At 40.5% G+C, this 142260-nt stretch overlaps 7 protein-coding genes across 15 annotated transcripts in view; 4 read left to right on the forward strand and 3 right to left on the reverse strand.

Moving 5' to 3' along the window:
* Positions 1-3030: 3030 nt before the first annotated feature.
* On the forward strand, positions 3031-21458 carry LOC146653158 (GRAM domain-containing protein 2B). Of its 3 annotated transcripts, none has more exons than XM_085382352.1 (13): positions 3031-3205; positions 14670-14843; positions 16076-16139; positions 16226-16298; positions 16414-16517; positions 16623-16721; positions 16917-16988; positions 17216-17284; positions 17394-17493; positions 17755-17844; positions 18018-18117; positions 18506-18613; positions 19284-21458. In XM_085382352.1, exons 1-13 carry the CDS (start codon positions 3114-3116, stop codon positions 19300-19302), a joined length of 1164 nt encoding a protein of 387 aa, XP_085238478.1. In that variant the 5' UTR covers positions 3031-3113; the 3' UTR covers positions 19303-21458. The 3 variants fall into 3 exon arrangements, with proteins under 3 accessions (XP_085238478.1, XP_085238479.1, XP_085238480.1); XM_085382353.1 differs by lacking the exon at positions 3031-3205 and adding an exon at positions 11067-11347; XM_085382354.1 differs by lacking the exon at positions 3031-3205 and adding an exon at positions 13354-13727.
* A 733-nt stretch (positions 21459-22191) lies between these two features.
* Positions 22192-25141, reverse strand: lim2.2 (lens intrinsic membrane protein 2.2). Its single transcript, XM_085382281.1, has 5 exons — positions 25050-25141; positions 23867-24089; positions 23222-23362; positions 22762-22896; positions 22192-22418 (listed from the first exon to the last, which is right to left on the reverse strand). Exons 2-5 carry the CDS (start codon positions 24042-24044, stop codon positions 22348-22350), a joined length of 525 nt encoding a protein of 174 aa, XP_085238407.1. The 5' UTR covers positions 24045-24089; positions 25050-25141; the 3' UTR covers positions 22192-22347.
* A 569-nt stretch (positions 25142-25710) lies between these two features.
* Positions 25711-38654, reverse strand: LOC146653160 (WD repeat-containing protein 47-like). 2 transcript variants are annotated; one of them, XM_085382940.1, is made up of 16 exons: positions 38491-38654; positions 36439-36629; positions 36271-36354; positions 36085-36169; positions 35222-35530; positions 34564-35003; positions 33629-33725; positions 32561-32733; positions 32218-32475; positions 31835-31901; positions 30379-30536; positions 29820-29989; positions 29541-29711; positions 29177-29308; positions 27511-27729; positions 25711-27402 (listed from the first exon to the last, which is right to left on the reverse strand). In XM_085382940.1, exons 2-16 carry the CDS (start codon positions 36594-36596, stop codon positions 27260-27262), a joined length of 2664 nt encoding a protein of 887 aa, XP_085239066.1. In that variant the 5' UTR covers positions 36597-36629; positions 38491-38654; the 3' UTR covers positions 25711-27259. The 2 variants fall into 2 exon arrangements, with proteins under 2 accessions (XP_085239066.1, XP_085239067.1); XM_085382941.1 differs by lacking the exons at positions 36085-36169; positions 38491-38654 and having other exon boundaries at positions 36439-36472.
* Positions 38655-39994: 1340 nt separating this feature from the next.
* camsap2a (calmodulin regulated spectrin-associated protein family, member 2a) lies at positions 39995-84956 on the reverse strand. Of its 4 annotated transcripts, none has more exons than XM_085381668.1 (18): positions 84339-84956; positions 81265-81524; positions 67669-67830; positions 63717-63800; positions 57653-57685; positions 56651-56792; positions 55714-55853; positions 50180-50276; positions 49666-49762; positions 49545-49576; positions 49389-49458; positions 47138-49277; positions 46075-46211; positions 45461-45684; positions 44819-44891; positions 43320-43435; positions 42807-42925; positions 39995-42313 (listed from the first exon to the last, which is right to left on the reverse strand). In XM_085381668.1, the coding sequence occupies exons 1-18, from the start codon at positions 84475-84477 to the stop codon at positions 42008-42010; spliced, it is 4371 nt and encodes a 1456-aa protein (XP_085237794.1). In that variant the 5' UTR covers positions 84478-84956; the 3' UTR covers positions 39995-42007. The 4 variants fall into 4 exon arrangements, with proteins under 4 accessions (XP_085237794.1, XP_085237793.1, XP_085237797.1 ...); XM_085381667.1 differs by having other exon boundaries at positions 44819-44915; XM_085381671.1 differs by lacking the exon at positions 57653-57685.
* Positions 84957-85379: 423 nt separating this feature from the next.
* On the forward strand, positions 85380-90065 carry ddx59 (DEAD (Asp-Glu-Ala-Asp) box polypeptide 59). Of its 3 annotated transcripts, none has more exons than XM_085381787.1 (8): positions 85380-85437; positions 85688-86531; positions 86886-87068; positions 87188-87277; positions 87491-87742; positions 88747-88899; positions 89479-89607; positions 89706-90065. In XM_085381787.1, exons 2-8 carry the CDS (start codon positions 85701-85703, stop codon positions 89964-89966), a joined length of 1899 nt encoding a protein of 632 aa, XP_085237913.1. In that variant the 5' UTR covers positions 85380-85437; positions 85688-85700; the 3' UTR covers positions 89967-90065. The 3 variants fall into 3 exon arrangements, with proteins under 3 accessions (XP_085237913.1, XP_085237915.1, XP_085237916.1); XM_085381789.1 differs by having other exon boundaries at positions 85399-85451; XM_085381790.1 differs by lacking the exon at positions 85380-85437 and adding an exon at positions 85443-85576.
* A 323-nt stretch (positions 90066-90388) lies between these two features.
* On the forward strand, positions 90389-108487 carry kif14 (kinesin family member 14). Its single transcript, XM_085381786.1, has 29 exons — positions 90389-91890; positions 92046-92300; positions 92424-92511; positions 92609-92707; positions 92833-92885; positions 92984-93014; positions 93200-93307; positions 93444-93560; positions 93783-93901; positions 93998-94170; positions 95101-95248; positions 96034-96097; positions 96261-96445; positions 96622-96724; positions 96877-97034; positions 97128-97275; positions 97561-97707; positions 98436-98568; positions 100720-100813; positions 101047-101182; positions 101493-101599; positions 102456-102556; positions 102797-103027; positions 103241-103428; positions 104112-104264; positions 104724-104846; positions 104980-105054; positions 106360-106510; positions 106676-108487. The coding sequence occupies exons 1-29, from the start codon at positions 90890-90892 to the stop codon at positions 107035-107037; spliced, it is 4851 nt and encodes a 1616-aa protein (XP_085237912.1). The 5' UTR covers positions 90389-90889; the 3' UTR covers positions 107038-108487.
* Positions 108488-114976: 6489 nt separating this feature from the next.
* Positions 114977-142260, forward strand: part of LOC146653164 (adhesion G protein-coupled receptor D2) — a 93967-nt gene continuing 66683 nt past the window's right edge. Inside the window, exons 1-20 of the mRNA XM_085383234.1 lie at positions 114977-115095; positions 115190-115226; positions 116031-116055; positions 116882-117106; positions 117365-118006; positions 121873-121980; positions 122246-122319; positions 123023-123313; positions 123845-123956; positions 124063-124209; positions 124369-124471; positions 124642-124750; positions 124990-125045; positions 125238-125364; positions 127153-127256; positions 128971-129073; positions 129605-129758; positions 129961-130094; positions 130287-130402; positions 131594-131714. Of these exons, the coding sequence (XP_085239360.1) occupies positions 115191-115226; positions 116031-116055; positions 116882-117106; positions 117365-118006; positions 121873-121980; positions 122246-122319; positions 123023-123313; positions 123845-123956; positions 124063-124209; positions 124369-124471; positions 124642-124750; positions 124990-125045; positions 125238-125364; positions 127153-127256; positions 128971-129073; positions 129605-129758; positions 129961-130094; positions 130287-130402; positions 131594-131714 (2787 nt within the window). The 5' untranslated portion in view covers positions 114977-115095; position 115190. The remainder of the gene's footprint in view (positions 115096-115189; positions 115227-116030; positions 116056-116881; positions 117107-117364; positions 118007-121872; positions 121981-122245; positions 122320-123022; positions 123314-123844; positions 123957-124062; positions 124210-124368; positions 124472-124641; positions 124751-124989; positions 125046-125237; positions 125365-127152; positions 127257-128970; positions 129074-129604; positions 129759-129960; positions 130095-130286; positions 130403-131593; positions 131715-142260) is intronic.

The raw sequence follows: 142260 nt of genomic DNA on the forward strand, positions 1-142260 counted from the left end.
CAAATCAGGGATTTTTTTAAAAAAAAATTTGCCTTCTCTGGACACAATAAAATATCTGTCTTTCAGATATGGAAATTCCAAATGGGCAACTCAGTATGTCCCTGCCAATGTGACTTCCTCCAAACAGTGGTTCTTTCCAATGTTCTTTCTTCTGTCTGCATAAATGTTTGCATACTAAAATAATGTTTGAGATGTTTATACTACTTAGCAAGTTTATTATAGCTAAATTCAAACTAAAAATTAAAACTGGATGTGGAAAAAAACATTTTACTTAAATACATTTAAAAATAGACTTATGAATAAAATTTCAACAGAAACTATTTTGTGAACTTGGAAAACTAACTAAAAAATGTAAAGGAAACATCCGTAGTTTCAGTGTTTGTTAGAAGATTTTACAAGAACTTTATTGAGACTCTGGATGTGAGTCATTTCTAAATACAGATATATTTATCCATCTGTTACTATTACAACATTTACAGCTATTACTGTTCCTGCATTACTGCTAGTAATATTCATAATTAAAATTATAGTCATAGTAATTTATCTACGTTTATAAAGGTCATACTAAGGATGAATAATGCTATATAAATGAGGAAGCACTTGCTGATACTTTGCTATCAATGCTTAAAAGTGACAAAACTCTTTTCATATAGCTCATTCCTTTTCTTCCTTCCAAGATGTTGCGAACCTTTCCGGTGTTCTCGAGTATTTAGTCCAGAATTTGGTAATAGAAATCTTTCTAGCAACACATTAATTTAGCAACAGATAGTAGATAGTCCTCTAAGCAAAGGACAGCTCACTTTCTTCTCTTGCTCAGACTTGCATGATAATCTGGATCTTTATCTTTAACACCCAGCCTAACGTATACACATTGTTACATGTAAAACTGAGACTTCAGTAACTTCATGCAGTCAAAAATCGTGCAAATAAGATTCTATAATGCAGAAGTAAAAATGAAACTAAAGGACAGCCGGTAAATGAATGCTAACGGAAGTATTTTTTTAAATGTTTGCAGTGGTGCACATTAAATGTTCCCATTCAGCCCGTCAGCTTTTAAGAGATGACGTTTCTTTTTATTATTCAGTCATGTTAAAATCCTTTACAAATATTGAAAGGATAAAGGGCAAGTATGTGACTCAAACATTTAGTAATAGCAAAAGGTGTGGTTTTACAAGACTAAAATCCTTTACTGTGGTGAAAAAAACCCATTGCTTTTATTCTGTTTTTCTCTTTTTTCAGTATGTGAATTTTTTTTATTTTTTGTTATGCAGTTTTCATTTTTCAGGAAATTCCCCTGCTATGTCAAAGGTTACATTTCCCAATCCTTGCTACTTACTTTTAAATTTATATTCTCTCTAATAATGATACCTGATGTTTTGCTTGTGGTTATTCCAAAGACCTGCTGTAAACACTGCGTTTCAGTAAGAATTTAAGGTCAGGAAGGAAGATATTGTGCATATTTCCAGGCTAACAAATACCCTGGGACCCTGGGATTTTATTATTTTTTTAATCTTTGGGTGGTTTCCTATTTGGTCAATTGTAATCCATCTTATTTTACTCAGTAGCCAGCAGAGAAACGCCAGTTACTGCCTACACTGCACGTACACCCCCCAAAACATGATTTCCTCCCCTCTATCTGTGTTGTTTCCTGGGAGAGGGGATGGAAGGGGAGACCGGGGGTTGACTGGTGTAGGCCAGATTTTGTGAGGGTGGTGTGTTTGCTGTGTCATGCGGCAGTACACTGCGTCTTCTGTTCACAGTAGCGTGGCAGCGCCTGAGCTGCCAAGTGAGGCCAAAAAAGGCTTCTGGCATTTGCGTCCACATTTCTCAAAAATGCTATAAGATAATGGTTCTGTTTTGTGTGTGTAAGATCTCTATGAATAGAGTTTAACTCTTGGGAACGCAGTGACAAGTAATTAAGAAAATATTATTCTAACTTTTTCATATTTTTAGACAGAATGGACCCTTGCGGCCTCAACAACGAGGCTGAAAGTCAAACCCTAAAACAACTTTTTTGAGGTTGCTCATGTCTTATCACACAAACAGAGTCACTTCGATACGCGACATCTCTGTAACATATTCTGTTTTTTTCCTACACATACATAGTCACATGTAGCACACGTAGACATCCACTGTGATTGCAATGTGACTTAGCTGACAGTCTAAACTGTGGCCTTATGACCTTGGTCTGCTGAGTAGGTGTATAAAAAGCCATTTGTTGCTGCAGTTGGTGCCATTTTCCAGTGAGGTGGGGGAGGTGAAACTGCATGCTGGCAGTGCTGGGCTAAAATGAAGTGGTATGGACCACAAGAAAAGACACCAAGCGAGGAATTATAACCTTCTGAGTTGTTGGATTTCCCCTAATAAAATGGCACAAATTTTCGTTTGTCTTCTAGCTCATCATAAGCAGTGATATTTAAGTAAATTTGCTTTGCTGTGCCCTGCATGCCAGCACCAGTGGAATTAGTTGACTTGCAGTGACACAACTGCTCTGTCTGAAAGTGCTATTGTTTATTTAAAACGCAGATGATCCTGGTAGCTTATGTTTGTTTGTTTTAATATGAGCTGATGTGGCCGGTTTCATTATCACACAACAAAACTTGAGCTTTCAGTTCTTAAATGAAAAAAGTAAGTAGGCAACTGTCTGCAGCTTTTTCAAATTAACTTCAGTATATTTTGACACAAGAAACACTGTTGTTAAACCACAGGGCATACACCCCTCTGTTGATCGCACGTGAGATGTTAAAACCGTGTAAATTATTGACTGAAAAGGCCATGCCAGCACAACAACGTTACAGGGCCCCGTTTTTATACCGCTCTTCAGAAAGGGACGACCCCATTTCCATAAAAGGTAATGGGCGGTCAACGCAAGACAAACCACCGTATTCTGATTGGACAACCGGGCTGACATGACCGTTTTTTCAACCTTGTTTGCCAAATGTGATTGGTCCTCCGACTTGGTCCGATTTAAGCTCATTATCATAATCAGCCGTGGCTGAAGTGGGGAAGAAGAGGGGGGTCAGGGGAAAAAAAGCAGAAGCCAAACAAGAACGCTGGAGTTTGGCGTGGAGAGTCGTTTCTATACGAATCGACTACCACTGGCTGAGGGAAGAATGCTTGAAAACAAAAGAGAGAGGTTGAAAACTTTCCTCAGGAAGATCGACGAGAAGGCCATTGTCAGAATAAAACACTTCATGAAAGAGAGGTAAGCGGTATTAATGCGGTGCGGCTAGCTGAACCGTTATTTGCCGGGTGTGCATCAGTACTGGGCGGATGCACACTATCCCTTTGACAGCAGCTTGTTCGATAAGATTTTATATTTTGAGTTCATGCTGACGTGCTGTTTAACCGAACAGTGTTAAATAAGTTTAAGGGAGCAATTTTGGTTAAGATGGACGTGATGCCAGTTACTGGGGATTTACTGCTAACATGGTAGCACTCGCTAGGCCGAAGATCTGCTGATATTTAAATGAACTAATGCTAACGATACATTCATATATATATATATATTATTATTATTTATTTATTTATTTTTACGAAATTAAAGCTGTTAAAGGGTAAGAGCTAAAGCTCACTAGGCACCAGTAAATAATTGCAGCCGCTGGCACCTTTTATAGTATTGGTTTGTGTGCATTAGCACAGCATATACTGAAGCATAAGAGCCTAAAGGATGTTGTTAGCTTAGCCACTGACTTGGCTGGTAGTCTGAGCATCTGACCCCATTCATGTTTCCTGGCTAGTCTTGGTAAAAGTGTTTTCCAGTGTTAAAATGTAATTACTTGGCCACTGATGTATGAAATGTTGTCCTCTGAAGTAAACATATGTGCTTTAAAACTTAACACCAATGTGTGAAGTGTGGGTTTACGCTGGGTGGGAGGGTGGGTGGTGTAATTTTAAACTGTTGTCTTTCATCGTTTATTTCAAATTTTCTAGAACAGTGTAGTCGACCCATTTTAGCCTTGTGATGTTTGTGTGAGCAGTATTAGCTCGTTAATCTTTTCCAGTAAGCGTAAATAAACAGTATTACCAGATGGAGAGTGGTGTAAACTAAGCTAGTCCAGAACTTGTAGGCTCTTAATCTCGCCTTTGCCCATTTCTGAGAAATCATGACTTCATCTGCTGACCAATGTGGGTCAGATTGGCGTCATATTGATTCTGTAGTCATCCTCACTGATAATCCAGTCTTTTCAGTGGGCAGAGGCACGTTTACCACCATCACAGTCACCCACACGAGCCTACAGTATGGTGTGTTTCCCTCTAACCTCTCAGGGAAACGCACAAACACACTTGTCACATGTAGTATGTCCAAGTCTGTCTTCTCAGAAAAAACTATTTATAGCTCCTGTGAGTTGACCACGGGTGGTACATGGTGTATTATATAAATGCTTTCAGCATTTCATTGTGAGTACTCACGTCCTCTGAGCTCTGCCTTTAAGTTCTTCCCCTTACATGGCCATTTGCTCGAGTGCCAACCGAGCTGAAGTGTCCTGCCGGTTATCAGGATAGCTACTGTGTGTGTCCAGTATGGCATGTACCATGATTATGTTTCCAAAACTCGCACTTTTTTTTATGATGGGTTAAGGCTTCAAGAAAAACCAAAACTTTTGCCTTGCGATTGCAACATTAAGCCAGAGTAATTCAATTCCCTGCATTGATTAATTTCCAGAATGAAGTTGAAAGTATCAGATAGATTTAATAAATGTGCTGCTTATTTTTGTCAAAAAAAGTGACTGAAGCCAGGAATTAAGTGAAATCTCTGCCTTTACACAGATTACATGCTTCAGAGCTCATTGCAAGTTGTAGTTGTTTTGCATACTGTCAGATGTCTTTGCTTCCAATGTAAAATAACCTGGTGCAGATTAGCTGCAATGTCTGGGCGTAGGAGCCTAGTATAGTCTGGGTGGGGCAGCTATGACTCCAGAAGGATGCTCCCAGTGCAGACCTTCCTTGCCACTGTAGGCAGAGAAGACTGGTTTAAATAATGCTGCAGGCATTGGGAAATCTGAAGTTAGAAGATGAAAACCACATTTGCACCACTGTTTGTCAGTAAATGAAAGGTTGAAGGCCAACTAGGTGGTCACATTTGAAGTTGCGTGTTGCTTCTATCAGTCTAGTGCCACCTTGTTACAGAGTCAAGAAAGAGGCTATATTTTTCTTAGCTTTTTTTTTTTTACCTTTTTGGAGCTCGCAGTGGCTTGGAGAATTTCACCTAATGTTTTTGCATTGGTTAGTCTCATTTTAGAGAGATGACTTTATGCAGGCTTATCTGAATGCACGAGTTAAAGCCTGTTTACGTTCGGCTCAACTTTGAACAGCAGAATAACATCTGATTTAGCTCTTCAATGACAGAATGTCTTGTCTCTAGTCAATAAAGAACTTAAACCTTGATTTTTATGACTACCTTATCTTTTCGACAAGGTGAAAACTGCTCATTGGAAGCTGTAGGAGGAACTATTTTTCCAGAGTATTAGACTGCATTTGTGGGGCCTAACGAGCCAGTTAATGTGTTTTGTGTTCAGTTTTTCACTACAAAAATGCTATAATTACTAGGGCTGGGCCATATTATACCATTCACGGTAATAGGGCTTTGGAGCGTGATGTCACGGGGGTGGGCGTGGAAAGGATTTTGGCCCAATCCGCCATTTTGGGGGTCTAAGTAAGGAGCGAAAGCATAGCCATGGTTCGTACTTGCTGTGTGGTCGGCTGCAATGTTCGATCTTACGACCGGCACGGGAATAAGTTTCGATTGTCTTTTTATGCTTTCCCAACCTGGAAGTAACATGAAGGAGCTCATGTATCGGATATTACCAAACGAAGGCGTCTAGCCTGGATAGCAGCCGTGAGACGAGCTGATATCCAGTTCTGTTACGTCTCCAGATATCAGTTGATGTGCTCAAGACATTTTCATTCCGGTAAGTTCTAAATATGTTCACATCACACTTTATAGCTGAATAATATCATCGTTGGTGGTCTCGGAAGTTATAGAAATTGCGATCAAACATAGAATGAAGTGACTTGATTGGTTGATGTAAAGGCAATAAATGAAATGAGACAGGAAGGACACAAATTGGCGTTAATAATTTACCCGATTATCAATGTGTTAATTTACATGTACTTTACAATTATGGGCATATAATATGATAACGATATTTTAGCAGTTCAATGATAAATGTATAACATTAATTATGGTGGGGGGTGGAAAATGGCTATTTCACTCGATGCACTCCAGCTGACTTACTTTGGTATGAATGACGACGTACTAGGAGTTTGGCGGCTTGAAAATAGCCAAATCTTGCACCCAGCCATTTGTAAATTGGATGTGCGCCTCCAGTGACTTGTAATTACGAAACTGGTTCGCTGTGTAAGCGCTTACTCCACAAACAAGATACGTGAAGATATCGGGGTAGGACAGTGGCGGTAAGTTTTCTGGGTCTTTACTCCACTGCCGTATTTCATATGGGTCCAGATTTGCGATGCACTCTATTTTTTTTCCAAGTACCGCTGCTTCGCCTCTGGACGCAATCGGTCTCTATACCGTCTGTTTTCTTTTGAGCTGCTTTTAAGCGTGTTTCTTGTCGTCGTCGTCGTTCCAACACAGTGTGTTTGTTTTGATTCGTAGACCCCGAAAATGGAGCTGCGCTCCCACAATGCATTGCGGCGTGACGTCAACTCCAAAGCCCTATACCGGTACAAAGCTAGGCAACGATAAGAAAATGACATATCGCGATAGAATATGGGTAAAACGCGCATGCGCAGTGCCGAAAAGGCACGGAGAATGCACGGTAATGGAAAATGTGAATGGGGAAAGTAGATTGAGTGAAACGGATGAGCCAGAATTGTTTTGTAAAAATGGTGCAGCTTAACTGGTTTGGTGTTTGTCCGTCAGATACACAACAAAGCACTTTTTAAATTTTTTTTATTTATTTATTTTTTTGTAGAACATGCAAGCGGGCTGTCGTTATTGCCGTATTTGTCGGACTAAGGTGCTTGTAAATCTGGGAATAATCTGGGTCCTAAACTCTGTCCTTTAAAGTCCCGAAGTCAAACGAACATCGCTGAGAGTGTAAAACGGTCTAAATTCTTTCATCTCTAATGAAATGATCAGCATTGCTGCTTTACCAGGTGTAACTATGAAGTTCAACATCCAGGCATCCATGAAAACAGAATTCATTACATTTAACGGAGTTAGAAGTTAGCTCGCTAGTTTCGCTTACCTAAACATGATATAGCATGTTCTGACTGAGAGATTTCTGAAAAAATCACTTCCAACATAAATGAAGACAGGAAGCGACACAGCAGTGACGTTTGTAGGGTTACTGAAGTTGGGCTAGCTGGTATATAATGAGGCTATCAACACAGCTGTGTTAGCATAACATAAACAGTGAAGCTCAAGGATGAATGCTAACACTTTTCCACTCGATAAAAGTTAATGTGACGGTTCCTGATGGTTAGAGACAAATGCAATCGCATGGCAGGATGCTGTAAACGGACCAAACTTCAGTCAGTAGAACAACTGAGATAATCCATCCACAATAGAAGGTTAGTCATTAATATACTGCAACAACATGGGAATAGATCAGTTGTGATAGAATACAGCATTAATGAATCAATGGTACAGAAGTGGAGGAATCAAGAAGAATGAGTTGAATAAAGTTTGATTTATCTCACTGCTTTGTTTCGCTTAACGTGCCTTATAATCTCGTGCACCTTATGGTCCGAGAAATACCTATTTGACTTTTTTTATTTGGCACACTGCAGTTTAATGTTGCAAAGCACCTCTTTTTAACTTCAGTGGATATTATACATGGTTATGCTCAGGATATGTCAGCCCATTTCTACTGGAAATGCCTTTTGGTTAAACTTTCAGCAAGGAATTTGCATTTGCACTGTTAAATGTTTATATGGCTTTAATGCATATAAAAACAGCTACTTGTTTAAGTAAAATGAATGGATGGGGTTTTTTTTGCGCTAGTAAAGTTGTGGAGTAGGGTGTGAAACTCGAGACAGGTGAATTACATCAAAGACTGCCACAAAAGCAACCTGCCTTTTAGACAAACATTAGATCCGGCTAGGTGGTTTAAAGAATTTTTAAAACGGAACATGTCCTTGTGCAACCATCAGCATAAATTAACATCCCACACAAGTGAAGTGGATGTGTGGGGAAGGTTTTCACTCAACTACACTTCCTGCTCTGCAGTGAAATGGATTATATCCTTCACGCAAAAACATGTTTTACATGAATGTTTCCTATGGCTTTATTCACACACACCGTGATAGTCACACAGAAAGCTAGCTTAGGAAAGTTTGAGAGAAGATTTGTAAAACTTCCAGATGCTGTCAGATAATGAGATGTGTGTCTGAAACGAAATGTAGAAAAGGGACGGGTTTATGCATTGTGACATCTAAATTAATTTATTGCAATCCTTCATATGTTTGCACTTATTGTAATCGTAATGTTGAGTGGGACTTTAAAAAAAACAAACAAACAAAAAACCAGCACATTACTAGGGCTCACCTGCCGGGACACTGTGAGCACTCTGTTTGTTGCCTTGAAGAAAGAACCTCTCTGTCTTTGCCTGGTTTGCACAGGAGGAAGTGGGGAGAGATGCTGTGTGCACAGGGCCACGTGATTTCCCACAGAGAAACACACATTTATCCTGTAATGCTCTCTGTTCTAGTTTGTGCATACACACACACAAACACACTTTTTCAACAGACTGGGTACTGGCAGGGTGCCACAGAGTCTGAAATTTTGCCATGTCCATTGGCTTCCTTCCCTGCCCTTCCTGGGTACTCTACTGACGCTCACAGACATGCACGTATGCAAGCAGACGCATTATGCTTTTCAGTCCAGCCGACAATATTATTAAGGTCATCTTTGACATTATGTCTGAAAGTTGTTGTTTTTTTGTTTTTGTTTTGTTTTTTTCATTTTTTGTTCCCTTTTTGGTTAAAAATTTAACTATGTTGTCATAAAGTAGTTGAGATGAATTTGTTTGTTGCATACTAGCTTTGGTGGATTATAAAAGATTATGGCTGTCAAATGACATGGTTCACCGAACACAGTTGCAATAATCTCTTGTGCTTTTATTGAACTTGTTCTGTTGGTTGCTGGAGAAAGAGTGGGTCACATTTATATTTAAAAAAACAAACAAAAACAGATCCATGGGTCTCCAGAAGATGGTGCTCTTACACTTTGTGTTTCTAATTGTTCTCAATATTCTCAATTATTCTGATCTTTGAGAGATTCACACATGTAATGCTTCCCCAAGCCTCACTTGTAAACTTTGGGCTGCGTGTTGGTTATGGAAATGCATTCTGTACTAAAGCAATTTTGTCTTAAGGCAACTGTCACTGCAGACCAGCTGACGCTGGCTTGACGTCTGAAGCTAAACTCTCGGGATCATCTCAGGGTAGTGAATGAAAGCAGTGTATACCCCAAGGAGTACTTTTAATGACTGGAATGTCCTGTACTGGAGAAATTGGTCTTCACCACACTAGAATTCACTGGTAATCACATTTGTATGACTATTATACTGAAAAGCATTTCTTTCACAGGCGAGAGAATAAATGGCAGTTCACCACCTTACAAACAGTGTGAAAGGTGATCTTTTGCTGAAACCTAGGCTGAACAATGCAGTAAAGTGGCACAACTCTTGATTTTTGGTTCTCTTAATATTCTTATGATGCAAACATGCATTCTATTGTCATCATGTTCAGTGAAATTCTAACAGGCCAGGTAATAAAAGTGTCTTTTCCTTTTTTGTCACTGGGACAAATTGACACATCAGGGGATTAACAGCCAGATCTGCTGTGGGGGTGTAGGTGTTGGCTTTGTGTAGCTTTTAAATAACTTGATTAAGGTTGTTGTGTAAGGGGTTTGTTGTGTGATGTTGTACAGTGTATCAGGAGTTTTAAAAAGCAGGGATAAGGGGGAAAACGGTGGCCCACTGACCAGCTGAATGTCAGTGGAACGCCTTTGTACTATTTATATCCAAGGCATGTTTAGTCAACCCTCTGTCATTTTGATATAAAAGGGACAGTTGATAAAGTAATAAGGACATTAACTCTAAGAATATTACTAAGGAACTGAAATTTATTGAGATATGCATTTGCCTAATAAGCAGAAAATGCCCATCTTGATCTTGGGATGAGACACAAAACACTTTGGGGTGGCATCAAGAAGGTCATCCAGCATAAAAATCTGCCAGATCAGACATGATCCACCTGCTGTGGTGAATGATGGAGCAGCTAAAAGTAGTCATTTTCCCAGGTGACAATGAAGAGAAGTCATTACGAAATGGGAATTACTGGTACTGTAAAGTAGGAGCGTAATTGCCTCCATTAGGTAAATGCATGCTGTTCTACAATGTGTCATCCTATAGCTCTGCTCTGAGAAGCTCCTATTGAAAATGTTGCAACCAAGGAGTGGTTTCCTTTTTTCCTTTTTTTTTTTTTTGTATTGTGACTAAATTAGGCCTGAAGTCACATGCCCAGCTGGACGTTATCTTTCTCAGTGATGTTGATGTCATGGGTATAGAAATAGTCTATAGATGAAAAAACACCCTAGGCTCCACTACATTTACAGCACTCCACCTACGGGGTGATTTTTTTAAAAAAAATTTTTAAATTTTTTTTTAATTTGTGTGTTAGTCAACAGCTTTTGAGGGACCCCCCCCCCCCCCCCCCCCCCTTCAACACAAATGTCCTTACATTGATGGCCCTGTTCACATCGTCTACAAAGGCTGGGTTGGCTATTGTCATGCGTGCATGTCATATTGTCGGCTGCTTCTGAAGTCACGGCCCCATTGTTATTGAGAACAGGCTATTGAATTTTGTTGTTTGCCTATGCAAACTAAGAATAACCCGGCACTGTTTCCCTCGGCCTCCACATTTTTATCAACTACCTCCCACTGTTACTTGTTTCCCTGACAACGCATACTAAAGCTGCATTAGAAAGGAGAGAGCTTGGGAGGAGATTTGGGGGTTTGAAATCAAATGACCTTTTTTTTTTTTTTTTTTTAAGTTTACTGTGTTCATTCTGCTGTTTCCCATCTCCTGTCCTGCTGCGTGTTTCTGGATCTGGTGTTTTTGTCTTCATGCTGAACTAGCACACGTGCTTTAAGCCATTAAAAAGACCTTTAGTCCCTGGCTTCTGATTTGGCTCCTAACTCACCTAGGTCCAAGTTCAAAAGGTATTACCATTGTTATAGTCGCCTGTCTTGGCCAAAGGTTTCAGGGACTGTTGAAGACTAGTACGGAGAATTTCGTTGGTCATGGAAAGACCAAAAGTCTTGTTGAACCAGCCGGGTCCTGTGGATTCTCATTGCTCGGAAGATGTGAAAAGGTAAGACGAACAATCGAGTCTGCTTACTGATCTCAGCCAGTCATCTTCAGACTGTCAGGTAAAGCAGAACTTGCTCTAGCCATACGCAACTTTCTTTTAGTGTCAAATTGCAGAGATCTTTGTCATACTCTATATTATTTTTTTGATGAACCACTTTCCCGAAGCAGTTTTTAACTTTGTTTTGTCAGTGGATTCAGATTTGTTAGCTAGTAACCACTGAGACCTCTAATGTTGGCTCTTTGTCTGGTTAAAGATGGTAGAAGAGGAAAAAATGCAGATAAAGAAAGATATCTGTTGGCAATCTTTGTTCTATGCTGAGGTATATCACATTTCTCTTTGTACAGAATCTTTTCTTTCAGATATTGTACTCTACAGTGAGTTCTAATGAATAACATACCTCCATAACTTTATCTAAAAAAAAAAGCAGATTTAAGAAAATCTTTGGCAGTGATATATTACGAGTGATACTTAAACTAGACTAAAAAGTTGTAATTTGTTACTTGAACAAGAAAGTAGGTCAGATGTCAGCGCCTTAGTCTAATTAATTCAACACATACGCATAACTCAACACCACCGCCTTTGAAATTTAGAAATGCCTCTGTTGCAACCTGTGCAGGACATGGGTGTTTCATCATTTCTTCCCCACATTGCTCATTTCATTACTTTTTTTTTTTTTTTTTTTTTTTTAAACACTGGGTACTCACTCACTAGCCTTGATTGCTTTGGCCTTGCCGTTTTTATACACCATTGAGCAAGTTTCTTCTACTGAGGCCTCATTGATAATCTTGAGATAACACTTCTGGCATGCAAACATGAATTATTTTTATTTTTAGATGATTATTTTTTTAATTGCTCTCTTAATTTGCCAGCACATTGACGTTATCAGTGTTTTTGGAAGATATGTTAACAAACTAATGCAAAGGCTTGACAATGAAAATATCACAGAGGAGTTTAATTTTCAGATAGGCTGCACTGTTGAAATGTACGGGTGTTTGTGGCTTCCTGACTTAGAGGAAACGGCTTTAACCTGAATGGTTTTGCTTAGCTCTAAATAGAGGAAGTAGGTAAGAATGTCAAACAAGCTAGTAGTATTTCAATCATGCCTATATTGCTTTGCTGCTTTAATGTCTGCCAAGTAGGAAAGGGTCAGGTGAGCATATTTGAATACCCGACCAGCAGTTCAGGCCCGATTCTGAAATTGTTGTGACAGCACGCACCCTTCTTCAAGTGTAACAGCCACATTAACTTACTTGCCCACAGTTTCCAAATCTTTGGTAAATGTTTTAAAGAGGTTTTTTATATAGTTTTAAATATGCAATAAAAATAAGTTTCTAGAATAAAGTTTGTGCAACTACAATTGACTGAAAATGGGTTTTACACCAATGATTAAAAACTGGACATTCACATAGATGCTGAAATGTTATCCACTCTTGCTTGATTGTATTGCATTGCATAACAGAGCGGAATACTTTCCAAATAACAGGGCAGGTAACTGCAGTTGCATTCATGTTCTTTGTTTCTTCACGTTTGCCCTACTAAAAGGTCATGCTGAAAAGAAATCATTACAGCACAGAAATGGCTGACGCTGTTAGAGAAGCCAGCATATTATACTGTCGGTACAGTTGGGTGATTTCCTTACTTTTAACAGAAAATGTAAACTTTTGTTATTTGGTTTGTTATTTCCTCTGTGGTTAGATTCACTGACTGAAGGGGGAGATGGATAATGCACCACTTTCTAGAAGGGCTAGTGTTTTCACTTCACAAGAATTTCACCTTCACTGTCATACACATGGCTGTTAATTATTGGCTGATCTTTTTCCTTGTCGGATTTAGAGTTTGATGCTTTTGATCTGTGGATTTGTTTTGTTTCACATCGTGTGTGTGTGTGTGTGTGTGTGTGTGTGTGTGTGTGTACACGAGAAAGAGGAGGGACTGTGTGTGCTCTTGCCTGTATTTGTTTTGTTCTGGGGGTGTGGTTGAGTTTGACGTCACACGCTACGGAGTGTCACACCATTCTCATATAGAAACAGCTTCCTCTTTGCTAGCACATTCATACAGCAAGTGAGCAACAGGGTGGTTTTTTTGTTTTCTTTTTTCCCCTGTAGAAGGATGTGGTAAAGAGGCCTTATGTACAACAACTTAACTGGAACTACATGCATAATGTCAAGAGGATTTTAAAGATTTTTCTGGGAGGAGGGAGTCTTAATATTTGTTTAGTTCTTGGTTACCTTTTCTGCCTTGAGGCCTGTACGCAGGCTTTTTAGAAAAAAGAAACTTTTTTTTTTAAAATTATTCATTGTGTTCATTTATTAGGATAGGAAATGCCTACTGTCAGTAGGTATATGACTTTTCGTTCATCAAAGCGATTTAAATTTACCAGGTGAGTGGAAGTTCAAAGTTAATTTGTGTGGTGTTGTTGTCTTTGAACAAGAAATGCAGGCTTTACACTGTCTTATATAATGTGGGCTATGTGTTTTAGGGATTTCAGGATGTTGTAATCATTCCACTGTCTTATCCTGTGAATCTGTTTTGTTAGTTCCTTGTCAAGGACAGGCCATTGTTTCTTACAGAGCATATGGACTATAGAGACACTTGTAATCTTCTTTTTTACAAGACTCTTTATTGAAATGGTATATTTGCAGAGGCTTGTCAGGTTGAGAGCATGAACCTACGTCGATCAGATTGTAAAGCAGTCAGGTGCTTCTGGTCAACTGAGCTCTCAACCTGTTATCAATGTTATCAATAAAACCTTTTCTTTGGATTGGGTAGCGGATGCCAGCACATAAAAGATGGGCATCGTTTGACATAGATGTCAGATACATCTATGCATTACAGATGACTTCAGCGGAAAGGAATAAGTGATTTGGAGTTTTGTTTTTTTTTTTTTAAAAGAGAGGCTTAAAACACTCAAAGTTGATGTAGAGCAAAAATATGTCATGTTAACATATTGGCAGTGTTTAACTGACCTGTGTTTTGATGGTAGATGTTTGAGTTTTGTTGTTTCCCTGTGCTGGTTTTTTTTAGTGGTTTTCTCATTTGCCATCCTGTGGTAAGATGTTCTGTTTTTTAAATGGCTGCGGTAGACTGGTGCAACTATTTTTAAATGCATGTTTAGGTGCTATCAGTGGATGCTCGGACTTACTTTTTGTGTCCAACAAAGCAGAATCACTCGTATTTGCACTGTGAAAAGTCATCGTCTACTTGGAGACTTTCTAAATTGTTTGCGTACATGTGAATGTCTTTCTAAAACCTAAAGTGGCTCATTTTGTAATTTTTTTTGTTTTTTCTTTCTCCCCCTTTCCCCCCCCTTAATTTGTTGCAGCTACCCAGTAGAGAGCAGCAGTGGTGGGCTGCCAGCCAAAGTAAGGAAAAGCAGGAGCACCTTAAGCAATGGCAGCATCAAGAAGGTGGACGCGAGGAAAGCTTTGAGTTTAGAGGCGGCCCAGCTCGAGATCCAGCAACAGCACAAAACCCTGACCAGACAAGCACCTGTCAGGTGGGCTTCATGGGGACACAGTTCTAATTACACAAAAGCCAAAAACGTGGATTCTGTGACGGTTAATAACAGCCTCATACAAATTTTGGAAAGTGACACTCGTTTTGTTATTTTGTCTCTATACACCGCCACGGAGGAGTAGAAGATTGAACTTGAACCTTTAAATTTACTTTACTATTTAAAAATAAATAAATAAATGTCTAATTCTTCTTAATACGGTGGCTTAATGTGTTAAATTAAAACTTTCCCAAAGAGCCACGTTTGTGTGTACTCTGTTATTCAGATCAGTTAAATTTGGTAGAGCAAGAAATTGTTTTAATCTCACATTTGTTTTAATAAAGAGATGAACATTTTAAATGGGTGAAAAAATAAAACTCCATAATAAATTAACAGTATTTCACTGCCTGGAGGTGCTTACGGTTACACAGCTGATGTTATGTGGACTCTCTCATTGAGAACACATATCACAAGACCTGACCCCCTCAGGCATCATGCACACATGACCACACACCCCATGTAGGCTGGTTTCTCACATGATTCAAATGCATGAGCGTGGGGATGAGTTTGATTCCTGATGATTCAGTCTTGATTATTTCTTTTGTCTAGTTGTGTGGGCATAGTGAATACTCTGAAGAGATTCAAAGATATTCAAATGCTGATTTGTTTTTTTATAACCGTATTGGCAGCTTTACTCATTTATAGATAATGCTATAAATAAGCGTTTTAGTAGTTCAGATGGAGTGCTAAATCTCAGTCATTGCCTTACCTCGTAGCTAAAGATTAAAAGCATGTGACAAATTTAAATATGAGTGCTGTGCTTGTGGAAAACATACCATGGGTGCGTGGGAGCAGGTGAAAATATCACTTGTCAACATTTTTAAGGTTGTTGAACAGGTTTCCTAACAAAGTAATTGTTAACGTTTTACATTTAAATAAAGTAATTGTCGTCATTTTTACTTTCTTTCTAACTCCATCACTGCTTCGCTGCTATGTAGTGCTGTGTGTGTTTGTGTGTCGCAGTCAAAGACAGGCTGCAATTCAAGAAATATAAACATGGCAGAGAGAGTTTTGCATATTTTTCCTGCTCATTTGACACAGGACCTATCAGGGCAGCTTCACATGAGCCTTGTAATCCAGGAAAAAGTCAGATGATATGGTTCATGCGGGTAAAATGTTGTGTTCATTTCCTTTTTAGTCATGCCTTAATCACTCTTATTTCATGTTCTCCTCAGGGCGCAAACTTTTGACGTCGACAGCAAAGACTTTAAGAAGACCGAGGGCACCGGCTCACAAAGTGTAAGTCCACCTCAACTTTAAAAGCAAACTGATGAAGAAAGTATTTCACTTTAATTAAATAACAATCCAATTTTTTTTTATTTCAGAGTTTTAAAAAGCACAACAAAACATTTCACAAGTTGTTTCCAGACATTCCTGAGAGTGAAGACTTGATTCATGGTAAGTTTTTAAAAAAAAAATTATTAAATGAAGAATCAAAGTGTTTTTTTTTTTTTTTTTTTTTTTTAAAAGAACAAGCTGCATAAAACTGAACGGTTCTGCTCTCCTCTCCCAGCATACATCTGCGCCCTGCAGAAGGAGGTGCCCTACCATGGTCGGCTATACATCACTGACACGCATGCTTGTTTCTTTTCCTCTGTTTTGCTTAAGGATACTAAGGTATTTATCAGCTCAGACCTCGCCCATCATTCTTTTTAGCTCGTTGTGGGATTTGTCTGACGCAAGTCTGACCTTTTCTTTGTGTGTGTTCGTGTGCCTTTGCAGGTAGTGGTTCCAGTTTCCTGCATTAAAAGAGTGAAAAAGCAGAATACAGCTTTGCTGGTACCCAACGCCTTGTCAATTCGCACCACAGAGGGAGATAAGGTCAGTTTCTCACCTTTATCCTCACACAATCTTTAGTTAACACTTATTGAGCCTACACAGCGTGTGCAGTCAAAGTCAAACGTAAGCTTTGAACTCTGATTTATATGTAATGTAGTCAGTGGCTGGGTGACCTTTTATGTTGGGCAGATGGCTAATGTTCGTTTTGTTTTCTTTATATTCCCTCCCATTGTGCAGTACCTCTTTGTGGCTCTGAGGAATAGAGAGTCGTGTTTTCAGCTGCTGCGTTCAGTCTGTCCTCAGCTAGAGGTGAGTGGCTGAGGTCACAAAAGAAATCTAAATTTCTGCAATGGATCACAATATTGTAAAACTATACCATGTCACTGTTGGCTTATTGGAAGTCTTGCAACGAATGTGCTTTTCCAGCCATGCTGTTGCATCTACAAGTTTAAATAAACCTTTTCAGAGCGTGCAGAATATAAACTCCATGAATGACAACTTAATACTTTTTTTGTTTTTTAATGCCTCTGTTTCAGGATGTCAGTGCAAACAGTAGCCCTCTCTTCTCCTCAGCTGAAAACAGCTTTGATAAGAACAAACTTGTGGTGAGTAACTCTTTTCTGCATTTTAAAACCATGATTGTTTCTTTTTGTTTTTTCTCCCGCTCTTTTTTTTGTACTGATGGTTTTTGTTCTGTGTTCATCTTACTGACAGAACTCCAGCCAGTCCAGTCTGGACGATAGCTTCGACCAATTCAATGGCTCCAAGTCTCAGACTTTACAAGAGGACCACCCTCTGCATAGACTGCATACAGGTGAAAATTCAGCACCACCTCTAAGCGTTGAGCTGTCTTTTGTTTTTGTTTGTTTTTTTAATGCATTATTGTTGTTACTTGTTAGTAACTTGTAGCGTTTCTTAAAAGATAACTTGAAAATGCTGCAAGACCTCAGCTGACAGTGCTACGTGTTGATAGCGTTATCTACTCTTCTCCTATCAGACCTTGAACTTTGCACGTTTACCATCTCGATCAGAAACAAGTCTAACTTCCCCCCTCTCTTGCTTCTCCTGCTTACAGAGGCAGTGCCTAATGTAAATGGTTCCTCTCTGAAGAGCCTACATATGCAGCAGAGTGAAAGTTCATCTACAGAAGAGCTGTCTGTGTCAGGTAAGCAACACATGGCCAGTTAACACTAGTTACTGGCATTAGTTTTGCCTATGCTGGTAGGATATGGAAAACTGCATAAATATCGAAGGCCTGAAATTATAATATCACAACTGCTTGCAACGGACCTTAAAACCTTGGTGTTGTTATTGGTGTTAAATTATTATATGTTTTAGGTGGATCATGGGTGTGGAATGTGACTGAAAAAGCCAAGTCCTTGGTGGTTCAGAGAGAGGCCAGCAACCTCAACACTCTGCTCTTCATTTACTTGATTTTGTGAGTAGATCCTTCTCTCCCAGCTGTCTTTATCCTCATGACTTTATCTGAACTTGCATTTCACTCCCAAATTCTCAATTTGAGGGGCGAAAAAGTAAAAAGTGGTTCTAAAGCAGATAATCTTGTAGAATATACCAACAAAAGTAACTTGTCAACTATTTATGTGATTTATTAGTTTGTTAAATGGGACAATTGTTAAGAAACAAAATTTTCAGTCTGTTTTTAATAATATTACATATTTTATAAAAATGCATTAGCTCTAGCATCACTTTGGAATTGGCTATTTAGTCTGTTTTGTTTGAGCAGCTGTTGGTTGAATCTATGGAAAGGTCTGCATTTGATTCTTTGACACCCAGGCAGTGAATCTGACTTATATTATATGTTGTAGGGTGGTGCTGCTGCTGCTGTCTTCGGGCTACATCGGTTTACGTATCGTGGCCCTGGAGGAACAGCTGACGTCCCTGGGCGCTCTGCCTGAATTCAACTTGCAGAGCAGGTAAAATGTCCTTGATTTTTTTATTTATTTATTTATTTTTTTAAATCTTGTGTGTTGGCATGTTTGCAGAGAGAAGAGGGCTGCAGCTTGACACAGGAGATGAGAGAGAGAAAAATTTGCATAGTTTTTTCCTGCTCATTTGGCTCCGATCCTGTAGACGAGAGGAAGAAAGGGTGGAAACATGTATTATAATCTAGGAAAATCTGACTTATCCTGGGCCACTGCCTGTTTAGTCAGATGTTGTAAGTGTCTTTATGTATAGAAATTTATGTGTGATCTTCAGCCAAGCGTTTGCAAAAGTACAGATCATGACTGAAAACCTTAGTACATCAGCTCAGAATAGGTGTTTTATCAGAGGTGATCACTCAGAAGCGCGGTTTCCACTGACTGTTTCTTTTGAGGGGACCAGTGGACCCGAACCCGTATAAAGTAGTTGCATTCAATTACCCTGAAACATGCTGCTGATCTGCTTGAAGGACAATAATGCTCCCATCTTTACATTTATTAATAATTCCAAACTGTTTGCAGAGGGAGTGTTGGGAATTCAGTCATCTACATTTTGATCACGAGTTTGCTCGAAGGAAGACTAAGTTAATATTGCAGCCGAGCAAACAAATGTAATTCCAGGAGTAGGTGTAGCTTAACGCACTGTTTCTCTTTCTTTTCACAGGTACCAACAAGACACATAACAATCAGCAACTTAAGGAGAGATTGGTTGACTCATGATCGGAAGATAATTTCTGCCTCTTCCCAGCAGAACCAGCCAGGGAACTTTAACGTACTCAGACTTTGGTCTCGATGTGGCCTGCACAAAAGAAGAGTGGCCAACATGTGCAATTTCAGACACAACTTGTTGACTTGAAGGGCTATATTTCCTCCAAGTGCAGTAAACAACACAGCAAAACAAAAGGACATGCTGCGACCCAGTCACATAGAGCCGAGCCAAAAACATGTACACGCACTGCCTGGTTGCAGTGTCTGTTTGAACCAAAGCCAAATGACTCTTAGTGAGGTGCCACATTAGTCAAGTCGATAGGCACGCTTCTGGCAGCAACTGTTCCACATCTGTGAATTTACGTTGTCCTCTTCTTTCTGAGCATGCATTCTTGAACAGGGCTTAAAGCATTAGCCTGCTGTAGTGCCGATGATTGCACCTCACCTCTCTCGACGTAGTGCTATGCATAGCCAAAGATGCACACGTCTTTTGCATGAGTGATGATGGAATGATGTTTTTGTCTGTTATTTAGCCCTCAATCAGCAGTGGTGTCTAAACGCCTTTTAAATCCAGTCACTTTCGGGTACTTCTCTTCAAATGGTTCTTATATTCTGAATCGGCGGTGGGTTGAAATGATGATGGCTAAGATCCAAACTTCAGATCAGCCCGCAGAGGCTCGATACTTTCCTGATCTTGTCCTTTCTCTCTCTCTCTCTGTCCAAGCAGAAATGATTGCAGTATTACTTCTTGAGTTTGGCAGGATTTAAACCTGTTTAATGATCATTGCTCAGAAGTGATTTTTTTTTTTTTTTCCCTCCCAGTCTCTACTGGATGAATGCATCAACAATGCACAAAATACACAAGAATATTAGGAAGCTGTATTAGGTAAAGAAATGTTTTTGAGTACAGCTTTTTGCTGACTTTGGTCTTCAAGAGTAGCAATCAAACCTGTCTTTTTGATGTTAACTGCAAACCTCTCTCTATGACAGGCCTGTTGGGGACCAAGGTGGCATTTCTTCAGGTTATTTAAAGTAGCACCAATAACATATTTCTAATGTAAGTGTCTGGGGAAAAACGGGCACTTGACTGATTCTGTGTACTCTTTGTCACCTGAAGAGGATTTTTTTTTTTTTTTCTTCTTCTTAAATAACCACACTTGCTGCAAGGTCCGAGATTATCATAAGTAAAACAAGTGGTCCCAAAAAGAAATTTCAATATGCAACGAATTGTTTTGCATGACAAAATGTAATTTCTGTGAGCAGTTTGTTTGTTTTGTCTTTTAAATGGAACTTGATGTTCGTGGGTTCGTGGAAATTGAGTGAAAGAATCGTCTCGAGGGAGCAAGCGCACTTTAAAAACTTGTGGTGTACCTGTCACAATCCAAGACGCTGTTTGGATTGAGAAGAAATGGCAAAAGTGGTGTTCTGTGGTAACTAAAGGTGCTTAGACCTTATTTTAAACAACAAAAAAGATTTCACTCAGGGGTGGTGGGGCACTACCCACCATGTGGTTTTAGGTTGTCAACTTTTCCGCTCATTTCAAAGTCTTGTTCTCATGGTGGGGTTCACATTCTATCCTCTGTGGTTCCTCCAGTGTTCCTTAAAGAAAGAACACTGTTTCATTGAGTTTGCTCAACTTTACCAATTGATAAAACTGTTTGCTTTCTGGCTGTTGGTTTTTTGTTAGTTTGTTTTTGTTTGTTTTTTTGTTTTTTTTCCCCCCCTTTTGTACGACCTGTTTAAACTAACAATGCATATCCATCTCAGTGATTTAGCATCACCTTTATGGAAGCTCTCAGGAGAGTCCTTTTGTGATGTTCAGTTAAGGTTACTCTCATAATGCCACATACAGTACTGTCAGTTCTTACACCCCCCCCCCCCCCCCCCCCCCACCTGGGGGCAGCACACACACGCAAGTACCGTCCTCAAAAAGACTCCTTTAATTCAGTGAGGAAGGTAGTAGTTGTGAGGTTTTGCACTATTACAAGTGTTGTAAATAATTTTGTATCATTTGTTAACGCCCTTAATTCTATTATTGTCCCATATTTATTTGCATTCTGTGTAATTCAAAGTAGTCTCTGTGAGATGACTTTGCTATTGTTCAAAATAAATCAAATGTTTCAGTAAATAATATCTTGTGCTCTGTTATATTTTTCCTTTTTTTATTTTGATAAATTGGACGTGGTAAACGGATGGAAAACATGAAGTCTGGGAGTGGCAGGTAACTTGGATACTATCCAATCTAAATAACTACACGCCTTTTAAACCCATTTCCAATTCATGCCAGTGTTTGCTGAGAAATTTCTAAACCCACGGCCGCCTCCTTGGGATTTACTAGCACGCACACAGGCATTGAAAATCAGGTATGAGTTGTAACTGGAAGTCATGGGAAAAACACATTCTTCAGTGTTGTATGCAGGAACTTCATGGTTGAGTCTTTAGCGTTTAATGTGCACTAAGACTTACAATAATTATTGTCTCTTGGTATTATCTGATACTGATATAAAGGTATTCCCAGCAGTATCAACAATTAACGCTTACTTTATATGTTGATGACTTGTATCTATATAGTTGGTAAATATTAATAGTCAGATGAACAGGCAGAATCAAGACTTAATGAAACCTCATAGATGATTTAAAGCCCGAGTTGCATAACTTAAGGAAAAGACTCCTCTTGAGCAGAGCGCTTACATACCTCCTGTTTGTGGCATTAGAGCGCCATCTAGTGGACAATCCGTCACATAACCTTTAAACGACATTCATTTTAAGAGTTTGACTTTCTGGTTAAATAAAGTGTTAAAAACCAACTGGAATATTATTTTTCAATTGGTTTTAAATCAATAATTCACACAGTTACAGTTTATGTATCTACATTAAAGTAAAAGCAGTGGTGTACTAGCACGTGGTGTCAAATATGTATTACAGGGAAACCAGAAAGAAAGGAATCTATATTCATTTATTCCATCCTAGGTACTCAAAAGCAGCAACAGTCTGCAAGCGGAGCAGTGCGTTAGTGCTGTTCAGCTCTCCGGGTTATTGGGGGGAGCAGGTTCTGCAGTGGTCCGCTGGTAGGCACAGAGTTGGAACACGCCTAAAAGGAAATGATATGTAGATAAGTATTAAAATACCTTCTTAAAAACGATGGCTCTCAAACAATGAAAGCTCATTAGAAGGACAGAGTAGCCATGAGTAATTGTTACTAAGGTAGGAAATGCCAAGAAGCTGCTTAGTCCCTAAATGTGTCCAGAAAATGCCCTTTTGTCATTTTATCATCAAGTTTGATATTTGACAAAAGCCTCACACTGAGGCTCTGGTTTTTTTTTTACTTATTAGAAAAATAATAAAATATTTAAAAAATAATAATAAAGCATGTTGCTTGTGATTCACTCACATTAAACATGACTCCTACAATAAGAAATAAATACAATTCAAACCTGCTGCAAAGGCCAAAATAATGGCAACCCAGCCTATGATGTAGGACCAGGAAAAGCGCCAGTCCAAGAAGCGTTTGCCAAAGAAGGTAACAGTCACACCAGTGTAAATTGCCAAAGCCAGCAGAGCGAGAAAACCTGAGAACAGAGGAGACAGAAAAAATCCACTGGGTAAAACATGAAGACATATTTCTTTGAGACCTGTATGTTGCCCCCAAAATATGAAAAAAATCAACACAAGACATTTAGTTAATTAGTTTGCATTCAGGACTTGAATGTATAATTGCTTCTGGAATCTTTTACATGATGGGAAGAGTTCCAAAAATAAAACCCAAGACAGAGGGCTGGCATCAGGCTGCCCCCTATCACCCCCAACTGGTCGTGTGACTGTTGGTGTGATTATTGAGTGTAAATAAAACTGTATTGAAATTTGTATTTTCTGATCTGCTCACTCTTGGTTTACCTGACAGGACCAGGGCAATGCCACCTGTGCGCACTCTCCTGTTCTTGGTGCCGTTAGTGAAAGCGCTCAGTCCAAGCACCACGCCAGCAAAACAGCTCAGCACTGCCAGCAGCATGAAGGCCCGTGTGGCATCCCAGAAGGCTGGAAACAAAAAGGTCAGAACCATGTCCACATGCTGAATATACACTTACATTTGCACTGATTGTGCAGCTCGTGTTGCCTCACCAAGAAGTCACAAAACCTGCCATGAATTTGATTATTTGTGTAAAACACTTAAGAATCATCTGCTTAAAATATTTAACTGTAAATAAGAATTGTAGCCAGTTAACTTTTAGAAAAAGCACACAGTTGCAGTGTAGAGGTAGGTGGACAGTATCGCTAGCAACACTGATATTGATATTAGGTCGATACTAGCATAATATCCTCTAAGTTCAGTATGTAGCCCTTTAAACGTGCTAAACATTATTTTTTGAATAACTGAGGTACTGCAGTCTTTAAGCCTACATATAAACCATGTGCACTTGCTTTAGCTTTCTATGCTGTACAAATTTTTCTACTCACAACATAGTCTGCATGAATTCAGATACTTTTGTTACAGTTAAATTTATGAGTTTGTTACAAAAAATCTTGAGGTGGACCACTCACCTACAGTGATGGTGTGGGCGTGGCATTTGTGGTTGATGCAGAATCTCCAAAGCCCCTGATTGGCCGAGCTGCCAGAGTATCGATACTGCATCCAGAAGTCCGTCGCTGTAGAAACTATGAGAAGCACGAGGGCGGCCACGCCGCAGAGGGTGCCTCCTCCTGCTAAAGTATACAGCATTGTGGAGACGCCTGGCAAGAGACTGTCCTCCTAAACATTCAAAAGCTGCTCGGGGAAGAGAGGACAGAGTTGGGGAAAATACAGAATTAAGAGTTTGTGCACAACACTTACATATTAATTTCCTGAAAGATCAGCTGCACACAGTCTTTGGATTTGTTTTTTTCTCCTGTCGACCCTCGAGTCTTTTAGATGATCACATAAAAATGCACAAAGCTAAGTTCCTCATTAATTACAGAAATCCATTACCAAATCTACATCTAGTAAGACAGCAAAGAGCAAGTCCCTGCCACACATGCACGTGGCTTAGTTCTTATAACTACAATAAAGGCAATCCAAAACTTGTTGCGAGTCTGAGGAGCTACCTCTTTCTGTTTAAAGCACGTTTTCCTTTTTAAATCTCGAGACATTATCTTGATGCATTTTGATGGAAAAGTTACATTTCGTATCACCACATCAGATAAATGTGCTTTTAATTTAATTCTAGAATTGGATATAGTCAGAAAAACACTTGACTCAAACTGCTGTATGACAAAAAGCTTGCCTAACAGGCAGTTCAGAGCCATTGTTCATCACTAATTCCCCTCCGTGCTCCACAAACTAATCTTCCACCACTGAGTAACTGAACCGTCAGCACTGCTGCTCTGTCAGCCAGCCAGTAAACCAGCAACTTCATGCACTGACTTTTCCCGTACTTCTCGCCAAAAAATTTCCAAACATCCAAAGAAATTTTATACCTGAGTCCCATATATTTCTATTAAGTAACATGAACCAACACTGGGGTCACAGGTCCAGTTTGTAAGCTGTACAGATCCTTTCTCAGTTAAAATAAATAAATATATAAATAAAAATCACCAATCTTGACACCTCATGTCTTCTATATCTTTGTAGGTTTTCCTCTTCAAAAGCAATTTTGTCCTTTTCCCTTTAAGGCCTCAAAGACTAATATTTTCCTGGCAAATACACTCAGTTACGTTCTTTTACACTTGTACATTTTTAAACTGATACCTCTGGTTTTGGCTGGTCGCTCTCCAGGTTTGTTGGCTGTGACAGTGCGCGTATCCTTTTTAAGCCCCCGTACCTCTGGCCCTCATTGTCCACTGCACAAAAGAGGGAATGATCGAGCGCAGCATGTGAGTGATGCTAAATCCCCCTCTTGCTCTCTTCTCTGCAGTTACCTCCATCCTTTTATCACCCCAGTGCATCTCTGAACTCTTGCTCTTGATTTTTCTCTATGTGCTGTATGACTTCCTATCATTTTTTTTTTTCAAACTTTTTCCTAGAAAATACTGGCTCAGACTTGGCAAGCTGTGAAAATGTATAAATTGCTTTTCTATCAAAGGCCAAAAACTGTATTACTGCCATGTAGCAATGGGAGTATGCTGGGATAGGCAGTAGCAGACTTATGTTGGCAATTGCACAGAGGAAAAGGTGAACCCATGTGCGCCCTGCACTTGCACATAACTATGTTTGCACCTACCTGTGTGCACAGGCTCTAAGATCATTTAAATCAGTGATGTACACTCACCAGTCAGTTTATTAGGTATAAGCTGACATGTCTGGACCCAACCCAGTATTAACAAGCTGTGCTAAACGAGCAGCCAGTGGGTGTGTGTGATTGATACAAAAAAAAAAAAAAAGATGAAACACATCAATTACTTCACTCGATATCTTTATTTTGTCAGTTTGTTTCAAAGTATTCCTTAAAAGAAGGTGTGTTAGACAGCCACTACTTTATTTTTTTAACAGTTTGAACCCTAATGACCCCTTGGCACTTGTCTTACTTGTGACACATTTGTGCATGTAACTATTACAGGTGGACAGTGACACGGAATATGCCATCAAGAGTCACAGATAAGGTAAAATGTAAAGCACAATACGATAATCCCACAAAGGTCAGTCGTTTTCTCAGCCTGTACCCTCGTCTCTGTCTCACACTTGCACCAGGCTGCTCAAAAAAGTGAAGCTAAAAGTTAAACAAGCCAATGACACTGGTGTTTCACACTGTGCAGTCCTGAAGCATCTCTTTAAAGTGCATCATTACCACTGTTTTGACATTAGCCTGCTGATCCAAAATACAGAGACTCTCATGGTTGTCTGCATTTAGTGGACTCTATTGTAAAGTTCACTATAAATCCCTAAACCTTCTCTGGGACACGGGTTCTCGTGAATCCACATCTCTGATTTAAGACTTTTTTTTCTTGTCAAATTTATCGACCGACTGCAGGTAAACACTTCCATGCGCTCGAACCAGAGTTCCCAAGAAGAGGTTCCTAAAGCTTAACTCGACTTGTTCGGGTGCTGCCTGTAACTCACACCCAGTGGTACTCTTTTTTTGGAGCTTTCATGTAAGTGAATAAACTGTTGTATGCATATAAGTGATGCTGATGGGTGCAGTAACCTTGTTTGAACTTGCAGCTGACAAAAGGCATGTGATAAAATACCAAAATAAAGCTGCAAATTAAAAAAACAAATCTATCAATCCAGACATCCAAAAAACTACACAACAGTTACAAAAAAGGCACGTTATGATATGCATAACCAAATGTGGCTTCTCTCCAGAACATTAAATTCTGTCGCTCCTTCCTGCAGAAATTATCAAAAGAGTTGCTGTGTTAAGATGCTAAATGTCACATTACACCAACCCTACTTCTTTGTTTACCTCCATGTTTTGAGTGTACTTGCTTGGGCAGTGTGACAGATGAGCTACAATATAAGATAAGTATGCTCGCAGTCAAAGTAAAGTAAAGTGCTTTTTAAGATGGGCATTAGCGACCATCTTTATACTCTGTATCACATTTGCCATTTAATCTTTGCTGAAATTATAAAAGTCACAAGCTGAAAGGTATCAAGCGAACACAGACATGTTCTATGTATATTTAGAAATTCAACCTCACATTTTTCCTTAAATTTGACTCAAACTGCAAAGCCATATACACTCAGATTTCCAGAAATTCATGGTTGCTTGAGCACACATTGGCACATACCCAAAGACATATATGGACATTCATATACACACATACGTAGAAAGTGTCCTCCTTAAAGTGACTGGCTTTTCTGGCTCAAAAGTGCACCTGTCACCCTACTGTACGCACATGTGCACTTATCTTTAAACATATAAACAACTTGACGTTTACGATATGCATGTTTTGCACACCAATACACCTCGGAGCTGGGGTGTATGTGGAAACTGTGCTCTTGTGCTCTTTCTCTAAATCTCACGGGCCTGGAGCCCAGAGGATGACGGTTCGATCCGCAGACGAGGAGACAAAGGTCCGATCGTGTGGGTGCCACCTACACTGGATCACCTTGTCCCAGTGCTCCCCTGCCACCGTCTGAGGGAGGGGCTTGGTTAGGTCACCTGGGGTCAGAGAAGGGGGAAATATCACACAGGAGGAGCTTACAAACACAATTTTAAGTGCTTCAAAATTTGATTTTTCACTTCAAACAATGACTTATTTCAAGCTACCTTGAAGGTCGCTGATTATGATCCTGTTGTCATAGGAACCAGTGAGGAGATGATGGGCTCCCGGTGAGAAGCGCACAGAGCGTATGTCAGTGCTGTGGGGGCGGTACGTCTGCACTATGCGGCCTCCTCTAATGTCGTACAGCATGCAGGTGCTGTCCTCCTGACCGGTGGCGAGCAGGCGGCCGCTGGGATCCACTGCCACTGAAGCAACTGCACTTCCTGAGTAACGTACAGTGTGAAGAACGTCATGTTGTTGGATACAGCTTAAAAAGTATTTTGCTGACAGGAGCAGTTTCTGACACTCAAAGCCTTAAACGTTATCCAGGCATTTTGCATTTGCAAAGGGAAACTGTGACAAAATGTTTTACAGTTGTCATCAGCGAATACTACACCACAGTGATAAACACTTGTTTTATTATTTCAATTTACTGGAGTGCAGCGCTTGATTATGGTTTCATCAGCTGTTCATATTAAGAGTTTCATAAGAGACAGGCTGCTGACAAACTACAAACATGCAAGCAGCAGATATGCTCCTACTTTAGGTGTCCTTCATGTCGCTATCAGACAGGTAGGTGTTTGATAATGCGATATCAGTGGATTAATGTTATCACAAATAACCCAGACAGCAAACAAGATTTTATTGAACTGTTAATCATCATCTAAATGATTTTTTGCTGTAACTGGGTAGAACAGATAGCTGAGGTAATGCTAATGCTAGGAGAGCAATCAGGACAAAGAGAGGGCCGCAGCCTGGAAATAACAGCAATAACTGGATTTGCCACATTTAAGAGTAAAGGGCCATCGATAATGCATCTTTGCGGCTAACTTTGTCATCTTTTTGCTTAGATTTAAACAACAAAATATTACAAAACGAATGCAGACTCAGCTGAAAATACTACAAATAAGGTAAAACTTTAACACTACCTGCAGCTAACATTTTTAAACATTTATTTTTAAATATAAACTGTATAAATATATAACTGTACTGGATGCATATTTCAATATATTTTTAAAAGTTACAGCGTTTAAAATATCATCCTAGCTACAGTGGCTGCTGTAGGGGAATGCACATTTATGCATGTTTCCGTGTGTTAGAGCTCTCACTTCAGTTCATGACGAGGCCATAGATGAGGAGGAAGAGGATAAAGTGGAAATAGCAAATATATAGTGTGAAAGAGCTATTTGCGATTAACAACATATATAGTTGGTCTCTAGCCACATACATAAAAAACCAAGACCAGGCAGAGCAACAATGTCCATCTCATCCACTGTGTTCAAGATAGCTGGGCAACATGGCCAACATTTCAAAAAAACTGGTGCCTCCTCCCCATATTTCTATTTTTACTGGATTAGTTCTAAATTTCTGAGAATGTAATAAATGTATACTGATGTAATTACATACAAAATCATGTATATCTTAGTATATTATTTTTTTTATATTAAATAACCTCAGAAAATAACTAACTGTAGCTTTCAAATATTTTTTGACTTGCCCTGAAGCGTCAGTTGATTTCTGTCTTTAATTTCTCTTTTTTCCTTTCTAATTTATGGAAGTCGTGCTCTTCATAAAAGTGTAAGTGTCTTCCTGTAAAACCACTCTAACCTGTAGCAGTGTGGTAAAAACCATTTCCAATCAAACAAAGTAGCAAGTTTCAGTATGACTCACCTGTGCCATGCAAAGTTGTGCCCACCACCCGAACACAGCTGGGCACCCGCAGGTCCCAGAAGCGGACAGTTTTGTCCTGTGAGCCTGAAGCAATCATCCACCCTCCCCATGTGTACAGAGTCAGAATGTGACCTGTTCAAAACAGCACATAATATCTGAGCTCTGTTCACAACAACTCTTTTCAACAACTTTGCAATAAATGCGATAAATGTTGGTACTCGTGCTAAATTTGTGTTTCAAAGAACCTACAGTGGATGAATGAAGCAGACAATACCATAAAACACTACTGGGGACCACACTTTGAAAACCCCTATCCAGAGTTTGCTTAGACCAATCTCTCAGCTGCAGGTAAACGGGGACATACCAGTGTGTCCGCTCAGGGCATGAAGGCCCTGTCCTCTCTGACAGTCAGTAGTGTAGATGTTGCAGTCCCCGGCTCCAGCACTGATCAAAATAGATCCTCCACTTTCAGGACCTTCCATAAAAGCCAAATCTCTAATAGTGCCGTCATGCATGCTAAACTCCAGGTCTGGGCCTGAATCACAAGAGTACAGATGTTTCCAAGCAGTTTAGCAACAGAAGAAACATGAGTTTCTGCATCAGCTTAAACTTATTTTTCTAATATTTTCCTTATTGTGTGTACCTGTGGCATTGCAGGTGTCTGCATTGAAAGGCAAGACTTTGACATATTTATCATTGGAGCCAGTGGCCAAAAGCTGTCCACAGTGGCTCCAGGCGACGCAGTAGATTGAGCCCTTGTGATGTTTGTTCCGCCTGAAGCGCACAGCCGGCTGCTTCACTCCACCAGAACCACTAAAGAAGCAAACAAACATGGACACAGACAGATAAAAAAAATGATGAAGGCATGAAGAAAAAAAATTAAAAAGGTTCCTTGAATCCACCTATTTTGGATTTTTTCCATGAGTGAATTTTATTTTTCATTTTGATGAAACCGGTTGCAGCAGATGGCTGCTCTTCCCTGAGGTTTCTTCCTCTTAAAAGGGAGTTTTTCCTTCCCACTGTCGCCAAATGCTTGCTCATATTGGGTCGTTGTCTTTTTTCAAAGTAAGAAAAGGAAGTAAGCTGTTCAAGTCATCAAAATTGCTCTAGAGATACAAAAATTACATGTATCTCTGTGGCTTTCAATTACAAATTAAATATCTCACAGTGTGGATTTGTAGGTCCCTGTAAGCCGCTCTCACCTGGCAGTTAGTGTTTCCGGGTAGGCACACACTCTCAGGGTTTTTGAGTTGGAGCCGACGGCATAAAGCGCACCGGCGGGATGGAAGGCCACTGCGCGCACTGCCTGTGTGTCCTCGAGCTGGCTCACCTTAACAAACTGTGTTTTGCACTTTGCGGGCTTCACAGGAAGATAAAAAAAATAAACCAAACATTGTCATGAAGTTTGCAGCTGCGTTTAAGCATTCACAGTGGTATGCAAACGTTTGGGCACCCCTGATAATTTTCATGATTTTCCTTCATAAATTCATTGGTTGTTCGGATCAGCAATTTCATTTAAATATATCATATAGCAGACGAACACAATGATATTTGAGAAGTGAAATGAAGTTTTTAGGATTTACAGAAAGTGTGCAATAGTAACTTAAACTAAATTAGGCAGCTGCATAAATTTGGGAACCCTTGTCATTTTATTGATTTGAATACCTTTAGCACTAATTATTGGAACATAAAATTTGTTTGGTAAGCTCATTGACCCTTGACCTACATACGCAGGTGAATCCAGTCATGAGAAAGGGCATTTAAGGTGGCCAATTGCATGTTTTTCTCCTCTTTGCATCTTCTTTCAAGAGTGGCTACATGGGAGCCTCAAAACAACTCTCAAATGACCTGAAAACAAAGATTGTTCAACATCATGGTTTAGGGAAGTATACAAAAAGCTATCTCAGATATTTCAGCTGTCAGTTTCCGCTTTGAGCAACATAGTGAGGAAATGGAAGACCACAGGCACAGTTCAAGTTAAGGCTGGAAGTGACAGGTCAAGAAAAATCTTAGATAAGCCGAGGCGAAGGATGCCACAAACAGTGTCTCTTGAGGTTGAAGTTGCGCTGGGGCTGGATACTTCAACAAGACAACGACCGTAAACACTGCTCAAAATCCACTAAGGCATTCATGCAGAGGAACAAGTACAAGGTACTGGATTGGCCATCTCAGTCCCCAGACCTGAATATTATTAAAAATCTATGGTGTGACTTAAAGTGGGCTGTCCATGCTCGGAAACCATCATACCTGACTGAACTGGAGATGTTTTGTAAAGACGAAAGGTCCAAAATACCTTTAACCAGAATCCAGACTCTCATTGGAAGCTATAGGAAGTGTTCAGGTTTGGAGGCTGTTATTTCTGCAAAAGGAGGATCTTCTAAATATTGATGGAAGATTTCTGTTGGGGTGGCCAAATTTATGCACCTGCCCAATTTAGTTTAAGTAACTATTGCACACTTTCTGTAAATCCTATAAACTTCATTTCAAATATCATTGTGTTCATCTTCTATATGATATATTTACATAAAATTGCTGATCCAAACAACCAATGAATTTATGAAGGGAAATCATGAAAATTATCAGCGGTGTCCAAACTTTTGCATACCACTGTATGTGGAATGTATGGAAGTTAAATATCAACAGAGCGTGCTTACATACCTCGTGTGTGCTACGTGTTGCAGAGCTTGTGGAGTCATCCTGGACTGTAGGACCAGAGCCAGTGATTCTTTGAGCACAAAAAAGAACAATGCATAAACAAGTCATAAACATTGGGTTTTTTTGGTTCCCATCAATAAGAGCTCGGAGTGACATGTTTCAAATATTTGATAATAATTAGCAAATGCTGGCTATGAGGAAAGCTGCATTACACATAGCAAACATAGCCTTTTGAAATCTGATTCTTCTTTTTGATACATGTTCTATTTCAATTAATTAGCAGCTGAACAGTCACTAGAAGCATTCCCTACACACCAGCAAAATGTGAGCCTAACTTCTAACAAGTTAAGATGTTTCGGTGGAGACCAATAGCAGGAGGCTCTTACCTTTTATTGGGAGGAACTGGGGACTCACTGAGCAACGGCAAGCTGTGGCTCCCGGTGCTTACTGGCGTGCTGCTGCTCACCCCACCTGGCTTGTCCCTCGGCGGTCCTTTATCTGGGGTGTGACGGGTGTCAGGCACCCTGGGGCTAGATGTGCTGTTGTTCCCCGTCAGCCCGTTCCACTGCTGGCCCAGCTGCGCCATCATGTCCTCTCCACGGTGGTCGATGCCCACATTCATCTCTTCCAACTTCTGGATGGATCTAGACAAAGACAAGCTCTGTCGTAGCACCCGGCTTGCGTTTCATTCCTCGCTGACATCAAATCCTGTAGGAATGACATCCTCACCTGCTGAGGAAGGTTTCTGTGAGGTTGTGCTGGGCTCCATCCTGGGGCTTCACTCCCCCCTCCAGCAGCATCTGCTGGTAAAGCTGCTTCTGCTGCTGCTTCTGTTCCAGATGTTGCTGCACGCGGAGCCGCTGTCTGTAATACTCCTGGATGTGCTCAGTGGAGTCATGACGCTGGACACAGACAAGGACACAAGCCACCAAAATGAGTCCCCCCCCCCCAAAAAAAAACCCAAACAGTTGAATTGTTTCTGCAGAAAATGTAGAAATCCCTGAAACTGTATTTTCTATTTTACCAAAGCAGGCCCTGTAGGCTGAATAATTCATAGTGCCTTTCACTGTTCTGTGCTTCAAAGCTTGGAAGTGTCCAGACACACACAAAACACACACACACACACCAGATTATAAAAGGCAAACTCGTTCCCAGAGCCACTGCTGACAACTCTTCAACTCCCAAGGCCTTGTCCTCCATCATCCACCCCATAAAAAAGTTTTCAAGGAACTCATTGCATTGAGTCAACAGTATATTATCCTTCAGGCCTCTCACCACTTTTCATGCACACACACACACGTGGTGATATAATCTTAAAGTACTATGCTCTTCTAGATGGGACCTGAAATGTATAAAGATGAGTGATGATGAAAGCAGGAGGCCATCTTTGGATGTGGCTGCATATCAAAGCAGATTATGTGTTTCCAGTGTCCATGAGCTCCACCTCGCTACACTGGGACAGGGGGCAGCAAGGTGCAAGTGCCCTATGTGGACGTGTAGTATAGAATTCAGGCAGGATTTATAATGCAATAAAGGCGTTAAGACCACACAGTTCAGGGGGGATTCATTCTGTGTCTTTAACTCCAGACTGAAAATCTTTCACTGACTTTGACTCAAGTGACCAGACAGCTAACTGTTGCTTTTTCTTCGTAACAGTCGAGAAACAACTTTGTTCTGAGAACCCGGAGGTGAAGCCTGGCATTCATTCACTTTCACCTTTAAACAACAGATGACACTGGCTGATTTCAGGCTTAAACCATGCACATAAGTCTGCTGCTTACGGCCTGCAGTTCATACCTCATGTGTTTCTGTGCTGCACGGTGGCCCACCATCTTTTCCAGGAGTCAGAGGTGTGCGTGTGCTGTTTGGTCCATCCAGCCCTTGTGGGTGCTTCCTATAGTTAGGAAGACGTATCAATCAGTTTATCTGATTTTATATCTCAAGTCAAAAACATTTTATCTATAAGGGTTATGCAAACAATAATAGCAAAGTCAAATTAAAAAGCTCTTAATTAACCTATGATTGAAGATTAGTCTAGATTTGTGTCAGCTACAATAATATTTCTGCTGTTTTGCATAAAATTCATTTCATTTCATTTCATTTCATTTTTATTTATTTCACACTTGGTACTACAATCAAACAAAACAACCACATCTTCTGTCAACAAAACACAACAACCATGTGTGAAAAGGAGCAGGAAGAAGAAAATATTCTTATTAAAATCCATTAACTATGATCTCATATATGTGCATATCACATCAACACTGATGCATTTTTGCGCCTAGTTGTACAGCTTGACTACATCCAACAGGTGGGGCCAACATCCTGTCTCAACCTTAGAATTGTGACATTTTATTTGCAGTCACCTTGTAAAACAAACTAGCAACAGTCTGGCAGACATCTATCCTAAATATATATATATTTTTAAAAAGTATAATAACATACATTAGAGGAATTTTAAATAAAGAAAAGGTTTTACATCATAGCCTGCGTGGTTAGTTGTTTGTAGGCAGGATTTAAATAATGAATCTTTGCATGGACCGGTCAAGCAGCATTTTTATTCTGGGGTTTATAAGTTTGATTCGACTGCATAGTTCTAATTAGAATGCTGAATGAGTGCAATTAGTTTTCCTGACACCAGGGAAAGTTCAGTGTTTATTTTGCAAAATAACATTTATATTTACTCCCAACAAGATGTACGAAATATCCCTTTCCAGTTTCTTTGACTTTACCTCTCAGGTGAATCGTCCTGCTGATGCACGTTATTCTCCACGAGGCTCCGGCTAAGAGCGAACTTCATGTTTGTCTCCAGGCCTCTCTTGTCCTGGGCCGCCAAACCGTGAGACAGGCCGTCCAGAGCTGGGTTGAGGGATCTCGACATGTAGGTGTCGGCCGAATGAGGTCTTTGATGAAAGGGTGAGGTAGGGCACGGGGACAGACGGTTGATTAATGGAGTAAGGAGGTCGGCGTGGCCAGCTTTGCTGGGCTTCACCAGCCGGTCCACGTGGATGTTGAGGGTCTTCTGCTGGAAGGCGCAGGTGAAGGCACCCGGGGAAAGATTCTGCAGCCAGGAGAGCAGCGACAAATCTAACTCATCACAGCCGTTCCCACACAGCAAATCCACGCCAAGCAGCACCTCGCCCTCTGTGATCTCCTCTCCTGTTGCTTTACTCTACAAAACAGAAAAGCTTCTTAAAACCTATTCTATTTTTTCGGAGACACAAATGTGCAAAAACCAGACAGTTTGTTTTTTTAAACAAAAAAAAAGTAATAGGTTACTTTGCAATAAAACCCTTTTTTAGTAGTTTTGAACACCTCTGCAGGTTTGAGCCTTTTATCAGCCACTTAAGCCTAACTGTAACCCTTTTCACTAATAGCGCATCAGATTACCTGACAGAACTCGACACAGCACTCATAAAGGATCCCTTTGATTAGCAGCTGGAAGAGGCGGTTCCCGCTAGCCCTGAAGCCCGCCTCACTCAGCTTTCTGTCTGCAGGGATGAACTCAGCTACCATCGCGCAGGCCTCTTCGAAGCAATGCACTCGTGCCGTGCTCGGATTCCAGTCTTTGAACTCTGCGTGATGGGTGAGGCGTGGCAGTGTGAGGAGGAGACACAGCTTGCTGTAGTCCTCCTTGGTCGGGCAGAACTCCTCCAGACTGTGCAGGCACTTTACTGCCTCTTGCATGGTGATCTCTAGCTGTAAAAGCAGAAAAATTCAGGCGGGCAAGACAGTGATTATATTTTGGGGTGCTCAATACAGAAGCCCACTGGTGTTTTGACAGATAAAGGATGACATTAGCTGTTCCTTACAAGCACAGATTATCACACAATAGGATGGGAGTGAGTAAAGCCTGCTGTGAAACTGGCTTTTTACCAGCTTAAGGAGATACCAACCCACCTGTCAATTTTACTTCCCTGTGCTCAAGAGAGAGCTTATGTGGCCCGTAACAGACTGTTTTTTTAACACTGGTTCGCTCTAAAAAAGTAGGCATCATCCAAAAAAATAATGCGAATCATAGAAAGAAACTGTTGCTAAACTAGTATCTCAGAGATTATACTTGCTATACTTTAACAAGTACTATAATGTGTAATTTCTTTTTAGTCAAGATTAAAATTCTCTTTACTGCAGAGAATTTACATTAACGTAGCTTTATAACCACAGGCTGCTATACTGAGCAACGAGCAGCTGCTAGGAAACATGCATCTAGTTCATAATACATTTCAAAGACATAAATATAAAAGTACACATACATTTAGAGGGTCTTCAGCAGCCGACATGGCATTATTAACACACAAAGCTTCCAGAAACTTCTGCTTAAATATGATGTAGCGAAACCTGGAAACACAAGTGCAAACGTGCTAACAAACAAGTACGCTTAAAAATGTTCTTTGTTGTGTGAAGACCGGTACGAAACAGCCACATATAGCTTCTCTCACCTTTTCTTGTCAAACTTGTCCATTCCTTCTAACGGTTGAATGAACTGCATCACCTCCTCCCACTGGCCATCCAGAATGAGTTGCCTGATTAAAAACAACAAATGAACAATTTAAGAATCCTGTGAAAAACTTCTCTCTATCCCGCTTGTGCCATATGAGTGTGTGTACCTGAGGAAAAGCATATCATCAGAGTATAGTCCATTGATAACACCGCTTTCCTTCTCCAGAGCCAGCATGCTAATGTGCAGCTTCCTGGAGCTGAGAAAGTCCAGGATCAGCTTGATCACCTCAGCCTCCTTTATGTTGATCGTCTCCTCTGCTGTCATGTTGCAGATCTTTTGGGGGCAGCTTATAGCTGGCTGTACAAAAAAAACAAAAAACAAAAAAACAAAAAAGAAAACAGAGAGACAAGGCAGAAGCCTGTTAATGGAAAGGTCACAGCAAAAGAAGAAAGACTTATGCTGATGTTCCCAATGTTAAGGAAATTATTCTAATTGTAATATTAATACTGTAGTAAGTGAAAAGAAATGGAAAAATAATCTGTCAGCATGACTCTTTGGCCTTAAATTGTAAGAAATAAATGTGTAAAATTACAGAAATTCTGGTGGCTCATAACCCAAACTGTCCTCTAATTATAAAACAAAGTTTTTGTTTGTTTGTTTTGTTTGAAAATGTCTGTTTTTCCTGTAGATCCATTTAAAAAAAGACATTTCTTTATTCAAGTGTTAACTTATTACTTTATTTGCTTTGCTGTAGTGTAATTGGCTAAGGAGGAGTTCTTTTTCTGTGAGAAAAGCTGTAAAACATATATAAATACAGTTAAAAGTCCAAAATGTATTTCATCTTTCACATTTTCCAAAACCAATCTAACCTTTGACCCTTATATTTGACATTTTGGTTTATGCATTCCCAAATTTTTCACACCTGTTTGCAAAAAATACATGACAAACAAAAACGGAGGTGAATTCCAGTTTTTATAATTTTTTATAATTCTCGATCTGTACACCAACACAACACATTGTTTTCATATCCAATTGAAAATGTAACTGGAAAACAATCACTTAATCATAAACCATGTTTTAAATTATTTCTATTTTCACAAGCTTTACTGCAGCCGTTGTTTGTTCATGTGTCTTTCTCCCTTTGGGTTTGCTTACACCAAGTGAAATTCATACTTGACAGAATACAGACCAGCTGGTTAAACTGGCCACTGTAGAATATTCTACTTCTCTACCTTCAAAAACTTGTTGGGAGCTTTTCCAGCATAATTTAGGCCACTGTCCGTCAGCACAATGAAACTGTCCCTACATTGCAACTTATCTACACTTCAAAATTCATCTCTCTGCTTACGTCCTCTCTCACATCACTGGACTCTGTGAGACTCATCACACTGTCTGTACTATGGTTAACAGATAATGCTACATGCTTTTCCCTTGTGTCACTCCAATTTCCAGATCAGTATACTGTTCGAGGTTATTAGGTGTTTTCTTTCTTAACGCCTAGAGAACGTTAACCTTCCCATTGATGATCCTGGTGTCTAATTTTGCAAAATGCTAATTTTTGCACTTTAATTAAATTCTTACTCTAGTCTATTATGATGGTTCAAGTAAGTTCGTAGTACTCCTTTGCACTTTTAAACTCGGTCACTAAACTGTATTTTTCTGTGATGTCCCTTTTGCTGGAGGCTTGCTTTATGCTTCAAAGGGCATCTGTGGTGTTTCTGCACATATGCATAATGTCCCTAAATGGCTCATAGTTTAAATACTGGAACATATCAAAGATGCAGTTCCAAGGTTGGGTCTTTAAATGGTTAGTCACTGCAACATCACCCAGGCAGCTACAGCAAAGACATGGAGGGGTCTTCATTATGTATGGTGCACTTGCCCTGTATGTTTAAGGAAGCGCATAGAGAGGCTGGGAGAGCAGCTTATGACGCCGCCCTGTTCCCTCCATACACAGACAGAACATCCACCCAGCTCCGGGCCGGGATGTGAGAGCAGGTCTGCGGCCCAAACCTGACAGCCTCAGCACTTTATCTGTCCTCGGACACACCTTGTTTATTCGAGCACGGCAGCCAGTGACGACTATTAACACCACTGGACACAAATGCAGGGCAAAAAATGATAAGCATGCCAATCATTGTCTCCCTTACTGGGGACACACCGTGCTAGACTACAGCGCAGTGCTAAACACCGCCTTGAAACAGTGCCAGCATCTCACCTGTCAGTCAGTCTGCGCCTACAGCCCGCCGCATTAAAGCCCGCGGTCTCCAGATGTAGCGACGTCCACGAAGAAGACGGCAGGGATGTATTTGACTGCTGAAAGGCTTTACTGCGTTGCCAGAAAGCTCCTTTCTCCTGCCTCGTTTCTTGTACACAGCTCGCGGTTGCCATGCGGACGTAGCCGCAAACCACCAATCAACTGTAGCAACGACGCCCAGCGGTCACACCTACAGCACGGACGCGACAACTTTCAAAGGAAATTCAGGGAGATAAAAAAGGATAGGATTTATTTTATTTTATTTTATCTTAAGAAATAAGATAAATAACAAAGAAAGACAATAAAAATGCTATTTTCTTTGAACATCTCTAAGACGAGTTTTTAAATTGCTGTCAAGCTAATATATACATTTTTTTTATCAGAAAGTTGGGCATCTAATTAGAATATAGAAAATGGTTTATATATATATATTCACTCAAAGTGATGAAAAAAGTGGCTGAACCCTTTTAAAATTACTCTGAGTTCCCTTGTTTACAACAATGTGTATTCTTTTTAGTCAAATAACCACAGTGTTATTAACAGCCTTAGTAGCGACACTGGACTGATTCATAAACTAAGTTAAAATTATTTTATGCTCCCATTTACAGTGGAGCCTTTGGCCCGAGGTACTCGGGGTCAGATAAAGTTGCTTCTAGAAATCCAGCCTTGTTACTTTAGCTAAATATATAGCTTTCACTGGAAACAAGTTAATCTAAACACATTAACTTTGCCGTTATCTAAGGTACTCCATCTAATTATAATTGTAGAACATTTTCTGATGAACCACCTCTTGAAAATGTTATGATTTCAAATCTGGACTAGACTACCTATTGATCTATTTGTGTTTACGTGGCACAATTTAGACTATTTGTTCAATACAGCATGAATTCTTCATTTTTCTGTTTAAAAGTATTTTTCATGTTTCACTTTGCATTTCTGTGAAATGCAACTATAGCATTCCAAAAGTGTCACCAGTTCTGTTTTGCAATGGAAACGTTTGGTATTTATGTCTGCTCAAATGTGGAGCCTTTTTTGTAATGTATTTGTCCCAAAATACAGACATTCATGTTTATGTTAGGGAAGACCAGTGAACATTTCAGTCTTTTATCTTTAATAGGTTTGGAAATATTCATGTTCCAACATTGCCTCAGATTTCAAAGTGTGAAAACACAAACCAAAGAATTTGGACCATAACATTTTATGCAAATGGCCCATGATGATTTCAGATGGAATGACCCTAATTAACCAGGTTGGGCTTTGAAACCCTTCGAAAACACCAATAGTCCAGTGCCATATCTTAGAAATATATATATATAAAAAAGAAAGAACCCTACGACTAATATTTCCAAAACTGTTTCATGGTTAAATATTATCCTTCCATGAAAAGAGTTTGCTTCTATTAACAACCCCCTCTTTGCATATCCTTTTAAAAATACCCTCATTTGCAATCAACACCACAGACATGCTGATGTCATGCTTTATTTTATTTAATGCAAAATGAAAAAGAAAAATGACACTACATGTTCAGCCACATGTTGAATGAGGGCACAGCGTCTGACGAAACAAAAACAAAGTCATCATAGTGAATAAGTTGCTCACATGAACACACTGCACAATATCATTACAGTTTAAATAATAATCTTCTTTTTAACCTTGGCCTTAAAACAGCCAAATGCAGGCAGACCGAGCTTTCTGCTGACACATCCTTCCAGTAAAGAACATTGAAACACTTCTTCCCCGAGTCGTACTAGATTACAATTTCAAAAACACGTACATGTCTCTTTTGGTCATAAATACCCCCCACCCGTCCCACGCCCCAGTTAAAAACAAAGCACCACGTTGGCAGATTTATTTTTGGGGGGGAAATCATACCTGCAAATGGTGTTGGATTTGACATTCAGTGGCAAAAGTAACACAACGCTGACGCCGGTTAAACCAAATGGCGAGACTCTACCCGTATGCAGCAACAAGGATCTACCTGCCCTATTCTGCCTTGCATTATTGTGTGAATCTCATCCTAGTGTTAATAGAAAAAAATAAATCTAGCAAAATAACAATGTTACTATAAATTCACAACGTGCTGCATTTAGATGATGGACAAAAATGCTGCTAACACACACGTTTTAGTTGTTCAGGTTGAACCCGTTTCTGTGGTGAAAAAGACGCATAGACATGTTGAAAATGACACAAACACTTCATAATGTGGCCTTTTTAATAAACTGGGAGAAACTACTTATTTTGATGTATCACTTACCTTGTAAATAACAGAACATATCTTTTGCAACTATGAGAAATCTAGCATGTGCTATATTCTAGCTATTCTTACTTAATTTTGGTGGGCCAAAAGTGGCTTATAGCTGGGTGCAGATATGATAATAAAGAGTCTGAGTGTGCATCTTGAATTTAATGTTAATATTTCATCGTTACATAAAGAGAAATACTTTGTAGGTGTCATTATAGCCTGGATATCAGTCCTGATCCCAGTGGCCAGGAGTGTGATTGTACAATATCTTAGTACACTGCAAAGAACCCTACAAGTTGTAGTCGGCAGCATTTCATAATAAAAAATAAATAATACTGAGGAGTTTCATTTGTTCACAAACCTGCTGTGAACCAGCAGCGAGGTGATCTACAACACTGGTTCCCGATCTTTTGGGCTGAAGCAATGCAAATAAACCAGAAAACTGACATTGTACAGCACAAACTGTCTGCACGTGTCCTGACCTACAGGTTGAGAACCAGTGATCTACAGTAACGTCCTGCATTCATTAAAATCACTTCCTCAAAAACAGGGGTTCTGAAAAAGCTGGAACCGCTTTGCTTTGTTGAGCTGAACACATGTATCCTGTGTGGCTAACGCTAGCTGTATGCAATCAGGTTTTTTTTGGCCCTTTGGAGTTTACGTACTTTAATGTACAAACTTTTACTCACACAGGTGAGAAAAGAAAAAAGAGGTTTCTTCCAAATACAAAAGAGGTTGTCGCTTTACACTCACTCTTACACTAAAACAAACGTGCGTAAGGCCACACTTCAACAGGGTAGAGCGAACAAAAGTCAATCTATACATGAATTGAAAACATTCAGAGCTTCAGTGTACGGAGTAAAATGTCCCGGCATTCATACTGTCTCCTTTTTTCTTTCTTTTAATGTTTGGCACATAACATCAGTCACACGTGCTCTCACACAATGTCTCAAATCTCTTTTTCAAACACAGACATGATTACGTTTACATCATTCCTCGACAGTGTCGTACATTCCAGCTGTTCGTGATCTTTAAAGTCTTATCACTTCTGGTCCGAATATGAAGGATAAAGGACGGGAATGCAATGAGGAGAACAAACAAAACAAAAGATAAATACGCATTCATCTAACTGGCATTGCAGGTGTTTGAATCTTCATGGATATGTACAGTGAAGTGCTAACCGAGACTGGTTATGTTCAAAGAAGGAAAATGAAATGTTCGGGGTATCAAGTCCCATTAGGACTGGGCAGGCACTACTTTTTTAGGGGTGGCTGGCTTCTTGGTTTGCCAGAGGTGGTTGTGGATTGTCACTGCGTCCACGCTGGCTGACATGGTCTTAGCTGGTATCTGGCTGAACTGCTTCTTGTCTGAGTTGTACTTGTAGAGGCCATCGATCATCTTGCGTGTGATGCTCTTGGGGCCGATGCCCGTCAGCTTGTTGATCTCTTCGGTCTCGGGGCAATAAGTGTAGAGAGCGCGAAACTGGCATCCGGCATCTCGGAACAAAACCAAGAAGTTGTTGGCTTCTGATTTCTCCATTTCCTGTCAAGATCAGGGGAGTAAATGTGGTTAGATAAGTAGGTGACATATGCTTAAGGACACTTGATGTGCTATGTAGATATTTTTTCCTATTTATAAATCTGTGACTTAAAATATCAACAGGATATACAGCTTACAAAACACTCATGATACATGAATTGTGAAGTGGCTATGATCTCTGCAGAGATTATGCCAAATGCTGCATAACTAATCAGATAGTGCCTTACAGTGCGAATGGATAATGAAACATACTGCAAAGGCAAGCCAAGAGTTACTCAAGGCAAAGAAATGGGATAGTCTTCAAAAGGTTTGCACTTCAATCACATCTTGATTGTTTCAAATCCACTGTGATGGTGTACAGAGGCAAATCTACAAAAACTCTGAATTTAAAGACCACTTTATATGAAAATGTACACTAAACATACACCTCAAAGAGAGTCAAAGGTCCCATGTCAGTTTTAGTGCAACTGTAAGTATAGTTATGAAGGACATGTACCTCCAAAATCTTGTTCTTTTGCCCCTCGTTGACCTTCCCTGCAAGGCAGCAGTGTGCCAGAGCATTTTGGATGATGTGCTTGTTAGATTTGGCGCTGGGCTCCTTGTACAGCCTCGGTCCTGAAAGAAAGACGGAGGCAGGGAGATCAGGATGGGACTGTTGCCATAGCAACCACTCCAGTGATGTCAAAGGAAAGACTTGTTTGCTTGGTTTTACTCTTTCTGCTGCTGAATCGTGTATGACGATAGCTAAGGGTAGGGTTACCAGTTAGTCTGACAGAGGAATGTGAGCTATTTGAATCAGAAACAACTGTTTATATCACTACTTTGAACTGCAATCAGTACAAACGGAAACCCAGCTTCAGACAATGAGATCAACATAAAAAAAATAAAAATAAATAAAAACAAATCTCCAATGGATAGAACAAAGATCTAATTTAACAACTGTATGTTGTGAATATTTGCCACTTTTAATATGTGTCTATAAACTAAGACGTGTACTGAGTTAACCTACCAGTGTACTCTGTATTTGATGTAACAGAAGAGGTGGTGGATCCATTTTCCCAGTCCTTTTCTCCATTCCTGCTGCTGGAGCGACTGGGGGACAGGAAACCATCAGCAGAGTCAGGCCTAGAAAACACACACACACACACACACACACACACACACACACACACACACACACACACACACACACACACACACACACACACACACACACACACACACACACACACACAGACCGTTAGTTTACCTCTCTGGATGTGTGCTGATCCTGAACACTCAGCACAGCATACTGCAGGCACTGCTATTCAGTTCAGTTTGGTCATCAAAAGAAAGGACTTGGTTTGGGTTTTAGCTGTGTGACAAAGTCATGATAACCAGGGCAGCAGCAAAGCTTGCAAGCGCAGGCAGTGAATACAGTTTGGTGCATTAAGCTCAGTAAAAAAAAGTTCAGATACATTTTTTGTGCAGGATTTGGCATTTACTTGCTCTCACTGTAAGACTCTTTGCATTTGGAGTATTTTAACTTCACAATATTAAATCAAATGCAGCTTTTTACATGGACACCACCAAATTACATGATCTGTGCCATGCATTTGGTAAATATAAGCAAAGAAAATGCAAAGTAAGAGCAATTAGGCCAACTTGTGCAACTAAACTGACCATATTAACAAGTCATTTCAGCTTTCTTTGAATAAAAAAAATGTGTTTATGACTTGATAAGATGGATGCTCTACCTCGGGTGTGCATTGAGTTTGTCAAGCAGTGGTTCTGAATAAATCACCTGGTGTTTTATCAGACGTAAATAACCAAAGCAGGTGTGGACATTGGTGAGAACAGCACAGCAGAAGGGTAAGCAGGAAAGAAAAAAGTGATTGTTTTGTGATGGTGATACTGAAGGAAGCATAGCGGACCTGCTTTGAAGTTAGTTATGAGTGTCTCAACAAAAAAACATTTGCTTTTGCTTAAAGTGCTTACACAATCCCTAACAAAACCCATTGTGGTCTAAAGGGTTTTCAGTGCAGGATTGGGCTCAGGACAGCATGAATTGCCTTTAAGATTTCACCGTCAACCAGAAAAACTAACCTTCTCCTTCTCAGTTTAGGAGAGCCCAGAAAGTAGAAGAGACCGCTAGAGGCTAAACTAGAACTTCTGACGTGTCAAACAACATGAAAGGAAAGCGTTAAAAGGGAAGACTGAGAGAAAACAGGAAAAATGTTAGATCTGAGAGTTAGAGTTAGTCTGCTGGTCCAATTAAATGCACATCACGGCAGGTGTGAAGGATAAAACTCCTACTGTAACACCAGAGAGCACTTCAGCACGTGCTCTGCCTGAGAAGGCAGTGCGAGTTTACTCTGTACTATATATCTGGCATGGATTTAAGGCTCTTACAGCAAGTAGAAAAGGTTAAACCAGTAAAATTATTTACTGCTGAATGGAACACAAAAATCTAAACCAAGTGTTAAACCTGTTTCATTTTGGGGGAAAAAGAACCCAGTAACATCTCACCTTGCTGCTCTCTTCTCAGAGTGAACGCTGTCGTTGTCTCCCAGGTTGAGTGAAGCAAGGGACAAGCTGGAGACTGAAAAGACACGCTGGCGTGAACCTGGATGTGAGATAATCACACGTGGCACAACACAACACGACACGATTACACCACAGCACGAATGAAAACACCACCGGACTGTCCACGGTGTTTTGTGCCACCTGCGACAGCATTAGAGCCTCAGTGCTGCGACTGAAATGTCTCACAACCACAAATACATGCAAAACTGACTAATATGATGCATAATTAAACACATATTCAGTAAAATCAGATCATATAATGCTTTTTTAAAAATATACACATATCACACATGCATACACTGATGCTGCTTCCTTCAACGTGAGGTTTTAATTTGTTATTTTAGAATAATTTTTCAGTATACTAATTATTATTATTATTGCATTAATATCAATGCCATATATTAGCTTGATATTTTTACTACCGTATATAAAACAGCATTTAAGGAAACATCAGGAGGAAGGCAGCGCTCAGCTGGTTGCTTAACACAGTCTAAGGTGGCACAATGCACTGCAGCAGCGAGACACTGATGTGACAGACGAGATGGCATTGACCTCTCTAAGAGAGGGGGTCATCTCCATGGTTACCTGTGGCAGCCCTCACGGGGGTTTTGGGTGAGTCCATGCTGTCGCGATGGATAGACTTCGGTCGCCCTCGCCTCTGTTTGGCCCCTGCCGCGGGTCGAGGTTTAATGACGGTGTCCATGTCCTCCATCAGCTTCAGCTGCTTCCTCCGGAGGTACTCCTGCTTGATGAACTCCTTCCTGGCCTTGTCCTCCTCCTTCCTGACACGCTCCTCTTCGGCTTTCAGTCTGAACAGATGCAGGGATGGAAGGAGAGTTAGCAATAAGATACTTTGAAATGCTAAATTCACCATATAAGAGACAGCCGATTGATTGGTAAATATTGCACTGCACCGCTATTAAAAAGAGACTAGTTATTTGGCAAGATGTTGAACGTTAATCAGGTCTATAAGTCTTAGATATATTAAGCAAATATTGGGACATAATGGGCTTTAGAAAGCTGTGACGTTACTATTACTATCTTGTGATGTTTCATAAATGGACAGAATGAAGAAAATACATGGAAGATAATACAAAATGGAAACAAAAAATATGAGGAAAAAGTAGGAAAAAGATTCTAGTAAAGCATCAAATAAAATCTCAACAAACAAGTTAATTTTTTTTCTCAGACGGACACACCGAGCTTCCTCTTTTTTCTGCTCCAGCTCAGCTTCCAGCTGCATCTTCTTCTGCTGGCTCTCCTTTTCCCTTCGCATCCTTTTCTCCAGCAGTGCAGCCCTCTTCTGCGCCATGTTCTCCTCTGCTTTTCCATCCTCCTGTAGGAACACAAGGCAGCTGGGTTAAAGTGTGTGTGTGAGGTAATGCAAGCTGCTGTGTCAATTTATGAATATTATACGTTTAGCTGTTTATCTGTTTTTCATCAAGCAAAGTTGACCTTCTGTGGTTGTGATGAAAATCCAGAGCTGGAAGAACCGAGTGTCATTTTGATACCCAGTAAATCCTTTTTATTGTTGTTTTGTTCAATCTAATCTGATATAATGAAGAGGTGACTCTAAACCTGGATTGTGGAAAGGTCAACATGCTCTTGTAATATTAAATGAAGCATTCAAAAGGGCTTGCAGAAGCCACAGAACAGAGGAATTTCTCAGGGCCAGAAAGAGCACATTCATTTGAAGGCTTTCTAAACACTTTATTATGCAACAGACGCTTTGTTTCATGTCCCTGTGGTTAACGCTGTAATATCTGAGTTCAGACTATAAATATAAACACACGTGACGAAATGAATTTGAATTCAGCTGTTTCTAATGGTGGCACAGCAAACTTCTAATGCAACTCAACTACAAATCTGATTTCTGTAGAGGTTAATTCATGTGACCGCTCATTGCTCATCCCTCTGTATCCACCCTCGTTTTCTAGCCGACCTATCTTCAGCCCCGTGTTTCCACAGCTGCGCCTGAATTATTCACAGCAGCCCCAGTTTTGTGACCCACATTGAAGCCCAGACAGCAGTTAGCAGCAGCCGTAGAAGCTATAAAGGGGAAGATGATACTATCCTCAAACAGCATATATCCTGTGCTACTTATCATCTTCACCTAGGAACAAAAACTGTTTCCCTATGAAAACAATCATTTCTGCCCAATTACAAATATGTCTGTAGGTTTTTTCAATTTGTTTTCAACTCAGCGACACGTTTAAATGCCACTCGGGTTGTGCGTGTGTTAATTTTTGTGATTTAGCCTACCTTGAAAAAGAAACCACGGCACAGCTTCTGTTCATCATCTAGGCTTTCCGCATCCCCCTGCTGCATCTCCAGGCTTTCATCCAGAGTTGGATCCTCTAGCGGTTTCACCACTGACAGAGGAACTTCAATCAAACTGCTTTTGGCTTGGCCAGACAATTCTGACTGGAAAGGGATCTCTGTTGGCATCACCGTGAAGGTCTCTATCACAGGGTGGGCTAGAACTTCAGGGAATGTTGACTCTAAAGTAGGTTTGAGCTCTATATCTGACTTCTGAGCTTTCTGGTAATCTGTTTCCATGTCAGTGGTCTTGGATTGGTGGGGAGTTTCTGTTTCCTGGGTTTGGGAATTAGTACCTACTTCACTTTGCTCTTTTTTGTTCTGCAGTTTTGGGGAGGGGGAGCCGGCTATACCCACAAGCTCTCGCTCTGGGGAAAGGAGGGAATGTGTTTCCTTGTTTTTATCTGCAACTGGAGCAACCGTCTCCAAATTGGCGGTTGCTGGTTTCTCCCCCATGTAAACGAAGGAACTTGCCAGGGGCTGGCAGGGAGAAAATCGCCGTAGCCTTGGGATGCTATCGACAGACTGTGGCGCGGTTAGGACGCGACTGTAGGGGGCCAGCTTGAGCTCGCTGGGTCGAGGGGTGCGAGGATTACGTGAGTGGAAGGATGCAGATTTCCGTTTGATGCTGGTTGGAGAGCGATGGGTGGAACGAGGGGAGTCAGCCGGAGAAGAGGGTCCCGAGGATCGAGTGACGGCTCCGGCTCGACCGTGCTTCTGTGGCGAGGGGTTTGTATGTGGAGGAGGGATGACCCACGCCTGCTGCTGTTTTTGCTCCCTCATGGCCATGATTACTTCTTGCTGCTGAGCCAATCGCTGCATCTCAGTTTGGAGGAAGGCCAAAGAGTGGTTGAGTTTCTCAATTGAACGTGTATACTCTGTGAGATCCACTTCTGTCAGCTGAGCGTGGCTTTGTCCGCCTTCCTCACCTGCACCGGGAGATTTTTGCCAACAGGAAGCCGTGCTGCTTTGCTCTGCCCCGTCAGGTGTGTCTGCCTTGTTCCTCCCAAATTTAAAGGTAGGACTTGTACTTGCTGACTTTCCTTCTCCCTCAGTTTTTCCTCCCTCTTCTCCACTTGCTGCACCGTCACCTTTTCTCTTTACCACGTTTAGGAATGCTGAGTGGCCCATCTTTTGCCGATGCCTTGTAAAAGCTGCCTCCACTTTCTTCTTCTGCGCCTCAATAGCTTTCCGTTTCTCCTCGAGCCTCATCCGCAGCTGCACCATCTCTGTAGCCATGACCTGAGCGGGGTCATTGGGTGGAAGCTGGACAGGTGTGGGTGACGGCTGTGAAATAGGGGGCGGTGTGCTTTGTTGGCGGACCGGGCTGTGCTCAGGGGTCGGGGCCCATGAGACAGATAATGGGAGCCCAAATTCAGAGCCCTCCGGAGTGGTCTTCAGCGAGCTGCAGCTGCCCCTTCCTGAGTCTGGTGCTGATGGATTAAGCTTCTTCATCTTCTGCTCAGCAAAGCTAGTCATCTTTACTGCTGAAGGGGATTTGCTTTGACTGCTTGGGCAGGGGCTCGGCGTGTCCATGTCCAGCTCCATGTTCACAGAGCAGTCTTTCAGAGAGGAATCTTCATCCAGCATGTCCTCTGTTTGGATATGGATGCCAGTGTCCACTTCTGTGGTGTCCGTTGTGCTCAAAGGTCCTTTGGAGTCCACCTCTGACACTGGATCTAAAGCACCAACGCCGGCACCATGTTCCTGACTATGCAGAAAGAAACCATTGTTGATGCCCTCCACTGGTGGCCTGGTTGGGCTTTGGATAATCTGGAGGGCTTCCTCCGTGGACGGAGTTGTTTCTGTAACTCCTCTGTGTCCGTTGGAGTACCCTTGCTTGCTCGGCTCCATGCCAGCAAGGCTGTCTGGGCAGCCTTCCTCTTCAATGCCGACACTCTGACCATTCACTGGCTGGAAGGACAGGTTGCGCTTCATTCCACGGGGCATGTGAAGGACCTTGAAACCAGAACCATCATCCGTGCTGACAGACCTGACCATGCCACGTGTGGAGGGAACAGTGGCAGGCGCAGACTCCTCTTTATCAAAGGGGATGTCAAAGGACACACCGTAAGGCCCAGATCTTAACACAAAAGACAAAACAAAAAACAACAAGAAATTGTAATTTAATTTAGCAGATTTGGTTAACAAATGATAAAAGGTTAGACATAAAGAGGGCAATGATAACACTCACCTCTTCTCTTTTGGCCAGGTACCGAGATTGCCATCAACAAAGGACATCGAGGTTGACCTCTTGATCTCTCCTGTAAGACGCATATGATGAGTAACAATCACAACAGAATGCTTTTGTATATACTTTGTATGTATTTCCATAAATAAATATAATCACCTGAGTTTCGGGGCTGGGGCCGCAGGGGTAAACTTGAGAACGAGAGAGACAAACATGATGATGGGAACTGAGAATTTTCTGCCACCTGATTTCTTGTCATTGTAACTTGGTGCTAACATACCTGGGTCTTTCAGGGCTTGGGGGCCTTTCCATAAAACTCTTCTTAGTTGCCTTGGAGATGGGGATTACAGGGAAATTCTTCAAGAAGGATGAGGGCTCTGACGTGATAAGACAAATAAAAATGATCGCACTGTGGTTTTTCAATAGACACAATGTAATATTGCATGATCCTTATCTGATTAATTTGTGTATGATTCAGAGAAAAAACATTACCATACTTAGTTACTGCTGCTTCGCTACAAATCGTGACACTAGCATGACTATAGCTACTTTAAATTTAATTGAAATGACATTACATTTTAGGTTAGCTTCCCCTTCATCCATAGTTTACAATGATTTGTGTTTATTGGAATTGTGTATGTTGGAATGAACGTCTGGCCATATGGTTGATTATGCATCTTTGTTCGATCATGTACGCTTTAATGTCTGAATTTTATTCAAAACTGTGAAGCAATTTGTGTCTCTTTGAAAAATGCTATACAAATAAAGTTGCAGGGTTAGAATTTGACACTTGCCTGTGCCTTCGGTATCAAGCTTTCTTGGTTCCACAAATGACGGTTTGACCACCTCAAACCACCAAAACAGCTCTGCCATGAACACCAGGTAGTTATTCTGGGGAGGAAAACAAGAGCAAGATTGAAACCATTCAAAAACACGTAAATGCTACAGCACAGAGAATAAAATCCGGATGAGTCCAAAACAGCTTCATTCAACTGCATTGTCTGATTTGTCCAGCAGGTGTCTCTGTTAAGCTGAGGTATCATAAACTTGTATTGTACCCTGTGTATATATGACTAATTAGTTGATAGAATATCCTCTTTAAGAGAAACATGCCTCACAGTTCAAACGACTGTAGAGTCATTTACAGGGAAATTATATTTTCTCTGTGTTGGCTCAGGCAATGTAAATGATGCTAAAGCAAATAGTAACAGTGCTAGTCGAGAAGCGATTAAGACATTAACCTCATTTACAAAATAGAGGTCACCTGCATCCAACCTGAATGAGACTGAGAGTCAGAGCTCAAAGGGATTTAACACTGCTGTGCCAGGTCGTGTCCACGTTTGAATTGGGTCAACATACACGAGGAGGTGAAACTGCTGGAGGAGAGTGCACTGCGCTGCAAAAAACATCAATCTTACAAAGTCCCTGACTCAGTATTTCATTCTCCCAAAGCACTGTTGTTTGTTTCCTTATAATAATGGGAAAAAAGCTTATTCTCTAGAAACATTGCCTTTCTTCTGCTCCCTCCTTTCTAAATTCTTTCAACCTGTCACTGTCTTGAAACAAAGAAATGACCAAATAACATGTCTCCAATCCAAACAGATGAGATTCATTTACAGTAATCAATTTATGCTGAATGATCAGGCCAAATTGTACAGTTTTTCTTTATTCACTCACAGACACACACAAATGCAAATGAGTGGAGTAAAGCACGACCTTGAGGAATCCCACCCTCTACCAGCTCTCAGTCCACGGTCTCCAGACAAAGACAATGGTGCGTGCTCCAGCTCTAAAGAAGCCTGACTCAAGTCATGAGCAGCATCTTTCTGTACCAGTCAAACACCAGAGCGCACGTGTCAACTGAAGCACAAAACCACACCAGGAAGGACGGAGGCAATTAACACCAGCACCCTGGTTGGCTGGAGGGGGGGGGGGTGTTACTGCAGCATTTCACATGGTTTTGTTTCCCGTCTAATTCACATGCGAGCGTGCAGGGCTGCAAGAAGACGAAAAGGTGTGTCTGCTGCAGAATCCTGCTCCGCTGGTGTGAGAAGCAGTGGAGCACATGGTTAACAAAGTCGTTAGAGTTGAGTAAGCAAAGAATTACTAATGAACTCCAAATCAAATAGTGCTGGTTACCTTTTAGGTGTGTTCAGCATGTGAAGCACTCCTCAGAAGAAATAAAAAGCAGGAAAAAAAATGACTGAATGAGAAAGAGACAAAGATCTCCTGTCATCCGCCCTTCCCAGATTGGTGCCACCAGCTTACTTGTTCTCTCCTCCCATCTGTTCGCCCGACTACTACTGACACACCAGGTGTGAGTGTTTTTGCTTAATACCCCCAGCCTCAGCACTCACACACACACACACTCAGTCTGATCCCTTAAACCAACCACTGCACCACCACCACACCTATCTCCCCAGTGAATGGCATTACTGCCTCGTGGGTTGCCAGGTCTGCAGCATTGCCAAGTTCCCTGTCTGCAGATTTGAGTGTGTGCCGCTCAGAATGAAGTCAGATTGGTGATTACTAGAAGACTAGAAGATCAGAGCTGAGAGTGGTGGGGTGGGGGAAGCTAATCCACTTTGCGGGTATAGGAATAAACACCCTCCCCCTCCTCCCCTGTATGTGCCACACACATACACAACAGTGAAACATTCAAATGCATAGGAAAATATATACCAACAAAGCCCCTAGAAATGATGTTGAAGATGCGGCCTATAGCCACACAGTGAGCATTCAGAGGGAATTAATCTTAACAGTCACTGGGCCAGAGGGTTGATTAAAGGATCTACGTCCAGCAGCCAGCCAGACAGACTCACTCCAATCTGGAAAAACCATCCTTTGGTCTTTCGCCAAGTTTATCAGACAGCTGCCAGACGCTTATTGAAAGACGGTAGGAGAAAACATTTGGATTTTTAGAAGCGATTGCTCAGAGACACGTAGTATCGAACATCATATTACTTCCTGTAACCCTGCCACTCTTTACCTGACAGTGAAGAGGAAATTATACTAGACTGCAATGTGCGTTGACTACAGCTACGGCTATTATATGTAATCCTGTGTGCCACTTTAGGAGTAAAAGTGCCATCCTTCACTGCTGACAGTCAGATCATAAACAAATGACTAATTGAGAATCACGTTGAAGAGGGAGATTATGAATTATTGTAAGTGTGTTAACTGCCTCCTCAGGGCAACCGCAGCATGTTTGCGAGGAACCTCGTGGTACAAAAGGAGCTGGTGAATTTCATTTATCTTCCTTGAGTCCACAGATAGCCACTATGATGTGTGAGGAATTAATTAAACATAGAGCCAGTAAATGGGAGCGGGTTGGGTGATTTAGTGGTCTGGTGTCCATTAGCAAATAATGGCCTTAGGTAATGTATGTGATATATGGCTTTTGGGTTCCTTACAGAAAGGAAGAAAGTGTTTTGCTTCTTACTAAGGTATACTGAACAAAATGTCAAGTCAACCTGTCATCACCATACATGCAAATTTTGTGTAACTTGAGAGGAAAGAGTGCAGACTCTTAATCTTGGAGAGGGCTACGTATTTACCAGAAAGAGACCTGGTGTCTGACATGAAGATATCAGGCAGACTAGTTTGGGGGTGTGTGGGCAATAAATGTTCCCACTGTAACGCTTCATGCTCTTTTCCAATTTTCTGCATCTGATTTCTTAGGAAGACTGATAACATCTATTAAATGATCTTCTCCACACCAGCTAGAGTTGATCATTTAAGCTAAACTGTGGCATCTTCCAGGTTCTCTCTTTACTGCAATCCTATATTCTGATGCACTTTATTGTCACGGGGGGCAGGGATAGCTCAGTAGGTAAAGTGGTCGCCCCATGATCGGAAGGTCGGCGGTTCGAATCCACTTAACGGCTACCCTGAGGTACCCCTGAGCAAGGTACCGTCCCTACACACTGCTCCCCGGGCGCCTGCTTAGTGGGCTGCCCACTGCTTCACTGAGTGAATGGGTCAAATGCAGAGAAAAACAAGTAATTTCCCCATGGGGATCAATAAAGTATCCATTATTATTATTATATCTTATGAATTATGACTATTTTAATGTCAATCAATTGAGGAGTGTGTTTTTAACTGTGTTTGGAAACCACCAGCTCTAATCTCCGCTAACCACATCTGGCAGCAGCATTATCATAGGGACACTTTCACAGAGGCAAAGTGTGAGTCTATTGTGTGTGTTACTGTAACACGTGTGCCCAATCTTGTCATCACTTTCTCAAAGATAGTGTCCCATTTACTCTGTTTCCTCGCTCCTTCTCCTTCCTAATTGTTTCAAACTGTGTTATCACACCTTCTTGTCGCTTCTCTCCCGTTTCCACTTTTTTCCACATCAACACCTCGTGCGCCTCCCCTCCCCTCTAAGCGGAGGCTCATTCTCTGTAATATGGTCTCCATCAGCGTGCCGAGCAACAACATACGACCACCGAGGGTGTGACTCCCTGCAATCTGGGTCAAGGTTACTGAATCTAACTAGTTCTGTGTGCATTCGTGTCTGCCGCACTGCTTCTCTCAGGCAATTACTGTGCCTGCTGAGGCTGCTCTACCCCTCCTGAAATCAGTGTCAGCAAAATGCTGCTAATGGCTGGTTCACAAAGCTTGGTGATTATTTTTTTGACACCATGTTGAAAAGAACGCATGTGCTTTGGGCGGAAATTGATATGTCTCTTTTTGCTCTTTTTTTTTTTTAGAAATTTTGTGCAAAATAAAGCATGTAAAGGGCACTTTCCTCTAAATATGAATACATTTCATTACTTTTGGCATATAATGATACTTTCAATACTTTCTACCTTCATCATTTTGCTGGATTTCAGCTTCAAAACTGCTTTTTTCAGCGTGTTTCCTTTAGATATTAGACATATTTTAGTCAGTTTGGACAGTCCCCTGAGGTTTGTCCTTTCAGTGACCTGTATTGTGTGTGTGCTCAGAGCTCTCCTACATCTGAGGACATGCTGAGGTGACAGTCAGGGAAAGTCAAACTTATCCAGACACATCAACTTATTTTTCCCCTGCCCGTGCAGCTCTCGGGCAAAACACACTGAGACCGACACACTAAAAACAAACTCATGAGCATGAGAGAGGGAACGTTAGATCAAACCACTGAGCAAACACAAGTGCACTGTGGTTGTGGCAACCACTGGCTATAATGGCAATTTGATGATAAATTAGTAGGTATGCAACAGAAATATATATATATATATATGTATATGCAGTATGCACACCAGCTGACCAAGTAAACATACTGAAATGTTGTGGATTCAAAGACAGAGTGGAACATTAGTGAGAGGGTAAAATAAGCTCTTTCCTGTGTGTCTCGAGTGACCTATATATGTTTTTATGGTAACGGCAGAAAAGCAGGGCTGAGCTTAATGTAAAATGCAGACTGTCTCCATGGCACTCCAGCTGCAATACACATTCATACACCAAGAAACCACACACACACAGAGAAACAACAGTGTTATAGACGAGAGAGGACTGAAGGATTTATAAATCAGAAAGGTCTCTGTCAAGAGAAACTAATACTGTCTGAGAAAGGTCAGCAAACATGAGGAGAAACATCATTAGTAAAATTCCTTAAAAGCAGTGGCAACTTTTTAAATGAAATAAACGAGCAAAAGAAAAAGGATGGTTGGAGAAGAAGAAAGAGTAACTAGAGAAGGAAATTAGGAAATGAAGATGAAAAGAAAACAAACAATGGAAAGCAAGTTACAGGGCAGAAAAATGAACGCATGCATAGACTGTTTGGAGGAAAAGGCTGAGTGGAGCTCTCCAAGCTTGTGGCTGGTGAAGACGGATAGTTTGGACTGAAAGTTTCTTTTCCACAGCGTGACTCACCACACTGGCCTACACTGCTGCACACTTCTCTTGTTTCATTTAGCCTGAATCTAACACCACATGGGGTTCTAATCTGTGTCGGTACAACACTTATGAATAATTTTAAAGTGTTTTGAAAAAAAGTCATCAAGTCTGACTGGGACTGACATCGCAAACTAGTGTTTTAAATAGAGCAGGGGGCACTGCGGACAGGGTTTGGATTTTCTGCTAACAGACATTTTTTACTGGGTACCATTCTAACGTTTTAGCAGCTAAAATTCTATTTTTACAACACTGTAATGACTGAGAGTGAAGAATCTGTTTACAGTGAGAACCATGAGACCGCCAAGCAACCAGTAAACCAACAAACCAAAATCAGCATCACAATGCAAGCCTCAGATCACACCACAAACGCAAATGCAGTGCCTAAAAATGTATTCTTACAATCTTATATATTAACTTAAGCAAGTATTTCATTAGACAGTAGTACCTTGACGGTGGAGGAGGCGTAGAGCATGTCTTCCAGGCTGAAGTGACAGCAGCTGTTCAGGTTGTCTTTGCAGAAGTCTTGTATTAGCTGCAGGTTGTACAGTCGATCAGCCAGACTCATATTCTCCTTCAGGCAAACATCTGGGAGGGCAGAGAGATCCATCAGGTGTCACTGTGACGGAGTACGAATTTGATGATTGAAGTCGGTCTGGTTATAATGCAGACGTCAGTGTTTTCCTTTTTACTGTGCTGACAGTAATATTTAAGATCTGTGATGGAGCGCGTTCAGAACAATGCTGTGTCTCTTTTTTAGGAACTGCTGAGGCATTTAAAGCGTAAAGTTTTGAGAACGTCTGCCTGACCAATCAAAACACTCCACAGTAGGCATCAACTGGTGGTTGGACGTAAGGTAATTACATCACATTGCTGATGAAGTGTGTGTAATAGCTGACCAAACACACACAAACACACCCCCACACTACATACATCCACAGTCATTTATCCAAGCTGAAACAATCACAGGAACAAAAGATCAATCAGGAAACACTGTTCATTTAAACATGGTAAACAGCGTTCCCTGATTGATTTTTGTTCCCCTCATTGTTGTCTGTGCGTTTGCATATTTGTCCTGATATTAACTCGGCTCTTTGGCAACACAATGTGATTATCTTGAGTCTATTTTGATGTTTGATCTATTGAATAAACCATTAGCTCTTTCCCTCATAAAGGCAACATTTGACGACCTCCCCCTGTACTCTCAATTATGAATTTTGACACCTCAATATGTACCAATAAGATGCATTTTGGGTTTAGTTGTTTGGTCAAATAAGCAATTAACTGCTGGTAGATACATTACTGTCATGTTGTACTTTATTATCAAGCCTCCTTTAACTGCAAATTCCACTGACCCACCCACGCTCCTCATGCTTGTTTCTTACCATCCAGTGGCAGCAGCTGAGGACAGTAAAAGTGCAGCAGTGCACCCAGGGCTGAGCCATCTGTGCTGTCTTTTAGCAGGTTGTCCACTGGGGGGATCCAAGGAACTGGCTGGGTCGAGGCCTGCTCCTTCCTGTAGCGAGCCTGCAGAATGTAAAGTACTATAAACCCAGGCCCTTGAGCAAAATTACCAAGCCTACACCTACAGCAGGTATTAAGCCAAATTCCTCCTGCTGTTTCTTACCGTTTCACTAATGACAGCAGCAAAATTAGGGAAGTATAATGGAGCTTTAAAGCAGCAACAAGCGCTGCAAGGCCTCATTGAATTCACTCATGTATTAAAGTAAGTGAACGGCTCTGGAGCCTTGTTGGAACTGAAAGGGAAAAAGAACTGGCACGAGAATGAAGAGAGCTGCATGACTGAAAGTAAGTATCACTGATTATTATTCCAGATGTCATGACGTGACCTTAATTATTTTCTCCTTGTATTACAATGAGCTCTTGTTTATGTGGACCATCTTCATCTTCGTACGGATTGAGGAAGGAAAAACATTGAAATATTGCCATTTCCTTATCAATTTGATATGTATAGTAACTGTGGGAGCTTCTAGATTTCTAAAAGCCAATAATAATCAGTGATTTCCCAAGATTTTATAGTTCAAGCTTCCAGTTAGCAATACAAGGAAGCACGTTAGAGACACAAATAATGGCTATATTGACTTTTGTAAACTCAGGCTTATATACAGAACATGGTTAATGATGGACACTCAGATATTAACTGTCATTTACAGCCTACTTTGTCTGCTTTAAATTAAGAAAAGCAATAATCACATGCATACAGCACTTGTAAATCAAAACAGGAGAAGAGAGAAAATATCTGGTTTATATCACAGTGACTGAGTGATTCACACATGACAAAACGATGGCGATCGGACAGAAAGAGCAATGAAAGACAGTCACTCTGGACACAGATGAAAGAGCAGCGCACTGATTAGTTCACTTACAGGCACAAGCTTCATGTACCACTTGGTTGGAGACTGCAGATGCACAGCAAAGGGAAAAGACAAAAAACAGCAACAAAGAAATACCTGTTAGTCAGATTAGTTAGTAATGGGATTAGTATTACAAGCAAAGACATGACAAACCTGCACTTTTTTCAAAGTGTACAAAAAGACTGTATACAGCAGGCTGTTACTGATTACACATATATTACGGTTGCTTTGGGTTACAGAGTTACCGTGTACTTTCCTCACATCAGCTTGGAGGCTCATTCTTTAAAGATACATGGAAACACTACACCACGACTATTTTCCACCAGCTGACAGTTGATGTGTTAAACCTCAAATGGAACTTTAGACTTAAGCATCAAATTCCCCTAAAAAAAGATCACATTGCATCCTGAAACATTTAACTGAAATTTTAATTGCTCACTTTTACCTCACGTTACCTCAGTGGAAAAAAATGTATTACTGTAACCAAACTGTCAGCTATCCAGTGTCACTGTAAGCTGATTCCAAAAAGGAGAGGATTGCCTCAGTTAACAGCTAATTCCCACGCTACGGAGAAGCATCAAAGACCTAAAATGTAAGTGCCACTCAAGAGGTCTGCGAGCCCTCGACTTCAAAGGCACGCAGTGACTCGTGAGAAGATACAGCTGCTTTGTTCTGAAACCCTCAAAAGTAAATATTAATGTCAGCCAGAGGAAAAATAAATATTAAAGACAGCAAAGAGGATGAAAGGATCAATAGTAGCTTTCGAAGATTCTTCTGATTTTATTGGTGCCACAGCTCTCTGAATGATAATTTGATTTGGCTTCTAACCTTCGATAATTCTACTTCCCCCTAAGCTCACTGAACCGGAACGATTCTCGACCTCAATAAAAGTATCATAAACCCTGCAGTCACATCACCTCTCCAGGCTGAGTGACATCAACAAAAACAACAACAGCAACAAAAAGCTGTACCCAATCCATAACCTCACAGAGTCAGTGCAGGCCAGCAGGCCAACTTCAACATTTGGCTGTCAGTTGGGGAACACAGCAAACACAGAGATCAGGATTTGATCACTTCTCAGGCTCTCATCAACATTCTGTCTCTTTTGGAAAAATTTACTCACAAATCACAAATGTTTGAACTTTTATTTTCTCATTTTAACCCGAGTGTAAGGTTGTGTTTATGAAGAACAAACACAATGACATTTTGCAGCAAGGTAACCAAAACTACTCCAAACCCTGCTGTCCCAGTTTGAGAACAAGACACAGGAAATGGATGCTGTCTGTATCTAATGATGATTTAACCTCCTAGGACCTGGCGTCCACATATGTGGACATCACAATTTGGGTTATTTAGACCAAAATACTCAATTTTGCTCTACAAGGGCCTGATATCCACTTACGAGGACATTATACTGCTACTGTTATATCGAAATTTTAAACGAATATCGTCATATGGCTCTGATTTTTCATAAAAACAAAAATAAGGTAAAAAAAAATCTGGTAATTCTTTGTTTTTACATTCATTGGGCCCCAATCAGCTCAAATATCAAAGAGAAATTAAAAATGCATAACATTAAATAGTTCGGATCTTAGGCGGTTAAGGCTGGTTAGAGAGTAAAATCTCCACCAATCAAACCCCTGGGGAGAGGTACAGTAATGCCCTCTTTTATCATCTTACAGCAAAGCACACACATGCAAGCACCCTTTATTTCTGTATTTAAACACACACACACACCCCACCCAAATTCACCCCAGTCATTCCCCTACTCTCTCTCTCTGTGTTACTAGCAAAGTTCATCCTCTCATACAGAGGATGATGTCCGGTTGAGCTGCAGCTCAGCTTTGGCAACTTTAAAGGATTAGTCCTTCCTTCTCTGTCCGGACGTGCCTTTGCAGCTCCCTCCTCTTATTCTCCACCCACCATCACCTCTGAACATAATGCAGTAGGTTGAAATAAAAACACCGTTGCCCTGGTGAGCGTCAGTCTGTGTCTCTCTATGCCTGACTGAGACAGAGGCTGTGTGCGTGACTCACACTGCAGTAATACTGCAAAGACTAAAGGGGGGGAAGTATTTGGAGGTGGGGAGTGATGGAGAGAATAGATGAATGTGCTAGACATAGACACCCAAAAAAATAGTAGCTATAAATTTTGCATGTAATTGTATTTTTTTCCCTTTTGCTCTTCTGGGTGTTTGTAACTCTTACTTAAAAATAAAAAATAATAAAGAAGTAAACAAACAAACACAAAAAACCCAAACACTTTTTTAGGCTGAAGGCTGCAAGTGAGAAATACATAGTGCTAAAATGCTCTAACTTTGTGAGTCTTTGACAATCAAAGACACATGTTTGTATAGATAAAAGAAAAAAAGAGGATGAAGAGAGCTTCATACATGGCTTCATCTGCATTTCATGAAATACTAAGAGGCAGAAAGAAATGGCTGGAATGACAAAGTGAGCTTAAACCTATTCCATCAAGTCTCCTGCTGGCTCAAATTTCACATCTACTACAATGCAGTTCAGTTCAATTCAATTAGTTTTATTTATAAAACTGAATCACAACAACACCAAGACATTTTATATTGTAAGGTGAAGACCGTACAATAATAGAGAGAAAACCCAAACAACCAAATCACTTGGTGACAGTGAGAATGAAAAACTGCCCTTTAACAGGAAGAAACCTCGGGCAGAACCAGGCTCAGAGAGGAGCAGCCATCTGCTCTTACTGGTTGGGCCTGATGTGGGGAAGACAGGACATAAGACATGCTATGGAAGAGAGCCAAAGATTAACAATAACTAACAATTAAACACAGAGATGTGTATAACTTTATAGAGAGTGAAAAACAGGAGGGGAAGAAGAACCACAGCCTATTGTGGCATAACTAACAGATGATTCAGGGCCACCTGATCCAGCCCTAAATATATGCTTGTTGTAAGCATAATCCTAAAAGAATCAAAGGTGTCTGACTCCAGAATCCAAACTGGGAGGGCCTTCCTCCCATTCTAATTTTAAATACCCTAGGAACAACAAGTAAGCCAGCACTCTGACAGCAAGTGACTTTGGGCACTATGAGAGATTATGGGAGAAATATGCTCTCTGATACAAGTCCATCAGTACGCTTGCTGCAGTTTCCAGTATTTATCTTTCTCATATCCATATAATAAGTGAAACTTTAACCATAGAAAAACTCTTTTTAAGAAGTTAAATGCAAACATAATGACTGATAAATGTGGACTTCAATTCATCCAAAGGTGTAAAACGGCAGCATCCAATGACTGTGACTTTCTGCGGTGGTTGGACAATGTCATAAGCAGCCATAAGCAAACACAAACACACAACAATCCGCCAAAGCCACCCAGAGGTGACAAATGATGTTACCAAAAAGCCAGCTCTCCAGCTCGGGGGCCAAACATGTGATGACACTCACATTGACAGAGCAAGTTAAAGCTCTTCCGCTTTAAAAAGGGCTTTTCTTATATAATAAGCATGACAAAAATCCGATGATGAAATGATGATGTGATGGCACTTTTTCCTTCAACTTCACCAATTAAAGTGTGTGTCATCCTGTGTGTTTGTGGGGGGCTAGCTGAGGCATGCAGTGCTGTGTCTGCATACTGACTGGTCAGATCAGGATCAAACACTGTGGAAGTTTTCCCGAGCCCTGGGACTGGGACAGAAAATGCACACACACACTAAAACACATTGGACAGGGTTACAATTTTTACCCTTAGGTGAACTTTCTCACTCTCTAAACATCTCTAGGAAAAAGCATCACTGACAGTGTTAGTGCATGGAGTTTTTGCCTGATTTAACTCGGGTAGAAAGGCAGTTTGAAAAACCTGGAAGGCCAGAGGAGCAAGGGTCAAGAAAGGTTATTGGGTGGGATGATAGAGAGAGTCTGGAGAGGGAGGAATGGAGTAACTAAAAAGAAAGAAAAGAACAAACTGCTGATAAATGTCAGCTGAAGTTTATTAATTTTTTTATGGTTATTAAGGATGAGTTAACTTTCAGGGGTCAGCGGTACCCTCCGCATCATTAAAAAACTCACAGCAGGGTGACTTCATAGTAAAAAAAGTAAAAATAATGAATGATCTGGAGTCGAGAAACAGGCGCACAGCATGAAGGATAAGGATAAAGGTGAATACACAGATGACATCATGCATCTCCTCCTCCTCTCCCCCCTCCTCTGTTATCATTCTGCTTTGTCAGGTTGACAGAAAGTGGCTGCCATACCAACTTTGCCCCTTGCTGCTGCACCATAATACTAAATGTAGCTTGACTGTTAGCACACAATGAAGTCATAACAACAGTAAATCCACACGCACAGATGTTTCATCTGAAAAATATATCAGGATTTTATTGCTATTGTTATATGAGTTTCCACAATAATAAAGTCATAAATGACAAAGATGTGATTCCGGAAGTCGGGAGCATTTGCTGCGCCCCCTGCTATTACTGGAGCCCAACTTATTCCTCCTTCTCAAATAACCTCTGTGACAAAGAAAGCAAGGCAAAAGGGACAAATATAAGATTTAGGGCAGACTGGAATGTAGGCCATTTCTTTTTGTGCATACTTGATTCGTACAGATGCTTCATAGGAAAACCCCCGGTTGCTTTAAATCTGATAACACTGTGGCGGTTAACTGAATTAGCCCGAAATGCTAGTAATGCTTGATAAAACAATAGATAAGCAACATCATTACCACAAACTCTTACATCCATATTAACACTATTATATATAATGGACAGACAGTCCTTATGAAGACCCACATAATTTGTGTATCATTTAAAATACAAAGATAAAGGTGACAAAATTAATATTACCTATTGACATATTATATCATAACGTAACATGGCATGCCATCAACTATATGACACCAGTATAAATAAAACTTCAGATATTTGTTTATCTCTGGCTCTCTTGTCCTGTCACCCTCCCCTCACCACCCCTCCCTGAGCCTGATTCTGTTGGAGGGTTCTTCCTGTTAAAAGGGAGTTTTTCCTTCCCACTGTCGCCAAAGTGCTTGCTCATAGGCGGTTGTCTGATTATTGGGGTTTTCTCTCTACTACTCATTACTTGAAGTGACTGTTCTTGTGATTTGGAGCTATACACATAAAATTTAATTGAATTAATGAAATAATTTACATTTCCATATATATATTTAATAGTATTGATGACTAAACAGCACACAAGGTGATGCATATCAGTGGCAAAATGCAGTCAATAAAGCCTATTCTGTCTCACATTATTTGTTAAATAGTACATCACATATGTTATTTACTCCCAGTACTAAGTAGTCCTGTTGTAGGTATACTGTATCTGTGAACATATGGACTGGTATAGACCTGCTTAAGAGATTTATGAGGTATTTGAATTTAAAGAAGGACTTTATGAGATTTCAGTTAATTCATTTCCACCCATGAGAGGCATTACTCAGTGAATCACTAAATTATTTACTGCAAATGCAGTGTCAAACTACAGAATCCAGCATGGATTACTTAAATACAATAAACAGACACACACACAGGCCACACCAGCCTGTCTCATTGCATTCTAAATTACTGCTGATAGTAGAGTCGGTTATATAACTGGTTTGGACTGTGGGCTGGACCATGAACTTGGGTCACCCCTGATTACCTCATTAGACTGCAGAGGGCTGATGTTCTGGTTAAGACAAAGATGAAGTGATTGAAGCATGCAGAGTTGTCAGAGCAGATAAACTCATTATGGTGTTGAAGAAGTAACCTGGTCTTATCTCTTCCTCTCTCTGTGTGATTTAATTAAGACAGATTGAGCGTAATCTAAAGCTCAGACATCTGTGAGTCAGATTTTCTTTGATGGCATCAGGATTTTAACAGCTTAACTTCTGTCCAGGAAGCTGTTCACAGACATAAAGTGACATAGAGGTCTGGGACAAATATCTGTCAGTCAAAAGGCGAATGTGGCAATAATTCTATTAAGCAGAGCCAAGAGTTTTACTTTGCTTCTGTTTACTGTCCAACAAACATTTGTGTTTTTATGCCTAGTTTGTGAAGGACTAAAGATGAGAAATTGAAGGGGAAAAAAATCACCTACCCGAGGACTCCCAGCAGGCTCGGTGCCCTGCGTTTCCTTCTTCCTTTGCTCCTGCACCACAATCTCTTTCAGGTATTCATTTACCTGAAAGAGAGAGCACAAACAAGTTTAAAATGACCCGAGCCACAAAAGCATCAAGAAGCGTATGACTCAAATTGCTCTCTTAGAAAGTGTAATAGCCAAATTAGTTTTGTTATTTTAAGTTAGTCTCCATATAGAGCAGGGCGATATGGCCAAAAATATTTATCACGATATATATTTGAAAATTTGCGATAACGATATAACCGACGATATAATTGATGCGAGACAAAATACAACTCCACAACATTACTAGCGCAAAAAGACAACCTTCCATTTATTTTCACTTAAACAAGAAGCTGGTTTTTATGTACATTAAAGCTTTATAAAATGTAACAGTGCAAATGCAAATTCCTTGCTGAAAGTTTAACCAAAAGGCATTTCCAGTAGAAATGGGCTGACATATCCTGAGCATAACCATGTATAATATCCACTGAAGTTAAAAAGAGGTGCTTTGCAACATTAAACTGCAGTGTGCAGTACGCATTTTTCGGACCATAAGGTGCACAGGATTATAAGGCACATTAAGCGAAACAAAGCAGTCAGATAAATCAAACTTTATTAAACTCATTCTTCTTGCTTCCTCCACTTCTGTACCATTGATTCATTAATGTTGAATTCTCTGGCAGCTGCTCTATTCCCATGTTGCAGTATATTAATGACTAACCTCGTATTGTGGATGGATTATCTCAGTTGTTCTCCTGACTGAAGTTTGGTCCGTTTACAGCATCCTGCCATGCGATTGCATTTGTCTCTAACCATGAAGAACCTTAACGTTAACTTTTATAAGTGGAAAAGTGTTAGTGTTCGTCCTCCAGCTTCACTGTTTATGTTATGCTAATATAGCTGTGTCGCTAGCGATCACGTAGCACATCATTATATACCAGCTAGCCCAACTTCAGTAACCCTACAAACGTCACTGCTGTTTAGTTTCCTGTCTTCATTTATGTTGGAAGTGATAGCAGAGCTGTACGTTTGATTTTTTTCAGAAATCTCTCAGTCAGAACATGCAATATCATGCTTAGGTAACTAGCAAAACTAGCGAGCTAACTTCCGCTAGCTTCCTGCTAACTTCTAACTCCGTTAAATGTAATAACTTTTGTTTTCATGGATGCCTGGAAGTTAAACTTTATAGTTACACCTGGTAAAGCAGCAATGCTGATCGTTTTATTAAAGATGAAAGAATTTAGACAGTTTTTAACGCTCAGTGATGCTGCAGTGTTGTTTGACCTGAAGAAACGGAGTTTAGGACCCAGATTACTCCCAGATTTAAGAGCATCTTAGTCCGACAAATACGACAATAACGACGGCCGCTTGCATGTTCTGCAAAAAAATGTGCTTTGTCGTGTATCTGACGGACAAACACCAAATAAGTTCCACATCACTGAAGTTGCACCATTTTTACAAACCAATTCTGGTTCATCTGTTTCACTCAACAATCGGCCATGTGCGTATGAAAACAAAGGCACTGCGCATGCGCGTTTTACTCCCATTCTATCGCGATATTTCATTTTCCTATCGTTGCCTAACATTATACCGGTATTACCGTGAACGGTATAATATGGCCCAGCCCTATCTCCATAGTTTATTTTCAAATTGGTAACCTTAATACTGAAATTTTAGTTTCCACATTATTGTCCTGCCAGTAATTAAAGTAACATATATAAAATATTCAAAAACAGTGACACCATGGTCATCTTTTTATTTCTTATTAAGAGCTGATTCAAAGGAAAAAGCAGTCCTGGTCCATTTTTGTGACTTTGTTCTGATTTCTACCAATGACTGTAGAAAACAGTCATTTCTACAGTCATTGATTTCTACAGTAAACCACAACACCAGTCTGTGGATTATACACATTTTACATTAAATTTACTTTATTAACAATGCATTTAAGTGGAGCTGAATTGATTTTATTTAAATCTAGCATCTAGCATGAGTTAAAAATGAGAAATCAGTAAAACACAAGTGGAACCCAACAGAGAGCCATATGTCAGATCAGTGGGACACCAAGACCACACCTCCTGTTTGCTGTTGTGAGTGTGTGCATGTGCGTGTATAGCTGAAAGCTGACAGCAGCTCCTTGTCTCTATTAGAGGAATGCAAACAGACTGTTGTAGATTCTGTAGTACTGTATGGAGGAGCAGCCATATGTGTCTGCAGATGATGACCACAACCACTTACACGCTTAGAAAGTCTGATTTGCTGTGATAGTATAAGTAACACTTTTGTAGGGCATGTTTCATAGGTCATATATAGCCTGATGTAACATGGTTTAAGCCTATATATTAAATGTGAGTTTGCGGATATAAGAATGTTTTGTGCCTGAACCAACACACAGACTGAACACTGACTTATCTCCTGCAGATGTGACTGTAAAAAAATGTGTTTATTGTGACACAATAGAGCTAAATTTAGTGAATTTTCTATAGGTATCAGGATAATAAACAATAACAGGATAATAACAAATAACAAACACATTTTGCTTTTCCAACATCAGCTCTACAAATTCTGTTTATTTCTTCATTTCTATTTGTCTTTTTTGAGTTAATACATTATATGTAGTACACAGTATGACAATGTCTAAGGCAGAAGAAAAAAAAAAGGGGGGGGGGGATAGAGTACAAATAGACATGCATAATGTATCGCTAACTGCCTCACCTGTAAGGAAGAACAAACATACAACACCTGGAACACAAAAATTAGAAAATTCAAAAGTACATAAATCAGAAATCTTCTTGTGGGGTGTGTTTGTCTTTGTCATAAGCTACAACAACCCCTCCCAGGAGAACTGGGCCAGCCGCAGCCTCCAAGAGTACTGAAGACTCGAGGCCACACATCTCAGCAATATCTGCCTGCCCATCCTAGCAGGAGAAGTGGGAGGCCATAAATAGAATACCCACGGCCAAGGGGTGGGAGTCTCAAAGGACCAGAGACGATGGGCAGCTCACCCCGCTAGAGGCTGCCCTAGAGGCTGTGAGCTAAGATCAGGGTCCCAGGGCTCCAGGGGCCACACCAGAACATCCAGCCACGCGCCCCAGAACCAACAAGTACCCCCAGCGGGGGGTAGCAGCGCCCAGCGAGGAGCGGTGGGTAGGTGAAGTCTTAGGGTTCACCTGCAGACTGAGTCACAACAGTGTGCAGGTATTTTTTTCTCATTTGTAGTGAATCTACCTGTATGCATCATATCGTTAGCTTCATAGCATAATTGCCTAAGTCATTTGACTAAGTCAATGACTTAGGCACTTATGCTATGAAGCTAACGATATGGCAGAACCTCAGGGCATGAAGGCAACATGGTGTATCTAGATCAGATTTCATGGTATTTAGGTCAGTGTTTTCGCTGGACTTCACTGTGCAATGTGAATTTCAGAGGTCAAGCTTCATGAAACCGACGTTGGTGAAACGCCCCTGTGTGAGACTTTTGAAAGAGCTCCTTAAAAAGACATTGAACACAATGAAAGGGGACACTTATGAAATGGCAAAATCTCAAAGGGCATTACTTTTGATCAGTCCTTGATGTTACAAAATATTATTTGCTCTTTAGAAAAAAGATTTTTATAGAGGTTCGCCTGTGAGGAGGACAAATTGACCTGTGCTGCACAGCTGAGAGATGACTGATGAGAAACGTTGTTTTGATGTCAGAATGACCTATGCTTCTGCAGGTTTGGATTTCTTGTGACAAAACAAAATGTTTAATCATACGTCGACTCATGGGATGGCTTACAGAAAGCAATACAACAACACCTGTAATCTTAAGACACTAGTCTTGTGGCCCAAACACTTTTTTTGCCAGGTACAAAATACCAGGCACAAACACAGTCATTTCTATCTCTCTATAACATGTCTTAAGAAAACATTGTGTACCATAACTGACCTTGTTGATCCAGGTGGTCACTGCATCCTCAGTGTCATAAGGTGTTTCCACCTCAGGGTAGCAGGATGGATATTGGCAAATGCAGGCCATCACCTTCTCCACGCTCACAGCCTCCACTGTGTATGCCATCATCAGAGTGTCAATCATTGCCAGATGGGCGCTCTGAAAGGGAAAACAGTAACACGATTAAAGGCTGAAAATTAAAATCTCCCAGCTAGCTCACTGTAGTAAAAGAAAAGCAGTCCATCTTGTTTCTTTGCCATAAAATAACAAAACAGTCCTTGTATTATTTGATCATATGCTTTAAGTAGCGAGCAAAGGGAATGAAAAAGCCGTCATTAGTTTCTTCAGTACTGTACAACTGAAACTTTTTCTGAGGTTAAATTTTCCCATGTGGCTGTTGCCCTGGAAACAAATGTGTCCAAGACCCAGTTTGCTCACAGTGGCTGCTGGGCTGTGATGGGCCTGAAGAAAACTTCTTCCTGACAACACTACTGGCATCCGTTCTCTGTTGATTGGCTCATGGTTATTGCTGAAAGCAGGGTGTGTGCTTTTAATTAGATAAAGCCATGTTTGGTGACAGCTTGTGTTATCAGACTGTTATCTTGTGAAGAAAAAACCCACCATACTCTGTACTCTATCGCTTGGCTGCATTTTGGCATATCTACTTTTTCGCTTATTCGGCTCCGTTTTATAACAAAAACAAATATGAATTATAAAAGAAACAATGACTATAACAAGGTGTTAAGTAGCAGCCTGTTCTATTTGGAAACATGCAAATATACACAATAATGTAACGTGCAATGTTAATGTTAAGAGTGGGTTTCAAGTAGTTCTCTTATACATCATCTTGACATCATCTCATCTGCTGACTCTTAGCATTTCCGCTCAGCCACCTCCAGCTCAGCCTCCCCTCTTTTTCTTAGTGGTACTGTCTCCAAGCATCATAGCAGGGCTCACTACCTTCTTGTAAACTTTCCCTTTCACTCTTGTTGCTATCCTTCTGTCACAAATCACCCCTGACACTTGTCTCCATCCACTTCAGCCTGTCTGCACTCTTTTCTTTTCCTCTCAGGGCACCATCCTTTGCTCTCAGCGGTTGACCCCAGGTATTTAAACTCCTCTACCTTCACTACCCCTGCTCCTTACAGCTTCCTTGTTACACTGGCTCCTTCTCATCACAAACAAATAGGGGCTATGTAACCTGATGTAATCCCACTCCCAACTTGAATCCATTTGTCACTGCTACTGCACACCTCACCACTGCCTTACTGTCCTCATACAGTATCATAATTCCTATCTTCCTAATTCCTATCATATGCTTTCTCTAGATCCACAAAGACGCAGTGCCACTCCTTCAGATCTGCTCACTATCCTTTTCCATCAACACTCTCAAAGCAACCCTCACATCTACCGCTGCTCACTGATCGGTAGTTCACTTCTTAATCTAGCTTCAACAAATTTTTCCCACAGCTTCATGTTATGGCTCATTGACTTTATCCCTCTGTTGTTACCAAACATCAACTAGTTCTTGAAAACATGTACCAGTACACTTCTTCTTTATCCCTCAGCCATCCTCTCACTTCCCAAGATTTTGTTAAGCAAAAAAATCTGCTGCCCGCACATCTGCATACCTCCACGGGTATGTCATCTGGACCAACTGTGTTTCCACTCTTCATCCTCTTCACAGCTGCTCTCACTTCCTCCTTACTAATCCTCTGGACTTCCCGAGTCACCAACTTTCCCCAATCCATCCTCCTCTCTCTCATTTTCTTCATTCACAAGCTCCTCAAAATACTTCCTCCATCTTCTAAACACACGCTCTATATTCATTAGCAGACTTCCATCTCTTAACCTCCCTCACCTGCTGCACATCCTTTCAAGCCTGAGCTCTCTGCATAGCCAGACTGCACAACAGAAAGTATTTACAATAATTTGAGACTATACTTGAGAACTACAATAGCTAAAGCCTTTGCTTACTACAATGTTTTGTTTTTATGATGTTAGCAAACATCTGCATCAATGACCAGTCTGTTTTCTTTCATCATGACTAAAAAATATTAATTTGATTGGTTCTTCTATATTTTTATGTCCACTTTTCTAGTTTCTTTTTGAACCAGAAGCCAGAAAAAATGCATAATTTGTAGTAGAGCAGGGCGATATGACCAAAAATATTTATCACGACATTTGAAAATTTGCGATAACGATATAACTGACAAAACACTTTACAACTCCACAACTTTGTTAGTGCTGTTTTTTATGTGCATTAAAGTTATGTAAAAATTTAACAGTGCAAATGCAAATTCCTCGCTGACAGTTTAACCAAAAGGCATTTCCAGTGGAAATTGGCCGACATATCCTCAGCATAACTTAAAAAGAGGTTATACATACACAATACGGTAATATTATGTTGACGCACAGTACGTATCACTCCGCGAGGCTCCTGCCTACGATAGCCGTAATGCTCCGACAATCCATCAAGCGGTGCGGGTTCGTAGCTTAGCAAAGTCGTACTAAAACATTTGACAGATTTTCGAGCGCCGTGTACCACATAAAATTGTTTCGAGGTCAGTAAACGTTTTTCAAAAAACACGGTAATAACGACGGCCCGCTAGCATGCTCTACCAAAAATAGTGCTTTGTTGTGTATCTGACGGACGAAAGCTAAACCAGTTCCACACCATTGAAGTTGCAGCATTTTTACAAACCAATTCTGGTTCATCTGTTTCATTCAACGATCCGCTTTCGCCCTTCTCATTCTCCGTCGCCGCCATGCTTTTTCCGTCATGTGCGTATGAAAACAAAGGCACTGCGCATGCGCGTTTTACCCATATTCTATCGTGATATTTCCTTTTCTTATCGTTGCCCAGCATTATACCGGTATTACCGTGAAAGGTATGATATGGCCCAGCCCTAATTTGTATGATGACATTACTTCTCAAGGACAAAGCAAGGGAATCCTATTCTCTCACGTTTGCAAACTGAGCATATTTTATTGTATCTTTGCATGCACAGAAATGATATGATCTATGATCTTCTATGATTTTCTACTTTGCAAATGACATTTTTTCTTCAGTTCCTGCCTTTAAATCACTCAGTTAGTGAGTGATACCACGTGTGTCCTCCACACACAAAAGGAATCAAACTGCTTTCCATGAGCTAACCAAGTTAATCAGGCTGAAACTTTGAATGTCCTTGTGAAGATTCACAATTATGCAGTCGACCAAAGTTAGACAAAAAGAGCCAACGTTACGAAAGGTATTTCTGGAGAAAGATATTCGTGAGCCATTTATAAGGTGAAAGAGGGCAGAGTAGTAAGAGTCCACATTTACTTATTTACGTGGAGTAAAAAGGCTGACTCGGTCAACAAAGGTTGGTAACTTGTACTAGAAATGACCTGCTAAGACAGCCAGAACCCCCACACAGTCCAAATGTAAGTGACGATAAATATGACACAAATGTATTATTTGTATCTCTGAAATGAATTTTCTATCTGCCGTCTCATTATTCCAATGCCTAATTTCCACTATCTGGCAACCAGGCGGCAAAGCAAACCCATTTAATAATACACTGCCGAGATGCTTCCAGTTGGCCTTCATTTAGCCTGTCCAAACAGTGTCCCAAAGACATACAAACAACAGAAAGTGTGCGCACACATATCCATAATCTGCCCTTTATTTCCACAACAAAATGAACAACTCCAGGCAACATCAATTTTAAAGGCCAAGGGAGCAGCGTAAATCCTCTGAGGGCTCCTTTTCTCTCTCACATCTCCTCCCCCTCTGCCGAGTAATGTGAGAATATCGATTTGGATTGGCTGCGGTCTGACGAGATAAAATGACAACAGTGAGAGTAAGTGTTGTTTACTCGACCGCAGACCTGAAGCCTCTAATTGGACTGAATGAAAACATACTACTGTGTGGGTGAAAGAGGTTAGCGTAGGACTGCGCGTTCATTCGGCTGTTAGTGGAACTGGAATCAAGCATACTTTAGAAAATGACACCTTCTGTCTGCGCTTAAATGTGAAAAAATGCAGTTTTGATTATTTGTGTAAACATTCGTGACATGAGAACTGAAGATGGCGACTTTTGTGTTGTGTTGCCGTGGAGATGGTTGACCCAATACTGAGACTGTAAAGGACGATGCTGAAGTAGGAGAACGGCTTACGTGAGCTCAGATGAGTCAGTAAGCATTCAGTTATTTTCACCTAAATCCTTAAACAACGTGTTTGAAGTATTATTAATAAAAAGCTTAAAATAAAAAGCTTTAGTACTGTGAATTGCATGAAATCAAGTGGGAAACTGTCAAGAGTTAGGAAGAGAAACAAAAGCACACTGTCAGAGCAACATTTCACAGTATTTGTGCTACACTAAACTTCCCCACTTTGAAAGGATTAGATTATTAGCTTCTGTGTTTCCATGTTCCAAAAAAAAAACAAATGTAACTGTCTTGTTATATTTGAATAAAGCTGAAAATGCCTCTTTAAAGGTCCAAGCTTTCATCGAGCTAAATGCATGCTTGGGGTGTTCCACTTCTTCGGGAGAGTCGCTGCTCCGTGTAACGGTCAAACAAATGGACTGTGAAGGATCAGCTGACCATGTGTGAATGTCAAATGAAATTTAGGAGACGAGAGAAAGCCTTTGGTGACTGGATGGATGCAAAGGAAAGAGTAAAGAAAGAGGAGAAGAGGCAGATAGGTTGCTGCCAGAGGAAAGGGTCAGCTTTCCTCATTGACTGCAGACCTCCCTGTTGTTTAAAGTAAGGCTTGTTTCCTCTGTTTTATCCCGTGATGTCATGTTTCCTAACCTTTTGGTTTGTGGAGCACATATGCTTCCCCTCAACGATGCTCTACCTCATATTCATGCATCTGCACATATTAAACCTTGCAGCAGCTCTGGCTAGAAGTAGCTCCACTGGGGTATTCAGAGATCAAATGCCCTGCTGGAGGGTATCTAAATGGCTGAAAGAGGGGGAAATGTCACTTATTCATGCCCTTTGATGGAGACTTTTTAATCATAAGGCTGCTTCTCTGTCCCTTAATTCGATTCATCCCCAAGATATCACTTTTATCTCATGGCGATTACAAAAACTGTACAAATAGTTAAATGCTAAGTCATTCTGATTTAATGAATAAACAGGTTACAGACACAAGCACACATACACACACACTATTTTGCTTTCTCATCTAAGCTGATTGTGTCTATAAATCTTGTTTAGATTTCTCAGGAGGTGAGAAGATGCTGCTTCACAGTCAATATCCTGTTTTTATTGTGCTGCTGTATTGCTGGCTTTCTGTATTTCCACCCGGGCAAACACAAAGAAGGCAAACACGGCTCATCCTTAATATGGCTTCATGGTTGAAAAAAAAAAGAAGAAGGGGGGGAAAATAGCAAAGATGGAAATCCACCACAGAAGCCTGATTTAACACAGCACAAAAGAATTGCAAATATGAACCGCAGTGACCTACAAAAGACAGCGCGTGTGACGATTTTTTTCAACCTCACAATCTGTTGTAAATAAACCGAAATCTCAATGTCAGAGCTCTGAGCTGCTTGCTGATCCCTGACACAGGTATTCAGAGAAAGATGCTTCTATAGACTGAGTTTATTTCGACGGAAAATGATCTGGACAGAGTTAATGACTAAACAATACTCGCTTACAATAAAAGCTTGTAGGACTGCACTGAGTCATCATGGATAATGATCCGCTTGTGTCTGTTTTTCTGGTTGTTCGAGGCTTCGCTGATCCTCCCAAACTTCTGCACAATGGTCTCCTGTGCGACCACACGGCCATGGTAGCACACATACTCAGGGGTGATGTAATATTGAAAAGCAGTCTGCTTTTAGAATTAAAGCTCTCCTGACCTGGCACTGAGTCTCGATGCTGGGGCAGATGTCTAAAAACTGAAACTGTCTAGCTTCAGGTAAATTCACGCCAACTCAGCTGGACATGGAAAACCACTCAGCTGTACCTCTCTTTTTGAAGGTCAACACAAGTACCAAAGGAAAGGCAAAAAGCTGGACCGAGAGAGCTTTACTTTCTATTACATGGAGTGAAAATAGGAGAAAAAACCCCCAACAAGGTTTAAGATTTTATCTTTTTTTAGAGTTTATTCCACTGTGAAGGAGCTGAAATGAGTAGGATTTGCTATAGTCCCAGTTACCAGGTGCTTTTGTTAGGATGCCTGGGTTGTTGACCCAGGGTTTTTGAGTTTATTATATTATTTATAATTTCTAGTCTTTGGGTTTTTGTTAGAGTCATGTCTTATGGTTTGTCTCTGTGTAATCCTTAATTGCTGTCTTCCCTGTCCGCTATATCCCCGTGTCCAGTCAGTGTCTGTGTCTGCCCTGGTCCCACGTCTCTGTTCCCTCTGTTGTAGTGCCTGCATGTGAGTCTGTGTCTTTTGTTCAGTCTGTGTTATGTGTTTCCTGTTTTACTTTGAAGGTCTCTGTCTTATCTCAGTGTGTTCAGTTTACGCTTCCTTGTCTTGTCAGTTCTGATTTGCCCCAGCTGTGTTTCCCTCCTGTTGTCCATTCCCTGATTGCTCCCTCTATGTATTTAAGCCCTATGTTTCAGTTTTTTATTGTTGCGATCTACCCTGATCTAGCTGTGTGTTTTGTCTGCCCGTGTAAGTTATTTGGATTCTTACTTTTGTTCTGTTTGAGTTCAGCATTAAAGCTGTTTCAGTTTACGTTTGTCTCTGGAGTCTGCACCTTGGGTCCTTTTCCTGCCTGCACACAGCCGCCACATAACAGCTTTAGACAATCATAGGAAGATTATTTTTTATACAAAGAGCACTACAGGAACTAACTCGACAAGAACAATCTAACAACCACACAGTGAGACTTCAAATGAAAATTAATGAATTGGCACTAAAGGAAACCAAGAAAATGTGAAGTTCATCAACAAAGTTATTACAATTAATCCTGCATGGAATAGTCAAAGGAGCTTGCAAAGAAAAGCGTCTGGACTTCTTTAAGTTGCTTGAAGACGTTTCACCTCTCATCCGAGAAGCTTCTTCAGTTCTAAGGTCAAATGGCGGGGAGTCCCAGATTTAAACCTAGTGGGAGTAACCCCCCACAGAGGGACAAAAGGACCCCCTGATGATCCCCTAATCGCCTGAGCCAAGGTGTGAAACTGGGTGTGGGTCCCAATCAGCCAGGGTTTCGGGTGAGCTCATTGTGAAACCTGGCCCCACCTTATCATGTGATTTCCTGAGGTCAGATGGCCCAGGATGTGAGTGGGCGTTAAGGCGTCTGGGGGGGGAACTCAAAACTGGATTATAGATGGCAGACAGTTGGTGTTGTAAACCACCGCCTCTGTTCAAAGATGGTCGCTCACAGTGGACATAGATGGCTTCTTTCACTCCTCTTTCAAACCATCTGTCCTCTCTGTCCAAAATGTGAACATTGGCATCCTCGAAAGTCTTTAAGTTGCTTGAAGAAATGTCTTCAAGCAACTTAAAGAAGTCCAGCTGCTTTTCTTTGCAAGCTCCAATGACCTGAATGACTGAGAACCTTCACAGACACCTGCATAGAATATTTATATCTTTACTTTTTTCACACCAATGTCAGTCAAGACCAAAATGGTGGCCTGACCAACACAAATGCATGACAGTTTAATTAACTTTAAGCCTTTTCCCAGTAATTCTGCCTGATCTGTCACAAGTTAATGTTGCATTTTCCCTGAAAAAGCTTCTGGTGTGACACAGAATTGCAGGTTTAAGAGATTAAATGTTTTTATGAAGATCATTGCTATAAACCTAAAATTTAAAACCTTCCAGTTTTCTGTGCCTTTAATTACCTTTTCTTTACAAAATGCACAAAACACCAACTGAGAACGCTGGCATCAGTTGTGGGAATTCAGCACTTAACCAGCATGCCTTCCATATGCTCCAAACCCGAAGCTAGCAATTATTTAGAAACCTCAAAGCTACCCTTGGAACTTGACTGAGGGACAGTACCATGGCTTCCATCCAGTGTTGACCTACTCTGTTGAAATGCATGCACTCCGAGTCCTCCCATCATCTTTGAAAACTCCCTCTGTGTTGACATATTTTCATGTGTGGATCGTCTCTATTTCACAGGCTAAATGGATCAGCAAAAACAGGAAACACTGCTGCAGAGTTTCTGCAGAGCACTGACTGATTTTACCAGTTATCGGGAATTCTGGATTTCTGCTAGCCAAGCACTGTGGCTTGCTCCACATGTTTGACTTTGCAGATTTTTACCCCAGATCTCCACTAGCATAAAAGCATTTATTTACTATAGAAAGACGCAGTTCTCAGGCCATCACGTGACATTGTGTAATGTGGTTCGCTGCTTATCCATCCATACTGTACTGCCCTGAGTCACTGCTGGCATTAAGCATAACTTCCTGCCTGTGACTCCGCTGAGGCCAGCAAAGACAGAAAGAACTTGGATGTGCCTCTCTTCAACCCTGCTGCTTCAGCTCGTCTTTGTTCACAAGATCAGTTGCAATACAAGAAGAAAAAGATTCTGAGGAAGCCGGTCTGATGTTGACAAGTGTGTTGTTACATGCTTGGCACATAATTTTCTGAATTCATCTTCTGTGTGTGCCTCTTTGCACACGAAGCAGCGTGACAGCGTTGCCGTGTGCTTCTATCAATCCTGCATTTCGGCGTCTCTCCTGGAGTCCATCTCCTCTACTATAACAGCCACTACACACACACAGAGCACACAGCTGCACATACAAGTTCATATCGCAAATAACGACATATGCAGCATAAGCACCCCCACTCTTGCGCCCACCTACACACAAACGCAACACCCAGCCAACTGGTGTGTAACCATGGAAACGGAGTGCCTGCCCAATAGGAGGAGTGATGGAGGCAGCAAAGGAGAGGGAGAATAACAGGAGGAAGTGTACGCTCCTCCATCCATCCATGGTATATATATGTCTTGATGAATCAGTCTGTCACAGTAAAACTAATATTTGGTACACACAGTGTGTATATGGCTGTTGCAATCATTTTTCATCACTCCAAGCTGACGAAAATCCAACTGGGATGGAAATGTACTTAAAATGGTTGATATGGTGTCCATGTGCAGGCCTTTCATCACATTATCAGTAGCAGCTTTATTTAAATAAATAAAGTATTAATGTAGGACAAGTCCTATCATACAGACCAGCAATAAAAACAGTTGTATTATCAGCTGCTAGAGGGAACTGTTGTCCTGCAGAGGTAATGCACGTATGACACAGTTATGTTTCTTGATGCTTCAAAGCTAGCATGTTGCAAGATGACATTCCTCGTCCAGTTTGTTCCAGACCAAATGGGCTCAAATTAAGAAGCTTGAATATAATGTGAAAGTCTAACTTGTGCAATAAATGTGTTATATAATTGGCAGGCAGCTAAACAGAGGGCCAGAACTAGGTTGAATGTAATTAAGTTCGCATACATATAACGAGCATAGCTACCAATAAGGTAAACCTCTGAAAGAATATGACTATAGTGACTATAACCCTGTTTTTGTTTTATTGTTCGTCTTATATACAGTCACAGAGACACATAAAGCCAGTAAATAACCCAGAAAAAAGGACGTGGTGCTTCTACCGGTGGTACTACCAGCAGAAGCACCAGTTCACAAAGCGTACAGTTCACAAAATAAACGCATTATCATCTAATATATAATGAAAATCTCATAGCGGCATCATGAACTATTTACTGCTGCTTTATTAAATTAAATAGTTATGACATCCACTGTTCAGTTGTGAGATTATTTAAAGAAACATACATATGCTTGGAATCTATTGTTTCCAATTACTATACTGTAACTAGGCTGTTCTGCATGTCATCACAAAATTCAGAAGTCAGTCTCTTAAATCTGACTTTAATCTTATAAATCTCTCTTAAATCTCACAAGTCTGATTTTAATCTTATTTTGACTTTAATCTCAAAAGTCTGACTTTAATCTCAAAAGTCTGACTTTAATCTCAAAAGTCTAAGCTTCATAGCTTCATAACATGACTCAAAAAGTCATGACCCCAAATTATAGACTTTTACTGGCTCTAATCCTCTTCTGTAGGTTACACACACACACACACACACACACACACACACACACACACACACACACACACACACACACACACACACACACACACACACACACACACACACACACACACACACACACAGAGTTTGTCCTTTGGCTACATTCTCACCCCAGCCAATATAATTTAATTTCACCATGGCAACAGAGTGACTTTCTCCAGGATTAATTTTTCAAGTGAAGACACTGCTTGATATTTGATAAGGATTATCTGTTGATTATTGTCTCAAACTTCCTTTTTTGTCACATGCCACATGTACAGTGAAACAACACAAACATGATATTCCTGCTGCAGTACACACCTTTGTGTTTTAAATAAATCCTCCATCATTCCAGAGGACTCACTCAAAGAAGGCCACTGCACTTCCACAAATGAGCACAAGCCTAGCAATTAAAGCTTTTCTCAGCAGGTAATTGTGTTCGCTGTAGTGCTGCATGGGAGCGACAATGTTTAACGCTAACAATATTTCAGTATTGCCCACCTTGACATCCCTCTTTATTCTTTGAGAGCACTACAGGTGGGGAGAGTCAGGGATACAGAATGTGTGTAGGCGACCGAGTGGGAGGAAACTGCGATTTGGATTCTGCATCTTCACGTGTAGAAATGTGTCACATGGCAGAAGAGAGAAGGCTGAGTGGGCAGAATAGTGGCAGAAACGAGAGGGAAGGAAAAATACGACTATAAAGCAACGTCGGGTCGGCAACCTAACGAAATGTCAGCAGTGTGCTCGGTCTTGACACGTGTCAGACGAGACGTCAGCAGCATCTGATTCTGTAGCTGCCTGACCTACTAAAGCTGCCTTCAACATCCTCTAAAGTTGCTTATTCTGAATATTCTTATTCTTCATGCAAACTGCTGAGTCAAAAAAGATGCTAAGCCAAAATGCCACGAAGCATTATTTAACGACACTGCTGGTGCTCTTATCCCGAGCAGCTTACATATACAGCTGCAGGCAGGTGCTCGGTCTCTGCTTCTGGAGTAAAAGCAGTGATGTTTTTCTTTCACTAAAACTTCTCAACACAGCAAACCACCTTGTCTGATTCTTCCAGAAGAAATGCCTTTTTCTCTATCACATGAGTTCACGTCAGACACCTAACAGCCAAGGTAGACACTCAAACAGTCTCTTAATAATTAATAAAGCTCTTCTTGAGCTGCAGTGTGCAGCCAGCTGATCAATATTAATACTGTCTCGCAGTGCTTATCAAACTGCAATCATTCCACTAGTGGAAACACTTGCTCGGTTTGGGTCAGGTTGCTGCCCCAGCAGTGTTCATGAAGACAATGCACTAGCTGTCAGTTCAGTGGATTATTATTTATTCTCACATCAACGTAATTCAGACACTGCACAGATTTTGTACACTTTGTGTGAGTTACATAGAATCTGTCTGCACCGGACGTTTAGATTGTTTGTCGACTTGTTGGGTAACATTTATAAAACTGAGAAAAATCACATCTTCGTGTCTCATTTAATGTCCAGTCTTGGAAATACCAAGGATTTAATGACAACTTTTAACAGACAAAGACCAATGGTGGTGCAGACAAAGAGCCAAGAACAAAGCAACGGGATACAGCAAAACAGGAGGTGGGAGGAATAAGGAGCAAGGAAAAAGACAAGTGAACACAGAGAGGGAAGTGATTGGATTTAATGGGAATGATTAAAAAAGGGGAAAGATTTGGAAATAAAGTAAAAGAGGGGATTTGAAAGTGTCAGGAAGGTAACTAGGGAGTACGGAAAAAACACAGAAAGAAAGAAGATAAGAAGAGATGATTAAAACAGAAGAAAAAGGCCAGGACAGAGCATGGAAAAGGAAAGTAATTTCACACTCTTCTAACAGCTCATTTTCACATTCACAAAAACCTGCTCTGTCACACAAACACAAATCCTGACACCCTCTAGCACAACATTCAGCCATGAACCGCAGTGAATTACAATCAAATAAAGAATCCTTGCATTGGGGCAATTGTGGCTCAAGAGTTGGCAGTTCGTCTTGTAACCAGAAGGTTGCCGGTTTGAGCCCCGGCTCGGACAGTCTCAGTCGTTGTGTCCTTGGGCAAGACACTTCACCTACCGCCCACTGGTGATGGCCAGAGGGGCCGATGGCGCGATATGGCAGCCTCACTTCTGTCAGTCTGCCCCAGGGCAGCTGTAGCTGCTTCCACCAGTGAGTGAATGAATAGTGGAATTGGAAAGCACTTTGGGTGCCTTGAAAAGTGTTATATAAATGCAATCCATCATTATTATTATTATTAGTGAGACTAGCCAAATAACACTCACACGTGCAACATTTCCCTTACCTTTAAAAACCCATTAAAATTTAAACCTGGGAGAAATGGTTGCACTGAAACACTTGTTGTAATCTGGAAACTAAGTGCTTTAAACGTAACCGCAAACAAAACTTAAATAACTTTTACATTAGCATTGGAGGGAAATTAAAACCAGCAAGACTCTACAAGCAGACTGCAGGCATACTGTGTGCTAATTGTGTTGCAATTGCAAATTCACTGAAGCAATAAAGCCTCCTATTGGGATTTTGCCCCAAAATAATGAGGATACCTCAATCTCGCGCAGTATGCTTCCTGCAAAGTCATCTCATCTCTGACACTGACAGACTGAGAGGAGCTGCGAGTGTACAGTAAATCCCACCCTACAGCATGCTTTCATGAAGAAAATACCAACCTGCACAGAGCAGTAAAAGCCTTGAGGTGTGAATCGGCTTGAGAAATGACAAATTCAAGACAAAAATCTGTATGAGAGATGTGTGTAAGTGACACTCTCCATCTTGTTGCATTCTCTTGTTACACTTTGGTCATCTTGCATTGTTATTCTAATGCAATGTGTAGAAGCTGTTGGTGTCCAGCTATACTCCATTAAGAGACTATGTGATTTCCACAAAGTAGTTTAATCACAGTTTAGTATGAGCCAAACTGTATATATATGAACATGAATAAGAACTACTGTGGTTTGTCATGTTTACCTGAATTACCATAGAGAAATGTTTTACAAATAATGGAAGGAAAAAAATGTCCTGATCAGTAAGCAATAAAGGTTTGCACATAAGTTTAAATAAGGGAATACATTTAGTACCTTAGCAAACAATATTAAACTTGGCTTGATCAAGCTAATAAGTAAAATGCATTTATTTACTCTAATATTCTAAAGGAACAGCATACTCTATGGAAACCATGAAATGTGAATATACTATGTAGCTGGGAGAGAAAAAGCTGCAGGGTGATCTTGTATTTGAGTGCATGAAGGCGTAAAAATATGCGTTTCTGCACCTCGACAGACCAGAATGTCTGCTTAAGTAAAGTTTCAGCAACAGCAAGATCAAATAATCGGAAGAGGAAGGAGACTGTATGCGTGATAGATGTCTGAGTTACTGAGAAAGCAAAGCAAAGGTTTACTACCACTGTATTACCACCAACAGCTGGGTGCACGCCTAATACATTACTAAATTCACGCACATAAGAAAGAATCTTTACTGTGTACAGTTTATCAGCTTTCACACAGCTCCCCTACCATTTGCAGAGGCCTCTTTCGCAGGTCTCTCTCAGTCACCAGTCTCTCCTGGTCGGTGACGTACAGACCGCGTTGAGCTAGCGCCTGGATGACAGCATCGTGACCCAGCAGCGGCTTGGCAGCGTCACTCTTTAGGATAAGGCTGCCGGCCCTGCAGTAGAGGTCTGCAGATAGCAGGAGGCTGGCCACAGGAGGCTTCAGGTGCTCCTGCTCATACTGGTCTGTGTAGAAAGGGTCCTTCAAGTCTGCTGGGATGCTGTCTGCGTGATAGAGCAGAGGAAGCAGAATCAGCTGACAAGCAGAGCTTAATAGCAACATGGCGCCAAATCATTTAAATAACAATTTATGAATCAATTCATATTAGACATTAAAATGCTGGCAAACATCAGCATGTTTCTAAATTGCTTGCCTTGCCACATCATTGAGGATCATATACGAGAAGGTAAACAAGTATATAATTAAAAGCGCTGATGTAAACAGAGGAAAACAGCTGAAAGCATTCTGGAGCATTAGTTTTCTACCTTTCTAATGAATAGTCATTTAAATTTTCTAATACGATTAAAAAAAAATAGGATAAACTCAGATGAGCTAATATCAAGTTTGGGCCGTGTTATTCTAAATCTGTCTTCACTGAGGATTTTTCCCTCTGTGGACAGATTGTCTAGCAATACTTTGGCACAACTACTTGTTTTCGTTGCCATGCTTTGACAATAACATCACATGGATATGTGTGGATAGACCTTGGCGTTGCTATAGCAACTGCAGGATGAGCGGTAACCTGATCGATTCATCGAGTGTGTATCTCTGCAGCTTCCAGCTCCCTGGGAACACCCTTCTCACTGCCTGCCTCATCAAAGAGAAAGGCTGCACGTGAGCGTGTGTGCATGTGTGTTCATTACCTCAGGCAAGTCCACTGCACGGGGGATAGCGTACAAATAATTTGAGCAATTCTGGCCCACACCTTTCTATCAAGTGTTTTCACAAATCCACGTCTGGGAACATAAAGTATGTTATGCACAGTTGTTAGTAAAGCTACTGCAAACCCTTCTTTCCCTGGTGCAGATTAAGGAAGCCATGATTAAGCGTTTTCAAATGAGACTATTTGAAAACATTAAATTATGTCTGCAAGCAAAACAGACGCAGGGCTCGTCCCTGTCTCCTTGGCACGGAGAATGGATCTTAATTAGGATAAAAGCCTGTGTGTGTGTGTGTGTGTGTGCGAGTGGTGATCCACACACTGACAGCTTTATGCTGCCCATCCTCCAGCACATGCACACGGAGGTCAATGAATCACCTGCTTTGACTGACCGCTATCAGCAAGGTCATCTGTACACAGTGTTATTACAGCAGAGAATCGCAGGCAGAAGTAGCAACTATCCAGGTTACAGGGTTTCCTGTCAGCACTATATTCATATTAAGGATCCTAACAAACAACAAAAAATACACTGTCTTTATATTAACCCCCCGCACCGCCTTCATCATCCACAGGGAGAGGTCAGAGGTCAGGCTGAGCTCACGGAACACCACCTCTGGAGCTGCTTAGGAGACGATTTTTTATGTTATCTTTCAACATTTTGTGTCCTGGTTTATATTCTGGCATGCTCCTAATCGTTTTAAGGACAAAGAAAACGTTGAGCATGAAGAAGTCGGTTTTATCTTTTTCATTAGCTTGGTAGTATTTGAGCTTTTACTCATGCAGACTCACAATCTTCCATTCAGTCATTGTTACAACTTAATACTTTAAACAAGGACATCCGGAAAAACGTCTTGTTAAGTGAATACAGAGGGAATTACACTCATTGTCTGTCAGCCTCTGGTTTTTACCTGGTATTAAATGGCGCTGCTGTTCTGAGTTCTGAATCAGGACACTGTAAATGTTGGGGGATAGCATTTGACAGCGACTCCTGACAGCAGATGATCTGCTGTACAGCTCACATCTCGCATGTACTCGACTGCATATTCTTGATGTATTCTCGCCTCAATCTAATGAGGCGGATGCATGTAAAGCTTTCACAGCAGCGTAGGCTGGGATCTGGAGATGATTTCGCTCCCTTTCTCTTTCTTGCCCTTCCCCTCCCTCTCTGGGGGGCTGTATTTTTGGAATCAGCCCATTTCATTCAGTTCTGACTGAAAATACACAAGAGAATCAGCAAGGGATCTCATGTTTGCTGAGATATAAGCAACACAGAAACAAGGAATGACGCTCTCAAATAAACTGAGACGATGTGTATGAATCAGGAATATAATACAATAACAACAAAAAAAGAGATAAAGATGAACGAGTTGATAAAATGGGAAAAGGATAGCACAGAAGGATCTTGCACTGCATTTATTAAGACACATTTGCAGTTACTGCTTGGATCCTTTTTATAAAATTGAAAAAACACCTTTTCCCGCTGTTGTTCATTTTACCTCGTGCATCCAAAAAAGATGTGGATACTCCACCAAAACAGATGTTTGTGCTGTAGTTTTCTATTATAGATGCTCAAATGGGAGCCACATAATCACACTGATTTGCCACTTTATTATCACTGCATTGCTGGATATGCATCCATGCATCCCCTATATCAGTTATAGTATTTAATGCTAATTCCACTGAAACTGTGGGATTACATCCACTTCGTTAGGTGTCAAAGGATGTCAGGCCATACTTACTTTGCAGGCTATTTACTTTGCAGTTCTGACATGGATGCAGCACCCTGGAGGTGACATCATTTGAAACAGGTACTTTAATATCTCTATAAGTATTCTCCATTAAATACCACCCACCCACCCCATTGATTAGGGACCACAGGAAGTGTTTTTTTTTAACCTTTCTTTCGTTTGGTATAACACGTATTGCTTTCCTCATAAGAAATGACTGCAAACGATGGTAGTTTCCATGTGAACCAGCCCATATGGGAATTGACTGATAATAAATCATAAATCTCCATTACACATTTGTTGCTTTGGGTTTATTTGGATTCTGACAAGCATGCATTAAAAACAAACAATCAAAAGAAAAGCATTAAAATCATAAACAGACTCGTGCTGCGTCCGGTTAACTGTTGCAGTCGGTGCGGTGATGAACCTACCTGTCCCGTATGCTTTGGCCACCAACCATGTGAGGCTGCAACACATTTTGGCTCGGGAAAAGTCATAGTGCTCAAAAGACTTTATTGCAGGAGCAACGAACGTCTTCTTAACATCCCTGACGTCCTGAACTTCACCCATATTTCACCCCTTGATTGTTCCCTCAAACCCTACGAAGCGAAAGCATCCCAGTACTGGAATTTGGTGGAAAACTATAAACAGCTGGAAACTGAAGAGATGGTCTGTCTTTCCGCAGATTATTCACAGATATGCATGTCCTTCCAGTAATAAAATGCTCTTGGGGCTAGGTTTGTTTTGTTTTTTTCGGTCTCGTTCACACAATAGGTCGCTACTCCTGGTGTTTTTCATCCATTCTGTTTTCTACCAGTTGAAAGGCTCTCCGTCTGAACAAGCTAGGTTTCCTTGAAAATCAGAGAGGAGGGAAAAATGCTCGTCGACTGGAATGAAAACAACAATATTTCCATTATTTGAGTTGTTTGGCAGCAGACGGCTTCTTCCTTTCATGGCCATGTGTCATTGTATGAATAACCTGTGTGTTTTGCATTCGGTCCTCTATTCGGTGCCGTGATGCGGTTTTCCTGCCGCACTGAGGCTTTCTCTAGCTCTGCACGTTTTGTTGTCCAACGCGCATGTGTGAACGGTGCTTTCAAACTCCACTGGGAATTTTAACACTTTTATCTTAATTCTTTGGAATCAACCGCCCACAAACATATTGTACCGCAATATAGTCGGTAAAACGGCATTAACTTGCTACACTGCAAAATTTCCAACCCGGATTCGTTTAATGGGCTGCATTTTTATTACTTTTACTCATACTCTGTTACCCTGAACGCACCCTTAACGTAAAATATGACATATTAAAAAAATGAAATGAATAAGAAGAGGTCAGTATACAAAGATACACATTTTTAAAACGTCATGTTTTAAATACAATTTTGCTAAAGACAGCGATGTAAATAACAGGGGGGAAAGCGACTCAGCTCTACGAACTACAATTCCCAACGTGCAAAGGAAGTAATGTTGCGGCATCAGTGTGCGTCGGGAACTGTTTGCGACTGTCGGAGGATTTGACGCGAAGAGGTAATGTTGTTTTTGTAAGTAACAACCAAATGGTGGCTCAGAAGTGTAATTTCAAAATACTCAAAAACTTGGTTTCTTCGCAGCAGGAGTTATTTAAAACTTTTATTTGGAAAAAGTCAATTTGGCCCTTTTAAAAAAAGTGAGCTATGGAGGTTCTTCATACTCAATTTATTTGCAGCTGCTGCCATAACATGTCACCTAAATCTTTTGGCGTAACTGAGCGTTTACATCTGCTTTGTTGTGGTTACAGGTAGTATTTAAACATGTTTCTGCCACGAGCCCTGAAGGTGAAGAGACCTGCCGAGGGATCGGCTCAAGTTGTGGTTAAGAAAAGCAAAGTTGTTCAAGAGGAGGATAGCAAAAGTAGCTCCGAGACACCTGCTCAGAGCGAGGAAGCATGTGAAGACACCCAAACACGAGATGCGACAACACACGCAGCTGCAGAGAGCTTAGCACCCGAAGATGGACACAGCTCCCTCTCAGATGACAGTGATGTTGATGATGATGATGAGGAGGAGGAACCAGTGAAATCATTTAAAAAGAACCAGAGATGGCCTGGGCCAGGAGAACCTGTCTGTGTGATGTGTGGTCGCTATGGAGAGTACATCTGTGATGCTACAGATAATGATGTTTGCAGTCTCGAATGCAAAGCCAGCCATTTAGTGCAAATGGGCATGGGGACTGGGGCAGATGCATTTATGCAAAAGGACCAAAATAGACATGAAAGGACTGTTCAAAGTCAACAGCCAGCTGCTGACCCTGGTAGGGTGGTTGAAAGTGAACCAGGCTACTCCTACAGGGAAGATCGGTTCATATCAGGCCTAACAGAGGAGCAAGTGCAACGAATTAAACAGGAGCTGGGCATAGAAACCCAGGGGAGAGATGTCGCAAGACCTGTTGTTGAATTTGAGCACTGCAGCTTCCCTCCCACATTAAGTGGTAACCTGAAAAAGGCGGGGTATGACACACCTACCCCAGTCCAGATACAGATGGTCCCTGTTGGCCTCACAGGCAGGGATGTGATTGCGAGCGCTGACACAGGATCGGGGAAGACTGTAGCCTTTCTGCTGCCAGTGGTCGTGAGGGCACTCGAGGTACAGTATTGAAGCTAATATGCCACATGCAAATGCCATCAAGTTAAATTATATTTGAGGAGGCAGACATTTCTACAGCCTGGATAAATAGCACCACAGCCCAGATGTAAATATGTAAATCTGGACTGAATCTGCTTTTGTATCAAGCATTTGCCCTCCTGAGCTACCCCTTAGGAAGACACTAGACTCCAGTATCTGACAGAAAAGCTGCTCCGTAGCTGCCAGTGACCTCTGCAGATAAAAGAGTCGAATTGAATAAATGTATTCTCAAAAAGACACAAACAATTTTACATTTAAAAATTCACAAATGCTCTCTTGGTGACATGCAGTGTGCAACATTGCTTCTGCTTTCAGAAATCAGCACACAGTGTGGGCAGCCCTGTGGCTTTGATCCTGACCCCCACCAGGGAGTTGGCCATTCAGATAGAGAGACAGGCCAAGGAGCTTGTGATGGGACTCCCCAACATGAGAACTGCCCTGCTGGTCGGAGGCATGCCGCTTCCCCCACAGCTCCACCGCCTGAAGAGCAGCATCAAAGTACAGTCTCTGTTTTGTTTTGTTTTTCTTAAACAATAATTTCCTCCTGCTGCAGTCAAAGCTTGAGGCTGTACATTTGTCCCATGCCATGGTTTTGTTCATTTCTAAATCTCCTTTAGATTGTCATCGCTACTCCTGGGCGGCTCATTGAAATCTTGAAGCAGAAAGAGCTGAAGCTTGACAAAGTGAAGATTGTGGTGGTTGACGAGGTAGGACAAACATATTGAAATTCACAATTGACAAAAACTGTGCACTTTAAGACAAAGTAATTCAGTTCAATTCAATTTATATAGCTTTAAGGATTAGTAATGTAAAAGTTGTGTCTTTTAGAACAAACAACATAATGACAGCTTTTGAAAGTATTCATCATTCAAATCAGTTTTGAGAGTCCTGCAACATGAAAGTTGTGCTGCATCCTGTAGGTGGACACTATGTTGAAGATGGGCTTCCAGCAGCAGGTTCTGGAGGTTCTTGAGCAAGTCCCAGAAGAACATCAGACTCTTCTGGCGTCGGCCACCATCCCCACCGGGACGGAGGAGCTGGCTGCCCGGTTGGTCCGTGACCCTGTACGTATCACTATTGGGGAGAAGAACCAGCCGTGCGCCAACGTCCGACAGATCCTGCTTTGGGTAGAGGAACCTTCCAAAAAGAAGAAGCTGTTTGAGATTCTCAACGTAGGTCATAGATTAGATGCTTTTCAATCTTAACTTTGAGTTTTTAGATTAAAAATCATGAAGTCTTAAAAGGTTTATTATAAGTGGAGTATTTCTGGACACACCTCCACTGCCAGCATATGGTTTCTTTTACTGGTCAGTAGATATTTTTAGTTTTTGAATTCAAAAAAGGTCTAATTGGTCATTGCACTCAAAGAAAGTACTTTAGAAGAAAAACACAAAGTTTTTCATTAGATCAGTTTTAGGTTACAGTTCATTTACTGCTCAGTCTTGACACGCACTGATACCAGCTTGGTATTTTAACAGCTGGCTATTGTTGGTGGGAATATTATAAAGTCCAATAAAGAACCAGCCTCCCCTTCTGCCATATTTAGACAGCCACTGTGGATACTCTGGCCTCTATCTGAAGGAAACGGGTGGGCACAGAGCCACGGCACCACTCCAGGAATCCCAGCAATAGTTTGCACTGTTTATATAAAACAGAAATGGTCGACTTTAATTAACTTGAAGTAGAAAAGTGCTCTTAGGTTGTAGTTTGAGTAACATAAGACTCTTTTCTTATAACTCAGTAACTCATAGTGTAAAGCTATTGTCTCACGAGTGGTGAGTGAATTGTGGAATTGCAGAGGTACAAAACTGGGATTTGGACAAGACACGACAAGAAAACCAACTATCTGGAGTGGACATGACTCAAAAACTAATCAAAGCAGTTGCTTCATATATTGCAGGTCTTACAGCATAGTGCATAATAGTTGGCTCAAGATTACAGAATGTTCTCCTAAAGAACAGTGAAATTAAGAAGGTATGATTGGGAGTATGCATTTCTTCCTTCCTGTCTTGTCAAGTTACAGTTACCTGTTGGAGTGCTGGAATGTATCCAGATATGTAGATGCCTCTACAGGCACATAGTATACATAATGTATTAGTTGTATAGCTTTTTTGGCAATATTTTTGTATAGAAAATATGTAAAATGTTTAAAAAAAATTATTTTGTCACTTTTCAGGATGGTAAGCTGTACCAGCCTCCAGTGGTAGTGTTTGTAGAGAGTAAACTCGGCGCTGATCTGCTCTGCGAGGCAGTCGCCAAGGTGACGGGCCTCACTGCCGTGGCAATCCACTCTGACAAGAGCCAGTGGGAGCGCAACCGCATCCTCCGGGTGAGACCAGTGGGAAAACATGCACAGGGAAGAAAAACCAAACAATGCTTCCATGTTTGGTGTCCTAAAGTGTTTATCTTCAACAGCACAGACAGATACCCACAGCTGAGGCTTTCCCCAGGGATCTAGCTTTAGTCTGCATGTCCAATGCAAAGAGACACAATGCAGAAAAAAACACTGTTTTTCCATTTACGTGCTTTTCTTCTTAAATACTGACAATTTTTTTCTTTTCCAAGATCACAACTTCTATAGGTGAACAGGTGACTAAAGAGGTGTGACTTTATTGAAACAGTTAGACAAGGCCTGAAATAATCCAGAATAAATCTAAATTATTAGGAGTCAAAATGATTTATAATCCCAGAGTCCCACTTTTAGAGTATGTAATTTTACTGGCTGATTGTATCAGACATAAATATGCTGAATTATTTTATGGACACCTTGCTTTGTTATCTGCTGTGTGTAAAATATAATTATGGGAACAACATGCTAATAAAAACAGGCTTGCCAGTAAATGCAGTTCATTATTAATGTCTGCTGTATGTGGTACATACAGACTTCTAATTGTGGTTTTCTCTTCAGGGTCTTCTGGATGGTGACTTTGAGGTAGTGATCAGTACAGGTGTTCTGGGCAGAGGGCTGGACCTGGTCAATGTCAGACTGGTGGTTAACTTTGATATGCCAAACACAATGGATGAGTATGTCCACCAGGTTAGTCAGCACTGCTTAGTATCACTTTGATGTAGTTTCATTAGGAAAACCTTTCAATTACAACAGCTAATCTAATATTACCTTTTTTTCCCATCTAGGTGGGAAGAGCAGGTCGGCTTGGACACAGAGGAACAGCCATCACTCTTCTCAACAACAACAACAAACGGCTGTTCCTGGAGGTGGTGAGTCGAGTCAAACCCACTGGCTCCATTTTGCCCCCTCAGCTCTTAAACTCACCGCACCTCCATGAACAGCAAAGGAGAGAAAAGCAGAGAAACAAGAAGGACCACGAGGATTCACTGGTTACCACAAATAACCTCCTGGACATCATAAAGAAACATGACCGTCGCAAGAAGTAGCAACTTCTTCCAATCTTTCATGGAATGGTGCTTATTTATTGAGTAACCTGTAAATGTTTAGTTTGTATATTTCGTTTATAAATAAATGTGTTTTCTGTATCTGTTTTTTTTTTAGATCTGTGTTTTGTATGATTAATGCAAAGTGACTTAATCAAAAAGCTCCACACAATCTTCCACATTTTTCCGGGCTTGGAACTGGCACTAGTGGCACACGGTGATAGAGGAGTATGAAAGGGGCACTGAAAGAAGAATAAGAATCCTCATTAATCCAGACTTGAACTAAGGTCCAGATGCTTTTGAGCAAGGCACTGAACGCACCCTGCCATTTGTACAAACTTTAATCAGTCTGATTTTATTCTCATATATTATTCCAACTAAAAGGTAAGTTTTTCTCAAAGTTTCTCTGGATGTTTTATTTATATCTCACTGTCTTCCGCAGTAGATGTTAGGGAGTTTGAGACATTTCGTTTATTTTAACGGTAAAGGACTAAATTTAGATGGGAACTTATGACTAGCACATTTTTTCCACTGGTACGCAATCTCAGAGATGACTATCGTTCACAGTTTACTTATTGTGGCTCGGTATTGTGCTGCCATCTAGCGGTATCATAAAGTGCCTACAGGTCGCGACCATGACGTGACGTAGCACTTTCAGAGAATCCAGCCAATCAGCTGCCAGTGACGGTGACGATTTGAAATTGAAGCGGGTAGAGGCGGAAGCGAGCAGGCGAACATAAACAAAAGAAGTTTTTTTTCGCAAGTGCAAGTAATAATTTATTCGAATGGATTTTTATTTTCCTTTAACTAACATATGGAGTCATACTTACGTCCAATTTACGTGGTTTTTAAATGTGTAAAGTGCATCTGCCGTTAACTCGCCTGTCTCGTAATTACACCGTTTAGGTTTCTAACAGTCCACAGCCATGTCGATATTTAGCGTACAAGGGCGGAAACACACCGCTTATTACGACAATCTGCTGTCAACATCAACGTCCAGGACACCCGGCCGAGAGCGAAAGATAGCCGACACGACGCTGGGCAAAAGTGTGACCGCATCAGGGGAGTCTGCATGTGAAGACAGCAGGTCATCAGATAAAAGCCGTCCGGTGAACAGGACGTATGTCGTCTCTGCCCTGTCAAAGAGTGGCAGCGGGCAGCAGACCCCTTACCGAGCCCGGCTCACCCTACAAAGACGGTCAAAGAGGAAGACCGGGGCCGAAACGGCTGAACAAACGATGACAGACAGCAGCCAAAGCACCACAGCAGCTCCGGAGAAGAGACTGACTCTGCAGCGCAGGACCAGGACTCCCTCCATGGACAAGAGCGGACGTGGGCAGCCTGGTGGCCTGCAGTCAACGCCCAAAGTTCTCGGTGAACCAAACGGGAGGACACCTGGTTTATTCAGGTCAATGAGCTTAAGAGAAACTGCGACTCATGTGCAAACACAAGGGAGGTTTGCGCAGAACAAAACCTCCTCCTCTTCTTCATCTTCAAGTAGAAACACAGACGAGACCCATACCTTTAAAACGCCGACCAGAAAGACCCCGTTTGAGAGAATCGCTGCCAAACGAGACGTGTTTGAGAGACTGGCAGGGAAAGAAGCTCCCAAGCCAGCGTTGGTCAAATCTGCCAGTCTGGAAAGGCCCAAACCCCGAGCACAGCAAGCCGAAAACACTAAACCCTTCCCGGCTCCTCGGATCAGCAAGACGACCTCAGGTGTGCGAAGACCTGACACGACGCTGCAGGTGATAAAGACAAAGACCTCGAACCAAAAGGGAGACGTGACCCAGGTCAGGACATCCGATCCTGCTCCTCCTGAACAGATCCTGCCCAGTACCAGTGAGGGTCTGAAGCAGCAGGACTTACTAAAAATGGAAAACAGTGCTGTTACGGTGGCTGTGCGTGTCCGCCCCTTCAGTGCCAGGTTAGTGTTTAACTGCTGGGTGACTGAGAAGCAGGCCCCCTTGTCAGTATATTAAAGTCTGGTTCTGGAATCTGTGTATAAAACACTGGCATGCTACTTGTTTAAAGAAAGACAAACAACACATCTCTGAAGTTTTTTGTTCTGCTCTATTACAGGGAGAAAGCTGAGAAGTCCTCACAGGTCATCTTCATGAATGGCCAGGAGACTGTGGTCCAGCATCCAGAGTCCAAACAGAGCTACTCCTTCACCTACGACTTCTCTTTCTGCTCAGTGGATGCCAGTGACTCCAACTTTGCCTGCCAGCAGACCGTGTATGAGACGCTGGCCAAACCTCTGCTGCTGAGGGCCTTTGAAGGATTTAACACCTGCTTGTTTGCCTATGGCCAGACAGGTTCTGGTAAATCATACACGTGAGTGGACTCACTTTTCATTTACATCAGTGTTCTCACTTATGTGGTAATTTGTTTTGTTTTGTTTTTTACTTTTGTACTGTAATCTGTCACTTTGATGTGTTAAGACTGATTGTTTTGCAGGATGATGGGTTTTGAGGAGGAGGTAGGGGTGATCCCAAAATTCTGCCATGAGCTTTTTTCTAAACTGGCCTCAATAAAAAGTGAAGAGGTAAGCTCTCTCTTTGTTTTTTTACATTTCTATTCCAATTTCATTTTTATCTGAAAAATAATTAAATGATCTGTTTTGGGTCCCTTTTGAATCTCAGGTCAAATGTCATGTAGAGATGAGCTACTTTGAAGTGTACAATGAGAAGATCCATGACCTGCTGGTGACCAGAGAAGAACCAAACCAGAGGACGATGCCCGTGAGTAGTTTGCTGTTTAGTGACACTCATCCCTGCCACATGTTTTTATTGCTAACTTGCCACTGTGGTTGACTTACCACAGGGGGGGAAAATGTAGAAAACCTTTGTTTGGATTTGTTTTCCAGCTGAGGGTGAGAGAGCATCCGGTCCACGGGCCTTATGTCGCTGAGCTCTCAGCGTAAGAAAATCTCGTCTTTCTCTCTTTATTCGCTGAAAGCTTGAACATTCTTGGATGGTACCTTTTTCAGAATTGCTCAGCTTGCTGTTTCTTCACAGGAATGTGGTGCGCTCTTACAATGATGTTCAGGTAAGATGAACCAGTTGTCTTTTTATTAGTGGGTGCTTTCAAGAACAAGCTAGGTCTTCAGTGTCAAGCAGACAAAAAGCCTGTTAACCGAATCTGAAAGGCTTGTCATGGAAATGAATATCTTCAAGTGAGATTTCACACAGAGAATCAATAATAATTTAAAGTACTTTTTTCTTCTTCTTTAGGGCTGGCTGGAGCTCGGCAATAAGCAGAGAGCCACAGCAGCCACAGGAATGAATGACAAGAGCTCCAGATCTCACTCTGTCTTCACCTTGGTCATGACCCAGACTAAGGTACTGTCTTCACTGTGTATTTACACCTCTTTTCCCTCTTTGAGTTTTTATGTAAAAAAAATACGTTAGCACGGGGGAGCGGATGAATCGTGCTTACATTAAGTGCCTGTGAGTCCATTTGTGTTTGTGTGTGCAGACTGAGCTTGTGGAAGGCGAGGAACATGACCACAGTATCACCAGCAGGATCAACTTGATCGATCTGGCAGGCAGCGAACGCTGCCACTCTGCCCAGACCAGTGGAGACCGACTCAGGGTGAGCACATGTTAACTACCATGTGTGGTTAAGTCATTAAGCAGTTAATCATTGCTTGTTGGAGATTGGAGATGGAGACTTTTAGGTGAACCACGGTATATAATTTTATCATTCACAAATCAGAGTACAGTCTCTTGTCTCAGAAGGCTCTGGTTTCTTTGCATTGTTGGCCTGTTCATTAATTTTTCTATGCTTATTTTATTCAAAACGATGTCTTTATAGGAGGGCGCCAGCATCAACAAATCACTGCTGACGCTCGGAAAGGTCATCTCTGCCTTATCAGAACAAGCGCTGACCAAGAAGAAAGTCTTCATACCGTACAGAGACTCTGTCCTTACATGGTGAGGGAACAGTGTGCTTGTGCACAATCTCTTTATTTGTATTTGTTTGTTTGTCAGCAATCACAGTGACGGTTCTCCTCTAATTGTCACCTGCAGGCTGTTGAAGGAGAGCCTCGGCGGTAACTCTAAGACGGCCATGATCGCTACGCTGAGCCCGGCGGGCAGCAACGTGGAGGAGAGCCTGAGCACTCTACGCTATGCCCAGCAAGCCCGCACAATCATAAATGTGGCCAAGGTCAATGAGGACGCCAATGCCAAGCTCATCAGAGGTCAGACATCCATAACATGCTTAAAAATTTGTATACTGTAGACAAAAGGTATCTATTTATAAGCCTTATGTCTAAAGCAGGGTTTCAGGCACACTTACTGTGTTGGTTTGACATGTGAGCCTGGACAAATCCTTGGTCACCTTATAAACTAAAAAAAGAGAGGGAGGGAAAATCATTTTTATATGAGAGATTCTTTTTCCTTTTTTCCCCTGTAGTTCTTTGTAAACCTGAACATCTGCCTTTCAACACACAAAGCCACACCTGTATTTCCTTTTTTACAACCAAAACCACAGAGTAGCTTCACAGGTGTAGTCAGTATTTTTGGACTGTAAGAACTCTCTCTCACACACACACACATATAAATATTTTCATGTCTGTCCTTCAGCTCCTCCTTCATTAGCCTTTTTCCTCTCTCTCTTTTGTTCATCCCTGTGTTTTTCTTTATATGTGATTGTGTTCCTGTTAGGCACTCGCTCCCGATCGCTTTCGCTCTCCTCCTTTACCACTCACCCTCCCGCCTGTCGGCCCGTTTATCCATCACCAGCTCTTGCGCTATCCAGTTGAAATTAAAGCCTGGCCCTAACCTTGCCTCCAGGCCATATTTATGCACTGTCAGTTGCACATGGCGGCTAACTGTCATGCAAGTATTATTTTTCCATAAGATGATAGCGCTGCTGTTTGACGTTTTTAGCACTAAGGGGAGCTCTTGCTGTGGATTTCATTCACGATGCCTGTCAGCGGGAGATGCTCAAAGTGAATGTGACTCAGACAGACAAACCAGTCAACTTCAGTGAGGGACAGTATCGAGCAGTTTGCTGACCAAATCTGAATATTCCTCTCTAAAGTGGCATCATATCTGCACATTTACATAATCTTGCTGCAACAGTTTTCTCAGTAGGAAACAATCTGGATGAATTTTGTGTGTTTCAGAGCTAAAGGCAGAGGTGGAGAAGCTGCTAGCAGCCCAGATGAGCTCCCAGGGCGTCGAACCAGAGAGAGTGAGGCTCTTCCAGCAGGAGATCTCCACCTTGAAGAATAAACTCTGTCAGCAAGAGAGGGAAATGATTGAGGCCAATCGGTCAGCATTACTGCTATAATCCTACTGAATCCTCAAATGAACAGTTCTCTTTTTGCAGTGGAGGGGGTCAAATGAAAGCTAGTTTTAAAGTTATTCTTCACACTCACACAAAGTAATAGTATATTTACAGTGATCTATATGTTTCTGTGTATTTGTGCAGTCTTGATACATACAGTTTGTTATTGAGTTCTAATAACAGAAAGATTTACTTCTTTCCAGTGTATATTTTTATTAGGCTAAAACATTCAACATTCTGATATTAGAAATAAAAATCAGACATTTTTAGCATGACAAAGATGTTAAGTAGAGCCCAACTAATATAGAAATTTTAAATAAAATATTTGTTATGTGTGGTTATTTAGATATTATGACAATGCTCTTTCAATATAATCAGGATTTATTATCACAGGAAGTTGTGCGCTACTCATTTATCAGAATCAGAAATACTTTATTAATCCTGAAGGAAATGATGGAAATTATGCTCTGCTTTGATCAGCTGGTTATTTTTGCTGCTTTCTAAACACTTGTGTTCTCAAGTGGAAAGCTGCAGAGTGCCCTCTGGTGGATGAACTAAGCAACGTCAACCCTCTTAACTTGGTTGAAGGGTGTTTCTCCCATCTCTTCTTTAAAACCTTTTTATTTATCGGCCATTATAAATGCTGATATCAATATATGACTTGGGGTTTACTTAGCAGTGGGTGATGTTAGTGGTAGAATTTGTTCTTATGTCATTTTTGCTTTTGGTTATAAATTTTTTATTTTTTTTTTTTCAAATTTTCCGGCAGGGCGTGGAGGGAGAAACTTGAGCAAGCAGAAATTCGCAAGCGTGAAGAGACCAAAGAGTTGCAGGTAATTTCTTTTTTCGGTGTAACCTTCATTTTATTAGTCTACTCTCTCTATCATTCTGCACCCACCATGCTCATGTTCAAACACTAATGTTGTTAAAGAAGAAGCTGAAAACAAAGGAGATGAACCCCCCCCTCTATAAATAATTTTTGGTCTGTGTGATCAGAAAGCAGGAGTGACCTTCAAAGTGGACAACCGTCTTCCCAACCTCGTGAATCTGAATGAGGACCCTCAGCTGTCCGAGATGCTTCTCTACATGATCAAAGAGGGTCGCACTACGGTGGGCAAGCTCAAGTCCAACTCCAGCCACGATATCCAGTTGACTGGCGCCCTCATTGCTGACCAGCACTGGTAAGACCAACTCCTCAGAGAGGGGTGAAAACAGTAGCATATTGTTCAGTCAGGTGGAATACCTGCATCAAGATGGATATAACCAAGGAATATGTAGCCCTACGAAGATATTTGGCCACTTTTTTTGCATTTCACCTAAAATAGTTTTTATTTTCTTTATATATATATTTTTTCAGTGTTATATCCAACATACACGATACTGTCAGCATCATTCCGATGGAAAACGCCAAGACTTTTGTTAATGGGAACCTCATCTCTGAATCCACAGTCCTACACCATGTAAGTAAAGCAGCAAGTTCTAACTTTTTTGTCCGTCTATCGCTTCATTTTGTTACTCTCTGTAAATCAAACGGAACGGTCTGTCCACGCAAGGCCCAAAGCGTTTCATAAATGGTTTCTCTCTGGATCTGTGTCTCTTGTCCGGCTTCTAGGGCGACAGGGTGATTCTTGGAGGAGATCACTACTTCCGCTTTAATCACCCAGCAGAGGTGCAGTCTGGGAAGAGAGCGTCATGCTGGACAGGCGAAGGCGACGGTCATAAAGATTTCGAATTTGCTAAAAACGAGCTCCTTGCAGCTCAAAGAGCGCTGTGAGTGGAGGGAAAATCGGCCAGACTGAGGCTTTTCTGTAAAATGTTATTCCGTACTCTCAAAATCTGAATTCCCATTTTTGTGTTTCTCAGGCTTGAGGCAGAAATTGAAGAAGCCCATCTTAAAGCAAAGCAGGAGATGATGCAAGGAATCCAGATGGCAAAAGAAGTGGCTCAGAAAGAGCTTTCTGACCAGAAGGTGCTCTATGAAGAAAAGATCCGAGCCTTGGAGAGAGAGCTGGTATACGAGACTTTCTCTTCTTCTTTTTTTAAAATCTAGAAATAGGCCAGTTGGATGATATCATCAGTCATTTATTATTGTAACCCTGTATTAGATTATTGACAGTCTGTAATTTTCATTTACTGTAATATTGTAAACTAAAACCTCAAATTGAAATTGCTAGGTGTATTTTCTTAACACTTGTGCATTTTTAAAGAACCTTTAAACATAGTAGAGTTTTGCACGCTCTCATACCCTGTCAGATTATGCAAACTGCAGATAAATGCCAGCATTTCGTTCCTTCAGAATGAGGAGAATGAGCGGAAGCGCCAACAGGAGTTGGAGAAGCAGAGGGTTGCCAGCCAGATGGCAGAGCTCAAAACTGCCAAGCTGGAGTTGGAGCAGGAGGTGGATGTCCAGAGGAAACGTCTCCGTATCCACATGGAGACCCAGGTTAGGATTTTTGATTAAATTAAGGAAATGACAAAAACAGGATGGGCTAGATTATTTTGATTTGTGCACATGTTTTAAAAAAAAAAAAAAAAAATATATATATATATATATATATATATATATATATATATATATTTTTATTTATTTTATATTTTACACACCCAATTTACATTTGGCCAGTCGGCCTTTATGGGAAGCCTCCTGTGTGAAGGTTTTGTGTGTTTGCAACCATTTGGATCTCAGGTGCTACATTATGAGGTACAGGTGGAGACGGCCTTGCAGGGGAATTGGGCAAAATTAAACAGGACTTTGAACAATCACTTTTTGATGGCATTTTTTTTATGGATGAAAGTGAAAATAGCTCAGGAATGTGCGCCGTACCATCAGGTTTTCCAGAAAGAGACTGTTGCCTTTTCTTTTATTTCCCCTATGACTGTAGGCGGGAGGGAGTAGGTGGGCGAAATGTGTGATATTTTCAAGCAGTCATCTTCTCGCTTTTCTGGAAGTAGGCATACAGGAAATCTATATTCATTAATTATATCACCTCTTTCGTTCGCTCATCCTCATGTTTTCTGATGTTATGTATGAGCATTAGCAAATATGCTGACTCTGGGCTTTATGTTTAACCATTTAGGATGCGTTTTGAGCCACCGTGGAGCTTGGCTTCAGGCGGAATGTTTTACCCTGATGGTTTTTAATGTTGTTTACATTACCATGACTCACTCAAGGCTATGGAAGAGCATCGTGTGCGCCAAGCGAGGATTGTCGAGGCCCTGGAGGCGGAAAAGAAAAAGATTGGCAAGGAGCTGGAGGAGATTCAGAAGAAAAGAGCTTTAAGGGAAAACCATACGCCCCAACATGGTAAGAGTTAAGTCAACACTGAACGTGTTTGGGAGTAAGGATCACATCGTGTAAGCAGAGTTGTCCTGAGCAGCAGAAGCATTAGAGAAAAGCTGTTTGCCACTATATCAACGTACACTGAAGGCATATAATCCTTAGTAAATATGTAAAGCACTAATGGGCCTCCATATTATTAGAGATGCAGGCTTTTGAACTAGGCGGCGATGACTAGCCAGATGGTCTGTCTCCTCTTTAGACTAGTTTAGAAATGGTTTCCACATTTATCTAAAAGAACTTCAAATTTCAATTTGTCTAACCACAGAACAGTTTTCCACTTTGCCTCGGACCATTTTAGAAGAGCTTTGGCCCACTGCCGTTAGCTTCTTCTTTGACACAGCATACAGTGTTTACAGACAATGATTTCCATGACTGAATCGTGCCTGTTTTTAATGCAGTGCTGCCTGAAGACCTGACGATCACAGGTGTTCAGCATTAATCTTTGGCCTTGTCCCTTGTGCACATATTTCTTCAGGTTCCTGGAGTCTTATAATAATAGTATATTTGTTGGTTTTTCTTTTTTACAAACATTAGACACAGGAGCAGATAGTTGAACCTCTGCCCATCTTATTTTCTAAGCCCCTCTAAGATGCTCCTTTTATAGCCAATGGTTTTATTTGACTCGAGACAATGTTGCGTTAAAATGACTTTTTGGTAAGGAGTGTTGGGGAGTCTGACCATTATGCTGCCCTCTTATTCTGTTCATTTGTTTGTACGAGGATCATATTAGATGAATGGATGCAATGTCGGAGTTTATGAGCCTCTCAACCCTAATCGGTAGAATGTGGAGCACAGCGATCTGCATCTTACTGTAATTCCTTATAAGGTCTTTGAGAATTGTTGGTGGAAATGAGTGCAATAGCCAGTGAGTAGCTTATTTCAACTGTTCCTTTTTACAGTGAATCCCTGCTGTGTACTGTCTTGTACTGCTAAGTAAAGATCATCTGAGCCAAATGATATTTAACTCTGGGCTATTAGTTGAAGGTAGGACTGGGCGATATGACCAAAAATTCATATCTCGATATTTTTTAGCTGGATGGCGATATACGATATATATCTCGATATTTTTTTAAAGCCATAAAGTAACAACAAAAAGAGAGTTCTTAGTCACACTGTGTCCCAGATCTCACACTGGCACTTTTATTAACATACAGCGTAGATGTACATGAAAAAATTACTCAGAAATAAATTATCAGCATTTATTAAATAATAATGCTCCATAAATAAAATAAAACAATGTTGTTTTTGTGCATAACAAAAAGCTCACAATTGTGCAGTCAAAATGTAAACTAACAGACCCTGAGCATAATAACAAAGACAAATTTCGCATCTGCTCTGTTCCCAAGTTCTACTGCGTGACTGACAGCCTGGAGTTTGAAATCCTTGTTGTAACCACGTCTATGAACAGGTGCCATTTGTGGTCCTTAAACGCACACAATACGGTAATATTACGTTGAAGTACAGTACGTAGTACTCCACGAGGCTCCTGACTACGGTAGCCGTAATGTAACACATAAAAGCGGTTCGCGATCAGTAAGCACAACCAGAACTCATACATAAGGTGCACTGTCGAGTTTTGAGAAAATGAAAGAATTTTAGGCCGTGCAGCCCCCGTGCATGGGGCTGCATGGCGTCAACGTGTGAGAGCTGTTAGCTCGTTAACACGTTGATGCCATCCAGCCCCATGCTCGGGGCGATCCGCGGTAACTCATTAACGGAGATTTGCCGCATTAATGCAGTTATGGCGTTAACGTCATTCTAACGAGATTACTGCTACCAGCAGTAAAATAGTAATCTCCAAATGTTTTCTTTTTACCGACCCGCTCCTCTTTGATAGCTGATCTTGTTGTTGCCTGCAGGTGAAGCGATAGGGGAGGGGGAGTTGTGTTCAGTGAAGTAGAGAGAGGCAGAGTAACGTTGCGTGGAGACAAAAGTGGACGAAAGAGAGGCAAACTTGTGGCTCCATATAACATAGACTATATCGATATAAACTATATCGATATAAACAATATTATCACATCTCATATATCATATAAAAATATTTCAATATATTTAAAAACTCGATATATATCGCCCAGTCCTAGTTGAAGGTAATGTTTCATTTCTCTGTCGCAGTCTCTCCACAGTGGGATGCCATGAAGTTGTCCTTGATGATTGAGGAAGCCAATAAAATCAGTGCTAAACTGAAGAAACACACAGTGTTCAGCAGGTAGGAAAGAAAGGATGGGCAAAAGTCGCAGATATTTTTTTATTATGCATCATGTAAACACAAAAATGATGAAGAAACCAGTGGCATTAAAAAAAAAAAAAAAAGTAAAAGCATGTAAACCTATATCCAGTCTTTGTATTTAGCTACTCCCTAAAATACAGCTGTAAATGAACACGTGGCTGCTGTTAACCTCTGACCTTATTATTTTTATTGACTTTACTCTCCTGTTTTAGACATGAGAGCTCGGAGAATGAGAAGTGCGGTGGTGTGCTGCAGGTGCGAGTTCAAAACACAAAGCTGGGAATTGCCACTTTCTGGTGTCTGGAAAAGTTCCAAAATAACATTGCTGCCATGAGGGAGCTCGAACGGGTAAGTCTGGGATCAATTCTGCGTTCAAATTCATAACCTTTTTTTGCTATCATGTCTTTCTCACATTAACCTGTGTTCTAGTAAGACATAGCACACCTGTTCAGCCTGCACGACTCTTCCTTGTTTTGCAAATTCAGAGCCTGACATCAGCTCCAGTCACTTGCAAATTTCCTAAGTGTTTGACCTCATTTATAGTCCAGAATGGATTGTTTTATGCCTGACAGAGGGATGCTGCCTCACTTTGCGATGCTTTTCTCATTAAGCTGAGTAAATGAGAGTGGACATGTCATCAGGAGTTTATTCACCACAGGGGGATTCCAGCTCTAAAGATGACAATGTGTTTTACGACCCCGATGATGAGTGGGAGCAAGATATATCAGCCTCTTCTTCCTCCGCTGCCTCCTTTTCTCGACGAAGGTAATTATCCAGCTCCTCCTATCCATAAATCCTTCTTCCTAGCATCTTACATTTACATAAGATTAAATATGGAGGTGGGAAAGTTTTTAAAAACACTGCTTGTCCCTTAGGGAAGGGTGTGTGTGTCAGTGTACCTTAAATTTCATCTTCATCAGAGCTTTTAGGAAGGAAAAAATAGACGTGAGCATTTTTGCACTGATTTGCATTGACCCTCTCTCTGTGGACACAAAGCGTGCCACAAAAACAGTTCCCTTTTAAAAAAAAAAAGTTTTACTTTTCGTATGTGGAAAGTTGAGTGATGGTAAATACTTCAAGTAAATTTGGAATACTTGAGTTATTTTCACAGCCCTCCCAGTTTCCAACATTGTGATTTACAACCTGGCACATATTTCTTGATAGTTAAACAGTCCTGTTTTCTCTCTTTTCCTGAAAACTTTCTACCCAAAAATATTCCCCTCTTTGGTGTATTTCTTGTGTTTATTAATTTTCGCATGCAGGTCAGGCCAAGGTGTTTGTTTGGGAGCGGTATGGAGGACACACACACACACAGCACCTGCTGTACATGCAGAATATATTCCCCCTCACATTGTGGTTATTCTTGTCAAGCAGTCCTGGTGTTCCCAAACTACCACTAGGCACAGCCAAATGAAACACTGCACAGGCTCTGGGGCTCCACCATATTGCTCTTTTACTCCAATAAACCTTTGCCTAAACAATCATCTCTATTTACTGACCTTTCCACCTCTGGGTTTCTCTTGCAAGTAAAGTTTATTCTCCTGTGTCTAAAGAAAAAGTCAGTATAAATGTTGAACGTTGGCAGCGGTACCAAGTGGGTTTCTGGTTGGTTTGGCTTTAGAAGCAGGAGTTTGCTGAAGAGCAGAAGGATCTCAGGGCGTCTCTACGAGATCCGGGTGCATCCCATTCAGAGCCTCCACAGTGGCTCCTCACAGTCTGCTGGTAAGAAACACAAGTAAATATGCATAAAATATTAAACGTCGTGTTCTTAAAAGGCAAATGTCGGTGGAATTGAGTGGCGAAAAGCTGCCTCTTGTTGTCTTTCTAAAATGCGACATTGTTACATGAATATAAATTTTCAGACCTGCATGCAGCATTCAGTGCTACAGCTGTTAAACACTCGACTACATTTGCTTTTTGTGACAAATGATCATCACCCACTCTTCTCTGTGTCTGACCCAGGGTTAATGGGTGTGACCAAATCCCCCTCCCTCCATTCCAGCATCTCAGACCCTGGGATGCCTGGCATCTGCAAGGAGCTAGTTGGCCAATCACTGGCCCGTCTGCGTAGTTCTACAGGGTCGGAGGAGAGCATGGCAGATCGATTAATCTCAGATCTAAACCTGGTCTACATGGCTGTCCAAACTATATCTGACCTATACGACAGTCTGGATGATGACAGCCAGGATAGTGGTGAGTTCCAGTCAACTTCATAGACATTAGTAAATCAATAGCTACCGATGGATAGGTAATGATTAGAAGAATAATTTGTGGATATTCGTCCTCTGCCAAGGTAAGAGCTGAGCCAAAAGGCATGTATGACCAGGCCACATTCATAAAAGTGGCCTGGTGTTTATTGGGCACAAACTTTTATTGTGGTGCTTTTTGGTGGTTTCTTTTTTGCAGTGTTTGTGGGTAATTTGGTGGCACAAACTGAGTTGGTGAAGGCCACGACAGCCATAGAGAATGCAGTGTTTGTTACCATGCAGTGGTTGGCCAGTGTTAAACCCTCCTCCGGTCTGCTCTACACGATTGCTGAGGAACTTAAAAGCCAAGTCAAGAAGATGGGAGGGTTCTTCCAGATGTTGATTCAGGTGAGGAAAAAAAATACCCAAAGGTATCACACGTTAAAGTGACAGTACACAAGTTTCAAACTGAGGTTTCTGCTTGGTGACGATAAAAGGCTAAGCCAGCCTACATGCAGATTGTATCATTATTCTCTAATCATTACACTCCGCCCATTTTGAGTTCAGGCAAATCAAGCCTTTTTTTTTTTTTTTAAGTTAAAGGCTATGCATTGACATGATGTCTGGGTTTTCTGGCATTTGCAGTATATGAATGAGTCAAAAAGAGTGCAAAATCTAAGCTGACAAATGATTTTCAATTTTGCGTAGTTTGGAGACGGGTGGCTAATCAAAATGCAGAGCATTGATTGACGGGTCTTAGCTCTGAGCTGTTTGAGCTCTGTCTATGGAAATGGCAAAGCTGAGGGAATTCTCAACCTTGAAGCCCCAAACAGAACATGAATATATGGAAACTAAATCTAAATTCCTTGCCACTCTCAGCACCCAAACACACAATTTTCCCCTCTCGATCCTTACTTTTAATTTTTTCTAGCATTTTAATTTATTTACTGCCCCTTCAGACTTTGTTGGCTGTTGTACTCTCTTGCTTGCATTGATTCACTATTAAATAAATGTGAACTGAACCTGTGTATCAGTTTGTTTGTGCCGACTCGATGCTGAGTGAAACATTCCTCTCCCGCCCTCACATCCAGGGTTGCGAATCTGAGATCACATTGATGGTGAAAGAAGCCCGAAGGAAAACTAGTCAGTGCCTGGATAAAACTTTACTTGCGCTTGGACACATGGCAGTAGTGACAGGCATGTCATTGAATGTCACGGGACTGGGCGCCCAGGCTATGGGCAAGGTAAGACCACCAATAATTTAGCTGGGAGGTCTCTGTTTGGGCACTGTGGGCCACTCTACTCATGCCCCCTCATCACAACTATTAACTGTATGAATGTGAGTGTAAGGTACAGCCATGGTAACACGGTGCACCAATGCTAAGGTTTTATGTATTGGGATGTAATTAATTATCTGGTCCTTAACAGGTCATAAACCTGATATGAATAATAAAACATGATACCACACACTGTCATTATTTATTTAACAAAAATTAAGCCGAAATGTAGAAGCTGTGAGTGGTTAAAACCAAGTCCACCCTTACTGCTTCCACTGGAATTGTTGCTGCCCATTAATCTTGGAAGGGTGAAAGTTTGTTTGAAAATTAATCTGAAATCTGTCATTCTTTGTAGCTCTGGTAACTGACTGGAATAATGTGGTCATAAAAAGTCATTTGTGTCCTTTTGTTTTTTTTAATCGTTAGCCTTCAGTGGTCACGTGTCTAATGAAGGGAACTGGTAAGGGTGTCCGATCTCTCTTGGAGGAGAGCCTCACCATCACGAGGGAAATGCTGAGAGAGGCTCAACTGTCCTATCCCAGAAGCTCAGTAAGAGATCACGCACTTATTTAAAATGTCGTGCCTTTTTGTGCTCATTTATATCACAGAAATGCTATATCTGGTGTGTTTTTAAAGTGCTTATTGAGTTGCTACCCATGATACCTGTCATCTTTACACGCAGGTCCTCCAGAGCCTTAAATCAAAGACTCTTGATTTAGCTCGTGCTCTGGAGAGCTACATGTACTGCCATATTTTGGTAAGTTTCATCAACAGAATCCATTAAAAATCACAATCTGTAGCCTCTAAACCAGGGACGTCCAACTCCTTTTCATTGCACAGACTGTCCTGTAATTATAAATGTTTGTTTTTTAATTTACTGCAAGCGCACCAAAAGTGGAAAAACTGTAATTTTCCCGTCATTTAATTGTTTATCTCTTAACTAATGACTTTATGGCAGTAGGAGTGGATGGGAAAAGCTGTAAAACCTAAGAAAATGCAGTTAGAAGTTGAACATTTACATACTCCTTCATATTTTTTTCTAAAGCTCTCTACTGGGCCAGTTTCAGGTCTTCGCTCGGCCGATTCTTGCCCCCAGGCCTTATGTTTGACACCCCTTCTCTAAACCCTTTAGTTTTTTTCACAATCAGATCTACAACATAATGCAGCTTAAATTTCTTTTTTTTAGCCTCTATTGTTTCATTATCTTTTTTTTTTTTTTTTTTATTAAGAATGTAATCATTAAAAAATATGTGTCAAACTTGGGGGAGGGAATAAATGGCATTTGTTATCTGCTTTGTGGAGCTTCATTACAAAAGTCCTGGCACTTGTTTTGGTTTAACCAGAGCAAAAAGACAACAGTGCACGCTCAGCTGAGCATCCTGTAGGTAAAGGTTAAAAACACAGGCTTAAATGTTACGGATTAAGACTCGCTGCCACAACAGCCCCATTAAAGATGCCACTCAGCCTTTATTGCTCCTGTAAAGCTTAGTGTGCCGTAAGCTTATCTCTCTGCGGTCATCCCTCGGTGATCGTTCACATAATGAATGTGTTGAATGAAGGGGCATAAGTCACAGCTAACAGGCTTGTTTGTCCTTATCTTAGCCACACAAAGTAGCAGGTTTTGTTTTGGCCTTTTTACCTTTTCAAACCAATACATGACACATGTAGGCAGCTGGGCTTTATGCTGTCCACAGTGTTATTGTAGTCAAATAAAACTGAGTTATATCCTCCAAAAGCTATTTTCAGGGTGTTTTTCTCACTATTGGTAAATGTAGCAGAGGCTTGAACCCAAAATATTTTCAACTTGTAGTGATTCAGGCACTGGCTGCAATTCTTTTATTTCACTTTTTGTGTAAAATCTATTCTGCTCACCTGTTAAAATATAACTTAAGCAAAATACAGGAGTCAAAACTGGTTGCATTTAGTTAATAGTAAATTTCTACACATTATAGTAGGATCTTTGTTGTGTTTTGTATGTAATTTAACAGATGAAGTTACAAGCATGTCCTGTTTGTTTGCAGTCTTGTTGTCATTATGTGTAAGTGCTAATGTCTGCAAACAGGAGAGGGAATCGGAACCACAGGAGGCAGAGGAAGGGGAGGAGGACGCTTTGGCTTTACTTTTGCAGAAACTGAGGACGACATCAACCAAACTGTTCCAGCTGAACCAAGCCATTAGACAGTTGCATTCATCTCTGTCTACAGCCTTACGAGGTAAAGCTTTTGATTCACAGTGTCAAGACACTTACACTAATGTACTTCCTTGATGGGCAAAGGCCAACACTAGCTCTTACAGATTATTTTCTGATAGTTCAGTGGCAGCAGTGTTGGTAGATTTAAGGATGGTTGACCAGTCTGTCCCTGGTGCCCTCCTCCTAGGAAAAGACTTCAAAAGCTGCAGAGATACGATCTCCTCTTCTGCCAAGGCTGTTGACGAGCTGATCACCGGCCTTTCCAAGGATGGAATTGGGGCCCCAACCCTGCAGCTTCCCTGTCTTCAGACCGTAATGTCTGCACGAGATGAGCTCCACTCGACCCTGGAGTCCTTGTCCTCTCTCTGGAACCAGCAGGAGGAGGGAGAGAGCAGAAGTTCAGCTAGTTTTGAAAAGGATACAGAAGAAGAAAGCTCAGCCAAAGAGAGAGCTGCCACTCACAGTACTGTTAGACATCGAGTTGTGAGCAAGATTGTGTACGCCCTCGCTCCAGGTGTGCAGTCTAACAGCAGCCCGCACTGGGTATAGTCTTTATTTGTCGTATCACATGCTGTTTTACAGACTGGTAACAGGAAAACTGCAGTATAGCATCTACAAGCTGTATTTACACAACCATCTGCACACCAGAGCAGTAGTTCCTCTAATTTGTCTTACTTCTAATGTTCTGTAAAGGCAGCTGTTGTTAAAATATTCAAACTGATTTCCCTAGCTTAGTAAAAATGTTGCTTTTCAGCAGTTCACATTTATTTTAATAAAAATCAAGTGTTTTGTTAAACATTTAAGCCACCAGAATGTGTATAGCATTACAATTAGCAGATTAACAGCATTAGGAGTAACTAGCTGTAAAGATGTGCTGTGCCAGGTTTTTGCTCCTTTACTTTATATATTTTTTTCAGAAGCATTTAATAATTTTACTGCTGGTTTTTCTTATTAGTTCCAACATGCAGATTCAATAGTCAGCACCTTAGGTACAACATTTTGTTAAAGGTCTTGATTACCCACATGTTTTCTTTCTTGCATGAAGTCATTTTGTTGTCATGTTTGGATCAATATTGCTTTTGTACATTGAATAACTCGTACTGTAAAATTTGCACTCAGGAGAGACTTGTATATTTGGGGTTTCTTCTCAATACACATACTTTAACAGGGCAAAGTTTTTAATCGTGTTGGTTACTTTTGTTTTTTTTATTTAGTCCTTTATATGACTTGGTTTAAAAAAAAAAAAAAAATGCTACTTGTACTTCAAAAATATATGCACATGGTTTGATTTTGCAAAGATCCAAACCTTTTATCTTGAAGGATGCTGCTCAATAAACCATGGAGCTGTGGTTAAGACTGCACTCATAATAAAATAAGACTTTGTTGAATTAAAATCAGACCTAGTTTTATTCTTCTGCTGGTCTAACAGCACAGGTATACACAGATGCTAAAAACTAGTCTTGCCCAGCATCATTGCTCCAGTTCAACATCCAAATCTGCGTGAGATTAATATCCTTTTTTTTCCATGTTTAAACTGAAATATCATTATGCAACATTATGCCTTTGGACCACTTTTCTAAGGGTAATCATCATACTATAAAGATTTTATGTATGTGTGTTCCTTATTTCCTCCTGGATGAAAAGAGTGATCTTGATAAAACTTTGCATAAAAGATTAAATATGTAAATCACATATCGAATTTTATACAAATTCCACAGTCATATTTGTACATTTGACAGGTCCGCTGAGTATAGAATGAAATGTCAGATTAGAATGTGGAGTTATAATTTAAACATAAAGATATTTGCATGTTCCATAGCCCAGTGAGGAGAGAGGCAAGGGTTAAAAAAGCTATAAAAACACTGCTTGAATATATATGAAGTTGATAATTGTTCAAATGAAAGAGAACATTTTAATCAATTTCTTGTTTGCTCCCAAACCTATGGCATGACTATACAGAGAAAAGCTTGACAGGGTGTGTAAGGAAAAAATAAACAAATGCACAAAAAGTTTTATGACTCAGTTTCATAATTTCAAAATTCTCCAAAACTAACATTTTCTTTAATTCACTCATATTAAACTCATTAGGGTCAAATTTAGGGTGAACAATATTACACAAGTGCACATCCACACACATCGGAATGCCTTTGATTCTTTGTGTCATTGTGGTGGATCATAAATTTGATTAGTTTTGGAGTTGTACATCTCTGTTCCTTATATTTCGTGTCATGCCTTTATTATTGTTTTATTTGTTGTTTTGCAGCCAGCAGCACATGCGCGCCTCCTCCTTCACTCAATACAGACGCGTGAGAGAGAGCTGTCTGTCCGTGCCATTCTTTCACCTCTCCTCACTATTTCCCGTGTTTAAGGTCACAACATCATCACAACCTTGCTTTGATCTTTGATTCCACTAAACACTTAAATAGGAGCTTTAAACTGTTAAACTTTACTGCTTAACTGACGATGACCTGACAGCAACCAAAACCCTTTTGAAAAGTTTTGCGAGAGTTTTGCAACATAAACCAAAAAATTTTGAAACGTTTCTCACCAATTCACCAAGCAAACAAACACATTTCACCATGTCAGCCAACTCGTCCTTAAGCTCAGATGACCTTGAAATATCTAAAGGGACCATTTTGGGAGATTACTATGAGGTAGAGGGTTTCCTCGGAGAAGGGAGCTTTGGTATTGTAACCAAATGTCGCAATACACAACCCAACAAACTTGTTGCTATTAACCTAAGACCCGAACTCTTCCATGGCATGCATTTTTTATTTATTTTTGATATTTGGGCATATTGGGACCTGATGAATGTAAAAACAAAGAATTACAAGATCTTTTTTTTACCTGATTTTTGTTTCCAAGAAAAATGAGAGCCACATATGAGGATATTCGTTTAAAATGTTGATAGAAGAGTAGCGGTATAATGTCCTCATAAGTGGATATCAGGCCGTTGTAGAGCAAAATTGAGTATTTTAGTCTAAATAACCCAAAATGTGATGTCCACATATGTGGACGCCAGGTCCTAGGAGGTTAAAGTCAACAAGAGCAACCACGAAATTCTACAACAGGCAAAAATGGAAACTTTCATCCTGGAGCAGCTGCAAGGCTTGGATGTAGATAGATGCAATATTGTGGAATGGAACGGCTTTTTCCTCGACCACCAGCGGATCTGCTTAGATTTTGAACTCCTCGATCAAAGCCTGCGGGACTGGAATAACCAGGGTCTCGCAATAAGTGAATTGAGGCCAGTGTTACATCAGCTCACAAATGCTCTGTCCCACCTGGGTTCTTTGGGAATAGTGCATGCTGACCTCAAACCTGGAAACATAATGTTTGTGGACCACGATGAGTGTCCCATCAAAGTCAAACTTGTTCATGTTTTAGATCATGTTTTAGACTCTGGCTTCTACACCAATTACTATTTCATAAAAGACAATGATAATGGACAGCGCTGGACATTTAAGACTGAAAGGCAATTTCAAGATGAGACAGATTATCAATCCAAGGATATTCGATACATAAAACCAGTGTCTTGATGACCTTGAAGAACTAGTACTGGAAGATAGCAAAAAACCTGAAAATAGACAACATTTATTTGTCAGCCTAATCAAACAGATGTTGGCCCTGAATCCAAACCAGCGGATAACACCCTCGGAGGATCTCCACCATCCCTTTTTCAACCCAGGCCTGCACTGGCATGGTCTCTCAGCAGCCTTCAAGTTGGAAAAGAGAAAGATCACACAGAATCAATCTCCAGCATTGCTTCAACCCTGGACAAAAGTAACAAAAACATATACAGGGATTGGAAAAGGCCATTAACAGCAAATTACACTGCAAGAATTAATTAAGCGGCTCCAATAATTATCACTTTGGCTTTTCTCTTTTTCTTTGAAATTTTCACTCCCCCCACCCCAACCAGTCATGGCAGATGGCTGTCTCTTTCTGAGCCTGGTTCTGTCGAGGTTTCTTCCTTTTAGAAGGGAGTTTTTCTTTCCCACTGTCGCTAATTGCTTGCTCATAGGGAATCACCTGATTGTTAGGGTGGCCAAAACTCTAGGGGAACTACCAATTCTTGTGAAAATTTAAAAGAAAAAAAAGGCCTAAAAAAATAAAAACAACTGATGAATATGTTCTTAAACTTAGGCACAATTTTGCTTAAAATCCATTAAGTAATCTCTGTGTCAAGTTCTTACCAATATTCAAAGCGGAGCAGCGGACAACTTACCATCATATCAGTCCTTCAATCAGACCTAATTTGATACAAATTGGATGTTAATTAAATGAACCAGCTTTAAGCATCAGCTAATTGTTAGTTTGTTTTTTTTTAAATATAGTGCTACCCTTTAGCCTCCTAGTACAGCGGTCCCCAACCCCCGGGCCTCGGACTGGTACCGGTCCGTGAGTCGTTTGGTACCGGGCCGCGAGAGTTGAGGCTCAGGTGTGAAATGTATAGTTTTCAGGGTTTTTATCAGTTTTCAGTGTTATTTTGTTATCGTTTTTATCGTTTACTCGGTTTTCCTTGATCTTTTCACGTGTGTTATGAATAAATTTTCTTTTTTTCGGTACCGGTACTAGTTTTATTTTGTTGTATTTATCCGCGACACCTTAAAGGCCGGTCTATGAAAACATTGTCGGGCAAAAACCAGTCCGTGGCGCAAAAAAGGTTGGGGACCGCTGTCCTAGTAGACATGCCTGTGATATAAATGTGAAAATCCTCTTTTCTTTAGAAAAGTTGAGCTCTGAAATTGAAGTCAAGGTCCCTGAGATTTAAGCCTTACAGAGATTTTCAGTAGATACAACCATGGTATTGATTTGAAAATTCTGTGTTACCTCATTTACCTCATTCTTGAGTTATTGCATTCACAAACCTGGGGTCCACAGCAACCCGTCATATAGCAAACTCAAAAGATTAAGAGGTGAAACATGTTGTGGACTACATTTACAGTGGGAAATGTGCACATTCTCTAAGTACCTTGAACTTATTATTTTATTAGAAGAGTCTTATACTGTGTGAGATGTTTGTGCCTATTCTGGGTCAGTTCCAGAGGAGATGCTCGACAAAATCGGGCAGCCAACTGTGACAGTTTGCTTCAAGCATAAACAACCTTTCTTAATCCACATCACAAACTGGCATGGATAATATCTATAAACACACAGTACATTTATAAAAAATTTACAAGTTTCAAGTGCTTTGGAGAGAGCCTCATGAGCTAATAAGTAGCCTACTTCCCAAGGTCTGAACTGCATAGGTCCATTAATGTTCTCCTCAGTCATGATTCTACTATTGGTCGCGATGCCCAAAGTGTGGGTTGCAAAGGTACTGTGGGTACATCAGAAATCCAGTTTGAAATTACTCACAAGTATGTACTACTGGTAAATATTTAGAAATTAATGTATTTATTTATATGAAAAGTTAATTGAAACATATAAGGTGGCTCGTTTGTGATATAGCAGGTAGGTCACACATTTGTCTTACCTCTTTGCATATAACTGGGTAGCAATGGCAACAGCTAACAACCTGCGTTGTTTATGGGTTTTAATAACATTTTCAAGTAAATGCATAACTTTCTGATAGATTTTGTTTAGAGTGATAATTTAAGATTTGGTGTGGCCCATGGGATTTTCAGAAAGAAGTTAGCCACAGTACTCCTGACCTGACTTTGGGAATGGGGTGCTTCAAGCTGCTATTGACCAAATAATGACACAGGCTTGGTTGGTCCTATTGTTTGGAACAGAGAAATGTGTGAATTTATAGGATTTTATTTATTTATTTATTTATTTATTTATTTATTTATTTATTTATTGTCAGCAGTGTTGGGCTTAATTACTTTGAAAAAGTAATTAATTATAGTTACTAGTTACTTCTTTAAAAAAGTAACTGAATTAGTAACTGAGTTACAAGATTCTAAAAGTAATTAATTACTTGAAAAGTAACTATTGTGTCACTTTAAAAAAAAATGTTTTAACCCTCTGGGGTGCAGGGTATAATTGGCTATTTTTAACTACTTTTGATTTTACATCTACATTTCACCTTTAAAAACTATTTACTTTGCCTTGTTTGGTATCATCCTTTTCAGCACAACCACACTCGTCTGAATTTACAGTTATGTTTTCATTTTGACATATTGTATTAACACAATTGATCTCAAATCAGACAAAAAACTTAAAATCTGAGTAGAAAAAGTTATATTTTTACTGTAACAACCACAAACATGTTTAATGAAACATATTTCATAACTTTAAATGTAAATATAAATAGTCAATTTTAAAAATCATATGCACAAGTTTTGCAAACAACAAAGCTATTTGCAGCCACCTTTTACCCCTCTTTTTTTTCTTTTTTTCTTTTTTTTACAACTATTTTAAACTATTTACATAACAATCGGGTTTTCTAGATTCAATAAGATGCCACACAAATTATTTGTGCCACTCCAAAAATTTCTGTCCACTATAAAGAAGAACATCACAGCCTGATAGCTGCAGGCCTGACAGCAGGTGTATCACTCCTGTTTTCTACCTGGAGACAGCAGTCACAAGACAACACATTAACTACACACTCCAAACACGCTAAACGTCACAAATCTGTCAGATCTCAAAACTCTCTCTCTCTCTTTTTCTCCTGTCTTTCTTTCTCTCTCTCTCTTTCTCTCTCGCCGTCACTCCTAAAACTTCCCCCTCTATCTAAACAACCAAATGCGCAGCGCAGCTGCTTAAAGCTGTAGCGCCCAGATTACTTACAGCTACTTCCCTGCCACTGATATAGGATGCGGTAAGCTGAAGACAGCTTCAAAATAGTAAAATGGTAATGCCACCGCATCGCATTTTCTTGTTAGTAACGGTAACGGCATTGCAACGATAGAAATAGTAATTAGTTAGATTACTCGTTACTGAAAAAAGTAACCCCGTTAGTAATGCGGTTACTTGTAACGCTGTTATTCCATCACTGATTGTTAGCTCATAATTTTTTTAAAGATGTCCCTGCACTACACTCACTTCACAGTAAATACAAAGCAGCCAGTCTTCTAGTTTCAGCTCCAACAGCACCAGTTATGCATACAGGGACGTAATTTCCAGGGGGTTTGGGGGGGGGGGGTTATGATCCCCCCAATATACCCCCCCCCCCCAATAAAATTATGAATTATCTTGCATAATTAGGCTGTTGATTTTCTTTAGTCAATTTCAGGTATTACCAGCAAAATAGTTGCATGTTTAACCCTTTAGAGCCGGTCGGAGCGGGCACGCTCTGTTTTGCGTAACTATTTTTAAATCCCGGTAGCTCTGCAATCACGTAAGCTAGCGCAATAATTTTTTTTGCATATGAAACCGGAGGAGTTGTACTTACATCTTATGCCATCAGCTTGTCCTAGGTCACGGTTTCCTTCCACATAAAGCTTTGCAAAAACTGTATAAAAAGCGCTTGCAGGAACAAAAACATAATATTCCAGAAACACGCCTTGCCGATCCGATCAGCTGTTCATAACACTTCCTACGTTGGAATAGATGTCAGCGCGAACTTTTGCATTTCCGCCATTACCTGCCCGAAACCGGAAGTGACGTCATTTTCGCGGAAATGTAGTCTTTTTTACCATCAGGGCCTCAGGGCCTATACTGGTCTTTTTAAAAGTTATGTTTGACTTTATGACTTTCTGTGTCGTTTCTGGGATGCTTAGGACTCATATTGCACTGCTGGAAATAGTTTATTTTGATGCACATGCTGCTTTTTTGCAAATTTGCAGTATAATATTTATTTTCGTTTTTCCTGCAGTGTATAAAAATTGGTGTATTTCAAAAATAAAACTATGAAGACACTCAAAATTAATTTCCTGTGGTAGGAAACTATTTTGTGCAACTTTTTTGTATTTACAGTTTTGAGGGATAAGCCTCTTAAATTTCTCTAACTAGAAATATATGTTAAAAAAGCAGAAACGGTTTTCAATTTTTTTGTAGTTTATTGCACTTTTTTCGCAATTTATGTAATTTCTATGCACTTAATGCAAACATATTATTAAAATTTGGGGTATAATGGTTGTATTGATAGCAACTTGAAATGCTCCCAAAAATGGCACTACACCATGTAAAAATATTATATAAGCTCTGGCGGACTTGATTCTATGGTAGGTCTTAAAGGGTTAATCATCTGGGAATTTACCCAGATTTATTTATTTATTTAGACAGAGATCTTGACCCCCCAAGGTTCAACACAAAGTTATGCTGATGTATGTATATAAGGTTTTCCTTATCCTCATAATAAATTTTGACAACCTATAGATTGTCCAGTCCAGTTAACTTGGACTGCTAGATAGATTTACATTTGCTGATGAGTGGAAGCCTAACATTTAAAGAGACCAGTCGGGAAAAGCTGTAAGGCCTCCGGAGGTCCCCGAACCTTACTTTTATAACCCCGCTCTGCCGACTTCAACAACACCCACGCCTCTCTACTGCTGCCTGCCTCTGCATCCTCCTTGCATACTCTCGGGAGTCTGCTGCGGCTGGTAGTCTTCTTGTACTTTAGTAAGCGGCTGTGAGCACACAGCAGAGAAGAAAACTTGGGTAAACTCTACGACTTGAGATGTGAAGACGCACAAAAAGGAGCGAATAATTCAGGTAAAAACAGCTGCTTTGCTTAACTGAAACAAGGACTCGTAGGAGCAGGAAACCGAATTGGATTCCCTGCTAATGTGCATATATTTAATTTCAGGATGCAAAGGATATTGTTCTGCAGTCTGGGCCTGCTTGTGAGTAGCTGGCACATCTTTGTGTTTTTATGTTTTTTTCTTATTACATTTTTTGTCATCTTTTAAATGAGCTCATTTCTCCTCAAACAAACTGGGGCAAAAAAGGTTTTATACCTGAAGCGGTTCACTTGTTTCGAGAAGGTAAAGAAAATCAGAAACCTTTTGTTAGTCGAGAGGATTCATTTTGGTCGCTGTCACTTTTTCTCACTTGTCATTTTTTTGTAAACATGTCTTGTGAACAGTGTGAGTTTTCCCAAGAAACTATCATAATTTTAGAGAAATACAATGAACGGACTTCTGTGAAAGTAGCACAGCTGGATGGTCAACAGTTTTATTAATGTCTACTTTATATGAAATAGTCTTTTAAAGGAATACTTTACAAAAAACACGAGGAGGCTAGGCTGGCAGTGATATTATGGAGGACCACGAGTGCCATAATTATTTAACCAAACAAGTAGTTAAATTAAAAAAAGTAAATATAATTAAATAGTTGAAAGATAAATGCATCATTAATTATGGCGAATAATCAAATGGGACAATCATTAATTGATTAAAATTCAAAGTAAGTAAAATATGCATCAAACATTTTAAATGAAGTGAATTACTACTTAATCATTATTAATGTACTGAATTTATTAATTACTTCAAACTTTAATTAATTCCCGGCCCAATTAATTATTTAATGATGTATAGTTTAATTCATTTTGGCACTTGCTGCACTCCTTAGTGAACAGGTGCCCAGTTATCTTTATTATTTTATACCTTTAAAAATTAGCTACATAAACACCTGTGCTTGTCTTACAGGTTTGCTTTCACAGCTATAAAGCAGGTGAGGCTCTCTCTCTCTCTCTCTCTCTCTCTCTCTCTCTCTTCACCCATGATGTAACTAAACTAGGAACTGCAGTCATTTATGATACATATGATTAAAATGTGTGTTTGTGTGTGTGTGTGTTTGTGTGTGTGTGTGTTTGTGTGTGGGGGGTTATTTTGTTTTGTTTCACCCCAATGATGAATGATCATGAATCAACTGCTTTGTTTGTCTGAAACTGCTTGCCAGTTAATTTTGAGCCTCTGATAATGTGCAACTGCAAAACCACTTGAATTAAAGGTCTCCATTTGCACTTCAGTCCTAGGTACTATAGTTTTTTTGTGTTTTTGTTTTCGGGAAAACGAACAACTAAAATAACTAAACTAAATATAAAATAAATATAAGAATAACAAGCCAGAGTGAGATGCAGGACAGTAGTAGAGGTGGGTTTTTTGTTTGTATGTTTATACTATTTTCTGGCTGATGGTTAGTTGTAAATAGCATAAAAACCAAAGTTGAGAACTGGCAGGTGCTTTAAACCCTAACCCTCCTCTGCATGAACCGAGAGGTTTGGAAAATGGACTCGTTCAAATGTTGAATGAAAAATTTCATTAGATGTCATTTGTATGATAAACAAGCATGTCTGGCCTGTTCTCACAAATATAATTGGTCGTGTTGGCACTGCTGATATTGTAACCATAATAATAATAACAACAAAGCCCTGGTCAGGATATGGGCAGGATTAAAACTTCACTTGAATCTCAGTCAGTTTTAGTCTGTATTTTACCACTTCAGTTTGGCCACACCTCCTTACCTGTCTTCTCACGTTTCTTCTTTTTTTGAGCAGCCTTTCTCCTGGAAACCATCACCCAGGTTTGTGATGTATCCTACTATGCCTATGTTCCTGACAGCCTGCAGTGGAACAGGGCTGGAGAAATGTGTAAGCAGCGCACTGGGGCGTTAGCTACTGTCTCCAACGCAGAAGAAAACCGGGAGCTTACCAAATTTTTAAAATCCTTGAACATCTCTCAGTCTGTGTGGATTGCCAAGAAAGTCATAACACGCATCACAAGTAGGTTTAGTAGGTTTTTTAAAACTTTGCATTGACATTAGTGCTGGTCCTTTTATAAATTGTTTTCTTTTTGCTTTTCTTGTCCAGACAAATTCCTGCTTACTTAATCATTTAAATGTTTTCCAGCTGTTTACAGTAAAAATAGGATTGCAAAGTGATTTTTTTATAATTAGCTCCTATCTTTTCCAATATTTGTGACAGCATTTTTTCTTAATAGTCTTTTTTTTCCCTCTCTCTCTCTCTGTGGTGACACCAAAGCGTCCTCCAAGACCCTCATTCTAAATTTCACTGGGCGCTCGAACAGGACGCATGCCCGTCTTCGGTACAGCTTCCCCTCCATGGGATCATTGACTGTTTGCACCCTTCTGCGCTTCAATCCGCACTGCTCTGGCCATTCCACAGTCTTTTCATATTCCATTCCGTCATATATTAATGAGTTCCAGCTCCGTGCAAACCTGAACCAGGGCAAGCCTGTGCAGCTGGCTCTGCTCGTCCATGGCATTCACGGGCCTTACCATGACGCCTTCAACTATGATGACTCCTGGCACTCTGTCTGCGTTTCTTGGAGCCAGAATGGTGGACGCTGGGCAATATATGCTCATGGTCACGTTGTGTATGCGGCTGAAGGCCTAAACAGTATGGACAGCATTGAAAATGGTGGCTTTTTCATTATCGGGCAGGAGCAGGACACCTTTGGGGGGTCATTTAAGAGTGACGAATCATTCTCGGGGAGCATAACAGAACTCCACATTTGGAATCGGGTACTGAACAGCAGCGAAATTTCCAGCATGGAAAAGAAGTGCTCACCCGTTTCCTCTGGGCTGGTGTTCAAGTGGAGCGAAGCAGCAATGGAAATAGAGACCTCCCTTACAAAGCAGTGGAGTGACAGCCCATGTCAAGGTACATTAATCAGGATGCAATCAGACGACATGGTCAAAAGCTGAAGGGTTTTTAAAGGCTATGTATTATTATAGCAAATTTATTCACCAACTAGAGGAAAGTATGGAGTTTTGTGTTATTTAGACTATAAAAGACAAAAGAGACTCAATCTATCCACAAGCTCCAGCGGTAGAATTACTTATACTTGGTGTTTGCAATTTAAGTAGGTTGGCACTGGGCCTGGGTGGAGCTGCTGTACAGAAAAACGATTACAGAGAGTCCATTTGAAAGTCATTTTTGACTGCAATCATTTCAGTAACGTCAGACATAACAAAAGATCTAAGCTGGCCTGTTGTAGTTAACTCCACCTATATTACTGATATAACCCTCAGTCTCTGTCCCATCATCTTCTACACCCACATTATTAACCAGTCATAATATGATCACATCTAAAAAGTCTAAAAATGCTTTGACTTCTAGAACCAAAAGTGATGTCATGAAATAGTGAAACTGTTTAACTGCACAGAAGCAGTTTAATCATAAATGACATCTCTTAGTATTAAAAAAAAATGTAACTAAAACTGTTAAATGTCATTCATTTTATTTTTATTGGCTCTTTTACAAAATCAGATCATTTACAGATTTAAAAAAACAACAACTAGATGTGTAAATATCCTATGATCACATGTTATGTCGTGTTTGCTATAGTGGCAACCAATGACCATTTATTATTCAAGTTTTAAACATTAGTAAACAAACACAGGCACACTCTCAGCATCTGTCTCCCTCCCTCCCTTCCTTCCTCCCTAAAATGAATAAGGGAGCTAGTGACCAAGTTGTAATTGGCAGCTGGTGGGGCTGCTGATGTTTCTGGTAAATGCTTTTTGACTCATATCACCCCGAGTCCCACCCTTCAAAACAGACGTCTCCCCTTCTGACATCATGGTCTCTAATGAGCAGTGAAATTCCAAAAATCTCCCTTTCCCTGCTGGAGCCGAGCGTGTAGAAAGGCAGCGTGTTGGAATTCAGTCACTTATTTTCTCTCACACAATCAGAATTTAATTGCAGGTCTTTTAAAGACTATCTCTGTGTGTTTGTGTGTATTTAATGCGATCAATGTAATGTTTGTAGGGTGGCTGTTGCCTTCCTTCAGTTACTGGACTTGAAAGATCTTGGCACTGCCTGCTACTCTGTCAGGCGGGTTCATTTTTCCCTCTCTCTCTCTTCCTCATCAAACCATCTCAGACATACACAATCCAGCATCAACATTAAAAACTCCTGCCAAATACTGGCTAGATCACCATTTGTACATCCAGAGCAATTATGGCTTGGCGTGGACTTCACAAGGCCCCGAAAAGCATTGTGTGTTATCTGGGACAGAGGCGTTAGTGGCTGATCCAGTCCTGTGAGCTGGAAAGCGGAGCCTTCAAGAGTTTACACATGTTTTTCCAGCGCATACCACATATGTTCAGTCATATTGAAACCTGGAGAATATATGGGTCAAGCCAGCACCTTATAAACTCTTGCTTCTAATGTTGTGGCAACAAGGTATAACATGGAAAAGTCCTCTATGGATACAAATTATTATTATTAGAAATAATATCAGCTTTACACTTAGAAGTTAAACATCATTTTATACTAAATAACATCATCTAGCAGTTTATAACCATGACTGTGCTTTAGCATATATAAAAGCAATAACTTTGATCTACAGCTCCACTCCTGCTCAGTTTGAATCGAATGCCAGCACATGCCAAGACCAGTTTCATTCAGCTTAGCGCTCAGACTTTTCTTTTACTGGAGAGCTATGTTGAATGCGGTTTGGTATTGTATTGCTGCAACAAACAGGTCGTCCTGGGTGTGATCAATTCACTAAAAAGTCCAAATACATTAGAGCAGCGGTCCCCAACCCCCGGGCCTCGGACCGGTACCGGTCCGTGAGTCGTTTGGTACCGGGCCGCGAGAGTTGAGGGTCAGGTGTGAAATGTATGGTTTTCAGGGTTTTTATCGGTGTTCAGCGTTATTTTGTTATCGTTTTTATCCTTAACTCTGTTTTCCTGGGTCTTTTCACGTGTGTTATGAATAACTCTTCTTTTTTTTCAGTACCGGTACTAGTTTTATTTTGTTGTATTTTTCCACGACACCTTAAAGGCCGGTCCGTGAAAATATTGTCGGGCATAAACCGTGGCGCAAAAAAGGTTGGGGACCGCTGCATTAGAGAATATCGGTGGTCACAGTTACTTTTAATATTAAATCGCAGCAAAAAGATGCTTTTGAGCCGTGATATTCCTTAGTGTACCATAAGTCATCAGTATGGCTGCCTGTGGTGCTCCAAAACCTCTATTCGTCTTTCATTGTCAATGGGGCTTTTAGTAATCCCCCAAACATCACAGTTGTTGGCTTTTGAGTTGTATATTAAGTATTAATTGTATACTCTTATCTTTAGCTAGAACAGGACAGTGTCCCACTTGACCCCAGTCTATTTTAAAGGAGCTCAGCCCCAGGAAAGACATGTTTGTTTCGATAGTATAGAGCTACAACATAACATGCTGGACTATCCTCATGTATTAACCAGAAATTTTAAAATGCACCCTCCGAATTTGATGGCCTACATAATGTTGCTGCTGTCCTTCATCATTTCCCGTTATGTCGACCCCTCAGCCACCCCAGCATCCACCTGTAGGCTCCTGGGGATGGTTAACTTTTAGTCCCTAGTTTCTACTATGTGTGCCTGTAAGATCATGGATCAAATCATGTTAAGCCTAATCATTTGTAAGATGTCCTTTAGTAAAGCGCTATACAAATACAGACCATTTACCATTTTACCATTTAATTATTAAAATTTCTTTTTAAATTAGTTTAGTTTAGTACACAACTTCCCTAGCCGTTTGCTTCCCCTGTCTTAGTTTTTTTTCTTCTGATCCTGGCATCAAATTCATAACAATCATAAATTCTTCCTCAGAAAAACTACATTTGATTAATGTATTTTCTGCTATTTTTAATCAAATATAGGCTTCAAAAGATTTGCTGATCATTGCATTCTGCTTTTATGTACATTTATTTACATTCAATAAAACAGATTTAGTATGATGTGTTGCAGACCAAAATAAAAGCTTACGATATGTGTCCAGATTCTGCTAGCAGTGAATAAAAACTAAGATATACATAAACATATATATATATATTCATACAGTGTTTTAGTATACAAGTAAAATATTTTAATATGAATAAAGCAAAACAGATTTTAAAATGCTACAATGGAAAAATAGATGCCTAGAGTGATAAAATAGAATAGAATAGAATTCAACTTTATTGTCATTGCACATGTCACAAGTACAAGGCACCGAAATGCAGTTTGCATCCATAAGTGCTTTAGCCATAATAGATATATTACCAAATATATATTGGCAATAATATAGATATATGGATATATTATAGAAAGGTTTGTTAGGTATGAGGGTACAAAATATGGGTCTATTATGGGTATGCATGTTGAGTAAAATATCCAGAAGCATTTGCTAACTACAAATGAGTAATTTGAAACCATGTTTAATTTACTATTAGTGCAATATTTATACTTAGCCAAGTTAACAAACTTACTCCATTTCTAACGGGGAGAGCAGGTCAGGTTATGCCTATCTGGGTCAATTTGAATTCACCCAGTTACACCTTATTATATTGTATTTGTAGACTTGTTGATTAGTTTAAGCACTGCTGTGTATTGTTAGTTTCCTGTATGAAATGTCTCACATTTGCAACATTTCTCTATTTTGTATTATCCAAACTACTGTCTATCAGCATAATATCAATATTGATATTTCCCTACGCGATTTTCAACAGCTTAATAATATGTATAAGCCTCACTATTCCCTTCACCATGTTTGCAGAGAGCCAGAGAACCGATGAAGAGTGCGGCATTTTTGACCCCGTCACGGAGCATTCCCGCCTAGCCAAATGCAACTCCTCCAGAGGAGCTGTCTGTCAGTGTAGGCGAGGTACAGATAATAATTATTGTGCATCAACAAATGTGATTGAATTATGCAATTCAGTTTTCTTGCTTTTAAATTATTTTTAAATAGGTTTTTAGGGTGCTGTGTGTGCTTTTGTGTGCTAATGGATTGCAGTATATTATATTATATTATATTATATTATATTATATTATATTATATTACATTATATTACATTATATTATATTATATTATATTATATTATATTATATTATATTATATTATATTATATTATATTTGTCCGTCTCTGCAGAGAAGCTGGGTGTTTTCAGTTTACCAAAGGCACCATTCTTCAGGAGGCTGAACAAGGATCTCATCAATAAACCTGTGAGTCAGCCTGTTGAGCTTTGAGGTGGTTATTAGGTAGTGCAGTGGTGGTACAGTCTGATAAACTACCAAGTATTCATGTTAGTGAGCAGATCACCAAGTTAACACGTGCTAAAAAATCCCCCAAAAAGAATATTCTTTGATTATTTACGTTTCATTTCACTCGCTGGGCCCACGTCCTCATTTTGGGGTTGACAGTGTTTTAGTAGGTAAAGGTGAATGGCTTGGACATGAATTGAGCTGCGGTTTGGGGAAGGCCTCAAAGGGGACTGGCTCCCAGGCCTGGCAGATCCCCATGTACTAAATAGAAGTGAAGAAGTTAAAGAATTGAAAAGGAGAGGGAGGGTGGGGCACATAAACGAGAATGACAACTTGTAGAACTGGGGGAACATATATAGATAAGAACCAGAAGGAGCGTGTCTGGAGGCGTGGTCCCACTCCTGAAATTACGATACTTTATCTCCAATTAAGCTGTTTTGTGGAAGATGTATCCAAGTAAAAAATTGACACACTTAAGAAACTCTTGGAACTATCTGATCCAATTTTAGGAGAGTCATCATCTCAACTTTGCACATTTGTTAGGATCAAAATCCCAGAGAATCACCTAAGAATGCTTAGTGAATAGAAGTGATTGAAGTATAAAAGGACCAGTGAATCAGCAGTTAAGTTAATGTTATAACTTTGTTCTATTCTGTTTATTCAGGTAACAGGAGCGGTGGGTGCTAACAGCTCCTGGGACAAATTGACCTTGCTGCAGCAGCTGACCCAAGCTGTCCTACATAAAATAGAGGCAAGTGGCCCACTCCTCCTGACCGCCAACGATGTTTTCTACCTCTCTCAGATGATGGACGTAACTCCACCAGCTAGATTTCACTCTGCCGGAGATAATGCCACAGAGGTCATGGTGTCCATTGCCACCAACTATCTAAATATTGCGAGTCTGATCCTGGAGCCACGCATGGCTTCACAGTGGATGGGTCTGACGGATGATGGGGTGAGGCGTAATGTTTCTGTGATGATATCTCTGTGAAATCCTCCAATTTTTTTACTTAATTAAAATTGTGTGTTTAATAACATTTTACCTCCTTAAATTATTAAAAGCATTGTAGCAAATTAGTGTACCCTGGGATTTAAGCGCATACGGACTATGAGAACCTTATTTAATCCATCAGAAAAGAATTTAAAGTTGTTTCTTAACTATACATAAGAAACCTGTTTGCATCACTTAACAGTCTGTGTTTCTATCCTTTATTTATAATGCGGATTTAGATTTAATTACTTGCTGGGTACACCCTGGATATGTCACCATCTATATCTATCACAGGGCCAACACACAGAGACAACTATTCATGCTTATGTTGCACAAACAGGCAATTACATAGGACATGCAGGCCCCAGCCAGCTGGTGCATACATAACCCAGGACTCTGTTGCTTTGAGGCGCCCTGCTTACTTACTTAAATATAATCTACTCTCCAAAGATAGCTCTTCACCTCCATTAACCTGTGTTTGATCGATTTGTTCAGGTCAACATTGGCCCATTTACGCTTGTCAAGACCATTGATAAGTTCACTGAAGCTTTTGCAGAGATGCTTTGTACTAAGGGAAGAAGCTTGAGTCTTTCTACCAAGAATATAGGTGAAAGGACACACACACGCGCGCAATGATCGAAACATTTGGTGGCTCTTGGCTTTCTAACTTATGGTTTCTGTTAATATTGTCATTGCATCTGCTTGGCTGTCAGATGTGTACATGAAGTGGCAGAAGCTGTCCCAGGAGAGCTGTAATCAAGTCTACAAGCCATCTGCGTTTGGCTCTCACAAGCCCAGCAGCAGTAGCCACGATGAGTTGCTCATTCCTGAGACCGAGCTCCAGAGGATACACACGCTAGGTAGTAAACACACACACACACGGAAATGCACTTGTTCTAGAGGCTAACCGTAACCGTTAGTTTACACTACAAATGCTATAGACACATATTACATTGTTAGATGCTCACCTAGATGAACCACTGACCCACACAGTGTTTTTGTCCACTATCTCTAAACAGGATATGAGGAGGTGATATTTATTCATACCCATTACAACCAGTTCAGTGACATTGTATCAGGAACAAAGGAGTCTGCACTGAGTGACCAAGAGAAAGTGAAAAGGTTTCCTGTTGTTTGTTTCTCTGTTTTTAATGAACTGTAATTTCTTATCTTATCTTTGTGGTCTGGATTCAGCCACTTTTACTCTAAAGCATGGGGATTAATCTGATGGTTGTAGTTTGAATTGATTATGTAAGATGTATCTCAGTGATAACCATTGCCTGTTTTCCCAGAACTCTCCCAGGAGATCTAGCATCGGCTATCATATCAGCCACGGTCCGCCATGCCTCGAACCCCGAAACCATACCTGTTGCTGTCAAGTACACCCTTTCATCATCACAGGTGGCGCAGCCTATTGTGCAGAGGATGTCACACAGCATGATATTAGCAGCTATGCAATTTTCGTTTATTAAAAATAAGTTACAGCATTTTATTTTACAGTAATTTTCATCACTTAGCAAGCAGCACATGGAATAGAAAGAAATAGTCATTTAGAATAAGCCAAAGTTTGATGACCAACCACAGATAAATTAAAACGAGGATAAAGATTAAAACAAGTGCAAACATTATTCTGTTTCTAGGTGGAGTATTCAAAGAGAGTTATTCCTGTTTGTGCCTTCTGGAATTTCAGCCTGACGTAAGTTTGACCAACAGCACAGTCACATGACTATGCCTGAAAATTGTATTATTTCAATTAATTCGATAAATGATGTAGGAAGTAGCCTATTGTTTGATGTTTTATAAGACATGTCACTATCCCTGCAGGATGTCTCAGTCCTAAATATGAGTGTGATTCTTTACCAGTGAGTGTGTTTGTGCTTGTGTATAGGCACACCAATACCAGTAGCTGGTCCAGTGAAGGCTGCACAGTGATCCTTGATGGCTCTAGTGTCACGTCCTGTTTGTGTAACCATACAACAAACTTTGCAGTGCTGATGAATTACCTCGAATCACAGGTAACTTGAGCTCGATTGTGATGCCCCCATTTAAATCACACACATCAAGTTTTAGGTTATTTAAGGTAAACTGTGAACAATCTTGTAAAGGTATGAGTTATGTGGTGCATTTTTTTTACAACATGTATATTATGATACATTTCATATTCATAGTAAAAATGGCATCGCATATCCGGAATAATAAAAATAATCAGGGTTTAAAATGAGGTAAGTATAGTCTCAGACGTGTCACATTACACCACATCTTTATTAATTTATCAAATATTAGGCCAAAATGCGAAAGCAGTGTATGATAAACTAAGTGCACTGTTACGTCTTCCATACATATTAAATGGTAAATGGCCTGTATTTATATAGCGCTTTACTAGTCCCTAAGGACCCCAAAGCGCTTTACATATCCAGTCATCCACCCATTCACACACACATTCACACACTGTGATGGTAAGTGGCTGCTAAGCAAATAGAAGTGAATAAATGTTATTGATAAGTGTGCCCACCTCTATAAAAGCAGATGTTTTAGCAGTTGGCTGGTCTGGAGCATTCAGGTCTGCTTTCAAATTCAGATAATGTTCAGAGAAAACCCCAAAGCTACACTTCAGGCCTCAGTTATGATGCTAAAGTTCATGAAAGTACATTTGATGAACATTTCATGCAATTTTGCATTTGCAAAATCACAGTTGTGCAAGCCATGAGACCCAAGTGGAGATGTTTGGCCAGAATGCACAGAACCGCCTTTGGAGAAAACTAAACACAGCATGTCGGCACCAACACCTCATACCAACTGTCAAGTACAGTGGTGGAGAGGTGATGATTTGTGCACCTAGCAGCCGTTGGTAAATGACAAATGTAGCACTTTTCTACTCTACCTGAGCACTCAAAGCATTTTGTACAACTTACCTTATTAGCCCATTTGCACCTATTCATAAAGGAACTTTTTTTCTATGCTTTTTCTAGGTAAGGACTTTCTGTCTATCTCACCTTCATACTCTGATAGATGCAAATGAGAACAACTTGGGCTCAGTAGCTTGCCCAAAATGAGAAAAATGTGAGAAACAATTAAAGTTACTTCAAGTTATTGCAGATCAAGGTGTTTCTACAAGCTGCTGGGCCTTAAGTTGCACTTAGTTTTTCACATACTGCTTCTGCATTTTGCTCTAGTTTGTGTTAAATAAATAGTGACGTGATATAGTAGGTCTTTTATTGTTCATCTAAGACCTGGTAAGGAATACATTTTGAATAAATGTCCTAATACGGTATAGTATTATAGCTGATGGAGAATGTACTTTATTCTTTATTATTGTAGGGTTTTTAACTTTCAATACAAAGCACTTTAAGGTGACTGTTGTTGTGATTTAATGCTATATAAATAAAACCGAATTAAATGTATTTGAATTACTTTTTACCGTGACTGCTTGTCTAAATCAAGATCCAGTTTAATATTCGATCTTGGGGATAGGATTTGCAGTACATGATGTCTGCCAGCAGGTGTCACTCATACTGCGCCTGTTGTGTTGAAGGATGTAGAATGTAGTACAGCTATTCTCTCTGTTTACCTGAAGAACATAAAAGTTTGTAAGTTCATCAAAGAGCAATACCATCGGCAAGATTTTGAGTTTATAAAAATGCAACCATTTATGTATAGCGATGACGTAAGAAATCACTTTCTTTCAGATCAAATGAGGGATTTTTCAGATATTGGACGGCTTCTCGTCAACCTCTAGGACTCTCTGACAACATTCTCCCCTCTTTTGTCTTTCTCCCACAACTTGCCTTTCCTTTCTGTCCCAGTGGAGTCCAGAGGAAGAGCTTATTTTGACCAAGCTGACATTCATTGGCTGTGGCGCATCTCTGTGTGCTCTGGTGGTGACCTTGATGCTGTTCACTGTGCTGGAGTAAGTAACTGATTTTTCCTGACCTGCTTGCCTATGATGCGAAAATAGCTGCCTGTTTTCTGTCTGCCTGAGCCACGAGACGCAAAGCAGCCTCACCTTTTTCTGTGCTGCTAAACACAGCAGTCACTTTTTACACCTGGTGTCAAGCAGATGCAGTGGTTCTGCTATACATATTTTATGTTGTATACTGTATTGTGTTGCTCAAGTACCTACATACTTTTGAAAACAGGTTCATCATTATTTCCAAAGTCAAAATAGCAAAAAACTCTCTTTATAATAGTGGTCTTGAAAATGCTAAAAGCTTATAATTTGGACTCATTATATGGAATTTATGTAGCACAAATATCATTTAGGCATTTTTTTGTGTATTTTTTACACCTTTTTGGGCATTGCCATGTTATAAGAAAGACACGCTGAGATAACTGATCAGTAGTATCGTTGCTGCTCTGTTCCTAAAGCTATGATAGTATTGACTTGTGCTAATCCAGTAATTACTGTTGTCTACATGTGAGTCCACCCTGAAGGTTTATGGTGGCATTCTCTAGCTGTTAATTAACATTACGGTCATTGAGGGATCGCGATCAGCTGGAGAGGAGCTGCCTCGGCAATTTACGACTGCCCTAAAAACAGAGAGCGCAGGCTCGCGTTTCACGCGCGCTGATGTATGATGTACATGTGTTTGTGCGCTTAAATTCACTCGCAACCAGAGACAAAGCTGAGGCTCACAAAGCCGAGGACGCTTGTATTCATGCGGCGGGATTACAGTGGTCTCAAGCAGTGATGCAGACATGAAATGAGCCTGATGGGCAGATAATGAGAGGCTCTCTAGTTAATTTACCTCTCAGCCAGTTTCAGCTGTCTCTTGTTTTTCTGTTTTCTGTTTGATATTTCAGTCTGAGATGGAAATATTCAATGTATTGATTAATTAATACGAGTAGTTGTTTTGATCTTTTTGGGTGTTTGAGGAAACAGTGACATATATGGTTTCCTTATTGTGGTGCCATTGACATTTTCAGTTAGTTATGCGAACAGGTGGGGGGGTAGAAGGCACAAAGCACGTTGTCAGTATTTTACGTCACATCTCAGAACCAAGTCAATCTGTGAATTAGTGAGATTCTGCACAATTCTTAGTTCTGCTCCTTTATTCTGTATGAAAAGCTTTTCTTTTATCTAATCCCTGCAGCCGCCTGAAGGCAGCATTCCAGTTAACTGTTGATCAATCTGCTGCTATTTTTGAGAAGTGTAGCACCGGAGCATAGTGATATTATGTACCAGCTTCCCTTCTTGTTTACCTTAATATAATCATGTAAAACACGCAAGTGCAAGACCACTACACATACCATAGTGTCTGTTACAGCTATCTGTCTCTTATGACCAGATATTTGGCTCATTTATGACTGGTGGCTCCTCTGTCTTACATTTCGATTGATGTTATTGGTGACATGTGTTAAACAGCAATGTTGCAAAACCAGAGAAATAGGGTAACAGTTTTGTGTAGTGTCGACGTGGGATAGCTTCCAATTTTGTTGTACTATTGTACTAGGTATGACTGCACAATGACAATAAAATTTATCTTATCTTATCTTATCTTATCTTATCTTATCTTAGCAGTATAACTGAGATAGCATTTGATTGGTGCAATGCTGTGTAAGCAGGCTCCATAGCATATATCTTCCTTTGGATGAGGTTTTGTTATCCCCCTCTGTATCCACAGTATCCCCAAATCCGACAGGACGTCCATTCACAAGAACCTGTTCGTTGCCCTTATCTGTGCCCAGGTGATTCTGCTGTGCAGCGGCTCAGCCATTCACAACAAGGTAAATGTTATGTTGATTTTTAAAAGTAGGTTTGCAGATTTCATAACCTTTATAGAGGGTATCATTAAATATTGTTAGAGTTACACCTATTTGCAGTATTTTTACAGTGAAACAAGCAAGTGATTTAAATCTAGATTTAAGAAAATACAGAGCATTTATAACACCTACATATGAATTGTGCAGTATTTAGCTGAAGCTTAGAAATATTTGAAATGACTGTCTAAATGAAAAAACATGTCTTTAGTTGGTTTTTAATTCCTATTGCAAATAAATCATAATCATTCATTTACACAAACTAACATTTGCTGAATAGAGGCTACAAAAGCATGCATACAGTTATCTTGTGATCGTGGGATTGATAATGATGTCAATGGGATATTTCGTCTTAAACATACAGTTTAAACATTTTTCATTTGTGTGTGTAGTTAAGGCTTGTAGCCATTCTTGACTTTTATTACTTAGTATCACTAATGCAACTTTCATCTCATAATGACAAATCTTATGTTTATGCCTGTGCTTGTGTGTTGTAAGGTGGCTTGTACGCTCGTGGCGGCGCTGCTCCATCTCTTCTTCATGGCGGCATTTAGCTGGATGCTGGTGGAGGGTCTGCTGCTCTGGAGCAAGGTGGTTGCAGTCAACCTAAGCGAGGAGCAACATATGAAATATTACTATCTCATCGGCTGGGGTACAGTTACATGACCAAACCAAATTGTTCCTTATCGTTACACATGCAGACGGGCTGCCAGGTTTTTCTTGTGGAAGTAGTTGATTTGTCACACTGTGTAATGTGCAGTGCTCTAACTGACTCTCTATATGTGCGATTCAACAAAACATCAGTGCTTTTACCTCCTCTGTGTGTATTTTTTAAAACCTCTCAATCTAACCAGGTCTGCCTGTGCTGATAGTCACCATCACACTAGCGTCAGCCCCGAGCAAGTACTCGGCTGATGACTACTGCTGGCTCAGTCTGCAGAATGGCATTATCTGGGGTTTTGCTGGGCCTGTCATCTTCATCATCATGGTCAGCAAATTGAATTATAATTAGCTGAACTGATGTTGTTAAAATAGAGCATAACAGGGATGATAGTTTTGGACTATAAAACCTAATGTTACTACCTCTCCTTAGATATTTGTATTTACTTTCTTTTATGACGGTCTCTGTGGAATCTTTGCTTCTTCCTCATTTCTGTACTCTCCTGATTTTATTTTGAAGGTGAACATATTGGTATTAACCAGGGTTGTGGTCATCACAATCTCCACAGCCAAGAGAAGGTCCATCATGTTGGCCATGGGAGCCAGTCCGGTGGAGCGAACGTATGAGCAGATCAGGTACCAACCACAAGGAGGCACCATTTGTCCTCTTTTTAATGTGTATTGGCCTCGGCCAGAGGCCTTGAAACGGACAAGCTGTAGTCATTAAGTGATTTTGTACTGCATTTTGTCATTTTAAATCAGTGGCTTTTGTTTATCAGGCGAGAGAGAGGAATACTTTTGAGTGGATTTTATTAGTGATAGCCATATAAAGGACTTAACTGATTGCAATGTTATACTCTCAGTGTTTAATATCGTTTAAGTCCTGCCAAATTGTATATATTGTCTTGCAACAGTATATTTAACTTCTGCTTATGTCATAGAAATAATTCAAACTATGGTGTTGTTTGGAATTGAAAGATTATGTTACTAACTGACAAATTTATATTCTTTCAATTTAAAAGAAAAATATATAAATACATATGATATGTTTGTTAACTTATTTTAGTTTGGATTAATTTAGTGTTAATTTGAAATGTAGCATGCGTGCAAATCACTAACTCAAGTCCCGGAGTTTTGTACAGTTAACGTTTCTTGTTCCATACCATCTACCATTGCTAAACCTGCCTTGGTACACTGACGTCTCCGTTGCTGTTGCACTGTGATGTCAGTACAAAAGCACCATCCCAGGCTGCGTCCCTGCTGTCTTTTCACTTCAGTGGGATTGGAGTAAAATCCTGCAAGCTTCTATGTAATCCTAGCAGATGAAATCATGATTGTGGGCGTGTTTGAACCTACCTTAGTCCACTGGGGCTCACAGTAGGTGCTTTATGAAGGTTTTCAAAACAGGCCTTGAACTATTTGCCTGGGTGGCAGCCATCTCGGAAACTCAAACACATTCCTCCGCTGAATAAACTAGGGCCCGTCGCATGCCATGTCACACACACGAGAACACACAGACAGCTGTTGTGGTTTGGCGGTCACCTAAGCGGAACGCTAATTCCACTCTAAACAGAATTAAGGTGGATTTAAGGTGGGAAGTTTTCACCCCGTGAGCCTTCCAGCTGTATAGGCTTGTATATGGAACAACTGGCTCACCGGAGCTTCTCAGTTTTGACAAAAAAAAATAAAAAGTTGGGAAAGTTGGAAATTGAATAGATGATCAGAAGGAGAACCTGAAGGAAATAATTAAATACATTTTACGTGGTTTGCTCAGCTCAATCAGCTACTTTAGAGTGGTGTGATTGGTTGTTGTGTTTGTGGGTACAGGGCTGCAGTGAAAGCAGTGTTGGTGTTGCTGCCCATCCTTGGACTGACGTGGCTGTGCGGTGTTTTGGTTCCTCTATCCATTGTAATGGCCTACGTCTTCATCCTCCTAAACTCCCTACAGGTACACACACACACACTCAGCTCACAGATGTTGTGTTCAGTGTGTGAAAGTCTCGAAACCTAAACAATATTCGGGAAAATAATATCAGTCGTGACTGCAATACGTTTACGCATGCAAAAGCTCGCCTGGCGATCTGTATTGATTATAGCGTATAGAAATAATACGCTTGTTATTTACACTATAATTACAATGAGACGTCTTTTGAAATAAACAAATCCAAGCATGCATAATTCTCTCAGTTGTAATATCTCCAATGAGAGAAGTACCTTCATATCGCACGTATTTTTGAAAATCTTGTCATAAAGAAAAAAAATGGAATAAGGCTGTGGCGAAAACTTTTGAACAACTTGAAAAAAAGTTCAGACTTTTAACAGCTTTTTTTCATCAGTGAGAAACAGAAAGGTTTTCCATTATACATTGTAATTCTGCCCTTCTCGCATGGTGAGGGTACACAGACTGTCAAGGTTTTTATTTGTCAGTGACAAGGCTGAGGCAGAAAGGGGAAAAAAAGAGCTCCGGTCTGGCTTGTGTTAAGGAGGTGCTTCATTTTAACAAGGAAAGTGGGTTTGTATTGTTTGTTTGATTATTTGTGTTTTATGTATTCAGAGGTCAGCATTACTCTTGTTTTTTTGTGCCTTATCAACGTTGGTTTTTAGGCTTTTAGTGCTGAAAGTTAGCAGTTTGACTGCCACAAACTTTGAACAAAGATATATATATATATATATATATTTTTTATTGGCACTGTTTAAAATAATACAACAAAATTCATGAGGTGTGTCTGTGGCCATTACGGCTCCATTTTAAAATGGTCACAATATGAAACAAACAAAAAAAAGAGTTATCTGAAGCCTTACTTTCCTCAGCAGTGATTGCGGGGAAGCCTCGGATATGAAATCATGTAATTCTCTCACTGCAGCGGGCGGCCCCGGGTCAGCCAGCCTCGGCAGCGTCTCCAGATCTGCTGCTGCGATTTGTAGTTGTCTTTTAATCAGCTGTATCTTTAATTGAGTTGTATATTTAAAGGGAAAATCAATAGAGGTTTCAGCTGCGGTCTGATCCTTACGTCCGGCTCCTTGGTTACCATAAATAGTTTCTGTTTCTCCCTCATATCTCATTATATTTTTTTCTGTGTCGACAGTAATTAATGAAGAAGGTTTTCTTTCTGGGCTCTTATTATACAAATGCACTGCTTTGCATGCTAATGCATAACATGGATTTCTATTCTTTTCCATGCAGTGGCGTGTCTGCCGCTATCCAGCCTCTGTTATTCTCTTGGATCTCTGGTTTTCTTTCCAGCAATGTATTGTGGGTATATTGCAAAATGGCAAAGTTTGGGATCAAAATGTAAAATAAGCAGCCTCAGAGACGGCTCGCCTCAGGCTCTAGGTTTAAATAAAGAAATGAAATATTTGCAGTTACACTTTTGACATCACAGATTATATTTTCTTTGTCTTACTACATACTTTCAAAGGTAATGGACAGACCATGCATAGTTCCTTTGTGTGTTTGTGTGTGTGTGTCTTGGTGCTGTTGGGATTTTTGGGCAGCAATAAGAGGCCTGTGGTAATACCCAGCTGCTCTGTGATAAAAGAGCTACATAGTGGCTCTTTCAGGAACCCTACCAGGCTGCACTCTACTCTTTTGACCCCGCTGTTCTCACTGTGACAATTAAAGATGGAGAATTTTTACTTCACCTATGAAACGAGCTACCAGACAACATGCTAAAAACAAATGAAATAATTAAAAAGGTTTAAGAGGGTTGTTGGTGTAAATGTGCTCCAACATGCTCATGTTTGTGCTTTAATTTTCTTTACTGACAAAAGTCAGATAACCTGGGGAGGAAGGGGAGTCAGCATGGTATTTTTACTTTTCCTATTCGCCAAAAAGTAACTCTAAGTTGTTCTATCAGTGTCTGCTTGTGGGTGTTGGTCAAACTTTTGTCCATACTGAAATATCTTGACAGCTGCCGAATAAACTCTCATGACTCTTTGTACAGAAATTCATTGTCTGCAGAAGACTTTTGATTTTGGCCCCACGTTGTTCAGCCGAGTTTGGATATTTTTCTCTTGCACAACCGTGAAAAATCTGGTACCATGATTCGTTCTCCAGTGACTGAATTGATGAACTGATCCTGTAATCAGGACAGTCATCATTAATAATTCCTCCTCAGCCATCTCTGCTTGCAGGTGCCACTATAAACCGTTTAACTGTTATCCCTACACTTTTGAGTGACTTCTGTTCTAGGTTAGGTTCTGTGTGAGCATCTGTTTTAAACAAATTCAACAGATGAGGTCCATATATGTTTGACTAAACAATTTTAACTTGCAGAAAACACTGAAAGATTCATATGATTCTTTTTTGGTCAGCTGCAGTTTATAGAATGTAAAAAAATAATGACAGAAATAAAAAAAATAAAAAAAAATTCCAAAGGCTAAAATTTTTATGATTTGAAGGTTTAGGCTTAAAGATTTTCTTGTGTTTAATTGAGCCTGTGTTTATATTTTAATTTTGTTTAATGACCCTCTTAATATGTTAATTAAACCTTGTGTTACAGTGTATCACTACGGTCGTGTAGATGCTATTGCCTTCTATAGTGTCATGGATCCCTTTGGTGTGGGAGAGTCCAGCAAAATATGGTCCCTCTGTAATGATGCTCGTAAAAATGATGAAATGTGTAAAACCCTAACAACGATGCATGCACAACCTGAGCTAGTGAGTGGGCGATAGGAATAAGCTTTAAAAAAAAGAAAAAAGAAAAGCAAATAAATAAATAAGAACGTTCAGGTTTTTTAGGAAATCGTTTTTTATTTGCAGCTGTTGTATTTTCAATGGGCCAGCCAAAGCAACATAAAGCTTAAGCGGCAAGCCTTTACTGTTAAATCAATAAAACAGATAATGTTGACAAGCCTTTTTCATTGCTCTCCCTCGTGCCCTCCTCGCTCGTCTTCTTCCTGCTCCCTTCTTCCTGAAGTATGTCTACCCTTACTGTTATTTCTCAGTGCAAACCAGCTGCAGCGGGCCATTACGAGCAAACATACTGAAGACCGGGCACACAGATGCACTGTACGTCTGCTTCTCTGTGCAGCGAGGGCTCTGAATCTCATCCCTCGCTGCTGCTTCGTTTTGGGTGAAAGTATCCGACATGTGCGTGTCATCTGTGCAGAAGTTATTTGAGTTGTTTAATAATTCTGTTTGGCAAAACAAGAAGGCAGAAATGTTGATATTTTTCTTGATTGGTCCGATGGCTCGTGTGTAGTGCTTTCTTGTAAAGCTATAGAGAAATATTTTTATTTTAGGGAGTATCGGTCAATGCGGCACTATTGTAAACACTTCTAATGCTCAGTAGATGTAAAAACCCACAGCAACAGCTGCAAGTCACATTTCATGTCAAACCAAACACATCAGAAATGAAAAACTAATATATGGCATTTTAGTTTTTAAAGAGAACCATGTGGAGTTTGGAGCAGACATGATGTCCCCCCGACTCAGTTCTAACTTCCTGCTCTGAGCCGGTAGTTTTTATGAACATCTTCACCATAAATGCAGACATGCCTCATCTGCCTCCTTATCAAGCTAGAGATAAATAGCAGCGAATAGCGTGTGCGCGTGTCAGCGAGAGCGAAAAGGGGAACAGGGGCTCTTTGGGGAGGCCATAAATTGCTCCATCCTCCGTCATCCAATCTCTTGGCAATGTCATTCAAAATCCCCTCACTATCCATTACCTGGGTATAATAGGCTCCTGGCCATGCAGTGTCCATCTTATTATTAGCCCATAACTTTAAACTATCAATAACTTTGAGGTGCCGAGAGAGACATTGGGCGGGCGGGGGGATGAAAAGAGGCAAGGGAGAAAACAAAGTAGAGAGGAAGGAAGTTACGGAGTTGGAAAGAAAATGTTAGGGTAACGATTGTTCTCAGTAAGTCGTGGAGAGCGCAACGAGTCCCTGTGGTTTGTTTTCAGTTTTTTGGGTTTTTTTCAAGAATGCATCCTTTTATTTCTGTTATGGCCATTCGCTTCCTGCGGAGGGCAGCCCTGTGCCTTGTCGTTACATTGCAAATATATAGAGAAATCATTGAGATAATTTATCTGAGCTGTTTCATTCATATCACATTAAGTTCTTTTATATCATAGGAATTGATGACAACAACATTTTCTTTTTTTTTTAATGACATGAACACGGCGGCGAGTCTACAGGTGTTCTATCCCTGTGGGATAAAGATGACTTTAGAAGAGATATTTGTACACACCAAGGAAGAATGAGGCAGTTGTATGCTGGTTTGGTTTTGCCAAAAAGTTGGTCCGTGTAACTGTCCCCTCCCCCCGCCTCCACTTCTTCCCTTTGCTTATGATAACATTGCATTGCACTCCAGTTACTTCACTTCAGATGCTCACAAAGTAAATAAAACACTCCTGATAATCCAAAGGAAGACTGAGGTGTAATTTTAAAGCAGCTAAAGGTTTCAAAAAAAATATTGTTTGCATTGTAATGAACTCCTCTACTCAGTCCACTTACATCAACACACATTTACACGCGCTTGGCTGGTGGACGTCAGTATGCATCCGTGATACAGATATGATCAATAGAGTCTCGCACCGCTTATTGATTTTTGCCATATGGGAGATTTGCTGTATAAGTGAGCCATGCTTTTACAGCATCTGAAGCGATTGTTCGAGAAGAGGTGATTTCTCCTCTTTGCTCAGTAGGTCAGAGACTACAAAACATCAGAGATTACTTCTGTAAAAAAATTGAGATTAAATTTGATGTTAACAGATTTAGTGTAACTGGATGTTACTGCATTGACTGGACTTTATAATATGCTAATATCTGACCTCTGCTCACGCTGACTGACCAAGTGGAAGTGAAAAACCACAGCAAATGTTTTTAAAGATTAAACACTCGTAACTTAACGAGCTCTCAGCTAAACAGAAAAGTACTTAATGTTGCCCCAAAATACAAACCGACAGCTTTAACACAGAATCACCGATCTGTATCCAGTTTTGCCTGCCAACGCTTTATCCCTTTCAGGTAAAAATGTCTCAAACAAATTTAAAAGACCTCACATTCAGTTTTAATTCCACTTCCTGTCTGAATGTGAGATGAGAAAAATGCACAGTGTATTTTTTTATGCTTTCATTTAAATTTGCCCAGTTTACAAGTACCAGCTCAGTTAGATATTTGCTGATAGATCAAGCAATGCGCTGCCTGTGCAAAAGTGTAATTTTGCTAATGGTCCTCAGCTTTGCCATGCAAACATCAAGTCAAAAAAAAATCAAGAATTTAAAAAAAGATTTTCATGTTCTTAAATGCAATGCTCTGGCTTGTAAATATTTCAGAGCTCAAATTAATTTTCCGTTTCTCATGTTGCTTGTTTTTTGTGCAAACAAAGCAAATATTGTTATTTATTATATACCTTTTACCTCAATTCAAAATAATCTCACAACAAAAATTTAAAAGAAGAAGGAAAGTGTATGCAAAGAACTGGCACATAGTGGTACATGTGTGATCCTGCATTTCGATTTCTTGTGTAAAGTCTGGCTTTTTTTTTTTTTTTTTTTTGCTGAACATAACGGCCCGTTAAGCATTGTGAATATCTGTGTGCATGTGTATCTGGATAATGTGTGTGATCGCTTGTCACCGCTACCATCAACGCCCTACAAACCGAGGAGTTAGAAGTTATTTTAACTTCTCATTTGGCAGAAGAAACCAAAACAGCAGGACCTGGATCCAGTTTCACAGTCAGGCATCTCCAGCCCATTCATCTGGACCTGCACAACTGGCCCATTCACAGCCACAGCATTCCTCTCCTGTACTCCTTATATTTTCCTACTGTACCATTTATAACTGCAGCTTGCCACGTTTTTATTTTTATTTTTAGGAATGCTACTTTTAAATGTATATATACTCTAAGATTTTTGTAGAAGTTATGCTCGTGGAATTTCCGTTCAATGTAATCAAACAAAGATTCAATGAAACACGTGCAAAATATCAGTCAGCAAACGTTGAAGTGGTCCAAACTGTGTTGTAACACAGTTTTACTGCCTATAAACTCACTCTGCAAACTAACGCAGTGACACAGTCGAGAGTGTCGATGTGCACACATGGCAGAGCTCTCACTGGCCAGATTACAGAGGGAAATGTTTTTCATTTTGGACTGTTTGAGAAAACAGGAACCATATTCCCCTCAATTCCCCTGACATCCTTATTCATTGTCTGCCGTAGCGCTGATCACACGCAATTTAAAGCAGCAGCCATCTCTCCCAGTACAGTGGAATTTACTGGTTGCACAGAGATAGCAAGTGATTGTGAATATTTCATCATTTCTTGTATTAGTTAATATGCTTTCACTAATTATTTTCTAATTATTGAATTGAATTTTAATTCCTTAGCTACTGAAATAAACTAAAATACTGCAAATGCAACTTTGTAACATAAATATTTTGCGTACAAATTATTATTATACAGCAGTGGGTGATGAAATGTTTAAATTAATGTAGTCATAGGTAAAATCATGGAGATTTATTTATAAATCCATATTTTAATGAGTCTGTTGGATAATTATGAACAAACAAATAAATACACTTCTTTCATTGTTTGCATTCCCACTGCCTGGGAAAATAACTTTCCCTTTGAAAAAGAGTCCACTGTTTGCGTTGCGTTCTCAATTACCAGACGCGGCATTAAAACAATATTCAAACGGGATACCAAGGTCAGCACCGATTCCCACCATGCCCGTCTGAGATGGCATTTATAATGAGGATGTAGCTCAGCTTTTTTTTTTAAAAGTAGTATATTTATAGTGTGTTTTGTCTCAACTTGTACTTTTATTTTTTTCCCCTGTTGCCTCTTTTCATCTTTTTTTGTTATATTTTTAATGTTTATTTTAGTTTAAATAAACAACATTAAAATTAGAGCTGTGCTGCAATATTTCATACAAGCGCTTGTTCACCTGTTTGAAGGGAGGATTTCTTACAGATGGAGAGGCTTATTTCACAACCTTAGCATCAAGGTTTGTGTACAGAAAATACTTTACTAAAATGTTCACCTAAGTACCCTTGAAATTAACTGAAGGGTAGACAAAAAAATCAGCCTTCATTCTCATAGAATGTAAATATTAAGTCTAGGGAGTAAAGACACAGACCAGCAGAACCAAAGAACCAGCTGCAGTGGTTCAGATGGGGAAGGTCTGATTGTTAGGGCGGGGAGTTCTCTTGGAGAGATCAGTTTTAAAAACTAGCCTGGGAAAATAAAGCGGCGAGAATAATAGGCTTCCTGTCAAAAGAGGCCAAAGAATTTCTGTCATTGCTCTTGCCGCCACCCCAAAGACCTCTCCTTGTGTTAAACCTGCTGGCATTTATTTGCCTTAGAATTACCTGCCAGCTCAATTTAGTAATAGACTGTGTCATAAGAAAGCAAACCATCCCCTTTGCCCCCTGCCCAATGATAACTGTGTGTGTGTGTGTGTGTGTGTGTGTGTGTGTGTGTGTGTGTGTGTGTGTGTGTGTGTGCGAGTGTGTGTGTGTGTGTGTGAGAGAGAGAGAGAGAGAGAGAGAGAGAGAGAGAGAGAGAGAAAGAGAGAGGGAAGGCGTAAAAGAGAAAAAAAGAGTGCAATTATGCTCAATGGCCTTAATGCATGTTATAGTTTGTATTTGATTCCATGCTTTGATGCTATTAGTAATATTTATTTCTCTGTTTCTGTGTGTATATGCATGTTATCCCATCAGCTGACTCTAGACTTCATGACCTCACTCATCCATCACCCCTGCCGCCTTCCCCCTCAGCTAAGCCACACAGCTGACAGTGTCAGGAACAATTCCGACACCCGAAATTACCCATGTCGAAACAATGACCGTTCTATTTATAAGTTCACCGTCGTGCCTTTTGTATCGGCTAACACCACTTCGCACGCATGCACAAAAATACAGACAAACTCACGCGGCTGTATCGGTAACAGCTCAGGGTGACTAGGTTGGGGATAGTCCTGTTTTTTCTTACTCTGCCTCGTTGTCGCAGATCTGTAGATTTTCCCGGCTTTGATGTATACTTTGTGGGTAATTAGTGGGAACTGGGTCAGTGCAGGGCAAGAAAGCAAAACCCTGTTGTTCTTTTAGTGGGTGGGTGGTAAGGAGCTGCCGAGGCGGGGGCATGAAGGGTGGACAAAAGTGTCGGAAGGTTAAAAGGCTGTCAAACGTCAGATCCAGTTTGCATGTGATAATTAAAAAAAAAAAATCCTCATTTTTAAAAATGTATTTAAAATAGAATAAAAAAATATTTGATAACTTTTGAAGCTGTCAAACGGATAGATAAAATATATGTTAATTATAGGTGAATTTATATTGATTACACCTTAGCGATTACACTGAGTGACAAACCAATGGGTCACACACTTGCCACACAACGTGCTCATCTGGAGCGACTTTGTGTTAAATTATAAGGCAGATAAAATGATTTGATCTAGGTTACCCAAAGCTGCCCTGTGCTTTTTGCTTGAAAAGTAGCATGTGAATTCTCTCCTCATTTTGGCTAATGTATGTGTGCTGCCACTATTTCTGTTAAGTAGCTGTAATCAAGAATGTGAAGTACAAATTACAAATTAAACCTACAGAATATTCTGTCAAAATTTTTAATATCTGGCAACTCAGTTTCACTGAGTAATACAGTAAATTATAATTTCACAATTTAAACATGACAAGTTCCCATTCTAACTGTACACAAAGGCAGGTCATTAAGAGACCGTTTAGCAGAGATGATTTATGAGCACTATGTGGATGTGTCTGGGAAGAATTGCAGCTACCTGAGTATTTTACTACTAGTACAGTGTAGCATTGTGTAAAAGCAAACAAAACAGTGCGATAGGAGCTGGAGAACAACAGCTCTGGCAGCAGGACACTGATTGGGATGTTGATGTCCCCACTGGCCTCTTGCCCTTCCTGCCGTGGCCCATAGCCAGTCCTCCACAGATACTCCGGGTCATTTCCTATGCATGTCAACGCACATAGATATACACTCTTCCCGTCGAGTGTTTACAGCCACATGCTGATTCATATTAATCTGCTTCTCGTCGGGACGGCGTGTAGGGAGGGTCCTGGAGGGTTTATGCAGGACTGGGGGGCTGCTGAAGGTGGGTAAGGCATTCACACACACAACCTGAAAGCCCTGTCTGACAGATTGCACCAGGCCTGGACTTCTTTTTACACTGAGCAGATGTGCTCTCCCACTTGTTTTCCTTAGTAATTATCCCTCATTAAGTGAAAGCATGTGCCAATCAAACAGCTTAGAGAGCAAGAGCAGAGCCTGGGACAGAGTGCAGAGAGAGAGAGAGAGGGAGAGGCGAGGAGGTCTATACCAGGATCTTTAGTTTTTTGTTTTTTTTTAAGCATACTGTCATTTCAGAGTCATTACTAGATTAAAAGCTACCCTTGCCTGCGCTGAAGCAGTTAGAGAGTTGGCATTATTGCGTCTCAGTTGACTTTTTAGCAGTTACAAATCTAACAAGTTTAATACTTGCCATTGTTCACATTAACTTTCAAACTGAAATATTGCTGTCATTCTCTGCATTGTCATCAAGGCTTCATTGGGATGGAAGCATGCATGACGCATCTTCTTTGTAAATTTTCTCCCTTTGGATGCTTGTTACATTGAAACGAACAAACAGAGCCCAGTTTTGCAAACGCAGCATCATTGCTTCAGCTTGTGAGAACTTGTGAGAACTTGTGAGAACGTGAGTTGAAAGCCACGTCCCCCAGTGGCGCGGTCTCTAAAATAAGCTCCTCTGGAGTTGCAAAGGTCAAGGGTTTGAATCCCCAGAGTGCAGCAATTCATGCATGGGTTATGTTTTCAAGTGCTCACTGAGGTTAACAAATACTGATAGTTTAAAAGCTGTATCTGTATTTTTATGCTTTGCTTCGCTTGAAACACTGTTTTTACTATTAGTAATCAGTAACTTAGATTACTGTTACCTGATAAATGGTGGCTGCTTGGTTAATAGCCAAACATAACAAATGATTAAACAAGTCAGGGATGCAGACACTTTCTTTGATGCTCATGTTGGCAAGGTAGGATTATGTTTATCGATATGTCAGCAGGGCTTGATAAAGTAATATTGGTATGTTCACAGGGGAAACACCAAGTGCAGGACATTGGGATCATGTACAGGATCGACTGCAGAGAAGTAAATAAAATTACAAGAGGTGATAACAAAGGAAATCAAGAAGGAGTCCAAGTAGATAACCAAAAAATAAGGAAGCAAAAGTAATGAGGGCACAGGGGAAGGCACACAGCAAGATAAACAACTGGGAAGCACCAGTAATCTGCCAGATACGTGCATTAAGCAGCGCAGGGTAAGGATGGGGTTACCTGCTTGCAAAAATGCAAATGGCCAGCAGCCGACACCACTGGTGTAGTTGTTCTTAATGCGTTATTTTCTAGTCTGCTTGTAGTTGGCTTATAGATCCTTGCTTGTAATGTCCATGTGGAAAAATGTCAGTCAAAACAAGTTGGAGGGCATGCTGATCCCAGCAGTCACACTTTGATGGCAAAATGTATTC

The sequence above is a fragment of the Rhamphochromis longiceps genome, linkage group LG15 (genome assembly GCF_057381845.1).
Source record: "Rhamphochromis longiceps isolate RC_006_pf linkage group LG15, R_longiceps_female_GT1.1, whole genome shotgun sequence".
Classification (NCBI taxonomy): Eukaryota; Metazoa; Chordata; class Actinopteri; order Cichliformes; family Cichlidae; genus Rhamphochromis; species Rhamphochromis longiceps.

Bases quoted from the DNA above. Each gene is read 5' to 3' on its own strand.
- ddx59 (XM_085381787.1), top strand. From the start codon at position 85,701: ATGTTTCTGCCACGAGCCCTGAAGGTGAAGAGACCTGCCGAGGGATCG. The intron at 87,069-87,187 runs GTACAGTCTCTG...AATCTCCTTTAG, and splicing joins GCCTGAAGAGCAGCATCAAA to ATTGTCATCGCTACTCCTGG. The intron at 89,608-89,705 runs GTTAGTCAGCAC...TTTCCCATCTAG, and splicing joins TGGATGAGTATGTCCACCAG to GTGGGAAGAGCAGGTCGGCT.
- camsap2a (XM_085381667.1), bottom strand. From the start codon at position 84,477: ATGGGTGAAGTTCAGGACGTCAGGGATGTTAAGAAGACGTTCGTTGCT. The intron at 67,831-81,264 runs GTAGGGGAGCTG...TTTCCCTTTCAG, and splicing joins GAAAGAGGCCTCTGCAAATG to AGCGCCCATCTGGCAATGAT. The intron at 49,278-49,388 runs GTGAGTGTTATC...TTTTGTGTTAAG, and splicing joins ACCTGGCCAAAAGAGAAGAG to ATCTGGGCCTTACGGTGTGT.
- LOC146653160 (XM_085382940.1), bottom strand. From the start codon at position 36,596: ATGACAGCAGAGGAGACGATCAACATAAAGGAGGCTGAGGTGATCAAG. The intron at 35,004-35,221 runs GTAATCTGATGC...TCTGTTTTGTAG, and splicing joins GCTGTGTCGAGTTCTGTCAG to AGTAAAGCAACAGGAGAGGA. The intron at 32,476-32,560 runs GTGAGGATGTCA...GTCTTTGTCTAG, and splicing joins ACAGAAACCTTCCTCAGCAG to ATCCATCCAGAAGTTGGAAG.
- lim2.2 (XM_085382281.1), bottom strand. From the start codon at position 24,044: ATGCTGTATACTTTAGCAGGAGGAGGCACCCTCTGCGGCGTGGCCGCC. The intron at 23,363-23,866 runs GTGAGTGGTCCA...TTTTGTTTCCAG, and splicing joins CGCCCACACCATCACTGTAG to CCTTCTGGGATGCCACACGG. The intron at 22,897-23,221 runs GTAAACCAAGAG...CTCTGTTCTCAG, and splicing joins CATTGCCCTGGTCCTGTCAG to GTTTTCTCGCTCTGCTGGCT.
- kif14 (XM_085381786.1), top strand. From the start codon at position 90,890: ATGTCGATATTTAGCGTACAAGGGCGGAAACACACCGCTTATTACGAC. The intron at 100,814-101,046 runs GTAGGAAAGAAA...CTCCTGTTTTAG, and splicing joins AAACACACAGTGTTCAGCAG to ACATGAGAGCTCGGAGAATG. The intron at 103,028-103,240 runs GTGAGTTCCAGT...TCTTTTTTGCAG, and splicing joins TGATGACAGCCAGGATAGTG to TGTTTGTGGGTAATTTGGTG.
- LOC146653158 (XM_085382352.1), top strand. From the start codon at position 3,114: ATGCTTGAAAACAAAAGAGAGAGGTTGAAAACTTTCCTCAGGAAGATC. The intron at 16,140-16,225 runs GTAAGTCCACCT...TTTTTATTTCAG, and splicing joins AGGGCACCGGCTCACAAAGT to AGTTTTAAAAAGCACAACAA. The intron at 17,285-17,393 runs GTGAGTAACTCT...TCTTACTGACAG, and splicing joins TTGATAAGAACAAACTTGTG to AACTCCAGCCAGTCCAGTCT.